This window comes from Dermacentor andersoni, chromosome 11, assembly GCF_023375885.2.
Source record: "Dermacentor andersoni chromosome 11, qqDerAnde1_hic_scaffold, whole genome shotgun sequence".
NCBI lineage: Eukaryota > Metazoa > Arthropoda > Arachnida > Ixodida > Ixodidae > Dermacentor > Dermacentor andersoni.
Window position 1 is genome coordinate 3561486 of NC_092824.1, and position 144179 is coordinate 3705664.

Below are 144179 nucleotides of genomic sequence, written 5' to 3' on the forward strand. Positions count from 1 at the left end.
GGTTAGTGCACGTTTCTAATTGAATTTAACAGTGCTGAAGATGGGTGGAGAGAAAACGACAGACAGCGTAAGAGGGGTGAAGCCCCAAAACGCCATAAATAATTTAATATAGTAGCTTCTTTACAGCCACTTTTGTTTGCCAGGAGGATACTATGCCCTGATGTCACAACGCAGTATATGGTCATGGGGGAGCAGGACATTGCGATGTTACGACACTCGCTCTAGCTTATTCAGTCGTCCGCTATGCTGATACATTGACCTTCACAATTAGCAGCGCACAAGTTGACCGAGCTAGCCGGAGGCATCAAGAGAGTGTCGAAACGTCGCAATGTCCTTCTCCCACATGACCACATACTGTGTTGTGATGTCACTACACAGTATCCTCCTAGAAAATAAAACCAAAACCGGCTCTAGGAAAGCTATTATACTATATTACGCCGCCCCAAGGCTTGTTATTATATTTTTAGAGCTCTAACGCCTTAATTTAACGAGAAAAAAAAAAGGAATAATTCAAGATATCATGTCGGTACCTCTTCAAATGGAACTTTGCAGGCGATGTTTGGCCTAAAGTGTATTGGGTGCTTTGAATAAGCATTTATGGTCTGAGGATCTGTTGTAAATGCCAAAGGAAAGTTGAAGGGGGATAGCCCCCGGGCATAGCTTTGTTGGTAAAGTACTTTATTTGAAAAACCTGAAGGAGCTAAGTAAGATTTTCTTGGTGCAAATATTGGCTTGCATAGCTGTAACTGACACAAGAATTGTTGAAGCTTGAAGCAGCATCGACTCTGTCATGGGCACTCAAGCAGTGGGTATTCCTTCTCTGGATAAAGACCTAGAGTGAGGGGGCAGGGTAGAACTGAAAAATATTGCCATTGATTATGAATGCAAGGACATACTTTATGTTATGCACAACATTACGGTACCTGTCAACAATAAACTTGCGCACCGTCATAAAATACAGATTTGCCTGCTCGTGCGTGGATAGACATACATGTCTCCCTTATACATGACATTTAGCATGACAGCCATCTGGCTTTGCCGAGGTATGCAGTAGTGTAACAGCCATGCCAGTGTTGGCAAACTGTATGGCAAAATTTATGCGAAATAAAGGGCATGCTATTGCTTCATGTAAAGATAACTTGATTCAGTACAACACCAGTGCAATTGATATCTCGGCATATCTGCCCAAAATAGACCCTATTTACACATTGCACTTCTGCCCACGTTAACTCTCACACTACTGCACACAAATGTTCTTTTCTTTCCCATTTCCGAACTCCTATTTTGGTCACCACTATAGAAGTCTACTAATGAATAACCTTTCTGCTAAGCGAAAACTGCACACATTCAGCTTATCCAAGCCACACATACCGATTTGCTCGCAAGGAACAAATTTTTTTCCATCTATTTCAGGATTTCAGGTTGAGTTTGTACAGTTATGCAATTTTGGAGCTTTTTATAATGTTTTATGCACCGTACAGTGGGACAGTGTTATTTTAATATTGTGTTCAAAAGGAAATCATTTTTTAACATAAAGTATTATTTTCACTCTTTTCTTGCATTCGGGTGCTTGAGTTGTTTCCCGCAATTTTTCTGCATTCGAGTGCGTGACTGTCTTTCCAAGCTGCCAGGTGCCTTCGCTTCATCCTTGTGCTCTTCTTGATGCCTTCAGTATGATGCGTGTCTGTTTGATCACACACGAAAGTGCAAAAACTCTCCTTTGACTTATCGTTCCGGTTCTGATCCTAACTGCCACACATTATCTCAAAGAATCCTTGTCTCGTTTTTCTGCAAGCTTCACCCCCCCCCCCCCCCCCCCGCTATGTTTTGCGTTTTTGTCTTTAGGACAAATGTTTAACATTTCTTTAGCAGTGGTGCCAGATGGATTATCAGTACCAGTTAAAGGGAACCTGTCGCAGTCTTCAGGGCAGACACAGCACCCATTGACCGACACAGCATAGCAGACCTGCTGACAGAGAACAGAATGGCTTTTGTGGCACAAATTCAGATTCGCCTCTGAGTTTTTGTGCTTTTGGAGCTATGACTGTTGCTTCTGCAACGCATCTATTTGCTGTGAGAATAGCGCTACTCAAGTAGTGTTAAATTCTTGCAGCATTCTTTAGACCTAGTTACTTAGCTTCATCAATGGGCATCCTCTAGTCTTGTGAACAAACCCAGCTCTATGGCCAGCTTATTAAAGACCCTGCTGGCAAGCGGATGTGTAACGTGCTTTCTTGTCTAATTTGGTCAATCGGACCTCGAGCTTCACTTTACTGCAGTAGATGTCCAATTCAAAATATTCAAAAGCCTCTACGTCACTCGTGTTCATCCAGACTACTAGTGTTATGAATCTGGTGGTCTAGTTTGTTCAACGCCTGTTGCATCAATTGCAGATGTAAGCAAACTAAGTTGAACTTAACAACTATTTGTGACATAGAGTAAGTATTCTATCACTTTTCTTTGATGTCAGTGTGATATTCCCATAGTTCTCAGCCACTCAATATCCCGTATTTCAGTCTTTTAGGTCCCTAGGGCACTTGTGAGTGTACAGACAAGGATGCTACATAATTGTTTGTAAGCATCAGTGATCCTCGCAGTTCCTCCCATCTTTAATACTGCCATGGTGGTACTGGATGCTTGAAGGGCAAAGCTTCCAAATTTCAGATGGGATGACCTCAGCGTTCCAGCCTTGCAAACCTTGGAGTGCCCATCACGATGAAGGCACAGAATATTGGCAGGTACACAGCTGGTGGTTTCAAGGGCTAGGCCTGCACGATCAGCCTTCCGATGAGACTTGCTATCCCAGCCTTGTGAGCTATGGAGCAGTCATCGTTGTGGTGGCAAGATAAGTCTGCACTCTATGTGCCGTTCCCTTTGTTGCAAATGGGGTCGCAAGCCCCAAGGGTAGCGTTGGCCTGGCGGCCTGGGGCACAACTGGAAGCATCCGAAGGTCCCGGCAAAGCATAAGTCGACTGCTAACAGAACAACTTGTTTATTCTAGCATCGCAAAAGAGCGGGCGGTCAGGTCGACCGAAGTGGAGAGACGGGAGAGCACGTTACTCGACAGAAGAAATTGGAGCCTCTCTCCTGGCGTCCGGGGGCAGCTGCTTTTATACTCTCGGAGTCGCGGGCAAGAAGGAACGTCTCTGGATGAGGCCACGTGACGGCGGCGCTCGGGCACGTTGAGACTAGAAGGTGACGCATCCGCCGGGCCGGCGCCGGTCAGACCTCACTTCACACTTGGGGAGCTCCTTTCCCCGGCTGCCGCGCCTTGACAAGCGTGGGCACCAACATGCACACACACATGCACACACGAATACACGTGGCATTGAAACATGCCTGGACGCGCTTGGCGGGGAGGCGTTGTGGCAGCGCTGAACGGGCCAAAATGTCCGCCGCTTTGAACGAAGCTTCAGCGTCCGTTGCATCCGCGCCGGCTATACCGCGCGTCGTAGGCGAAACGTAACACCTTCAAGGGCTAGGCCTTCAAAATGGATGTCACTGAAGAAATTTATCGTCTCAGCCTTGCAAGCTTTGCAGTTGTCATTGCAGTTGTCCTTCACATCGATAGGCAGGTAATCGGCTGCTCCAAGGGCTGGGCTGACTGGTTGTGTCATTCACCTCCGGGGGCATCCTGGCTTTGTGAACTTTAGGCCGCTGTGCTGAAGGGCAAGGTCAGACAGGAGCTAAAGCAAGCAGAAGGTGCTCCCACGTCACAAACCTACAGATGACGCCTGCAGCCACAGTATGAGTCCTGGGTATTACGGCACAAAATGTAAAAAACCGAGCCAGATGCCATGGCTACCCTGATCTTGCTCCTTTAATGCAACTCTAATGTGAACGATCATGATAGAAGAGTGATGCTATCTTCCTCTTCTGTTTGCAATAGGTACAAGGGCATTCAAGGCAAGAAAACTAAGGCAGGAAAATTAAGGGACCTATTTGTACATATTAAGTAAGGGACTAATCACTGCGGACCACGAAGCCCCGGGTGATAAAAATGAAGGGAATAGCTGGAACATGGAGGAAAGCCATGTAGGAAGGTCGCCCCATGGATTGTGCTGAAGACATGCAGTCAAGACTTCACTGGACCAGGGCAACCAGTCAAAACCTGGCCAACACATCGCTACAAGAGTACGGTTTGTAACTTCACCAGTCCACAGAAATCTACCACAAGGCCTGTGAGCTCCCGCTTTTGTGGCCAGAACACAAGCTTCTCGATATTGTCACGTGGTCGTGACGTCAAAGAACACAGTAGCAATACTGTGAAACACAAAACTAACTTTTATTGGGCGAACCTGTGCCCACAAAAGAGGCTACACTTATAGCACAACGATAGCGGCGGACACGGTCGGCGATCGTCGAAAATCTGATCAGCGGGTCAAGCGCGTCGGCTTTTATAGAGCAGTCGTCGAATGTTCCAGACTAATCGTTCGGACCCGCGTGCCTTCCACAAAGTTCTACACCATTCGCGTCGCGCGATGAAATCAGATAACATAAGGTTCAGCGACAACAGACAGCGGATAGAAGCATCGATAACTTTCCAGAAACTTCGGATACATGCAGGCGCGTCCCACGCTGTGCGATTACATTTGTTACGCGGCGAAACGTGGTTGCCCGATACAGATAAGTACACGTGTCAATACCCCCCTCTTAAAAAGCATCGTCCCGATGCTATAAATATACAAGAGCGAAACACAAAAGGACACTTATTAAACATACTTAACAAAACAACGAAAAGAAACAAAGTCCAAAGGTCAGTTACGCGAAGCCCCAAAGTTCATTAACGCTGGTAGTACGGCTTGAGTCGCACAACGTGGACTATTTCAGGTCCTGACCGGCGCCGCTGTGATAGCGAAATGCCGTCTGGCACGACCTCATAGTCCAGTGCGCCAATACGTCGGATGATCTTGTACGGCCCGAAATAGCGACGCAAAAGCTTCTCGCTCAGTCCTCGTCGGCGTATAGGGGTCCAAACCCAAACGCGTTCACCGGGTTGGTACTCGACGAAGCGTCGTCGGAGGTTGTAGTGTCGGCTGTCGGTCCTCTGCTGGTTCTTTATTCGCAGGCGGGCGAGCTGTCGGGCTTCTTCGGCGCGCTGGAGATAGGTAGCGACGTCAAGGTTCTCCTTGTCAGTGACGTGCGGCAGCATAGCGACGAGCGTCGTCGTCGGGTTCCTGCCGTAGACCAGCTTCAACGGCGTGATCTGTGTTGTTTCTTGCACCGCCGTGTTCCAAGCGAATGTTACGTACGGCAGGACGGCATCCCAGGTCTTGTGTTCGACGTCGACGTACATCGCTAGCATGTCGGCGAGGGTCTTATTCAGCCTCTCCGTAAGACCATTCGTCTGTGGATGGTAGGCCGTTGTCCTCCTGTGGCTTGTCTGACTGTATTTCAGAATGGCTTGGGTGAGCTCCGCTGTAAAGGCCGTTCCTCTGTCGGTGATGAGGACTTCTGGGGCGCCATGTCGCAGCAGGATGTTTTCGACAAAGAATTTCGCCACTTCGGCTGCGCTACCTTTCGGCAGTGCTTTAGTTTCAGCGAAGAGGGTGAGGTAGTCCGTCGCCACGACGATCCACTTATTTCCGTTTGTTGACGTCGGAAAGGGTCCCAGCAAGTTCATCCCGATCTGCTGGAATGGTCGGCAAGGAGGCTCGATTGGCTGTAGTAATCCGGCTGGCCTTGTCGGTGGTGTCTTGCGTCGCTGACAGTCTCGGCATGTTCTGACATAACGGGCGACGTCGGCGGTCAGGCGCGGCCAATAATACTTTTCTTGTATCCTCGATAGTGTCCGGGAAAATCCGAGGTGTCCGGTGGTCGGATCGTCATGTAGGGCGTGCAATACTTCTGGACGAAGTCCTGACGGGACAACGAGAAGGTAGTTGGCGCGGACTGGTGAGAAGTTCTTCTTCACGAGTAGACTGTTTTGAAGCGTGAAGGAAGATAATCCGCGCAAATGCCCTCGGTACAACGTCGGTGTGCCCTTCCAAATATTCGACGAGGCCTTTTAGCTCCGGGTCTGCCCGTTGCTGTTCAGCGAAGCCTTCCGCACTTATCATTCCAAGGAAGGCGTCGTCATTCTCGTCGTCTTGCGGCGGCGGGTCAATGGGGGTGCGTGATAAGCAATCGGCATCGAGTGTTTTCGTCCGGACTTGTAGGTTACAGTGATGTCGTATTCTTGTAGTCTGAGGCTCCACCGCGCCAGTCGTCCTGAAGGATTCCTTATATTCGCTAGCCAACACAACGCGCGTGATGGTCACTGACGACGTTGAATGGCCTGCCATAAAGATAAGGGCGAAATTTAGCTGTAGCCCCAACGATTGCGAGGCATTCCTTTCCGGTCGTAGAATAGTTGCCTTCCGCTTTTGACAGCGACCGGTTAGCGTAAGCTATCACTTGTTCGACTCCGTTTCTCCTCTGGACTAGAACGGCACCGAGGCCTAGGCTACTGGCGTCAGTATGGATTTCTGTATCGGCGTACTCGTCGAAGTGCGCAAGTACCGGCGGCGACTGCATGCGTCGCTTGAGTTCTTCAAATGCGTCGGCCTGCGGCGTTTCCCACTTGAACTCGACGTCACATTTAGTTAGCTGTGTCAGCGGCTCAGCGATGCGTGAAAAGTCCTTGACAAATCGCCTGTAGTAGGCACACATGCCAAGAAATCTACGCACTGCCTTCTTGTCGATGGGCTGCGGGAACATTGCGATGGCAGCTGTCTTCTGCGGGTCAGGGTGGACTCCAGACTTGCAGATGACGTGGCCTAGGAACAGAAGCTCATCGTAAGCGAAGCGGCACTTTTCTGGCTTCAGAGTGAGTCCTGATGACTTGATCGCCTCTAGTACTGTGGCAAGCCGCCTAAGGTGATCGTCGAAATTTCCGGCGAATACAACGACGTCATCCACGTAAACGAGACAGGTCTGCCACTTCAATCCTGCTAAAACCCTGTCCATGACGCGCTGGAACGTTGCAGGCGCCGAGCACAGTCTGAATAGCATAACCTTGAACTCGTAGAGGCCGTCTGGGGTGATGAAAGCCGTCTTTTCGCGACCTCTTTCGTCGACTTCTATTTGCCAATAGCCAGACTTGAGGTCCATCGACGAGAAGTATTTAGCGTTGCAGAGCCGATCCAATGCGTCGTCTATTCGTGGGAGGGGGTATACGTCCTTCTTCGTGATCTTGTTCAGACGATGATAATCGACGCAGAAACGTAGGGTTCCGTTCTTTTTCTTTACCAGGACAACAGGGGATGCCCACGGGCTTTTCGACGCCTGGATGATGTCGTTGCGCAGCATTTCGTCGACTTGTTCTCTTATAGCTGCACGTTCTCGCGGCGAAACTAGGTAAGGGCTCTGGCGGAGTGGTCGAGCGCACTCCTCGGTGATTATGCGATGCTTGGCGACTGGTGTTTGTCGAATCCTCTATGACGTCGAAAAGCAGCCTTTGTATCGTCGGAGCAGACTTCTGAGCTGTTGTTGCTTAATCACGTGGAGACGTGGATTAATGTCGTAGTCTGGTTCGGGAACCATCGTCGTCGAGGTAGATGCGGCGGAATCCGAGAGGACAAACGCATTACTGGTTTCCAGAATTTCCTCGATGTACGCGATCGTCGTGCCCTTGTTGATGTGCTTGAACTCCTGGCTGAAGTTTGTCAGCAACACTTCAGTTTTTCCTCCATGCAGTCGAGCGATCCCTCTTACGACGCAAATTTCACGGTCTAGTAGTAGACGTTGGTCGCCTTCGATGACGCCTTCTACGTCAGCGGGTGCTTCGGTGCCGACCGAAATAACAATGCTGGAGCGAGGCGGGATGCTCACTTGATCTTCGAGCACACTCAAAGCGCGGTGGCTAGGAAGACTCTCCGGCGATATCGCTCGATCTTCCGACAGCGTTCGACTATCAGGTCGATGATTGCGCCGTGTTGGTTCAGGAAGTCCATGCCGAGAATGACGTCTCGTGAACACTCTTGGAGGATAACGAAGGAGGCAGGGTAAGTCCTGTCATGAAGGGTTATTCTTGCCGTGCAGATTCCAGTCGGCGTGATGAGATGTCCTCCAGCGGTTCGAATTTGAGGGCCTTCCCGTGCAGTTTTAACTTTCTTCAACTGCACGGCGATGGATCCACTCATGACGGAGTAATCGGCTCCTGTGTCTACTAAAGCGGTGACTGCGTGGCCGTCGAGAAGCACGTCGAGGTCGGTGGTTTTTTGTTTGGCGTTGCAGTTAGGTCTCGGCGTCGGATCACGGCTGCGTCGTGTTGAACTGAAGCTCGAACGTCGCGTCGTCAGGTCGTCCTTTCGTCGTCGTATTCTTTGCTTCCAGACTTCGTCGGGACGGCGGCGTGTCGTTATGTCGTCGAGGTAGTTTCTTCGGTGTCTTCGTCGGCGGCGGAGGATTTTCGTCAGTTCGACGAACAGCAACCGCACCTCCATCGGTTGCTGCTTTTAGTTTTCCGGATACGGGCTCGCTGACCGGCCCCGGGCTGGGCCAATGTATGGTCGGCGCTGCGGCGACAGGTAGCGGCCTGGTGATGGCGAACGCGACGGTCGTCGAGAGCTCCACTGAGTAGCGGCGAGGTAGTCGGCGATATCGCGAGGGCGTTCACCTTGCTGCGGGCGCGGAGCGTTCACGGCGAAACCTCGCAGTCCCATCTCCCGGTATGGGCATCGTCGGTAGACCTGACCCGCTTCTCCGCTGTGGTAGCAGAACGGGCGGTGGTCAGGAGCGCGCCACACGCCTGTCTTCCTCGGGTAGCTGCACTGGGCGACGGGTGGGCGTGCTGGCGGCGGCAGTGGTGGTCGACGGAATTGCAGCGTTACGGGGCCCTGGCGCGGTCGCGGAGGGGGACCCTGACGGCGGGCGATGGCGGCGTAGGTCATCGCTTGTGGCTGAGGCTGCGGCGATTCAGGGGCTACTCCGAGTTGTTGTTGGAGCTGCTCACGTACGGCGTCGGCAATCGAAGCCACTTGAGGCTGTGATGATGGGAACAGCTTCTGTAGCTCCTCCCGCACGACAGCTCGGATAGTCTCGCGTAGGTTGTCGGTGGCCAGTGACTGAACTCCGGCGTAGTTTGTCGAGTTCGCGCGGCGGTCGAATTGCCGGTTTCGCATCTCGAGTGTCTTCTCGATGCTGGTGGACTCGCGAAGAAACTCGTCGACGGTCTTCGGTGGGCTTCGTACCATTCCGGCAAAAAGTTCCTCCTTCACACCACGCATGAGTAGGCGGACTTTCTTCTCGGGCATTTCAGGGTCGGCATGGCGGAAGAGACGGCTCATTTCCTCCGTGAAGATCGCGGTTGTCTCATTAGGTAGTTGCACCCGGGTTTCTAATAGCGCTTGGGCTCGTTCTCGGCGCACGACGCTTGCGAATGTCTGCAGGAAGCCGCTACGGAAAAGTTCCCAGGTCGTTAAGGTGGCTTCTCGGTTCTCGAACCACGTCCTGGCTGCGTCTTCCAATGCGAAGAAGACATGTCGCAGTTTGTCATCGCTGTTCCAGTTGTTAAACGCAGCGACTCTCTCATAAGTCTCAAGCCAGCTTTCCGGGTCCTCGAAAGTTGAACCGCGGAACGTCGGAGGCTCCCTGGGCTGCTGCAGCACGACGGGGGACGCTGGGGCTGCCATGGGGGTGGACTTGGTGGCGATCTTCCTAGTCGTCTCAGGCAAAAGTCCGTGCTCCGGGGGCAGTCCTTGCAGCCTGCGGCTACCTCGCTGGTTCTTGGCGACGTTGGTGTCTTCCGCGTGAGGACTTGGGTCACGGCTTTGTGGGGGCGTCCGGTACATGAACGCAAAGCACCTCCACCAGATGTCACGTGGTCGTGACGTCAAAGAACACAGTAGCAATACTGTGAAACACAAAACTAACTTTTATTGGGCGAACTTGTGCCCACAGAAGAGGCTACACCTATAGCACAACGATAGTGGCGAACACGGTCGGCGATCGTCGAAAATCTGATCAGCGGGTCAAGCGCGTCGGCTTTTATAGAGCAGTCGTCGAATGTTCCAGACTAATCGTTCGGACCCGCGTGCCTTCCACAAAGTTCTACACCATTCGCGTCACGCGATGAAATCAGATAACATAAGGTTCGGCGACAACAGACAGCGGATAGAAGCATCGATAACTTTCCAGAAACTTCGGATACATGCAGGCGCGTCCCACACTGTGCGATTACATTTGTTACGCGGCGAAACGTGGTTGCCCGATACAGATAAGTACACGTGTCAATATGGTCCCCACTTCTTTGGCCAAGTGTGGACATTATGTTCAAGATTTCTTGGACCCTTCAGTCAAGCCTGTAGTTGCTGGGGTGAGTGCAGGGCTGCTTCCCTCTTCTCACCTTGCAGCAACAGTGAAATGTCTTTATTGGCTGAACAATACTTTTTTCATTCGCTTTGTTTTGTGTCACTGCTTTATTTGTTGTAGTCTGGTGTTCACGTCAAAATACCATCTTACTCATAGCTTCTAACTTAAATCTTTACAATTTACTTCCCCTTTCATGGATGCATTATACTTTTGTTGCATGTATGCGATGGCTTTATTTTCTTTTGGGTACTATGAGGTTTTGGGCAAGTCACCAATTCCTAATATAGAGAACCGACATATCTACTGATTATTTCTAGCCATGTGGAAAGCAGGCAAACGCAGTGAATATGTAATGGCTAAAAAATCACTCCACATAGTTAGGTGGTCTGTTGAGATTTTTAGGCCTGCCAAAGTTATAAGAACACGGCAGTGCAAGCCATAAAGTACTTAAATTTAGAACAATATACGAAATATAATTCGGCTATTCACTATGTTGACTGTTTATTAAATAAAGACTGGCAGATTTTATTCCGTAATGATGCTTTGAACAGCCATGCAGCTCAGTATAGTTGCAGCCGCAATGGGTCTGTGCTGCGCAGAAATGTATATGAAGTTTATTAATTAAATATTCACATGACATCTGACGAGAACTCAGTTGCCGTATACATGCAGCCATGCAGATAGGTCTGCATGATCAATGAGCGCAAAAACAATTAGGCCACAAAAATCGCTGAGTGGCTTGTTTTATTTGAAATTGATTTTGCCCGACCTACACACAAATGAAAAATCATCACATATCTGTCTCAATATGACAAACATAAATGAGGGGGGAAATGGCAAGACGAGGAGGAGAACAAAGCCAGAAAGATTGGGCTTGGTTCGAAACCTGGCAGCAGCTTCAAAGCATGGCCAAAAGGTTGGCCCAGGATATTAGAAAATATATGTATGTTGGGAAGAGTTCGAGGGCATTGTGGTCAGCTCCATGCTTGATCCATAGTATTATCTGCAATGCGTGTCAATAATTGGCCTCCTGAAAGTTGTTTCCTATGTAAGCATGGCTGTGTATGTTTCAGCTCAAGAACGCAAGTTCTAGTTACCTGCTTCTGTGCCTGAATTGACAGATGAGCGCGCTTAATAAGTCAGGACGTGTCAATAGTGTACTGAGTAGGCGTATGTTAGCAGGCCAGGATTTTCTGTCACCAGTTATATTTCACATCATTTTACCTGTTGCACAATGCAGATCAATGAACGCCCAAGCAAAGAGGGAAGATGAAAAAGTGCATGCATACAGGACTTTCTTTATTGACAAAATGAATGTTTTCTGCATCAATGCGGATACAGTCATAATACATACCTGCCAACTTTTACAATTTCATGACAAAATGTCAGATTTCTAGAGGTTGCTTATAATTCTTCTATTGACACAAATAATTATAATGTGGGCATTTCTTAGGCACTTCATCATCTGCACATGATCATCATCAGATCGTGTTCTTCATCTTCATCTCTTGCGGGGACCCATCTTAATTAAGATTGATCTGCGCCTTCAGTGTGATCGGTCCACCATGTCTTCGGGGCGTACTAAAGGTCATGCTAAATGCTACGTCACAATAACATTTTGTCATTTCCATCCTAGCAAAGGAAAAAACTGATCTTAACGGAATGCAGATATTATCACTGATAAATTTCAGAGCCAGACTACTCACACCCACTCAGTTATTCAGGCTTACTGGCAGCAGTGCCACAATAAAACGGCAAGTAATATTTTGGCTGACGTTACATGAATATTTTGCAAATAAATATCACAAACATTTGTTTTTCTATGACGCGGATTATGTTTACTGCGAATATAGAGCAGCGTGCCTTTTCATAGCGCCTCTACAGAACGAAGTCATGTAAGGCTCCCAGAAGTGTTGCATAATTCAGTTTCCTAAAATCAGCTTTGCCACAATACAGTCTTGTTATGCAGTGAAGCATATGCAACGTACGGCGGCGGAGCATATTATAAAGGTGGAAAGGGGCCACTGTCACGGGACATATAATGTGTTCCTGAAAGGGACATTAAAGAGAAAAATTATTTCTTCTGCATTAGTAAACTACCTTTCTACAACACAAAAAACACCACTCTAGCCAGTATAAGATGCTTGATAGGCCAGGAAAAGTGCAAAAACGAAAGACAGGTGGCGACGGCTCCTTGAAGTTCCCGCACCTGGTCGCTGTGACGTCATGGATTTGGATGGTATCTTCTAGGGCCTACTTAAGTACATAGCAGTACAGACTGTCTACATTGTGTTCTAAAGGAACCAAGTATGAAGTTTCGGGAATTTTTACTCAGCCAACGCGGCCCAAATGCAAAAACATACTTTGGAATCCCTGACGTCACACTGACGCAGCTGCGTCGGGGTTTCGGCGCGAATTTCAAATACTGATACTTCGAACTTCATTTGTTCTATTGTTTTAAAATGACTGCCTGCAGGGTAAAAACTATTGTATTAAAATGACTGCCTGCAGGGTTCTAGAACAATGCTGTATTAGACTAAAATGATTTATTGTTTCACTTTAGTGCCCCTTTAACGATACGTGTGTGCACCCTCCGTCTCCTGTCAGTAAAAGCACCAATACACCTATTAATTGTACTAGCAGGCGATCAGAGCTACTTTGGACATGGCTGTGGCAATGTGAGCTCTTATTTCAACCACCATGCAAGGATGTAGCTAATATTCTAGAAATAATAAACCCTTAAAAAACATGAACACTATAAACTTTGGCTTGATGAACAAAATGTTACTTTCTTACAGCTATGGCCGCACTTTTCACCCCAGAACATGGGCCTTAAATCTCCACAGAAACAGCTTTGAATGGCTGCCAGTAGAGTTATTACATGTGTCGGTATTTGTAGTATGACAGGGGACAGTAGGTGCGCACATGTGTAATTAAGGAACACACATGTCCTGTGACTACGGCTGTATTACGGAAAAACTGACTTTAGGAAACCAAATCGTGCAACATTTTTAGACCCTTGCCCAAAGCCAACCAAATTTCTTGCGCGAAAAACAATTCTCAGGATTTCTTACTATATTCCAGTGTTTTCTGTCTGCAACGGTAGTACTTTTTGCATATAATGTTGAAGAGTCCGTAATACAAATGGTTTGCTTGTGGTAAATTGTCTACCAGGGTAGCTTAACCGCCAAGTAGAACACAAAAGCAAGATGACATACAACACAGAAAAGCTGAAATTTGGCCTAGACTGCACAGGATAGCACGAATTTTAGTTCTTGTGTAGTTCTTGACCATGAGTTGAAAAACCCTGTTCACTTAATGTTGAAGATAAAAGCTGTAAGGAAAAGTACACAAATTCTTAAGGAATGAAAATGCACAGGGTAGGCTCATCAGAAAGTATAAGCTTTGCCTTTTAGTGAGAGTTTCTCACAAATTTAAATGTGATTTGTAATGAGAGCTAATTTTGAATGCTGATAATTCTAAAAATTCTATCACATTGAAGTCATTTAATAAGGATCTAGCTTCTTCGCTTTTTCCTCCAAGTTTGGCGTCGGCATCTAACCAAGTAGACGAAGCAGGATACAGTTGTACAATGGACAGGGAAAACGTGAACATATACAGGACAAAGGACTCCTGCCAGATAGACTTAGCGGAAGGGATCTGCACTTGCGTGATGGGTATATTTAATAGCTCATGCAATTCAGAGATGCTCAAACAGTAAACATGTTTAATACCTCGTAGCGGCATGACTGTCACCTCTAACGCAGGCGAAAAAGATGAGCTCACATGCAGGTAGCGCGAGAATAGATCACACTAGCGCACTTGACCAAAGCGGCCGCGGTGTCAGCCTGCCCCGAGATCCCGTGGCACTATGGCTGGCTGGCTTAAACAAACAGTTCTTCGCTCCGCCTCCCTCAAAGTGATGACACAGCTGACCGAGCCCAGCCTTCCCACAACTTGGTCACCAGGACGACTGAGCCCTGCCATGCCAGCATCAGCGCACCAACTTTACCAAGGCGAGTAGTGACGTGGCCTCGCACGGTTTGGCAGACGTCCTGCGATTGTAGGGTGCACGGGAATTCTACATTGGCATGCTGGACATCTGGTTCATCCCGCTAAACAACCATTTCCTTCTCAACAAGGTTCCAGGCTCCGGCTCTCAGCCCCTGCTCTGACTTGTACAAGGACTCGTGGGCAGCCGTCCTTGCTCACTATGTCACCTCGAGCGCTCGCTCTCCTCCAGCTGGTGCTCCATCACAACAGCTGTCGCCATCTATCGTGTCATTCTGCATCTGGTCGTCTCACATCACCTGCGTCCACCCGTGCCGGTCGTCAGCATGCGCCGGCCCCAGCATCAAACCTCTACTTGGTCCGTGAGCTTCCTCCCCAGCTCAAGCGCAGCTGCTCGACGATTCTTTCCAAGAAATACACTGGGCTAAACGCAAGCGCTTTCGGCTACTCTACAGCTCGTCGCTCTCCTTCCTTAGACGTTCCCACAAGCTGCCCGCTTTCCACTCGGGGCAACTCACTCATCGCCAATTCAGAGGCACAGCCACCGACTCAGCAAGGCGCAAATTTCACTCTCGCTGGCACGGCGTTGCCAGAAGCACAACCTTCACGATGCATTGAATGACCACTGCAACCCTGATGCTATCGGCATTCGAGATTCCGCTGCAAGCATCACTAGGCAAGCTTTCCAATGTTGTGCTCACACCTTCCGCGGATGCATGGCCTACCGAAGTTTTGCAGGAGCAACTCTGCCATTTGGTTTCTTCAGCTCGAGAATCACTTCTACGTCTACAACAGGAGTGACCAACACTTGCGCTATCTCCACGCAAGTCCCGAGCTCCCAAACGGTCTACTTTTGGACCACCGACTTGTACAGGCCTGGGCATCTTCGAGTGCCTGTGGCAGGTTGCGATTTTTCACTCTGGTATCATTGTGGCTGTGCCTCACACACAACCTATGCTGCCGGTGCTGCCTGGTAGGTCTCTCTCAGATTGCGTGAACCCGACACTACCAATGACGACACCGTCTGCACACTTTACCTGGGCTTTACCATTGGACTTTATTTCAATTGCACTTTGCACTAGGAGATGGGCTCTGTAGCCGCGCGACTATCGCCTCCAACACAGGCAAAGAAGATGGGCTCACGCACTGGCAGAGCAAGAATAGAACATGCTAGTGCACGCGACCTGAACGGCTGCTCCCAAGATCCCGTGACACCATAGCTGGCTGGCTTGAATAAGCCGTGGCTACCTCTTCATGCAGCCTCCCATAAATTGGTGACCAGGACGACCGAACCTAGCCTCCCACAACTTCTTTGTAGATACACCTCTGCTCACAGTGCTTCTGTCGCAAGTCAGCAAAGATTGCCTTAGCCTGCAAGTCACTATTGCATTCATGTAAATAACCATAAGGACTTGTTAATTTGCATTCCAGCAGAAGGGTTAAACATTTACACAAGTCGGGAATCAAAATGGAGCGACTCCCATGCATTATGAGAACCAATGTTATGGTAACATTTTGCTGGTAATTCAACATTGTTATGATTAACGTGAAGTGTTGCTAGGCAGACCGACATGTTTGTGTAAAATGAACTATGTGTGTAACGAAAGCAAAAAGACGTCATCAGTGACTATGATTGTGTGACACTGACGGCATGATTTCTACTCCGGCCATTTGAAGTCAGCTTAGAACATGCAGACTGTTGCGTTCTACATGTGTACTGGACGAGCATATGAAAGAGAAGCATGGATTGTGAACTTATCAGTGATTATGTGTTATACAATCGTACGTACCTATGGCTATGTCATGTGATGTATGTTAAAACAACGATGGCTTCATAGGTTTCTCAGCCGAAAGCAGTTTTTTTAAAACCCATAAGGGATTTTTATGAAAGAAAAAGCTTCATAACTAGCTGAAAAAAATTTTCTCCAGGTCCTGGGATGGAACCCAGGACATTGTGCTAAAGTCAGGCTGATAAGAATTTTCCTTTTCGTGAACCCTCCTTGATTTTGCGGGCTTCCACAGAACTAATTTGCCAATAATTGGGCTTAGGAGCAGGCAAATGGTCGACGGCCCTAACTTTGACCGCCTAATTTGCCTTAGGGTAGCATACAAGAGTTTATTGGCTACTAGCCTGCTTCTAAGGTCACATGCAATTAAAATGAATTATATTAACACATGCAGGATCGTTCTAATAACATATGCCTCCATGAACTCATGCACTGCCCAAGATCATAACACGCGGGAAGCACACTTCACATTAGTAGGCCTTGCAAAGTGGGCCAAGATGCACACCATAAAATTTATTTGAATTGTTTGAGTGCTCCCTAATATGGTCATTTAATGGGACGCTAAAGGCAAATACGAAGTCGATGTGGCCTATTAAAGTAGCATTCCATAAAGCTCACAGTGCTTGTTTCGTGTCAAGACTTAGTTTACGAGAAAATTGCGTCTGAAGGGTTCCCATACCTAGAGAGCAATTCAAATCGCCTGCTCCTGAGGACAGAGTGGCGACGTTGTGCCATCACTGCCCTTCACTTCCATCGGTGAGTAAAACAGTACCCTACAGACGGTGCTACAGTTTTCTGTGCAAAATGCGTAAGCTTGGCCATGGAGCAACCGAGCCAAGACAGAATGTTGGACTCGCCGCTGCAACTGCTCTTGATCAAGTAGCATGGACTGTTCGGGAATCCCGCAACATCACATAAACATCGAATTCTCTGTAACTTGAAGTTTGTGTGAGTTTCGCGAGCCAGAAAAGCCAGCTAAGCACTATGTGATAACGAAACTACTAAAACGTGTAAGCGTGGGCGATGCTTTCAAGGGTAACCTCAATGGGTTCTTTTTTCTAAAAATCAAATAGAACTAGACGAGTAGCATTTTCTTTCATCTTATAATGCAATGCAGCAATCTTTTTATTGCTAGTAGATAAGTCCTAGCGACAGAACTTTAATGAGGAGTGCCTTCATCAACGGGCTGGTACTTGAATGTGCTGGGGCAACCTCTAATTGTGTCCTGCTTTTACTTCCGTTTATCAATTACTGAAGCTCTGTTCGCAATAACAGTGATGCCTTCGACATTCTCGAGCACTAATCTATTACTTTAGCTTGACTTCATAATTGCCTTTAGTGTCCCTTTAGACACTAGTCCCTCTGACCTGCATAGGACTTGCCACAGCTGAGAGGTATTGCGCTGATAACCTCCACAGCACAACACACAAAGTGCTTGGCATGGTTCTTCACACATCCTTGTCTCTCAGTACTCGTGTTACAAAGACACAATTGGGCTAATCACTTCGGTGCGGGAGAAACCACTGGGGCACAATATCTACCAGCCAAATTTTTCAATTTGTGGCTAATTCTGAGCACATATGGCACGAAGTCATGTCTAGTGATATGTGTTCTTCTTATGGCCGATGGTGTGTCCTAGTGAGGAACGCTTCAACTTTCAAATAATAGAATTGGTAACAGCATGTACAACAAATTGAGTGAAGCTGGATTTCAAATGCCTGTTCATTTGATGAAATCGCATCAACAGGCCACTTGCCCCAATTGGGCAAACGGCCAGTAAACCATCGTACCCTATCTTAGGGCCTCAAGGGGCAGCCGAAGTCAGAGCCCTCGAACAGTTGCCTGCTGATGTATTTCTTGATGCCTGCAGTTAAGACGTTAGCTGCTGTGGCTGTGAGTGGTAGTGGCTTATGCCAAGGGAATGGGTGGGTGAGTGCCACAGTAGCTGAATTGGTAAGCTACCGCATGCCTAATGAAGGTGGTGTGGATTCAGCTCCTACCTACAGCAAACTATCTTTTCGTCCACTTTCATTTCCCTTTTTCATACTATTTATAAATTCCAAAAATGCACAATTAATTTACGCTATGCTTTCTCCGAGTTCATTACCTATTTTCATCATCTGGTCAAACAATTATGGCTCAGCTCGATACGGGCTTCTTCAGCTTGGAAGATAAGAACGTCCGAGGAGGCCAAAGGAAGTGACTTGGTCGACAATGGTGGATACTGTTCAGAATCAGTTTTAAAAACATAGAAGGTTTTCAGATAAACGCATAGCAAAGACAGTCGATTAGTCATAAAGGTGCTTAGAGTAAATACTCACTAGTGCACTAAACATTAAAGCTTTAGCTAAGTGTGCCCCAATTGCTGAAAAGAAATGCGGAAATAAGGTTACTTGTCAATCTAGTATATGCTCCTGACAATGCAGCTTGCCGGCGAGCGCCGCAACACCTGTCACAGCAGAAGCGCAACTAGGGGACAGATGGGGGAATAGGCACTCTGCAAGACAGTGCAGTTTGCGGCTTTAAAGCTGGTCGGCGCACAGCATGGTATTGGCGTGCTCAATAAAAGCTTGAATCTTTTTAAAAGGCGGGAGCTGATGCATTCGCTTTTGATTCCGCGTTTTGGTACTTGTTAGGTCGTCAGTCCTCACATCACCGGCAACTGCGCTTTCCGCGCTCGTATGTTGACATTTCTAACGGCATTGCTGGACATTTGTGTCATTCTTCTGCCTGTCCGTGTAGAGGCTTGGTTAAGATGTCCTCTTTGCCACGTTAGGGCAAGACAATTGTTTAATAAAGCAAGATTAACATAAAATACATATTTTCTTTAGATTGTTGCTCCGGGTGATCTAGTGCCTCACTTGATTCCCCCCCCCCTCCCCAATGCTTCATAGGCTTCATCGCCTCTCTTGTTTCATTCTGGCGGCCAGACCAGGCTCTAGTTACTTCAGCGTCCAGTGCAGGTATGCGCCTGGTGGGTGCTATTTACATGGAGCCACAGTGTCTGCCTAACCGGACCCTTTAATCTGATTTGCAACTAGAGACAAGTTTTACATTTGAAATAGTGTGAAGCTTGTCACCGACTTGTGATAGCGCTGCAATACATACTAATAATGCGGCAAAAGTCGACCGTGAGGCAGCCCTATTACAAAAATCTGGACTTATATCTACCTTAACGCGCCCCTAAATCAATTTTCTATTTCGCTTTCCTCAATGGCACTTGGACTATCTGGTGACGTAGATGTGCTCGTGGCATGGCTTTCCTCAATGGCACTTGGACTATCTAGTGATGTAGATGCGCTCGTGGCATGTTTTGAAAGCATTGTAAAATCATGTAGAGATTGATTTGTTCCTTTGAAAACTAAGAAAAAAAAAACAATAACCTTCCCTAGATGAGCCGAGAACTGCTGCACTTATCGCGACATACTGGCAGACTTCGCACTAAATGCTCAAACAATCCTCAGGCATGCGTTTTGTACGCTCAGGTAAAAAATAAACTGCAGAAAAAAAAAACCTCGGCCAAAAATTTCTTCTATAATGTTCAGTTGCCGAAACTGTTCAAGTCTAACCCCCGTAAATTCTGGTCTTTCATATCTCCTGGCTCTTATTCTTCCACATCTTTTAAAATCAACAACAGTGTTGTTAACGATCCGTTAGAGATTTTAGAAGCGTTTAATACATATTTTCAGTCAGTGTTCGCCTCGGATGATTCCAGTCTTTCAACACTTACAACTAACGATTCTTATGCAATTGATGATATCAACATTAGCCTAGGTGTTGTGAATCTCGTACTAAACTTAGATACTAAAAAACCAGCCGGTCCTGATAGAATTCCGTATTCCTTTTTAGTACGATTATCGCTATGGAAATCTAAATATACGTTCATTATATGTCAGAAGTCCCTTAATAGCGGCGATGTGCCTTCTTCCTGGAAAAGAGCTAAATTACTACCTTTACATAAATCTGGTGACACACAGATCTCATGTTACTATAGGCCTATTTCTTTAACCCCAACCTCATGCAAAATACTAGAACACATAATCTATAAGCATATAATAATGTTCCTTGAAAATAATACCCATTGAACAGCTTTCAGCATGGCTTCGGGCGTGGTTTTAGTACTGTAACCCAACTTGCGGAGTTCACTCATGACCTTTCCCATTACATCGACTTAGGTAATCAGATTGACACCATTTTCATTGACTTTAGCAAAGCTTTCGACACTCTACTACAATATAAATTTCTTTTGAAACTCCATAATATTCTAAATAACCCTCAGTTAGTGTCTCGGATTTCCAGTTTCCTTTCTTTGCGTTCCCAATTCGTATGCTATGATTCTGCGGATTCATCTGTAGTCGACGTCACCTCAGGGGTCCCACAGGGATCTGTACTTGGCCCTCTACTATTCTTATTGTTTATTAACGACTTTCCAGACCATGTTACTTCAAAAATACGCCTCTATGCAGATGATTGTGTTATGTACAACCCAGCTGACTCACTCGCTGATAATCAGCGCGTTAAAGATGCTTTTGTTTCATTTTGTGACTGGTATGCTACCAGGAAAATGAGCATCAATTTTGATAAAACTGTTATAATGTATTTTACTAACAGAAGCATGCCGTATGTTGTGATTATATATGCAACGGTGTACCACTAACACGACTTTTTCAATACAAATATTTCGGCGTCATTTTTACACCCACCTTGTCCTGGTCCTAACATATAATTACATTTGTAGTAAAGCGTTAAAAAAGCTTGGTTACATCCACCGGACTTTGCTGCTCCGAGGGACACTAAATTAGTAGCATACAAAACACTGATTCGTCCAATTTTAGAATATGCTTCCTCCGCATGGAACTCATATAAACAATGTGAAATTAATTGTATTGAATTGGTCCAGAGAAAGGCTATTCGTTTTGTTTACCGTCGCTTCGACTGAGACTTTTCACCGTCAGCTGCTCTTGCGGAATTAAACCTCCAGTTTCTTTCTAGAAGGCGGTACATAGAATCATTGAAGATTTTCTATTGTTATAAGAACTCTCCTTGTCACCTACCAGATCCCTCCCTCCCTTTTAGCGCCTGTTTGCCAGACTTTAACTAGAGCTTATCATGCCTCTAATATCAGACCACTCTATCCACGAACTAACACTTTCAAATAGTCTTTTCCCCCACATGATTGAACAGTGGAATTTGTTACCTGCCGAAGTTTGTTTGTTACCCATTCCTCAATATTTAAATGCTATTGCTGATGTATAGTTCCTTTACATTTTTCTATTTCCATGTTCCTGTTCTGCATATCATAATTTGTTTTACTTACATGTACACCCACTCCTGCCATAGCCCTAACGGGCTGCAGTATGTATAAAAAAATGTGTGGCCGCAGTAAAATAATGTGTGGCGGCAGCAGCAGATCCAGCGAAATGCATAGATATTTCAGTGGCGTGAACATAATGGTCACATTTCATCATTACATCTGTGCATTAGCTTGAGAAGCGGCTAATCACTTTGAACACGCTAAAGTAAGCAAAAATTGAGGGCTCACTAGAGCGTCGAAGCAATGCCATGAAAGAGCGAGCTACTCGAATATCAAGCCAAGTCATGCTCACAGACTCTTCTGAATTGCTATCTCAAAGCATTAATTCATATACGGTAGGGCAAAGTAAAAAAAAAATTCCGTGTTTCCATTGCTATGAATGTTGGCCCTCCAGCAAAAACAGACCCCTTCTTTCACTCCAAAAATGTGCGCAGCAGTGTACAACATTTGTCGTATGCGAAAGCGAATAATTTTGCTATTGACTTTATGTAACAAAGCAAAATTCGGGCCATTTCTGTTGCTCTAAGCAAGAGCATGCATGCAGTGTCGATATTAGCACAACACTGGCAGACCAGTCCCACCGTGGCAGTGTTGACTCAACTTGTCGTGCGAAGCAATGATAGCTTTTGCACCGACGCGCCGCCTGGGCAGTGCCAGAAGCTTGTCGCTATTGTGAAGAGAGGCATCTGTTTTTTGTAGGTTACGCTTAATGAATTGGCACACGGTTATTTTTGTACAATGTCAAAACGAAGAAAATTGAAGACATTTGTTCCCCTCAACCTAATGAATTTAAAATCCAAATTTCTGCAGGGAAGGTACGGCGTCCATGTTTTGGGACCAAAAAGGGATCACCTTGGACTATATTTAAGTGGGTGCTACAGTAACAGCAGTGAATTATTTATCACTGATGGAAAAATAAGGCAGATCTGATTGACAGGCTTTAAAAGCAGGTTTATCCTATAGGTCATGCGTGCCATGGCCGAATCCATTTCCCGAAAGCTGAAGAGCAGCTCGACAAGGACTTGCTAATCAGATGTAAGCGGAACAGACGCCACTAGACGTGAGGTGTACAAATTGTACACCTCATGTACAAATATGTGCACAAATTTACCCACAGCTTCAAGAACATGCCTGCTAGATACAATGTCCCATTTGTTCCTTTACACACCTGTCAAATTAGCCCAATTGTGTTCTCGTACCAAGAGACAAGGATGTATAAAAAATCACGCCAACCATTTTGTGCATTGTGCTGTGGGTTGGTCATAAGATATCTCTCAGTTGTGGCAAGTTCTACGTGGACGAAACGGCTCAATGCCTGAATGACTATTTGAGGGAGCATTCAAACAATTTAAATAAACCGGATGGTGCAGCGCACGCTGCAAGGGCTGTTCATGTGAGCCGTGCTTTCGCACATTATGATCCTGGGCAGGAGTAGCAACAAAACATCGCATGACCTCACGAAGGTATATTTTATCAGAAAGATTGTGCACATGTTAGTAGCACTTGCACTGCCTTAATTCCTCAGAGGTGCACTTGTTTAATGGCTATTTGTAGCATTACTAGACAAACTAGCACCGTCACAACATTCACCTCTTGCGTGTGCGCAAAATTTGTACACTGCGTTCCATCCTTTGAATCATTAAATCAGTTGGTAGTTCGCACTTTCATGTGTCCTTCCTCTGTAAATAGATTTTCGCGCACAAAAACAATGTGCAGCAGACTTCACGAACTTGCCCAAGACGAAGTCCTAGTCAGACTCAAAAATCTCCTTCAGAGATTGTCTTATTGTGATGAGAATTTCTGTCACTGCACGGCACTCTGTTCGAACAAGGCCTTCACTGATAAGATGGGAGAAAAGAAAGGTTATAGAGGCAAAAATGGTCACATTGTCACTCAGATACATTCCCTAATGCAATGCCTAAAAGATCCCCGAGCATGTGTTGGTGGGCTAGTTGGTTAAGCATGATTACAATGACGGCGCCGAATACAACAACACACGAAGAAGGGGACACGAGTTGTTAGTGCGCCTACGTGCTTGTCTCGTGTCCCTTTCTTCGTGTGTTGTTGTATTCGGCACCGTCTTTGTTATCAGCCTAAAAGATTTTTTTTTTGTTGGACAAGAGGATCAGGGTAAGGCTCAAGACCTATGAGCATTCTATTGCCCAGATGAAGGGATCCAAACCAAACAAGCCCTGCGATGTCAAGCAAGATTCATACAATGGAAACTTGGCATTTGCTTGGCATGCATGGACCTACAAACCCACACCCGTCATGTTAGCGTGCCTCTCACATCTATAACCTAATGCAGGTTCCTGCAATGAACCTGCATCGTGTTTGTAAACAAGGTGCGAGGAACACTTGCGCAAACCTGGTACCTCGCATAGCGCCATCAAAAGAAGCAATACTAAATAGCAGCTTAGCAAACTAGCTGGAAGAAATTTAAGAAAATTTCTTGGTCTTCAAGACAGCCAAGCTTTACAACAAAATTGAGCCAGAGTAGAACTATGAGTGGCTGGGCCACGTTCTGCAATATTTGTCTTCATAGTTTACATTGGGGTTGCTCAACATGTGCCTTTTGAACTGTAGCGAGCAGGTGCTCAAGCAAGTCGTGATTCGCTAGCCGCCGAAATCCGAGATAAACAAGGGAACAAACAGTATGAACATGCAAGACAAGAAACAGTAGAGGTAAATGCGACATCCAGTGCGATATAAAAATTGCAACAGCTCACTTATTCAGGCAATATCTGCAGCAGCAATCCTACGAAGGATGAAACTATTTTTTTTTTCGCGATCGATGCACAACGCGGCAACTGCAGCAACAAGCACTTGGAACGAGTTTAAACGTTTTTACCATAAGAGCAAAAAGTTCTGCCAAACTGAGAGCCCACATATGCCCCATTCACATCAGTAAATTCAACAAACAAGAGCAACAGCACTGAAAAACGTAACAGGAGCTGCACGAGACCACACTACCAACCATAAACGCGCTCCAAGGCATAAGGAAACGAGCTGTTTCAGCGTTGCGCCCAAGTGTGGCTCGATATCGCAAGCTCGAACACCATCCGGTTCTTCCAGCGCAACTAACTAGAACAACATTCTATCACACAACACAGTAAGAAACCGTGAAATTGTGTTTTAGCTAAGCTGAACAGCTGAAGCAGCTCCAGCAGCGCGCGCAAAACTATAAACCAGAACACGCTATACTTGTTTAAACAACGTCATCATTACTGTGACGTCACTTCCGTGCGTGGCAGCAGCGTTTTAGTATGGCATTTCGCTTCTACCACGCGCTTGTCACCAGTTACCGCCTTAAATTTTCACCGGTATTTTCGAGTGCACGGCAGCACGAATTCATTCGTTCGTACACGTAGATTGGTTGCTTCTTTGTTGCTAAAACTAGTTCATTTCGCTTCGATGTCTCGTGTTATTTAACTTGGGTTGAAGTGACGTGTTTGCAAGCGGACATATAAGCCTGAAAGTTGGGTTTCGGTCGTGAGCCATTCGGAACACGTCTGCATCGCAACGGAAGCTGCATGTTGCTGCGGCTGACAACGGCAATAACGGTGAGTCGTTTAACACCGCTGCTTGAATCGTTATATAATATCTGTCTCATTAACTTACAGGTGGGGACAAGTTAACGAACTAGATCCTGCATTACATATGGGAAGTCAGGATCTCAGTTGCTGTTTTCTAAATAAACCTTTACTTGCGAGGCTGTCGTTATACACACACAATAAGGAAAGAAAGAGCGATATCGGAACGCGTGCCTCATTTTTCATCTTATTGTAGCCGTGGTCATAGGTGACGGAGTAGCCTTATCAATATACATATAAAACTGTTTTTCGTTCCGCCGGCAACTTTTCTCGTCCACAAAACCGAATATTCCTTTGGTAAAATGAAGTGAAAGTACAGAATTTAATGTAGTAAACAGTTGCAAGCATGATAATTCACCATATTTCGTACTTGTTGGTTCCAAATGTTATTGCTGTTCAGTTTGGTTTACCGTAGATCATTTATTTTTGCAGTAGTGAAGCGGTGCGTCACGTTCGTGCAGAAAAATAATGCATCAGTTCTAATAGCTTCATGACTTTCATGAATGTTCTTGTGGAACCAGCATTGTGATCTCTTCTAGTGTACAAATGAACGCACAAATGGCCTCAATTGTGATCTGAATGATACTTAAGCTGTTGACATGCATTCTAGTTAGGCAGACATCAATTTTATGGAAAATAGCAATATTTATTTGACATGCTGCTTAAGCACCCTAGAACAGACAGTGTACATTTGTATGTGTTCTATAGTCGCAAACCATTACAGTATATAAGTCACAACTTTTAGCATTTCATATTGCAAAATTGTGCTTTTTCAATTTCTGATTCAGTCAAAATTTCTGTTCCATACATGCAGTAATGAGGATGGCAGCAGTATAAAGCAACACACTCCACGCACTAAACAGAAGCTGCTGCCTGCTACAACAAGGCCATTGTGTGGACATTAGCTGCTATTACAAGGTAAACAACACATGGTTCAGAAATACATATGCTTGATATATGCAGTATTGGCTTGCTATTTGTAGAAGATATGAATGTTTGTTCATATTTATGGTTCAGTATAATTGGTTCGAACATAAAAGAAAACACACATGAGTTTGGCTAATCTGTGCTGTATCTCGTGTCACCGTTCTGCCCCAACAGAGTCTATGCCAAGCACATCTTGGTCATCACAGGAGCTCCTATCTACACCAACAGGAAGGGGCTGGAGCTGAATTTGCAAGGCTTTTACACGACGAACAAAGAAGCGCATGCAGAAGAATTTGGATGAGATATCAAGTCTGCAGAGGACTGTGCCAAGACTGAAAAGTGCTTCAGCCACCATTCCACCAGCACGGACATTTGGCTGAGTCATCCAGGTGACTCAAAAAGAATTTTCTAGAAATTCTTTGTCTTCAGATGCACCTGCAACTTCTGACCAAGCACGGACGACGCTGGCCAAAGGAGTTTCGTCAGTTTGCCCTTAATCAGCTTTCTGCTGGCCATGTCAATTCCATTTGTACCAAGTGTAATTTTGCTTCTATAAATGCAAGCTTTTTCATTGCCCATTCTCGTTAGAGATCATTCATCCTCATCCAAACATAAAGGTCGACAGATTGTTTGCTGATACTTAATACCAGTCATTGTCTAGTAGCCTAACATATCTGTAGCAGTATGTTCTAGTGTATGTTGTCATGCAGAATTCCTCTCCTGAAATAGCTGATGCAGCATCGGCATGGGTCTTGCATTAACCTACACACCGTGTGCTATGTACCATTTTACTTTTCTTGATGTTTAAAGCCTTCGATGCTTGCAGATCAGAGTGGCTTCTCTCGAATGCAAGCTTTCTCATTTTCCGTATTCCTAGTCTCAATATTACTCTTCTTACTCGATAGCCTGGGTCCTTGCGCAAGCTACATTGAAGTGATTGATTGCAGAATCTTGTTTTGCTGCCCCACTTGGTTGTGATAGCCGTGTTACGTTTCTCCGGTGTGGGGGCCTGGTCAGTTGCATAGGTAAGCATTTGCTCATGCAGTCCGCACAGCGACATAGACTCCCAGTATACACACACCGTGACTTGTGCTCCCCGTTCGTTCTTTCTTGCTGCAACGATGGGCAAATTGTGCTTGTGGCCTACCTCGGCCATGATTTGCTCAAAACTGAGACCAGCATATGTGCTTACATGGTTCGAAGTGGATGAAGTTGATAGCCGTACGGGGGGAAATGCCTGCGAAAATGGCTGCCAAAGGTGATGCCCATGAAAGCGACTTGTCCATATTGAGACAAAGTGGGACAAGTGTGAGCTACACATTAGCGGCCCTGGAAATAAAATAAACGTGCAGGTTGGAAAGGAGTTAATGCTAAAATGCCGGGTAGTCCATGTCGCTGTGTTGGTTGCGGCAGCAGATGCCTGCGTCACCTGATTGCTTCGCAATGGAAGTTGCTCATCTTCAACGGCAACTGTCGGTTCAAACAGCTGCGACGCTCTGTCCAATCTGTATGTACCGCTGGTTGTCGCTCGTTACCATACCACCACATGCAAAGAAGGCAAGCACTATGCCTGTAGGTAGGTGGCTGGATGTACCGTAAGAGACCCATGTACGTGAATGCTTACTGTTGCCATATGGTTCGTAGCCAATGTATAATGTATTGTCTGAACCCTATGCGGTGATTGATTGCTGTTAAATTTTTCTGCTATCTCACTTGGTTACGGTCTCCGTGTTATGCTTCTCGGATGTGACCGCCTGATCAGTCGCATTGGAAAGCAGTCTCTCGAAGCAAGCATTTGCTCCTGTAGTCTGCACAGTGACACAGACTCCCAATTTACGCACACCATGATTCCTGCTCCCCGTTCACCCTTTCCTGCTGCAGCCATAGGAAAATTGCGCCTGTGACCTTTCTCGGCTGCGATTAAGCACGAACGGAGACTAGCATACGTGCTTACATGGTCTGACGTGAATGAAGTTGGGTGGAAAGGCCCGCAATAATGGCTGCCGAATGTGATGTCCACGAAAGCGACTTGTCTATATTAAGACAAAATGGGATACCAAGTGTGAGCCACACATTAGTGGCCCCCGAAAGAAAATAAACGTGCAGGTTGGAAAGGAGTTAATGTTAAAATGCCGGGTAGTCTATGTCGCTGTGTAGGCTGGGGCAGCAGATGCCTGCGTCACCCGATTGCTTTGCACTGCAAGTTGCTCTTCTTTAACAGCGACTATCGCTGCAAACAGGTGCGACGCTCTGTCCAATCTGTTTGTACCGCTGGTTGTCGCTCGTTACCAGACCACCACATGCGACGAAGGCAAGCACTACGCCTGTAGGTAGGCGGCTGAATGCACCGTAAGAGACCCATGTACGTGAATGCTCACTGTTGCCATGTGGTTCGTAGCCAATATATAACGTATTGTCTGAACCCTATGCGGTGATTGATTGCTGTTTAATTTTGCTGTTATCTCACTTGGTTACGGTCGCCGTGTTATGCTTCTAGGATGTAGCAGCCTGGTCAGTTGCATTGGAAAACAGTCTCTCGAAGCATTTGCTCCTTCAGTCTGCACAGCGACACAGACTCCCAATTTACACACACCGTGATTCGTGCTCCCTGTTCACCCTCTCCTACTGCAGCCATAAGAAAATTGCGCCTGTGGCCTTTCTCGGCTGCGATTAAGCACGAACGGAGACCAGCATACGTGCCTACATGGTCCGACGTGTATGAAGTTGATAGCCACATGGGTGGAAACGCCCGGAAAAGTGGGTGATGAAGGTGATGCCCACGCAAGCGACTTGTCTATATTGAGACAATGTGGGACACCAAGTGTGAGCCACACATTAGCGGCCCCCGCTAATGTGTAAAGAAACGTGCAGGTTGGAAAGGAGTCAACGCTAAAATGCCTGGTAGTCCATGTCGCTGTGTTGACTGCGGCAGCAGATGCCTGCGTCACCCGATAGCATCGCAATGCTGCAAACAGGTCGGACACTCTGTCCAATCTGCCTGTGCCGCTGGTTGTCGCTCGTTACCAGACCGCCATGTGGGACTACGACGGTGAGCCGTTTACGGGCTCGCGTCAATGATTCCAGCGTATCTCTACATGCAAATTTTATTTCTGCTATTGCACGAGAATGTACACTGCTTGTCTTCTGCCAATAAAGTCGCACGTTCTGTTCACTCACTTGTGGCTTGTTTGTATGGGCGTCAGTAGAGGCTCTTTGGTCTCCTGGCAGTTAGAACGCAACGGCTACGTGGCTGCCGAGGCATGCGGCATAGCCGGCGGGGCGAGTACGGCGCGTACGAGCGGATGCAAGCGTACACGACCGGCGAAAAGCGGCCATATTGAATAATGCTCTAACAAAAAAAAAGATGCGCATTTCCGCTTTCTGTTTTAGCAGCGCCATCTGGCGTCCACCTAGGTAAGTTCTATGCGCTGCCGCTGCTTATTTTCGAACCACTGCGGAGGCTACAGTTTCCCTTCTCTAAAGTTGTTCTTTATTCAATGCTGTCCTCGCGAATAAAAGTCGAAGTAGAAAAAACAAATAAGAGCGTAGTTATTTTGGCTGGCTTTAGTGTCTTGGCATGGATGCTTCGGCGTAGGTGAAAAAAAAATGTTGATATTTTTTATGTGTCATGACGGCACAAATGAACCACCACAACACTTCATCTCATCGGACCTCGCTGCTGGCTTTGTCAACTTGTCTGATAGTGGCTTGATTTGACTTGTCTCGTTGTATGGTCTGATGTAAGACTAGAAAAATCAATACACCTTTGGCGTCCAATATTTATAGGAACATTAAACCCACAAAGTCCCGCAATTGAAAATCTAAAGCACAACTTTGGAAATGTCAATGCACCTTTAACATAAAAAATTTATGAGAACTTTATACGCATAAATTTCGGAATTGACATCCATGCGCTCCGTAGATTCCGCGGCCTCCGCAAGATGCCGCGGCGAGCCCGTTCGCCATCAAAACGCCCTTGAAACTTCGTGCTCGGATGGGGCTGCTTGGGTTGTGTGACTCACGATGCATGGGCGTTGCCGCAAAATCCAGCCCATGTTCGCAATGTTCGCGGTGAAAAGTGTTTTCGAGCGTGAAAAATACATTCTAGACAAAATTTAGAATGGTTTCCGGCACCGGGGATTGCTTGGGTGGGCGGTGCAGTGAGAGCACGAAAAAATTTCGGGGGGTGGGGTGCTGAAGCCCGATAAGCCCTTCCCTCCCCTGGCTACGCCCCTGCTTGAGACAAACCGGCAGCTTCAAGAAACATCGGCGTAGGACCCCATCTTGGAGTCCTAGCCTCTGCACGGATGTTCTAGCATTTATGGCCTCAAACCTTCATGCAAGCGCGCGGAACGTGGCCGCCCAGGTACCAATTTCCATGTCATCAGTTTGGAGAATTCTAAACGGCGGCCTTTCACCCATACCACCTTAACCAGCACCAATGCTTGGAAGATAGGGACCTGTAGAATCGTCTAGATTCTGCAGGTTCTCACAATTGGGTCCTAATTGGTTCCTCAGAAAAGCCAATGAGTCACCGGAATTTTTGAGCAATATAATGTGCACAGATGAAGCCAATTTTCAAACAAACGCCCTGGTAAATTTGTATAATACACTTTGGTCCTGTACTATTTATAGTATATATTAATGACATTTGCTCTGCAATTGACGAAGGAATCACGGTGCGACATTTCGCCGATGATTGCTTACTATACAAAGAAATTAATAGCACTGAAGATCAGAAATTGCTCAGTGACGCTCTTAGGGCTATCGAAAAATGGCGTGACAAATGGAAAATGAAAATAAATGAGAGCAAAACTGTTGTATTGCGCATAACGAACAAAATAAATCATATTTTTGACTTTAATTACACAGTGAATTCTTCGGTGCTTTCCACGGTTGACGTGCTGAAATACTTAGGCATACATATATCTGCAAATTTAAGCTGGTCGAGCCATGTTTCAAAAATATGCCAAACTGCGGAGAAGAAGCTTTGGTTCTTGCGACGGAAATTGCAGTTAGCCTCACAGTCAGTAAAACTAACAGCTTACTTAACGTACGTTCGACCCACGTTAGAATATGCCAGCATAATCTGGGACCCTTATCAGTCAGGGTTAATTGAGAGACTGGAAAGAGTTCAACGTCGAGCAGCAAGGTTTATTCTATCGCGCTATTCTCGCAAAGATTCAGTCTCTGAAATGCTCGGTTTGCTGAACTTGCCTACGCTCGCTGAACGCAGGCGCAAGTTCTTTTTTCTTCTGACAAAAAAAAAAAAAAACACATTCAACATCAACAGCGAACAGTATTTGCTAGAAAGACAAGGTAGAACACTACGGAAAAGCAAATATAACACTTTTCAAGTACCTCAGATGCACATTAAGGCTTACGCATTTTCCTTCTTCCCAAGAACCATTAAAGAATGGAATGAATTACCGGTGTTAACGCGAGACAGCATCAGTGCGGAAGAATTTGAGAAAAACTTAAAGCAACTTTGAAAGATGTACGCACGCATACTTGCTCACCCTTTTCCTTTTTTTTTCTTTTTTTGAGGGGGGGGGTGTATAACCTCTTTTATTAACACTGCATTTATAGTCATATTGATCTGAGTATCTGCAGAATATTTCGCTTATGTATCTTCTTTATTCGCTGATGTTCACCTATTAAAACAATATTCATGTACTGCCTTAGTCATGTACTGTACTAATTCCCGAAATACTGCTATTGACTTGTTTTTTGTGCTAATGTATTATTGTAATGCCATGTATTGTACTAATTGAAGTGCTGCTTTGACCCACCCTGTAACGGCCGACAGGCCAACAGTATGAGTAAATAAAATATTGTAGTGACTACAATGCACACCGGGTAAAGTACAGTCGGCACGAGTGCCAGTGGTCGTTCAATGTGGGGTGCGGAATTCACTCCGGGGCTATAATCAGCCCCATCTTCTTCGACCACACACTGACTGGACAGCGTTATATGGATGAAATCTTTGAAGGAATGGTGGCCAAGTTTCTCAGCGAAGTGCCGCTGTTGCGTCTTCCACTTCATTGGTGTCAGCAAAATGGAGCACCGGCACACATCAGCAGTCAAGCCCAAAACTGGCTGGATGCGACTTTTCATGCGCATCCGATTGGAAGCATGCACGGGCCTGTAAACTGGCTGGCTGGGTCACTTGACCTCTCTCTATTCGATTTCTTTCTCAGCGGTTATGTGAAAGATCGTGCTTACATGATCGAGAGGGACGTTAGCTCAAGGCAAAGATAACGGATGTCTGCCGTAGAATTCGAGCGTCGGTCATCAAGAAAGCCACTGAGGATGTGATCAGGCGGACTCAGTACTGCGTAGCTGCAAAAGGCGACCTATTTGAACACGTCCTCTGCAGCCGCCGTGGTTTCTCAGTGGCTATGGTGTTAGGCTGCTGAGCACGAGGTCGCGGGATCAAATCCCTGCCACGGCGGCCGCATTTCGATGGCGGCGAAATGCGAAAACACCCGTGTACTTAGATTTAGGTGCACGTTAAAGAACCCCAGGCGGTCGAAATTTCCGGAGTCCTCCACTACGGCGTGCCTCATAATCAGAAAGTAGTTTTGGCACGTAAAACGCCATAATTAATTAATTGAACACGTCCTCTGGGCCGCAGCTGGGGTTCAACGCCGCTTACGAATCCAAAGATAATAAGAGCACACTGACATGTGATGTATCTTGTTTTATTTTCTGCGCAGGCGTCCCGATCGCCTTTCCGGCTCATTTGGAAGTTATTTACTTTCTTGAACACATCGTTTTTGCCTTTTCTCAACACGTGGGTCGTTTCCCTGTCTGTTTATTTCGCTTTCATTTGATGCCATGAACCTGTTTTTGCAGCACGTGTACACTCTCATGAAAACTAAAGCCGTCACTTTAATTTGGCTTTGTTGCGAAGCAAGTTTCTGGCGCGAAATATCGTTGCGCGCGCGCTCTGTGGATGCGGTGCAAGGAAAGCTGGAATTTTGAAACATTCTATGCCTATTACATTGTTTCTTGCGTTTCGTTCGTGGTCAGAAAGCTCTTTAGTCGCGTTATCAAGGGGCATCTGTTATCAACGCGATCAGTCGGCCTTGAAAGACGGATAATAATTGTGACGTAGAGAGGAAGGAATAGCTGCAAAGCCGCAAAACCTGCTGTTGATGCTCCTTCCATACCATTATCAAGGTGATGCGCGTTCTTTTCGCGTTTGAGACAGGCAATGCAGTTACTTTCAATCAAATTATTTGAGGGTGCTGCTTTATGAAGCGGGTGGGAGCGCAGTCACGTGGTATTTGTCATATTTCGTGACGTTTGTTTGCCAATCGGAAAAAAATTCACGCAATTAGTACGTCGCTGAAAACACAGCAGTTAGATGTCGTTTGGGGGCCTGGGGGTGCCGACAAATGCCTCATTGGCCCTTTGATAATTAGGACAGTACTTCTCGAATTAGGTATTTAAGTGCAATTGTCGAATTAAATGTCATGAACGAAATAATTACTGGCGGCTAGTCCGCTGTATTGGAAACCACCATTATCATCATCAGCCTGGTTACGCCCACTGCAGGGCAATGGCTTCTTCCATACTTCTCCAACTACCCCAGTCATGTACTAATTTTGGCCATTTCGTCCTTGCAAACTTCTTAATCTCATCCGCCCACCTAACTTTCGGCCGTCCCCTACTACGCTTCCCTTCCCTTGGAATCCAGTCTGCAACACTTAATAACCGTCGGTTATCTTCCCTCCTGATTACATGTCCTGCCCATGCACATTTTTTTCTTGATTTCAACTAAGATGTCATTAACTCGCGTTTGTTCCCTCACCCAATCTGCTCTTTTCTTATCCGTTAACGTTACACCCATGATTCGTCTTTCCGTAGCTCGTTGCGTCGTCCTGAATTTAAGTAGAACCCTTTTCGTAAGCCTCCAGGTTTCTGCCCCGTACGTGAGTACTGGTAAGACACAGCTGTTATACACTTTTCTCTTGAGGGATAATTGCAACCTGCTGTTCATGATTTGAGAATGCCTGCCAAACGCCCCCCAGCCCATTCTTATTCTTCTGATTATTTCAGTCTCATGATCCGGATCTGCGGTCACTACCTGTCCTAAGTAGATGCAGTCCCTTACCACTTCCAGTGCCTCGCTACTTATCGTAAACTGCTGTTCTCTTCCGAGACTATTAAACATTACTTTAGTTTTCTGCAGATTAATTTTTAGACCTACCCTTCTGCTTTGCCTCTCTAGGTCAGTGAGCATGCATTGCAATTGGTCCCCTGAGTCAATAGGCAATAGTCAAGGCAATATAGCGAATCGCGAGTTACTAAGGTATTCTCCATTAACTTTTATCCCCAATTCTTCCCAATCCAGGTCTCTGGATACCTTCTGTAAATACGCTGTGAATATCATTGGAGAGATCGTATCTCCCTGCCTGACGCCTTTGTTTATTGGGATTTTGTTGCTTTCTTTATGGAGGACTACGGTGGCTGTGGAGCCGTATAGATATCTTTCAGTATATTTACATACGGCTCCTTTAGACCTTGATTCCGTAATGCCTCCATGACTGCTGAGGTTTCGACTGAATCAAACGCTTTCTCGTAACCAATGAAAGCTATATATAAGGGTTAATTATTAAAGGGTTGGTACTGGAAACACTATGCCCTAAGTTTTCTTCGAGTAACTCAATTGCTCTTTTTTTAAGCCTTGGTGCATGATAGTTTGGGCATCCTGTATAATTCACTAAGTAACCGAAATGAGGCCAAATCAGATTCATTCGAAATCAGAATCAACAGCAGTCAGGCGCAGTCGCGCTTATAGTCGGACTCAAAGAAAAAAAAAAAACACAGACAGAGGCTGCAGTTTCGCCGCAAAGGCGAAGCCGTAATAATGATAGCGAATTATGCGAGAATTACACGAATGAAGGTCACACCACCGAGAGACTCCAGATTCTTGGTGGTGGGAGAGGACTCAGGCTGTGAAATTGAACTGTCTCCTGCTATGAGGCCCTGTAAATCCTCGCATAAGGCCGTCATTTCAGTGAATAATTCTTCGAGGTCACACACCGTTTCTTTCAATGCAATATATATGGGACTCGAAAAGCTGGTCGCCCCCCCCCCCCCCCCCCCCCCTCCGGAAGAATGAAAACCCTCCGCCTATGTGCATGATAGCTGGACTCGGATACGATCTTGTTTGTAGCTGTCGCCATTCGATAGACTGATTTTTGCTTAACTTTGGGTGTGGCGGCGGGAATGTGCGCGTCTGCAATCTGTGGGTTGTTTCGTGAAATCTAGTCATTCGATCTTCCCACTCCCACTCGTCGGTAGTCAGTGAGGCGGCGCTTGCTTCAAAATTAAATCTGGCTGTCACGTAACACTCCTGTCAAACGGGCAAGTTAAGTGCACTTAGGGGGAGTGCACTTCGGGATCTAGAGTAACACTCTAGGATACGCGATGCTAAACGGTAAAACAGAGCGCACTCCACTAAAAAAAATGTCGACAGACTAAAACCATGTTTGTTGAAGATATAGATTTAAAAAAAACCTTCTATAAAGCGAATGCTTTAGTTGTATTGTAATAAAAAACAATCGTAACCAATATTTTCTCAACAAAAAACAAAAATATTTTTATCATATTAGCGTTGCAAGTCAAGGCCGCCCAAGACGAATGCCTAGCCAGTTCAGAACAAGGCGGTGACGTGCGACGAGGCGGCATTTGATCCTGCTAGAACAGAATATCAGTGAGTTCTGTTGTGATTATTTTGTTAAAAGTTGTTCAACAGCTAGAATGAACTTCTTTGTCCTTTTTCTATGCATTACATTTTGTATCGATGAAACCGCTGGTGGCTAGGCTACGCACTCGACCAGCAAAGTGCGTTCCGTGAACGCACTCCGACCGCAGTGCACTCTTCTGCGAGTACATTCCGCTTGCGACGTTTAGATTTGGAAAAGTACACATAAAACCGAGTGCACTCTCCGTAAGTGCACTTAGCCGTTTGACAGGGGTATTAGGAATGGCTTAGGACAGGGGTATTAGGAATGGCATTACTTCGTAATGGGGAGGCCGTATTTACGGAGGTATGAGCCATTACTAAAAGGGGTACCTTTTAGTAATGGCTCATACCTCCGTAAATACGGCCTCCCCATTACGAAGTAGTGGATCACATCCCCGTAAATACGGCGTCCCCATTACGACGACAGAAGTGAAATTGTGCGCTCGAATGATGAGCGGTAACGGAGCCGTATGGATGAAGACGACGGCGAATGCGGGAGTAGTGGCACGAGCGTGTTCGCGCGGTCACGCGGAGGGGCGCCAAAGAGCTAACTGTGGAAGAAAACGACGACGCTCGAGCCATTGCTGATGATGATAGTTATCTTTACACGGGCGTGGACAGACACGTTTTCGTTTCGCCTAGCCATAAAAAGCTTTGCTTTAAAACATAGACCCGCTGTGGATGAAAATAACTAAGAAGCCCACCAGGAAGTATGCGACTCGTATAGTAAGCAACACGGCAACAAAGAACGCCAAACGGAAAGTCAAAGAGGCTGAGATAAGCTCATGGGGGGCGGCAGTTGAAAAGAAACCTGCTTTGAGTAACTCGCTATGAGGTATAAGCGAAATCAGGAAAGAAACAATTTATGACAACTCAAAGGGAAGCTCTTTACTTTTCGAAGTGAGAGCAGGATACCTTAGAGCGCGTAGTTACAAAGCAAGGTACACTAAGAAAGAAAACGCATGTGCTTGCTGCGGTAGAGAAACGATGGGACATGTTTTATTAGAATGTAAAACTATCTACGCAGCCGTCAGTTTAGTCGGACGCCGTCGGAGGCCTTCAAGGCGGCCGTCGCTGGCCTCCTTGAAGCCCTTGGGTTAAGCAATAGCAGGGGGAAAGTAAACAAGTTCGCAGTAGGGTTTGACAAAATGCGATCGAAGGTTTGGTGGCCGAAAAGTAGGGAGACTACAACGGAGGTGTGCAAAGCGGAATTCTCAAGAGTGGTTCTGAAAGTTTGATGCTAGGAATTTTTCGTCTGTTAAAACAAAGATAGGTAAGACGTCAGGCAAAATAAGAAAAGAGCTTGGTGGCACAACCGACCCAAAGGGGATGATCCATCCATCCATCCATCCATCCATCCATCCATCCATCCATCCATCCATCCATCCATCCATCCATCCATCCATCCATCCATCCATCCATCCATCCGTCCATCCATCCATCCGTCCGTCCGTCCGTCCGTCCGTCCGTCCGTCCGTCCGTCCGTCCGTCCGTCCATCCATTCATCCATCCATCCATCCATCCATCCATCCATCCATCCATCCATCCATCCATCCATCCAAAGAGCCATATTCGCGCCAGCAAACCGTTGTGGTAGCCACTGTTTTGAAGGCGGGTTACTTGTGCCTCGGTGCTCTACGCCACGGCGTGTCTGTAAAATTTGGCGGCTGCTTGGCTGATATGCGAACAGACGCTACCGGAAATCAGGGCAAACCGGGAAAAGCACGAAAAGAATCGGAAAAGAAGTAAGGTCGGTGGTTATGCTTTACATGCACGGGCTGTTGGACAGGCTAAGAAGACAGCCTAACGTAACGACGTAAAAATGATTTTTTCATAACCACACAAATTAAAAGGCACGTACAAAAAGGTGAACACAGAACCCATGCAAGAAAACAAAGGAGGCTGTCAGACCAAGCATACTGCCAAGAACGTAAAGATTGGTGTACGGAAAGATGGGCGCAATTAAACTCTGTGGATCTGGCTATCACGCTGCCCCAGCACACGTCACTACCTGTCCAGCCCCCCCTCCCCCCGCGCTCTTATCAGTTTGAAGATTAACGTGTTTTGTAACAAAAGTAAAGAGTTGTTAGTTTGCTCTTCTTCAGTCTGCGTCCCTGTTCTCTTCCTTGCAATTTTTTTGCCAGCGTAATGTATTCATGTACAATATATTCATGAGCGTTAGCTTGTTGTAATTATAAAATAATATGATAGCTTTTTATTTCTGAGCTTAATTGAAAAATACATGGCTTTGTGGTTGCTTAAGCGCTAAAAGACGGTGAATGATTATGAATATAGTGCCTTGTGGCGCAAGGGCCAAGTATGACCAAAGAGCGCCAGACCAATGTCAATGTGTTCAATGTGAAGCTATAAATTACGAACAAGGGATGTGACGGGGCTGTAAAGGGGCCTAAAAGACGGTAGCTGTAAAGTGCGTAACAGATACAGGTAATGAAACTATGACAATACTATGAAGCATGCCAAGGACGCGAAAGATACATTGTGAAATAATAGCAATGTGCTAAAATTGGTGACAGGCCAAAAATTCCAGGAAGCCCTACTGCCTTAACAGAGCCCTTGAAGCGCAAGGACCTGATGGCGCGTGCTATACAAGGACTACTATCACAGCAGCATCATCTGGAGAGAGGATACGCTACGAAACCTTTGGGTTATAAACTTGCAATACCACATATTTCAAGTAACCTAGGCCATCTTTTGTGGTAAGGGGTTCTTTACCAAGAAACATAGCAGGATGAAGAGGGAGACAATAACGATATGCTAGAGGAAAATGTTTCCTTATTTCTCTTTCCACTTCCCGACACTCCACGAGGACGTAGAGGACGGTTAGCCTCTCACCACATCTACCACAGGTTGGAGGCACATTGCCAGTCAATAGAAAATTGTGAGTACTATATGTGTGTCCTATTCTGAGTCGACAGAATAGGAAGTCACTTCTTCGTGATTTTGTAACGGAGGACCGGAAACCTAACTTTGGCGTAATAATATTAATAATAATAATCATCATCATCATGGTTACGCCCACTGCAGGGCAAAGGCCTCTCCCATACTTCTCCAACTACCCCGGTCATGTACTAATTGTGGCCATGTCGTCCCTGCAAACATCTTAATCTCATCCGCCCACTTAACTTTCTGCCGACCCCTGCTACGCTTCCCTTCCCTTGGAATCCAGTCCGTAACCCTTAATGACCATCGGTTATCTTCCCTCTTCATTACATGTCCTGCCCATGCCCATTTCTTTTTCTTGATTTCAACTAAGATGTCATTAACTCGCGTTTGTTCCCTCACCCAATCTGCTCTTTTCTTATCCCTTAACGTTACACCCATCTTTCTTTTTTCCATAGCTCGTTGCGTCGTCCTCAGTTTAAGTAGAACCCTTTTCGTAAGCCTCCAGGTTTCTGCCCCGTACGTGAGTACTCAAGTACGTGAGTAATCAGGTGGAGTTTATTATTTGTTTCGTTGTTCGTATTTCAAGTACGCGAGTAATCAGGTGGAGCTTATTATTTGTTTCGTTGTTCAACAAGTGTTGCCAGTGGCTTCGCAGTTTCGTTCGCAAAAAAGGCTTGAGATCTGTGGTAGCAATAGCAGTGGTAGGATTGATAGCTTGCTATATATTTGATGTGGCCATTGTGTCTGCCAGAACATTACCCTCGATGCATATGGCCAGGAACACAGCACATTATTACATGTCTACGAGAACGATAAGTATTGCACAACTACGAGTAAAGCTGAATAGAAACTGGATTTCTGTGTTTTATTAAGGACATCAGTGCTTTCACGACACTTAACGAGTCCGTGAATATAACAGATTTTTCTAGTCTTAATTTCATTATGTGTTTAACCACAGACAGTACTGCATAGGCTTTTGCGGTAAATATTCTTGTATGAGGGTTCAATACACCTGGTTCAGAGAAAGAGGAGCCAACAGCCGCGTAAGGCACGCCAACATGCGATTTTTATGCATCCGTGTAGAATTCAGACCAAAAGTACTTTGATTGGAGTTCATGAAAATGCATCCGAATTTCGAGTTCTGGTGCATATTTTGTAAGTCTTACAAACGTGTCTTATTCACACGTGCACTTGCCTATCTTTATCAGGTGACCACGTTTCGCCCGATAAAGATAGGCAAGCGCACGTGTCAATATATCCCATTCAATAACCTGCCACTCCCGCGGAGGTAGCTGCTTCGCTGGAGGAATTAAGAGATGTTCGAAGAGTAGGACATTCATTTCCATGCTAAGCTCTCTCACACGCCGTGAAAAAGGTCTCACAGAGGGTCGACTGTGGTAAAGTGCAGTGCACATTAAATCGCTAATGGTTGTAGAACATGGATGTTCAAGATTCGAGTGCACTTTAAGGAAATATGTGAAGCTGATGTATGATCCCTGCAGATTGAGTGACCAGTCATTCGATTCTACATATAAGCTTTCAATGGGGCTAGTTCTGAATGTGCCTGTGGCCAGACGGAAACCCAGGTGGTGGACGTGATCCAGCATCTTTAGCGCGCTCGGGGCGGCAGTCTTGTATACTATGGCATCATCGTCCAGCCATGATTGAATTAGGCTCTTGAAAATATTCACTAGACATTTCCTGTCGCTACCCTATGCTGTGTGCATTTTCAGCAAGTTCATTGTTTTTAGACATTTGGTTTTGAGATATTTTATGTGTGAGATGAAAGTAAGCTTAGAGTCAAGTATTACACTTAGAAATTTGTGGTCTTTCTTGACAGGTATTTGCTGTCCACACAGTTCCACGCACGGGACTGGAACCAGGCCTCTCTTTCTTGTCAAAGGAACACAAGAACATTTCTGGGGGTTGACTTTAAATCCGTTTTCATCTACCCACTTGGACACTTTGTTCAAGACCTACTGTGCTTGTCTCTTTCACACTGTGAGGTTACAGGATTTGAAGCCTATTTGAATATCATCCACATAGACAGAATAAGAAATCGCCTGTGGTAATGAAGCACGCAATGCGGTCATCTTAAGAATGAAAAGTATGCAGCTGAGCACGCCTCCTTGAAGTACACCAGTTTCCTGTATAAATGGACGCGACAACACGTTGCCAATTTTAATGCGGAAGTTACTATTGGACAGATAGCTTTCTATCAGGTTTAGCATATTGCCACGGATGCCATTCCCGACAAGTCTCAAAAGATTCTGTAGCGCCACGTTGTGTCGTACACCTTCTCCATATCGAGGAATATGGATAGAAAAAACTGTTTGTTTAGAAAGGCGTTGCGAATATTTCTTTCAATGCGCACAAGGTGATCGATTGTGGACCGCCCTTCTCTGAAGCCACACTGATGGGCATCAAGCATTTTCTTTAATTCCAGGAAATGTATGAGTCACTGATTAATCATTTTCTCAAACAGCTTAAAAAGGCAACTTGTGAGAGCTATCGGGCGGTAACTTGCCGCCGACGAAGGATCGTTACCTTCCTTCAAAATGGGGACGACCCAGCAGCCCAAATAGTATTGAAAAGTGCAAGTAGTGTAAGTTGTGTATCAATGTGTAATGTACATTCCTAATCATGTCGCACAATTTTCTATCAGGTCCTGGTGTAGAGCTCTTGCATGTGCTCAAGGCAGCTCTCACCTCGACAATACACAAAGGGCGGTTATATGTATTGTCACGTGGTGGTGACGTTGAAGAACACAGTACCAATACTGTGAAAGACAAAACTAACTTTTATTGGGCGAACCTGTGCCCACAAAAACAGGCTGCACTTATAGCACAACGATAGCGGCGAACACGGCCGACGATCGTCGAAAATCTGATGAGCGGGTCAAGCGCGTCGGCTTTTATACATCAGTCGTCGAATGTTCCAGAGTAATCGCTAGGACCCGCGTGCCTCCCACAAAGTTCTACATTATCCGCTTCGCGCACTGTTGCGTACTCCAGGGTAGCGTATAGTACTTCTGCCGAGTTGTAGCGGCGCCTGCCTATGGAAGCTCGACCGACGATACTTATTGGGTAGCGTGGCGTTGTCGGCGGGCTGCAGGCATCCAGTAGACCACGGCGACCAAGCAAGGGCAAGACGATTTCTAGTGCGGAACTTGCACGGTTTATTCAAAGGTAGATGAAAGAAAATGAGAAGAGCATGAAGTGTTCAAAAGTACATTTCGGAGCCCCTTAAACAAACTCTCTACAATCGTGGGAGGGATCTTGCTTCCGTCGACGTCACGTGACCGGAACAGAACGAGGGCCCCTCCTACTCTGGTCATATCGAGCTTTTGGTTCCACCGAGCCTGCTGCAAGGAGGAGGTCGTCCCCCCTCCTGGAATTGTAGACGCCTGTCCGTCTCTTCTGCGCGTTGCGGGTTCGTGGAAATTGTCCTCTAGGTCCAATTCGAGGAAAGGGTCTCTCTAAACTCACACACACACCCACACACACACAAAGGAGCCCTGTAAAGTGCAGGGCTTCCGCCAGGCTGGCAGACACTCGAAATAGTCATGGGGAATTAGGAAATCACGCTTCATTTCGACGATGCCTGGTGGAAGAAGGTCGGGTAAGAGAAAGTTCATCCTGCACGTGGTGCGGGACGCCAACCATCGCAGGAGAAGTCACGCCTCATTTCGATGAACAAGGTCGCGTGAGAGAAAAGTCCTTTCTGCACGTGGTGCCAGACGCCAACCCTAACAACAGCATCTCCGGCGGGGGAGGAAGATCCCGACGCGCAGGGGCCAGCAGCCGCTGTGCGAGGGATCGGCGTTTCAGTCCCTCAACACTAAAAACAGCCATTTCTTGAAAGTGTTAAGACGTGGTTATTAAAATCCGCTAACAATCGGCTACATAGTTGAGGAAAACATTCATTTGGGCTAGATAGTGCATACTTGAATTAGGAAGGAACAGCGCCAACTAAGACAATCACAAGTGGGAAGAACGACACAGGACAAGCGCCATCCTGTGTCGTTCTTCCCACTTGTGATCGTCTTAGTTGGCGCTGTTCCTTCCTAATTCAATCGACTACACTTCGGAAAAAACGTATGAACGAACGTAAAAATGCCACGCCAACCCGGATGAGCATGAGGCTTTCGTTACTCTAGGGGCAACAGCATTGCCGTTAAGCTTACCCTTGTGGCGAATACCTAAGCTGTACTGAAGAGCCTAGCTCCAGCGCAAAAGACGGCCGTTTTTCGTAGACATGGACTGCAGCCATGTGAGGGGACAGTGGTCAGTCTCTATGGTGAATCTTGAACCAGCGATATAGCAAGCTAGCGTCTGCACCGCCCATACTACGCAGGCGCATTCCTTTTCTGATGCACCGTATGCTTCCTCACGAATTGAAAGCTTTCTACTGGCGTACAGTACAGGGGGTTCGTTCTCGTCATCTCTCTTTTGACAGAGCACCACCCCCATACCCCTGTCGCTAGCATCAAACTGAAGAATGAATGGCTTAGAGTAGTCGGGCACGTTCAACACTGGCTGACTCGTTAGTGCTTTCTTCAACATACTAAAAGCCTTTTCTTTTGCGTCATCCCACTTCTGATGGCATCCGTCAAAGAACTCGCAATCTCGGAATACCGCGGGATATATCTTTGGTAATAACCCGCCAAGCCAAGGAATGATCTGATGTCCCGCTTGGTGCGTGGTTGCGGGAAGTTGTCTATTGCGGTCAGTTTAACCTCGGAAGGCCGACGATGGCCTTGCACTACTACATGACCTAGATAAGCTACCTCCGCGCGGTCTAATTGGCATTTGGGAGCCTTAACAGTTAAGTTGGCCTCTCGTAGACGACACAGCACGGTTCGCAGGTATACCATACGGTCCGCCCAAGATAAAGAAAAGATTGCCATGTCATCGTGATACGGAAGTGCAAAATCCTCCATTCCTCGTAGCACCTGGTTCATAAGGTTAGAGAAGCAATATGGCGCATTCTTGAATCCAAAGCTCAGGGTTCCCATCGGGCAAATAAACGCCGCAAGCCTGCTTGCCCTCTCGGTCAACGGAACCTGTTAATACCCTCTGACTAAATCGAGCGAAGAGATGAAATTAGCACTGCTCACTTTCTCAAGCCTTTCCTCGATATGCGGTATTGGATAAGTCTGCTCCTTCGTGATTAAATTGAGCCTGCGGTAGTCGATACACGGTCGTGGCTCCTTTCCTGGGACCTCAACTAAGATAAGAGGCGAGGTATAATCACTCTCTCCTGGCTCGATTACACCTAGCCCTAACACCTTGTTGATTTCAGCGGCCATGGCTTCACGCTGACAAGGTGAAACACGATAAGCCTTCGAACGAACTGAGTCCGATGAAGTTAACTCGATGTCGTGAACGATCGCAGAGGTCCTGCCTGGTGTGTCTCAAAATACGTCTTTAAATTCAAACACGAGTTCCCTCAGTTCGGCCCTTTGATTGGGATTCAACTCCGCCTGTTATACTAACTTGTCAATGGTCTCGTGAATGTCTTTTGCCTCCGTCACTTCTGTTAACTATGGAATGTCGACAGGCATCTCCTCAGGTTGGTTATTCAATGAGGGTTTCAGGATCATTACCTTTTCCCCAACTTCAAAGCGTCGCGTGCGAGCCGTCCTGTGATAGTAATGCTCAGCATTGCTTTGTGCCTTACGCATTTCCTGCTCAGCGATCATTGTGACAGGGCTTACGTTCAATAACTTTCTGCATTCTGCCTCGCGAGACATTTCAAGCTCCACTGCTTTCCTGACCTTTTCCTTAGCTGGTGCACTTCCCGCATTAAACCCTACAGGGCTGTCCTGTTTGGTGCTGGTTGACGAATCCTCCCTCAAACCTGTTTCCTTCACCACTGGACAATCATACACTGCCTTGGCCGCGAGCTTTCTTGCCTCGGAACGAGTTAGGGCTTGCACTGTTTCCTCACTAAACCCGATTCCCTTGCGTCGCGGCAAATCCTCTGATTTGTTAGAAAACAAATACGGATACTGCGGCGGGAGATGTGCCGAGCGGTGGCTTCAGTGTCCAGTACTCCAAATGGGCCTTCGATCCGATTCTTGGCCACAGGCAGACAAACACTGGAGGCCTCTGCGGCTTGCCTTATCGAAGAACATTCTCCTGTGAATTGGCCTTCCTCTACGTACGACGGATGCACCACGTCCATTGTGGCTGCCGAGTCGCGAAGCACTCTACACGTTTTGCCGTTTACCACGAGGTCTCGAATGTGCGGTTCTAGCAATTTCAGATTTTCCTCGTTACTAGTTAGTGACATCAACACTAGATTGGGATTTTTGCATCCCACGGAGATATGCCCCGTTTGCTGGCAGTTGTAGCAAACTGTTGGTTTCATGGCCACGAAAGCTTTTTTCTTTTGCCTTTCTGCCCTCTGTTCGGGTGACTCCTCCCTTCTCTTGCTGTTCTCGTCACTACGTTTCGCCGAATCTGACCTTTCCTTTGATTTATACTGACTCGATTTCGACCATCGCTCTGGTTTGCCGGTTCTGTATTTATTCACCTCCTTCTTAGGAGCTTCGTTGCCTTCGAACGCCCGGTGAGTTACGTACTCCTCAGCGAGATTTGCCGCTCTCGTGATAGTGTCTACGCCTGGCCTATCCTGAACCCAATACTTGATGTTTACTGGCAGCCGGTGGTAGAACTGTTCTAAAGCAGCGCACTGCATTGTCTTTTCGGCATCGCCAATGGCACCCTCTTCTCTGATCCATTTTTTCACGTTTACCTCCAAGGTGTATGCAAAATCTCAGTATGACTCGCGTTTGGTCTTCTCGACTTCCCTGAATTTTCGCCTGAATGCTTCCGCTGATAATCTATACTTCTTAAGCAGATTCGCTTTGACTTCATTGAAGTGCTCTGCTTCTTCTTTCCCCATGCGGGCAATGATATCAGCTACCTCACGGGGCAGTAACGTAAGCAAGCGTTGCGGCCCCGTGTTTCTCGCAAATTTTGCCTTCTCACATGTGAGCTCAATCTGTACCAGAAAAGACACATGTCCCCTCCTAATGCGTTGGGTGCCATCAAATCTGACATTCTGCGCTCGCTTTCACGTGCCTCTGTGCTAGGTCTTTCAGTATTTTGAGCTTTCAGCAACTCAATCTCTAGACGCTTCATTTCGAGTGCGTCGCGTGCGACACGGTCGCGCTCTTCTTTGGCCTCACGTGCTGCTCGCTCGCGCTCTGCTGTTTCCTCTAGGCGCTTACGCTCTTCTTTTTCATCTAGGCGCTTACGCTCTTCCTCTTTCTCTTCAATGCTCTCTAGGCATTCCTTCAGTTCATCGTCGTCTGCCCCGATCTCTTCGATCGCCTCAATGATATCCGGCTTTCTCTTTGATTCGGCAATTCGGAGGCCCAACTCTTCGGCGAAGCTCAACGATTCCGGCTTCTTTAGTGCCTTCAAGTTCATGGCTGTCCTTAGTGCTGCTAACTCTTCACTCTATAACTACCTTGACGTACTCAAAACTTCCGTCAACGGTTAAAGAAAAATTACAGCACTGTACTTTCCAAAAAAAAAATACGTAAACTTAAGCCAAGTGATATCTTAGTGAAGAAAAGCCGTGCACTCACCATATGCAGTCATGAATCCAGACACCTTCCTTCCGAACGTTGTCGCCATGACGAAGAGGCTACGATCTCGTAGTTGTCGTCCAAGTCGGGGTCTCCAGGGTTCCGTATCCCAATCGCTACCAGTCAGTTTGTTGCGTACTCTAGGGCAGCGTATCGTACTGCTGCCGAGGTGTAGCGGCGTCTGCCTATCGAAGCTCGACCGACGTTACTTATTGGGTAGCTTGGCGTTGCCGGCGGGCTGCAGGCATCCGGTAGAGCATGGCTACCAAGCAAGGGCGAGACGATTTCTAATGCGAAACTTGCACGGTTTATTCAAAGGTAGATGAACGAAAGTGAGAAGGGCATGAAGTGTTCAAAAGTACATTTCGAAGCCCCTTAAATAGGCTCTTTACAATCGTGGGAGGGATCTTGCTTCCGTCGACGTCACGTGACCGGCACAGAAAGAGGGCCCCTCCACCTATGGTCATATCGAGCTTTTGGTTCCACCGAGTCTGCTGCACTGAGGAGGTCGTCCCGCCTCTTGGAATTGTAGACGCCTGTCCGTCTCTTCTGCGCGTTGCGGTTTCGTGGAAGTTCTCCTCTGGGTCCAATTCGAGGAAAGGGCCTCTCTAAACTCGCACATACACCCACACCGACACAGAAGAGGCCTCTGCACTGCGGGGCTTCCGCCAGACCGGCAGACACTCAAAATGATCATGACGAATTAGGAAGTCACGCTCCATTTCGACGAGGCCTGGTGGAAGAAGGTCGGGTGAGAGAATGTTCTTTTTGCACGTGATGCGGGGCGCCAACCATCGCGGCAGAAGTCACGCCTCATTTCGACGAACAAGGTCGCGTGAGAGAAAAGTGCTTTCTGCACGTGGTGTCAGACGCCAACCCTAACAGCACACATGCGATCAGATTACACAAGGTTCGGTCACATACAGCGGATGGAAGCATCGATAACATTCCAGAAACTTCCGATACATGCAGGCGTGTCCCGCGCTGCGCGATAACATTTGTTCGGCTGTGAAACGGGTCGCCCGATAAAGACAAACAAGTACACGTCTCAATACCCCCCTCTTATAAAGCATCGACCCGATGCTGCAAGGAAACAAAAGCAATAACGAAAAGCACCTGTAAAAAAGAAACCAACAAAATGAGGAAGTTCGTCAACGTCCGTAAAAGGGTTTAAGACGCACCACGTGAACCACTTCAGATCGTGCGCGGCGCCGCTGTGAATGCGAAATGCCGTCTGGCACGACCTCATAGTCCAGCTTGCCAATACGTCGAATGACCTTGTAGGGTCCGAAATAGCGTCGCAGTAGTTTCTCACTGAGTCCTCGTCGGTGTATCGGGGTCCATACTCAAACACGGTCACCGGGCTAGTACTCGACGAAGCATCGTCGGAGGTTGTATTGTCGGCTGTCTGTCCTCTGCTGGTTCTTGTTCAGTAGGCGGGCGAGCTGTCGGGCTTCTTCGGCGCACTGGAGATAGGTAGCGACGTCAAGATTCTCCTCTTCAGTGACGTGCGGCAGCATGGCGTCGAGCGTCGTCGTCGGCTTCCTGCCGTAAGCCAGCTTAAACGGCGTGATCTGTGTTGTTTCTTGCACCGCCGTGTTGTAAGCGAAGGTTACGTACGGCAGGACGGCATCCCAGGTCGTGTGTTCGACGTCGACGTACATTGCTAGCATGCCGGCGAGGGTCTTATTCAGGCGCTCCGTAAGACCATTCGTCTGTGGGTGGTAGGCAGTTGTCCTCCGGTGCCTTGTCTGACTTTACTGCAGAATGGCTTGGGTGAGCTCCGCTGTAAAGGCCGTTCCTCTGTCGGTGATGAGGACTTCTGGGGCGCCATGTCGCAGCAGAATGTTCTTGACGAAAAATTTCGCCACTTCGGCTGCGCTGCCTTTCGGTAAAGCTTTAGTTTCAGCGAAGCGGGTGAGATAGTCCGTCGCCACGACGATCCACTTATTTCCGGATGTTGACGTCGGAAACGGTCCCAACAAGTCCATCCCGATCTGCTGAAAAGGCCAGCAAGGAGGCTTGATCGGCTGTAGTAATGCCGCTGGCCTTGTGGGTGGTGTCTTGCGACGCTGACAGTCTCGGCATGTCTTGACGTAACGGGCGACGTCGGCGGTTAGGCGCGGCCAGTAATACCTTTCTTGTATCCTCGCGAGAGCCCGGGAGAAATCGAGGTGCCCGGCGGTCGGATCGTCATGTAGGGCGCGTAGTACTTCTGGACGCAGCGCCCATGGAACAACAAGAAGGTAGCACAATGCGTTGGCGGGCTAGTTGGTGCGGATACATAAATACTTCGTTTAGCGCAAAGCAACGGACACAAGAAAGGCGACCAGGACGAGGCGCTACTCTCAACTGACATCATTTTATTGCGTCACTCCTGTATACACAGCAGAAACTAGAGGAAGATGTGCAGTGAGCACTATGTGCAGGAGCCACCAACATCCGATCACAAGAGCGCACTCATGCGACAGAATCTAAAAAACCATATTCAGCATTGTACAAGTTTAAAGAAGGCACACTAATGCACTGTGACCCTAACGACTGTATGATGAATGCTTCCGATAACTCTCGGGCGGTGGAATCACGGCTCTTTTTCAAAATTGTGGTATCAGGAAACATGGGTTTGCACTTGCATAGTTTGCAATGTTGGGCCAAATGGGAACCTGTGCCTGTTGCTATGGGTCGCTCATGTTCTCTAAGGCGCTCGTTAACACAGTGGCCTGACTGCCCTACGTACACTTTGCCACATGACAACAGAATCTTATAAATCACACCGACGCTGCAATCTGCAGACTTCGCGTGGTTCTTTTCACAATCTGGTTTTTTCCATGTTTTAGAAATACGGTTGCACAACATTGACAGTTTCTGATATGGTTTTTTAGATTCTGTCACGTGGTTTGTGCCTAAAACGCGAACGAATTATGGTCGTCAAATGCTTAGCTACATTCTTCCACAGTCGTTAAATAACGCGCTGTGAATTGATGTAAATTTATGTACTGCTGAAACTCTTGTCATAGTGCTTTGTGCTTGCTTTGTGCTTGCTTTTGTTTTTGCCTGTAATGTTCAAATACCATTTGATTTGTGTCAATGTTACTATTGCGAATGCTTTACACATGCTGTATGATACACTGCGATACTGTTGCCAAGTCATTGTAGGGTGCGTCGACCTCTGTCAAGCCTTTCTTCTGGCTTTTTGTCGATGCACCCAACATCCTCATGTTGATGTTGCATAAAGAATTGATTGAATTGATTGATTGAGTGCGCTCTTGTGATCGGATGTTGGTGGCTCCTGCACATGGTGCTCACTGCGCATGTTCCTCTAGTTTCTGCTGTCTATAAAAGAGTGACGCAATAAAATGATGTCAGTTGAGAGTAGCGCCTTGTCCTGGGGGGGTCGCCTTTCTTGTGTCCGTTGTTTTGTTTTGGGGGGCGGACTGGTGCGAAATTCTTCACGAGTAGATTGTTTTGAAGCGTGAACGAAGAGAATCCGCGCTTCAATTCCCCAGGGACAACGTCGTTGTGCTCTTCCAAATACTTGACGAGGCCTTTTAGCTCCGGGTCCCCTCGTTGTTGTTAGGCGAAGTCTTCCGCGCTTATCCTTCCAAGGAAGGCGTTGTCATCCTCGTCATCTTGCGGCGGCGAGTCAATGGGGGCGCGTGATAGGCAATCGGCATCTGGGTGTTTTCGTCCGGACTTGTATATTACGGTGACGTCATATTCTTGCAGTCTGAGGCTCCACCGTTCCAGCCGTCCTGAAGGGTCCTTTAGGTTAAGTGATGGTCGCTGACGACTTTGAGTGGCCTGCCAGGTAAGGGCGGAATTTTGCTGTACTCCAAATGATGGTGAGGCATTCCTTTTCAGTCGTAGAATAATTGCCTTCCGCTTTTGACAGCGACCGGCTAGCTTTATGTGGTCCCTTGGTCGAAAACGAATGGAAAAATAAAGTAGGGGCAAACCAGCACCACCGTTAAGGTATAATGGGTATAAAACCTAATATAAAATAAATGAAAAGGGGCCGCCAAGGCAGCCCAAATCAATATTAGAGAAAAACCAATTGATAAAAAGAAAAGAAGGTGGAGGCAAGCTTACAATTAGGCCAAGATGTTGTATAAAACAATGTCACTGAGAGAGAGGAGGGGAGCAGTAATGTGTAAACTGCCTCCTAAGAAATGGGTCTGCAAACTCCGCATGCACCCAAACCCACACCGTCCCCAGGGCAACCCATCAATGCCCACGCAGTGACGCGCAGCTGTTTTATTGTAGATAAGAACCAAAACATCAGTGCTTCTTCGTGGTCGTGCTCTTGCCGCGTGGTCTTGTCGCGCCGAGTCGACTTGAATGGTCCGGATAAAGGTCATCTCGATGGTGACGTCAACGTTCTTCTGGCTAAACAGCTGCACAATTTGTCTAAGAGTATACAAATGGGGAAGGGAAAATGGGAAAGATGGAATGGAGAGAAATGGGAATGTAGCATGCGGTTAGGGCCATCCAACATGGGGAAGCACCGCCATAGTTGGCTTATGCAGTGTGGATGGCCAAGAACAGTCATGCGAGAGTAATATGAACTGGTGAACCGAGAATCATAAGAAGGAGGGAATTAGTCGGCATCGGGAAGCGAAGGAGACACAGTAACAGAAGGGGAAGGAACGGAGAAGGTTACAAGCCGTATTAGTTGCAGGAGCAGCGCGCGGGATCGCGTGGTTTTGTGATTGCGGGGTACATGTCGGGAGAAAGGGCATCGATATTAAGAAGGCGGCGCAACCGCGAAGCAACAGCTTCGGTGCGCGGGCATGAGGTCATGTAGTGAATGTCATCTACATTAGGGGTACCACACGCGCACCGATCAGAGGCAATAAGGCGGAAACGATGAAGGTAGTATGGAAAGTGGCCGTGTCCGGTGAAGAAATGCGTGAACAGACGAGGCGGGGGGAACCAAGATCGAATGGCATGTACACTCCCGACCCATCTGTAAAGGCTGGTACCTTTTCCCTCGCGCTGCCAGTCATCCTCTGGACTAGGACGGCACCGAGGCCTAAGCTACTGGCGTTAGTGTGGATTTCGGCATCGGCGTCTTCGTCGAAGTGTGCAAGTACCGGCGGCGACTGCATGCGTCATTTGAGCTCTTCAATTGCGTCGGCCTGCGGTGTTTCCCACTTGAACTCAAGATCACATTTAATTAAAGGTGTCAACGGTCAGTGATGCGTGAGAAGTCCCTGACAAAGCGCCTGTAGTAGGCACACATGCCCAGCAATCCACGCACTGCCTTCTTGTGGATGGGTTGCGGGAACTTGTGGATGGGTTGCGGGATGGGTTGCGGGAACCGGCACATTTCCGGCTTCAGAGTGAGCCCTGATGACTTGATGGCCTCTAATACTGTCGCAAGCCGCCTAAGGTGATCGTCAAAATTTGCGGCGAGAACGACGACGTCATCCAAGTAAACGAGACAGGTCCGCCACTTCAATCCTGCTAAAACCGTGTCCATCACGCGCTGGAACGTTGCAGGCTCCCAGCACAGTCCGAATGGCATAACCTTCAACTCGTAGAGGCCGTCTGGGGTGATGAAGGCGGTCTTTTCGCGATCTCGTTCGTTAACTTCTACTTGCCGATAGCCAGACTTGAGGTCCATCGACGAGAAATATTTAGCATGTCAGAGCCGATCCAATGCGTCGTCTATTCGTGGGAGGTGGTATACGTCCATCTTTGTAATCTTGTTCAGACGACGATAATCGACGCAGAAACGTAGAGTTCCGTCCTTTTTCTGCATCACGACTACAGGAGTTGCCCACGGACTTTTCGACGGCTGGATGATGTCGTCGCGCAGCATTTTGTCGACTTGGTGCCTTATAGCTTCACGTTCTCGCGTCGAAACTCGGTAAGGGCTCTGGCGGAGTGGTCGAGTGCGCTCTTCGGTTATTATGCGATGTTTTGCGACTGGTGTTCGTCAAATCCTTGATGACGTCGAAAAGCAGTCTTTGTATCGTTGGAGAAGACTTCTGAGCTGTTCTGCTTAATCACGGGTAGAATTGGATTTATGTCGAAGTTTGGCTCGGGAACTACGGTCGTCGGGGTAGATGCGGCAGAATCCAATAGGACAAACGCATTGCTGGTTTCCTCGATGTACGCGATCGTCGTGCCCATGTTGATGTGTTTGAAGTCCTGGCTGAAGTTTGTCAGCAACACTTTCGTGTTTCCGCCGTGTAGTCGAGCAATCCCTATTGAGACGCAAATTTCGCGGTCGAGCAGTAGACGTTGGTCGCCTTCGATGACGCCTTCTACGCCAGCGGGTGCTTCGGTGCCGACCGAAATAAGAATGCTGGAGCGAGGCGGGATGCTCACTTGATCTTCGAGCACACTCAAAGTGCGGTGGCTAGGAAGACTCTCCGGCGATATCGCTCGATCTTCCGACAGCGTTCGACTATCAGGTCGATGATTGCGCCGTGTTGGTTCAGGAAGTCCATGCCGAGAATGACGTCTGGTGAACACTGTTGGAGGATAACGAAGGTGGCAGGGTAAGTCCGGTCATGAACAGTAATTTTTGCCGTGCAGATTGCAGTCGGCGCGATGAGGTGTCCTCAAGCGGTCCGAATTTGAGGGCCTTCCCATTTAGTCATAACTTTCTTCAACTGGGTGGCGGTGTGTCCACTCGTGACGGAGTAATCAGCCCCTGTGTCGACTAACGCGGTGACTGCGTGGTCGTCGAGATGCACGTCGAGGTCGGTGGTTCTTTGTCTTGCATTACAGTTCAGTCTTGGCGTCGGATTACGGCTGTGTCGCGTTGACCTGTGGCTGGTCTGCGAAGTCGTCAGGTCGCCTTTCGTCCTCGTATTAATTGCTTCCAGACTTCGTCGGGACGGCGGCGAATCGTTATGTCGTCGAGGTAGTTTGTTCGGCGTCTTCGTCGGCGGCGGCGGATTCCGGATATGGGCTCGCTGACGGGCCCCGGGCCAGGCCAGTGTATGGACGGCGCTGCGGCGACAGGTAGCGGCCTGATGAGTAGCGGCCTGATGAGTAGGTAGCGGCCTGAGAGCTCCACTGAGTAGCGGCGAGGTAGTTGGTGATATCGCGAGGGCGTTCGCCTTGCTGCGGGCGTGGAGCGTTGACGGCGAATCCTCGTATAGTCCTATCTCCCGGTATGGGCATCGTCGTACGTGACCCGCTTCTGCGCAGTGGTAGCAGAGCGGGCGGTGGTCAGGAGCACGCCAAACGTCTGTCTTCCTCGGGTAGCTGCGCTCGGCGACGGAGGGGGGGGGGGGGAGGGGGCGTGCTGGTGGCGGCGGCGGCGGTGGTCGACGGAATTGCGGCGTTATAGAGCCATGGCGCGGTCGTGGAGGGGGACCTTGACGCCGGGCGACGGCGGCGTAGGTCGTCGCTTCTTGCTGGGGCTGCGATGATTGTGCTTGCACCTCGGGAACTCCAAGCGATCGCTGGACTTCTTTGACAATTTCGGCAATTGAGGCCACTTGAGGTTGCCATGAAGGGAAGATCTTCTGAAGCTCCACTCGTACGACTGCCCTGATCTTCTCGCGCAGGTTGTCGGTGGCCAGTGACATAACTCCGGCGTAGTTTATTGACTTGGTGCGGCGGTAGAATTGCCGGTTCCGCATTTCCAGTGTCTTCTCGATGCTCGTCGCCTCACGAAGAAACTCGTCGACGGTCTTCGGTGGGCTTCTTACCATTCTGGCGAAAAGTTCCTCCTTTACACCACGCATCAAATGGTGGACTTTCTTCTCTTCGGACATTTCCAGGTCGGCTTGACGGAACAGACAGCTCATTTTTCCCCTGAAGATCGCGATCGCCTCATTCGGCAGCTGCGCTCTGGTCTCCAGTAGAGCTTGGGTTCGCTCTTTTCGCACGACGCTTGTAAATGTTTGCAGGAAGCCGCTTCGGAACAGGTCCCACGTCGTTAAGGTGGCTTCTCAATTCTCGAACCACGTCCTGGTGGCGTACTACAATGGGAATTAGACATGTCGCAGCTTGTCCTTTAGTTTTCTGCAGATTAATTTTTTTGCAGATTAATTTTTAAACTAAAGTACTGTTTAACAGTCTCGGAAGAAAACAGCAATTTACAATAGGTAGCGAGGCATTGGAAGTGGTAAGCGAATACATCTACTTACGGCAGGTAGTGATGGCGGATCCGGATCATGAGACGGAAATAACCAGAAGAATAAGAATGGGCTGGGGTGCGTTTGGCAGGCATTCTCAGATCATGAACAGCAGGTTGCCATTATCCCTGAAGAGAAAAGTGTATAATAGCTGTGTCTTACCAGTGCTCACCTACGGGGCAGAAACCTGGAGGCTTACGAAAAGGGTTCTACTTGAATTGAGGACGACGCAACGAGGTATGGAAAGAAGAATGATGGGTGTAACGTTAACCCATTAGGGACCGGTTTCTTTTTTTTTTTCTTGCTATCTTGAAATAAATCTAATATAATAACTTACCTTTGTAATAATAATTCACATGCAAAAAATTATTACTCTTGCCTAATTAGTTTTTGAAATATAGCCCGTGACCATATGGTCCCACTGGGCCCTTACGCTACAGCAAAATACGAGAAGTGAAAAACATTTATTTCAAGCCATGAAACGTCACAAAAAACATACATAGCGAATATTCGAGCACTTATTTGGTGTGATATGCTTTAAATCATGGAACACACATGCCGTCGTCATACTTTGTGCACTGTGTGTGCACTGCGCTGTTGTAATTATCTCATGCACACCTCCACCTCTTGCCATTAGGTATTGGTGCAACAAAGTGAGCCACTTGGTCATACCGTGTACCAGTCAGGACATCACCAGTCTTTGGGATTCTGCGTTGACCAGGTTCTCTACGCTCATTGTCCCATCGCATCAGGTAGCTTTGTGCAATTTGCTGGCGGAATTCCGCCTGCGTGATTTTGAACACTGTGCTACGAATTAGCGCCCAAGCGCTGCTGGTAGATACATCACAAAGTCAAGTGAAAATCGGCCACCACCACTTTTTGCCACGTATCACAATCCTATGGGCGCCTACATTTGCATCCATCTGGTCCGTACCTCCCATTAAACTTGTACTGAGCAACACTGTTTTTTGCGGGCCACCTTGATTTGCTTCTTCTGAACACGAGAGTACCTGTCTGCAGATGACATTGGCTCGACGTCGTGAATATACTTACGATCGTTACTACAGAATTGTCCATCCAGCGTTCAACAATTATCCCATTGTCGCTCAGCACGGGCTCTTCGTGCCCGCGAGGTTGGCGCTTGACGAATTGTGGTCGAGCGATAGGGCACTCTTTGGGAACACGGTTCTGCTTCACTGTGCCCGTGCCTTCGTAGCCCTGTGCCTTGAGATGCCTGAGTAGCGACATGCCTGTGAATAAATTATCAAAATAGAAAAAGAAAGTCGTGCGTCTCTACTGCGAGTTCATCCACCATTTGAAGAAGTGGCGCCACTGCTTTTCCGAAGTCCTTTTCATATTTTTGAGATCTTCCGGGATCCCTTGCTTGCCTTGATACACTTTGAAGTTTACAAAGTATCCGTTCTTGGCATTTAGGCACCATACTTTATACCCGAAGCGGATAGGCTTTCCGCGTATGAACTGTTTACAGCCATGACGACCATAATACTCAATCATACTTTCTTCATAGCTCAGGTGACGCACAGGCTGAAAGTGCTCCAGAAACCTTGCTTTCAATAGTGCCATCAATGGACGCAACTTTGCCAACTTGTCACTAAGCGTTAGGCTTGCATTTCGCTCAGTGCAGGAATCGCATTATCTGTACGAAGCGATTTCTTCGCATAGCATTCTAGGACATCGTGTTGCGCATATTCAAGCCGCTGTCCCAATGGCACTTCTTCGCTGGCAAGCGGTTTTAGCCGGACAAAAGGAGCACTCTAAGAAAAGGTAATTCTTCTTTGGTAACCTCCCGATTGGGCATATTGAAATATAACGCATACTTTCTTGTTTGTTCTACTAGCAGCTTGACGACGGCTTCGTCAAAAAAGATTTCGAACAACTCAACAGGTGAAAAGACCCTTGAAGCAGCAAAGTTGGGTAGGGAAATATGCCAAGGCTTTTCTGGAGATCACCGTTCGTCCACTTAGAAGCACTGGATAATTTCGCAGGAATGGCCGCATCAACTACAGCAGAAGAAACCTCTCATGTTCCGTCACCTAGCCCGCCGAGGTCGTCATCGTCCGAGTCGGATCCACCAATGCCGCGTCCATCAGAGAAAACAGTTTCAGTGCCGGCTCATAGCTGCCGCCCGATTAGATTGTCAATGAGCCCGCCTGAGTCTTCATCGGCCGACTCTTCATCCGAATAGGTGCTAGCCTCTCGCGGGTCGTTATAAATCAATGACACGTCGTCATCGTCTTCTTCGAGTATCTTCGCTATTTATTCCTACATAAACCTATTCAGACAATAAAATAAGAAATAACTACTGCGGGAACGTGCCAGCAGCCATGCAAGAGATGAGAATGCAGTTAAAAAAAATAAGAAGTTAGGGAACCTAAAGGCCTAGCGTGACCATATGGCAACGCGGAAGATAACGCGCTCGCTCATGAAGAAATCAAACATTAATCTTTCACAAATGCTCATCGAAGGTCACATATTCAAAGAGCAATATGGAGCTAAGGATATTCGACTATTGCTCAAACAAGGAGTGAAAACAAAAAATTACCCCTTGGAGGGATGCATGGCGAAGCTACTCGCACAGCAACACTTATTCCCGCCTTTGCGATGGGCTCCCACAAAACGACTGACACCTACTGCCGCTTGATATCCATAAAGGGAACTCTCATCCGCCTAACGGCACGTCAAAGGCGATTTTGGTGCCGTTTTGCTAATCTTAATTAATTGAAATCCACTGTGCAGACTAACGTGACCATATGGTCACGCTGGTCTTTAATGGGTTAAGGGATAAGAAAAGAGAAGATTGGGTGAGGAAACAAACGCGAGTTAATGACATCTTAGTTGAAATGAAGAAAAAGAAATGGGCATGGGCAGGACACGCAATGAGGAGGGAAGATAACCGACGGTCATTAAGGGTTACGGAGTGTATTCCAAGGGAAGGGAAGCGTAGCAGGGGGCGGCAGAAAGTTTGGTGGGCGGATGAGATTAAGGAGTTTGCAGGGACGACATGACCATAATTTGTACGTGACCGGGGTTGTTGGAGAAGTATGGGAGAGGCCTTTGACCTGCAGTGGGCGTAACCAGGCTGATGATGATGATGAGCTTGTCCTCGCTGTCCAAGCTGTTAAACGTAGCGACCCTCTCATACGTCTCCAGCCAGCATTCCGGGTCCTCAAATGTGGAACCGCGGAACGTCGGTGGTTGCCTGGGCTGCTGGAGAATTATTGGGGCCGCTGCGGCTGCCATTGGGGATGTCTTGGTCGTCTCTGGACGATCTTCTTGGACTGTCTTCTTGGTCGTATCTGGTAGAAGACCGTGTTCCGGGGGCAGCTGCTGTAGCCGGCGGCTTGCTCGATGTTCCGGGACGACCTTGGTGCTGTGTTTGCGGTCCGGGCTTGAATTAAGGTTTGTCGTTGGCGTCCGGTACATGAACGTAAAGCACCTCCTCCCAATGTCACGTGGTAGTGACGGTGAAGAAGGCAGCAAAGCTGTGATTAACGAAACTAACGTTTTATCGGGCGAACTTGTGCCCTCAAAAGCAGGCTACACTCAAAGAACGATGGCGGCGAATACACTCGGCGATCGTCGAAAACCTGATCAGCGGGTCAAGGGCGTCTGCTTTTATGCATCAGTCGTCGAATGTTCCGGAGTAATCGCTGGGACCCGCGTGCCTTCCACAAAGTTCTACATTATTCGCGGCTCGCACAAATGCAACCAGATTAAACAAGGTTCGGTCACAGACAGCGGACGGAAGCATCGTTAACATTCCAGAAACTTCCGGTACATGCAGGCGCGTCTTACGCTGTGCGATAACCTTTGTTAGGCGGTGAAACGTGTCGCCCGATAAAAACAAACAAAAACACGTGTCAATATTATAATAGTCTAAAAATCTCGAGGTATATAAGTCCATTCTTGAAAACGTTTAAAATCGGCTGAGGCTAATTTGCAGCGAGGGACATGCGGTGGAGAATCATATTGTGCTGCTAAATTTAGAGCGACTGGGAAGTGGTGACTTCCAAAAGAATTCTTGATGACATTCCATTTCAACTCAGACAGAAGAGAAGCAGTACCAATTGCTAAGTCTATACATGAGTATGATTTGTGATGTACACTGTAATAAATTGACTCCTTCTTATTAAATACGCATGCACTAGATGTCAAAAGAAAATGTTCTATCAGCCGACCTCTCGCGTCACAACGGGAATCTCCCCACGCTGTTTTGTGGGCATTAAAATTACCCACGAGTGTGTAGGATTCAGGAAGCTGATTTGTGAGGTTGTAGAAATCTGTTTCTGGAGGTGATAGTTTGTGGGTATGTATATGGAGCAAACAGTAACCAACTCGTTAAAGAGTACTCCCCGCACTGACACCGCCTCAAGGGGTGTCTGTAAGGCTACATGATGACTAGCTACAGACTTTTCTGCAACGATTGCTACGCCACCGCATGACGCGTTAGCCTCGTTGCAGTCTTTTCTCAAGATGGCATATTTACGAAGAAAGTTTGTGTGCTTTTCAGGTGAGTCTCTTGAACACACAGCAACATTGGATTATGTTTGTGTAGGAGTTCTCTAATATTGTCACGGTTATGAAGAGGTCCTCTAACATTCTATTGTAGTATATGTGTATTTATTATGCTAAATCTGTTTAGTGCTGTGTGTTTAAGAGACGAGGATTAGCCCACGGGCCTATTGGAGGCGCCGTGACGCGAGTTTTGTCTTTTTTGGAGCGATTGAAAAAGGCTCGCCGCTCCTTAGGGGCTTGTGGGGCCATCTGGCTGGTGATTGTGTCCATCGCTTCTTGCGAGGCGTTGGACACGCACTCTTCCGAGCGCTGTGTTTTAGGTGAAGGGCTCGGCACGTTTGACGAGACCTTTGAGGCCACCGGCCCGGAGGTCGATGGTCCCTTCTTCAGGGGTAGCGGAACAGCACAAGTTGTAGCTGCCGGAGGCCGGATGGTGTCACCTCACAAGTTGTAGCCGCCGGGGGTCGGATGGTGTCACCTCCGGCTCACCGAGTGTGTGCCGGACAGCCGCCGGAAGCCGTTGTGTCGCCGCCCCCTGATGCGTCACATGGGCAAATGTGTTCTTGGGATAGGATACCCGCCTGCGTGCCTCCTTGAAAGTTATGTTTTCCTTTACTTTCATCGCCACAATTTATTTTTTATTTTTTCCTGGATGGGCATGACCGCGAGTATGCGGCGTGCTCCCCTTCACAGTTTCCACAATGGCGAGTGTTCTCACAAGCTTCAGAGGTATGTTCTTGGGCACTGCATCTCGCACAGGTTTGACGGCCTCGGAAGCTCTGCGAACTGTGGCCGAAACGTTGGCATTTGAAACATGAGGGGATTGGGCACGTATGGCCTAACACGGAGCTTGATGGACCCTGCCTCGATTGACTCTGCATGACATTTGAACCGAAGGTGATTATCAAGTGCTGGTTTGGATTTGTTTGCCATCTTGCCTCATCTTAATTCTTTTGACATTGATAACATCCTGTTCACTGAAGCCCTCCAAGAGTTCAGCCTCAGTGACCTCCAGCAAATCCTCGTCCGAGACAACGCCGCGGGTGGTGCTCATCGTGCGGTGCGGGGTTACTACGCTTTGGTCTCCCCAACTGATGCCAGCTTAGGCAGTTTCTGAAATGGCTTCTGATCGCGGAGCTCCAAGAGAAGGTCACCGCTAGCCATCCTCGACGCGTTATAACCTGGACCAAAAACTTCGGCAAGAGACTTCGATACAAGGAATGGTTAGATTGTTCGCACTGGTTTATCTGGTTTTTCAGTAAGAATGACGTGGAAAGTAGAGAAAGATTCTTTTTGCTGACCAAAAAACTGGAATACTTCATCGGTGCGCCCTCTTTTCTGAGGGCGATGACGGAGTGGGGGGGAAGAAACTAGCCATTAGGATATGTGGAGATTTCGGCAGCAACGCCAGCCACCCACCATGTAGTCCTACTCGGGGACGCTGTAAGAGATGTTAAACAGGTCCTGCAAACGCCAGCGGTACGTTACCACTATAGCTGTATATGACATCGCCTAGGTAGGCTAATCACACAGTGTTAAACGTTGCCGCCAGGAAACTCGGAAGTAAGAAGTGAAAAGAAGATAGAAAAGATGTGAAGGCTAGAGAGAAAGACGAAGGTTGGAGAGGAGGATAGGAAAAGGTCACTACCGATTTTCCCCGGGTGGGTCAGTCCGGGGGTGCCGTCTACGTGAAGCCGTGGCCAAAGGGGTGTGTTGCCGCCGCCGAGGGGCCGTAAAGGTCCAAACACCCGGCATTGGCTCAACCCCTAGGATCCACTTTTCCCCGGACACGGCTGAGCCGCGCACGGTTATTTTTTTTTATTTATTCATACTGTCAGCACAAGCCAAGACAGGAGTTGCGGTTACATTGCTGTCATCGAACTAGACATAGTAGATGTTTAAACAATTCAATACAAAGCAATCAGGCTAGGAAGGCACAGCATATAAACAAATATGAAGCAACCAAACATGAGTTACAATGAGTAAGTTATAGCACTATATGGGTCAACAAAAAAGTAACGCGCCCAAACAACTGCAACCGACAAATAGCTAACAATAAAACGTATTCTCAACCGTTTAGAGATAATTGGTAACAGCCTTTACGAAGGATTGTAAATCAGTACATTCTACTATATTGACACGTGTACTTATCTTTATCGGGCGACCACGTTTCGCCGCCTAACAAATCTTATCGCACAGCGCGGGACGCGCTTGCATGTATCCGAACTTTCTGGAAAGTTATCGGTGCTTCTATCCGCAATCTGTTGTCGCCGAACCTTGTGTTATCAGATTTAATCGCGTGACACGAATGGTGTAGAACTTTGTGGAAGACACGCGGGTCCCATCAGTTAATCTGGAACATTCGAAGACTGATCTATAAAAGCCGACGCGCTTGACCCGCTAATCAGATTTCCGACGATCGCCGACTGTGTTCGCCGCTTTCGTTGTGCTATAAGTGTAGCCTGTTTTGTGGGCACAAGTTCGCCCAATAAAAGTTACTTTTCTCGTTCACAGTATTGCTACTGTGTTCTTCTACGTCACCACCACGTGACATCTGGTGGAGGTGCTTTAGGTTCATGTACCGGACGCCCCCGACAAGCCGTAATTCAAGCCCGGACCGTAAAGAGAACACCAACGTACTCCCGGACCATCGAGCAAGCCGCCGTCTTCAACAGCTGCCTCCGGAGCACGGACTTCTACCTGAGAAGACCAAGAAGATTGTGGCCAAGGCAACCCCAATGGCAGCCCCAGCGTCCCCCATCGTGCTGCAGCAGCCCAGGGAACCACCGACGTTCCGCGGTTCCACATTTGAGGACCCGGAAAGCTGGCTGGAAACGTATGAGAGGGTCGCTACGTTTAACAACTGGGCAAGCGACGACAAGCTACGACATGTCTATTTCGCATTGGAGGACGCCGCCAGGACGTGGTTCGAGAATCGAGAAGCCACCTTGACGACGTGGGACCTCTTCCGAAGCGGCTTCCTGCAAACATTTACAAGCGTCGTGCGAAAAGAGCGAGCCCAAGCTCTACTGGAGACCAGAACGCAGCTGCCAAATGAGACGATCGCGATCTTCACTGAGGAAATGAGCCGTCTGTTCCGCCACGCCGACCCAGAAATGTCCGAGGAGAAGAAAGTACGCCTACTGATGCGTGGTGTAAAGGAGGAACTTTTCGCCGGAATGGTAAGAAGCCCACCGAAGACCGTCGACGAGTTTCTTCGTGAGGCGACGAGCATCGAGAAGACACTGGAATTGCGGAACCGGCAATTCGACCGACGCACCAAGCCGACAAGCTACGCCGGAATTCAATCACTGGCCACGGACGATCTGTGCGAGACCATCAGGGCCATTGTGCGCGAAGAACTGCGCAAGGTCTTGCCATCGTCGCAGCCTCAAGTGGCCTCGATCGCCGACATCGTGAAAGAAGAGGTGCACCGATCGCTTGGTGTTGCTGAGGTGCAACCACAAGTACCGCAGCCCCAGCCAGAAGCGATGACTTACGCCGCCGTCGCACGCCGTCATGGTCCCCCTCCACGACCGCGCCAGGGCCCTGTAACGCCGCAATTCCGTCGACCACCACCGCCGCCGCCAGCACGCCCACCCGTCGGCCAGCGAAGCTACCCGAGGAAGACAGACGTTTGGCGCGCTCCTGACCACCGCCCGCTCTGCTACCACTGCGGAGAAGCGGGTCACGTCTACCGACGATGCCCATACCGGGAGATGGGACTGCGAGGTTTCGCCGTGAACGCTCCGCGCCCGCAGCAAGGTGAACGCCCCCGGGATATCGCCGACTACCTCGCCGCTACTCAGTGGAGCTCTCGACGACCGTCGCGTTCACCATCACCAGGCCGCTACCTGTCGCCGCAGCGTCGACCATACACTGGCCCAGCCCGGGGCCGGTCAGCGAGCCCATATCCGGAAAACTAAAAGCAGCAACCGATGGAGGTGCGGTTGCTGTTCGTCGAACTGACGAAGATCCTCCGCCGCCGACGAAGACGCCGAAGAAACCATCTCGACGACATAATAACGACACACCGCCGTCCCGAGGAAGTCAGGAAGCCAAGACTACACCGACGAAAGACGACTTCACGACGCGACGTAACAGCTTCAGTTCAACACGACGCAGCCGTGATCCGACGCCAAGACCCAACTGCAACGCAAGACAAAGAACCACCGACCTCGACGTGCTTCTAGACGGCCATGCAGTAACCGCCTTAGTCGACACAGGCGCCGATTACTCAGTCATGAGTGGACACATCGCCGTCCAGTTGAAGAAGGTTAAGACTGCATGGGAAGGCCCTCAAATTCGGACCGCTGGAGGACACCTGATTACGCCGACAGGAATGTGCACGGCAAGAATTACCATTCACGACCGGACTTACCCTGTCACCTTCGTTATCCTCCAACAGTGTTCACGAGACGTCATTCTTGGCATGGACTTCCTCAACCAACACGGCGCAGTCATCGACCTGAAGTCGAAGTCAATAACGCTGTCGGAAGATCATGCGATACCGCCGGAGAGCCCTCGTAGTCACCACGCCTTGAGTGTGCTCGAACATCAAGTGAGCATCCCGCCTCGCTCCAGCATGGTTATTTCGGTCGGCACCGAGACACCCGCTGACGTAGAAGGCGTCATCGAAGGTGACCAACGTCTACTGCTAGACCGTGAAATTTGCGTCGCAAGAGGGATCGCTCGACTGCACGGAGGAAACACGAAAGTGTTGCTGACAAACTTCAGCCAGGAGTTCAAGCACATCAACAAGGGCACGACGATCGCATACATCGAGGAAATTCAGGAAACCAGCGATGCCTTTGTCCTCTCGGATTCTGTTGCATCTACCCCGACGACCGTAGTTCCCGAGCCAGACTTCGACATAAATCCAAGTCTCCCCGTGATTAAGCAGCAACAGCTCAGAAGTCTGCTTCGACGATACAAAGACTGCTTTTCGACGTCATCGAGGATTCGACAAACACCAGTCGCAAAGCATCGCATAATAACCGAAGAGTGCGCTCGACCACTACGCCAGAGCCCTTACCGAGTTTCGACGCGAGAACGCGAAGCTATAAGACAACAAGTCGACGAAACGCTGCGCGACGACATCATCCAGCCGTCGAAAAGCCCGTGGGCGTCTCCAGTTGTTTTAGTGAAGAAAAAGGACGGAACCCTACGTTTCTGCGTCGATTATCGTCGACTGAACAAAATCACGAAGAAAGACGTATACCCCCTCCCACGGATAGACGACGCATTAGATCGGCTCTGCAATGCTAAATACTTCTCATCGATGGACCTCAAGTCTGGCTACTGGCAAATAGAAGTCGACGAAAGGGATCGCGAAAAGACCGCCTTCATCACGCCAGACGGCCTCTATGAATTCAAGGTTATGCCATTTGGACTGTGCTCGGCGCCTGCAACGTTCCAGCGCGTGATGGACACGGTTTTAGCAGGATTGAAGTGGCAGACCTGTCTTGTTTACTTGGATGACGTCGTCGTCTTCGCCGGAAATTTCGACGATCACCTTAAGCGGCTTGCGACAGTATTAGAGGCCATCAAGTCATCAGGGCTCACCCTGAAGCCGGAAAAGTGCCGTTTCGCTTACGATGAACTTTTGTTCCTAGGCCACGTGATCAGCAAATCAGGAGTACGCCCCGACCCACAGAAGACAGCTGCCATCGCAAAGTTCCCGCAGCCAACCGACAAGAAGGCAGTGCGCAGATTCCTTGGCATGTGTGCCTACTATAGGCGCTTTGTCAAGAACTTTTCACGCATCGCTGAGCCGCTGACAAAGCTAACTAAATGTGACGTCGAGTTCAAGTGGGAAACGCCGCAGGCCGACGCATTTCAAGAACTCAAACGACGCATGCAGTCGCCGCCCGTACTTGCGCACTTCGACGAGCACGCCGATACCGAAATACACACTGACGCCAGTAGCCTAGGCCTCGGTGCCGTCCTAGTCCAGAGAAAAGATGGACATGAACACGTGATAGCTTACGCTAGCCGGTCGTTGTCAAAAGCGGAAGGCAATTATTCTACAACCGAAAAGGAATGCCTCGCCATCGTTTGGGCTACGGCGAAATTTCGCCCTTACCTCTATGGCAGGCCATTCAAAGTGGTCAGCGACCATCACGCGTTGTGTTGGCTAGCTAACTTAAAGTACCCTTCAGGACGGCGGGCGCGGTGGAGCCTCAGACTACAAGAATACGACATCACTGTAACATACAAGTCCGGAAGAAAACACTCAGATGCCGATTGCCTATCACGCGCCCCCATTGACCCACCGCCGCAAGATGACGAGGATGACGACGCCTTCCTTGGCATAATAAGCGCGGAAGACATCGCCGAACAACAACGAGGGGACCCGGAGCTAAAAGGCCTCGTCGACTATTTGGAAGGGCACACCGACGTTGTCCCTAGGGCATTTAAGCGTGGATTATCTTCGTTCACGCTTCAAAACAACCTACTCGTGAAGAAGAACTTCTCACCAGTCCGCGCCAGCTACCTTCTTGTTGTACCGTCAGCGCTGCGTCCAGAGATACTGCACGCCCTACACGACGATCCAACCGCTGGGCACCTCGGATTCTCCCGGACGCTGTCGAGAATACAGGAAAGGTATTACTGGCCGCGTCTGACCGCCGACGTCGCCCGTTACGTCAAGACATGCCGAGATTGTCAACGACGCAAGACACCACCGACAAGGCCAGCAGGATTACTACAGCCGATCGAACCTCCTCGCCGACCATTCCAGCAGATTGGGATGGATTTGTTGGGGCCGTTTCCGATGTCAACATCCGGGAATAAGTGGATCGTCGTGGCGACGGACTATCTCACCCGCTTTGCTGAAACTAAAGCTCTACCAAAAGGCAGCGCAGCCGAAGTGGCGAAATTTTTCGTCGAAAACATCCTGCTGCGACATGGTGCCCCAGAAGTCCTCATCACCGACAGAGGAACGGCTTTTACAGCAGAGCTCACCCAAGCCATTCTGCAGTACAGCCAGACAAGACACAGGAGGACAACTGCCTACCATCCGCAGACGAATGGTCTCACGGAGCGCCTGAACAAGACCCTCGCCGACATGCTAGCAATGTACGTCGACGTCGAACACAAGACGTGGGACGCGGTCCTGCCGTACGTAACCTATGCGTACAACACGGCGGTACAAGAAACAACACAGATCACGCCGTTCAAGCTGGTCTACGGCAGGAACCCGACGACGACGCTCGATGCCATGCTGCCGCACGTCACTGACGAGGAAAATCTTGACGTCGCTAGCTATCTCCAGCGCGCCGAAGAAGCCCGACAGCTCGCCCGCCTGCGGATCAAGAACCAGCAGAGGACCGACAGCCGACACTACAACCTCCGACGACGCTTTGTCGAGTACCAGCCCGGTGACCGTGTTTGGGTTTGGACCCCTATACGCCGACGAGGACTGAGCGAGAAGCTCTTGCGTCGCTATTTCGGACCGTACAAGATCATCCGACGTATTGGCGCACTGGACTATGAGGTCGTGCCAGACGGCATTTCGCTGTCACAGCGGCGCCGCTCACGACCTGAAATTGTCCACGTTGTGCGACTCAAGCCGTACCACCAGCGTTGAACTTTGGGACTTCGCGTAACTGCCCTTTGGATTTGATTTCTTTTCGTTGTTTTGTTACTTATGTTTAATAAGTGTCCTTTTGTGTTTCGCTCTCGTACATTTGGAGCATCGGGACGATGCTTTTTAAGAGGGGGGTATTGACACGTGTACTTATCTTTATCGGGCGACCACGTTTCGCCGCCTAACAAATCTTATCGCACAGCGCGGGACGCGCTTGCATGTATCCGAACTTTCTGGAAAGTTATCGGTGCTTCTATCCGCAATCTGTTGTCGCCGAACCTTGTGTTATCAGATTTAATCGCGTGACACGAATGGTGTAGAACTTTGTGGAAGACACGCGGGTCCCATCAGTTAATCTGGAACATTCGAAGACTGATCTATAAAAGCCGACGCGCTTGACCCGCTAATCAGATTTCCGACGATCGCCGACTGTGTTCGCCGCTTTCGTTGTGCTATAAGTGTAGCCTGTTTTGTGGGCACAAGTTCGCCCAATAAAAGTTACTTTTCTCGTTCACAGTATTGCTACTGTGTTCTTCTACGTCACCACCACGTGACAATATCATGTGGCAAGTTGTTCCAATCGTCTATGCTTCGAACCAGGAACGAATTTTTAAAGGATTCTGTTCTATATTTAAGTGGTTTAATATGTTTTGGATGCTTTGTTCTGGGGTTAGCAGGTCTCTCTAATGTGATGTGTTTTTCTAAGTCTACTTTATAGTCTCCGCTTAATACGTGAAAAAAGAATGTCAGCCTGTTAAGCTGCATTTTTTGCTTGACAGTCATGAGGCCAGCTCTATTTCTAAGTTCGGTGACGGACTGGGTTCTAGCGTATGTGTTAAAAATAAACCTCAAGGCCCTGTTTTGTACGCGCTCACATTTTAGTGCGTTCTGTTGAGTGTACGGCTCCCAAACATGGCTTGCATAAGTCACTACAGGAAGTACAGTCATATTGTAGGCCATTGTTTTTACCTCTGGTGTGGCGTCGTGAAGTTTTCGTCGTAACGACCAAAGTGTGTACATGGCCTTATTACAGATGTTGTCGACATGTACCGACCAGTTCAAATCATGTGTGAGATGAATTCCTAGGTATTTATATTCCTTAACCTCAGCTAATTCGGCTCCGTTAATGCTGTAGGGGAATATTAAAGGATCTTTTTTACGCGTCAAACGCATACAAACAGTTTTTTATGTATTCAGTTCCATTTGCCATTCATCACACCAGAGACTGACTTTTTGTAAATGGTTACTAAGCTCCTGTTGATCATTAGGAGTGCATATTTTAGCATATATAATGGTGTCATCTGCGTAATGCTTGATGGATATTTGTGGCGAAAAACCTGCTCCCATATCACTAATATAAATGGAAAAAAGTAAAGGGCCTATAACAGATCCTTGCGGCACACCCGATCGAACTGGTTTATTGGTACTGCTAACAGAATTTAATGAAACAAATTGTTCCCTTTGTGACAAATATGCCTCAATCCATTTGAATAGCTTGGTATTACCTAAGAAATGAGACAGCTTCATAAGCAGCTTTCTATGGGATATTCTGTCGAATGCTTTGCGGAAATCGATAAAGATCATATCTATTTGACCCCTTCCATCAATACATTGACCGATTTCATGCGTAACTTCAGTGAGGATAGTGACTGTGGAGTACCCTCGGCGAAAGCCATGCTGGTTTTTACCCAAAACGTCGTTCTCTTCCACAAATTTAGTTAGGTGGGTAGTAAGGATGTGCTCTAGCGTTTTGCAACATGTACTTATCAAAGAGATTGGCCGGTAATTAGTGACGTCATGTTTGGAACCCTGTTTGTGAATCGGTACTACCTTAGCCCGCCTCCAGTCTCTCGGAACGTCGCCAGATTCTAGAGATTTAGTATAGATATCCGAAAGGAAACATGAGCACCACTCGGCGTACCTCTTTAAAAAAGCGTTGGGAATTTGATCAGGGCCAGGACATTTTTTCTCATCTAGTTTAAGGAGCAGGTTCAAAATGCCGTCTTGTCTAATAGTTGGCTTAGATATACAGTGCCTAATGGAATGTACTGTTAGGGGTGTAGAACCATCATCCCATGTGAAGACCGATTCAAAATATTCATTAAAGAGGCTAGCCATTTCAGAGCTGTTCGTGATAGTCTTATTTTCACTTGTCAGAAATTGAATGCCGGATTTGGGCCCTGAATTGTACCTCCAAAATTTTCCCGGAGAGGATTTAATAAAATTGGTAAGTGTTTTATTCATGTAACAATGTTTCGCTTTAATAATTTCCATTTTAAGTTCATGTGAAGCGGAATGAATACAATGACGTGTTCTTGTAGAGAATTTTCTAGACCTCATTCGTTTCAGGAGGCGCTTTTTATGAATTATTCCCCGTGTAATCCATGGGTTTTTTCTGTTAACTTTTTTGGGGCGCTTGGGAACAAATAGTGCTATTGATTTTAATACCACACTTTTAAACTTCTCCCAAGCATCATTTACTGACGTAGTATTTAGCGAAATAACATGGCTGAAATCATCATAACTTTCCTCTAAATGGTCCAATACTGCAACATCATCTGCTTTAGAGAAATCGGAGACTAGCAAAGTTTTATTCTTTTCTGCTCGGGTATATGTGGTAGAGACATACGTGATCACCATTTTGTGGTCAGAAATCCCTTCTAAGACTTCACACCAGTACTTGGATTGTGTGACAGATCTGCTTAGAAACACCAAATCAAGTAGCGATTCTCCCAATTCGTGGGTTCGTGTGGGCATAGTTACTATTTGTGTTAAGTCAAGGGAAAAAGTCAGATTCAGAAGAACACGAGGCACGGCCTGATTATTTTGACCTTCCTGATAATATGCCCAGTCAATATTTGGTAAATTAAAATCTCCGGCCATTATATCTTACAGGTGCTGTTGCCAAACTTTTCAAGTAAGAAATCATTCAGCAATAGCATGTATTCTTCGGAGGTGCCAGGGGGGCGATATACTGCAACAATTACAAAATACAGACCACCGATCTCTGTGGTACCCACAATATACTCCAGTTCTGGAGGGGATGAAATTTCAACGAAGACCATTGAAGTTTTATAAACAATAGCAACACCGCCTCCTCTGGATCCTCTGTCTTTGCGACAAGCCGTATAGTTCGGAGGAAGGAAATCAGCACTTTCGATTGATTTATTTAACCAAGTTTCAGTTACAATTACGATATCTGGTTCATGTTCCAAGAGGACAGCTTCCAAAAGTGAAGATTTGTTGCATATGCTCCGAGCATTGACGTTTAAAACTACTAGTCTGTCAGGGACACTCGTGACTGCTGTCAGAGCTGTTTCGCCTCTCGTAGGGCTTTTCTCTGCCGCCTATGTTGCTACTTTTGTCACGACGACGCGGCTCCCGACATGGCCTACGTGTGGAAGTATCATCGTCCCAGTAATACGCCTTGCCGTCCACGTAAAGCGTGTCGTAAACTAGGCGCACTCGCTTCCCACTCGATTTCTCATTTTTAGCGCTTTCCCATAGGCACTTTCTCCTGTGCACCACGCTCTTTGAGAAGTCATCACTTATCGAAACATTCATGCCTTTCAACTTAGGACAGTTGCTCATAATTTCCTGTTTTTCCTTGAAATCATACAGCCGTAAAATAACTGGTCGTGCTTTTCACTGCTTTTTTCCAAGATGGTGCATGCGCTCAATGCTCCGGGGAGAAGTACCAATCACAGAAAATAGTTTGTCCTGCATCAGTTTCGATAAATCTGCCTGTGTTTCATTGTCTTGCTCAGGCAAACCGAAGATGATAAGGTTATTGCGGCGCTGGCGATTTTCCATATCGTCAACTTTTTCTAGATAGCACTGCGACTGTTTCATTCAGGCGAGACATCGTCCGCTGTGTGTCATCAAGTTTAGAAAAAGAAGACTCAAGTTTAGTTAAGCGGTCTTCAATAAGTTTCATGGCAGCACCATTTTCTTTCACTTGTTTTTGAACTGCTCTCTGATCACGTTTAATGTCACTTAATGTCTTGCTCTAGTCTTTCAACGTTTGCATAATCTGTTCAAGTTTTTCATCTGTAGTCAAACCAGGGCCCGGATTCAACTCGACATCACCACTTGTGATAAGCTTGAGACATACAGACCAACAATCACATACAAGCAGCGCTAGAGTGCGGGGGCACGGCACGACAATCAGTGACAAATGATTACTTCTAAGTGAGGAAGTGTCGTGTCTCACCTGCAGACAAGCAAATACGAACACGTTGGAAGTCATACTTGCATGCGTGCCGTGCCCGCAACTGAGTCCGGGGGGGGGGGGGGTCCAGGGGCTTGTTTAAGTAGGGATCGGTCCTTGACTTGGTCGTCGATGATTGGTGGATGCTTCCGATATACGTATCGCCGTCGCACGTGCCCAGTAGTTGCGTCTGCAGTAGATCCAGATGATTTGGTTGACGCTCCGGCTTGCAGTGTGTGGCGATTGCTCTTGAATTCGTGGCGGCCACGAGAAAAGGGACCTCCAGACAAGCAAATACGAACACGTTGGAAGTCATGCTTGCATGCGTGCCGTGCCCGCGAATGTCCAACCCTCGTGTGTTCGGGTACGCGGTGTCGCAACACTTCAAATGCCTGTTCACGCAGACGTCCCTGCTGGGAAAAGACGGTGAAAGATAACACCAGGTCCGGTGCACTTTAGTGCGATACAGCTTAAAAAAAAAACAGCAGTTGGCAACCAAGGTATGCGGACCGCGTGGGGTTGTTGTTCCGCCAGCCAATCACAGAAGCAAACGAACTCGTCGTCACGCGACCATTTCAAAATGGCGTCGTACTTGATACCTCCGGAAGGTCTGCAGTTCTTGAAGAGTCTTTTCATTGGCGGAAGCGATGAGGTGTGCAACAGACATGGACAAAGTGTATGGAGCCTGAGCATTTCACTCTTCAAAAATCCCCGATAGAGTTCATTTCCCTGCTGACCTCGTTTTACCCATGAAACTTCACTGCCAACTAAAGTGAAACTTGACAATGAATAGATGCAGCGAAGCAAGCATTTTATTTCAGTTTAATAAGCAATTAGGCTTTCACCGTTCGGCTATAATAGACGAATGAAAACGAACAAAATTACGCGCCATCACCGAACAGAGGGAGTGCGCGCTCCCCGTCAAAGTCTGAGAAATGTATTCGGTATCCCAGATACCTAGAAATATGCACCCTGAGCACAATTACGGCAGGCGTAAAGCGAGGGCCAGGGCCCTTCTTAGCCTGGCGGCTGAGATTGAGGACAACGTCACCTTCGTCGACGCTGCGCAATACGCAGCTTCCAATCATTTTGTTTTGATGGCTACCCCGCTGCGGGGGGAGCTGCTATCGTCGCTTACGCATCAAAACGTGAACGCCGACAAAGCCGAACAGGTGGCTGTAGCTATCGCCATGGCCACCACGAACCGTTCCACTAGCTTCACAGACTCGCGAGCTGCCGTTAGAGCATTCATAAATGCTCGGTATGCAAGGAAGCCGCTCGCATTCTCTCTGCAGCATCTTGGAAGGACAAAAAGCACTTAATCTGGTTCCCCGGTCACATGGGAAGCGATGCTCATGAAGCCGTCCCCAAGGCCAGCGAACTTGTCCACTCCCAGGCGCGAGATCTCACCCGCCGCGCCGGAAGTGGGCGATCGGAGGCCGGGGGATGGCAATGGCACAGGGACCCTCTCCTTACTTTTAACGAGGTCTGCAAGCACTATCAACTATGGCGCCGAAAGTTTCCACTTCACCACCCACACCTAAAGAGACCACAGGCAATCACCCTGCGAATGTTGCAGACGGAGACGTATCCGTCTATATTTATTTGCTCAAAATTCCTAGGCGGCATCAACCCGGGCTGTCCGCGCTGTGGACATCCCAGATGCACTCTTAAGCACATGCTCTGGCAGTGCCTCGACTTGCGCGGGGGCTGAGGGTCTCCCTCTTTGGAGGAAGACTGGCCCCGGCGCGTCAACAACTCCGCCAAGGAAGAGCAACTCAGGGCTGTCCAGAGAGCCCGCGATATCGCCGAGAGTCTCAACCTCCCGGCTCCGTCGTGGGTGCGGCCCGCAGACGCTGCCCTCTAACGGGGACACTCATCCTCTTCTCAGGACCAAAATAAAAGTTCTTTGTCTGTCTGTCTGTATATGGAAGGGGGTGGAGGAGGGGGGCATTCAACTCTGGTCGGCCCTGGCGGCCGCGCCCACCCGCGCGGGCCGCTGTATCTTGAAAGCCATCTACGTTGAGGACAGCCCGCCGTGATATGTGTTTTCGCGGTGTAGTTCGCGTTGATGCGAAACACCGCACGAAAGTCAATTTACTCGCTTCTGCTGCCGTGCTTACTCACTACAGCGTTTTGACAGCGAGTCTACGCGGTCATTGAGTGAGCTGTGTTCATGTTTGCTGGTGCGCGCATGACACCATGCTTGTTCATTGAGTTAGTATGCCTATCTTTACAAGTTTATACGGCCGATAAAGCTACTATCCTTAGTTAGTATAGCTGTCCACTAATTTTGCTATCGCAGTCGATGCTTTGCTTTTTGGGCGAAACTCCTTACCCAATGATTTTTTTAGGGGGAAAAATTAGGCAAGCCTTTGTTTAGGCCACATATGCCTAAACAAACATCTCTCACAAGTGCGGCAAGTTGGGCAGGTTGGTAAAGTTGCATACTGATCGTCTATCTAATGCCTTTCTTCCGCTGTTCAATATCCAGCTCACTTTTCTAAAGAAACGCTTGGTCGTAAACGTATAAGCAAAACTTCATGGCGGTTTATATATGATACGCCTTACGCGTGTATTTTTTGTACATTCAAAAATCCATTCGACTTAAGAACACTTGCCAACAATGTGGAACAGGTGAAGAAGCTTGATACATTGTCCAATAGATGGAGCGTATTTCTCACAGCTCCAACTAGTACAAGGTTCAATAAATTTCATGATGTAATCCTTGATTGAATAAATTATAACTCAAATATCTAGGCCCGATTATCGATACGTTAATTGTTGTGTTCATAAAGGAGGTTGTGGCCAAGTGCTGCACCAGGGTGGCCAATCCTGCACTGGTGAGGGAGTGCCTTACCGGTTATGGTCACCGGGATCAGGCCACAATCCAGGCCTGTTTATGCAATTTTATCAACACGCGGATTCTATTTTTGTTTAATCCGGTGGGCACCGGGATTCGAACCACGGACCTCTTGCAAGCGAGGCGGGTGTTCCACCTCTACGTCACCGCTACACTTGGTTGTAACCGGGGTAGGATGACCTTGGATGACCGGGGTAGTTGGAGAAGTATGGGAGAGGCCTTTGCCCTGCAGTGGGCGTAACCAGGGTGATGATGATGATGACAGATACGTACAAACTGGGATACATAGCGCAAGAAAGACACAGGGACAAGCAGGAACATGGGACGAGCGCTAACTTTCAACAATTGATTTATTGCAGCTGGTGAGCATATATATACTCACTGGGACGCCACTGCAATAGACACACTGAAGGGAAGGACGAAAAGCCGTCATGTGACTACTATACCCGAAAATTCAAGCTCTTTCTTTGATAAAAGTATAGACGGCGTGCTAACGCAATCGTCACCTACTCTGGCTATCTCAGCTGCTTCGACAATTTCCCTCGTAATCTTATTCCTGTGGCGATAGACAAAAACAGTTTGTTTTAGGAGAGGGAAGATGGTGCCTTCGCGTCACATCTTCTACAATGTGCAGCCAAATGCCCATCTATTGCGATGCTCTCTACTTTGTTACTATGCTCCGCCAGACGCACGTTTAAACATCTGCCCGTCTGTCTCACGTAGTACTTCCCACACGAAAGTCGAATCTTATACACCACGTTGCGAGTGCATGTAACAAAAGGATCTTTGTGCGCGGTAGCGCAACCAGGCTTTCCTTTTCTCATGGGACAGCTCAACACACTCAACCTCGAGAGTTTGTTAGGTGCTGTAAAAACAACGTTAACACCAGAACGTTGCCCAACCTTTTTTAGGTTGTTGGAAACCTTATGAAAGTAGGGAATTACAGCCACCTTTCGTTTGTCCCTTTCTTCTTTCCTCTCTTTCGTCATCCGCTCTCTGCTCATCGCTCATGCGTGAAGTTGAGGGGTTGCTGGATGAAGGCCTTAGTAAGCAGGTGGCTCGTCGGAAGCAGCGAACTATCCGAGACATATCATTATCTCGGTTGCTGAATGCCTGCATCGTCAAAGGAAACTAACTTCACGCATGAGCGATGAGCAGAGAGCGGATGACGAAAGAGAGCAAAGAAGAAAGGGACAAACGAAAGGTGGCTGTAATTCTCTACTTTCATAAGGTTCCCCACAACCTAAAAAGGTTGGGCAACGTTCTGGTGTTAACGTTGTTTTTACAGCACCTAACAAACTCTCGAGGTTGAGCTGTCCCATGAGGAAACGAAAGCCTGGTTGCGCTACCGTGCAACCACGCCGTCTATACTTTTATCAAAGAAAGAGCTTCAATTTTTGGGTGTAGTAGTCACATGACTGCTTTTCGTCCTTCCCTTCAGTGTGTCTATTGCAGTGGCGTCCCAGTGAGTATATTTATGCTCACCAGCTGCAGTAAATCAATTGTTGAAAGTTAGCGCTCGTCCCGTGTTCCTGCTTGTCCCTGTGTCTTTCTTGCGCTATGTATCCCAATTTGTACGTATCCCACCAACAGGCCCAAACTTGTTCTCTGCTAAACCGATTATAGACTTCAGTTTGATGTTAGTTTCTGCTTTACATAGTTTCTAGCAGCTTGGTGAATGCGGAAAGAAAGGTTTCTTCCTCTTCTTTCGTGAGTTGCTTGTTGCTTCTATTGTTATCCGCTCCTGAAACAAGGCAGGCCCCGTGAAATCTGCTTTGTAAGCACTGCCGGAAAGGTTTTCTGATGTACTCTGCCCCAATAATAGTTCGGCGAAAAAGTATAGCTCGTATGAACAATACATTTTGCAACCAAATTTGGTCTTTCGCAAGGAAACACATCTGTAACGGTCCTATAGAAGAATAAAAAACTGCATGCTGTATCACATATGGCGTAACGCAGCACGCAGTTAAAATGATACCGTCGGTAGGCTCCATGGAATATGTCGTCCGAAATGTTTATTTCCATGCGCTTAGCTAGCTCGCCATGAACGTGGTTCTTAGACTCCCCCCATACTTCAGGTTCTTGGTCCAGTATGCTATAGAATAAATTTTCTGTTTTAGATCGGTTCTCAAGTAGGAGAGCCTAGAGGTCATGGATATACCTTCACTTCGTGCGGCTATAATTTCTGTACTGGATATATAGGTTCTCCACGGAATGTCACCAAAAGCTCTGACGGTAATCTCACCTGCGTTTAATTTTGTGATTATATCGATTATAAACTCTGCGTGCTTTGCGTCATGCTAAGATGATACTGCAATAACATTAAGCAGTTCAGTTTGTTGCCATTCTGGCTCCTAGTGAGGGGGTCCAACGTGTAGTTCGGTATTTTATTACTTAAGGCCAAAAATATCATTCGTCTCTGAAGAGACGTGGCACGCCCAACCCCTAGGACTGATCAGTCAGGTCATCAGGTGTTCATAATGCCTGGCCATACAAACTGTCGCTCCTGTGCCGCAGTCGAAGTGCTTGTGCGACGGCTAGGCCAGAATCGGCGCGACGATTGATTGGGAAAAAGGTGCGACAAGGGGCGCCTGCGCGAATTCCTCGCAAGCGACGATGCACCGGACGATGTCAACGCGTGCGCCAGTGCGTCATCGTTTGCCTCACTGCTTGGAAAACAGTGCAGTGTTGAAAACGTTTGGAGGGCTAGCTGGCTGTAAGCTGGTGCGGCTCACGGAAGAAATCTCATAGCAAGAAAACTTGGCCTATTCTCTCCATGCTGCACGGTTTCGCTGCTTGGTCATGTGCCGAGGCGTGGTTGGTTTGTTTATGGGGCGTGTCGCGTATTAGGGGCGTGGCCCACAAGGCCGGCATACGCAGTCAGTCGGGACGGCTGCACGCGAGTGGAACCACATCCTGGGCAATGTGGGGCTCAAGTAAGATGATCTTCTTTAACGTGCACATTTCACAAACTGGTTGGCAGGGTAGGCTTAACAATAAATGCATGCTCAGTCTGAGGTGATTAGAAAGCACCACTCGTAAGTGACAGATGGCTCTTTAAGATGAAAGTAGTGGGCGAACAAGACGAGTCTTAGCCTGCATATAACATAACCATAAAAAAACATGTGCTGGTCAGACCCTTGTGGAGAGTACAGCTAGCTGCTTCCTTTGTTGGCCAACTGTTGATTTATTGTAAATCCTTCTGTAGATTTACAAGGACACTTATTCCTGCCAGTATGGAAAAACATACTGCAAAGCTACGCCTATGAGAATGTTGCCATCTGTGCATGTGTCACATTCATGATCTGTCCTCTACACAACGACACCAAAGTAAGGCGCCTAGAGTACGATCGCAAAGCCATAAGCGATAACAGTATAGCTTGTTTCTCTTTCATGCGGTTTTAACGAGTGACCCCTCCCTCGCCGACTGTAACGATGTTTCACGTCAATGTTGCTGGCGCGTTGATGTGCGCGCACGGGGTGGGTGCACGGTGTTGTAGTGGGAGGAGTCATGGGATATCTAATGACATGGTGAGATGTCTCGCCCGTAACCTAGGCCAAGCCTAGATAGTTAACCACGCGTTTCAAGATTGATACTCGTTTTAGCGCATAGCGAAAGCAAAACCTTCTAGCATTGTTTTGGTTGTGATAACATGTGAATCTTATATTACTTGAGGTGATGACCAGTGGTGGAACAAAGAATGTCGCTGGACGGCAATGTTTCTACAGGTCGCTTTGTGGAAACGTTGGCTACAGATACGTCGCTCGTTTCACTAGTGCAATTAACGCGAACCATTCATCTTCCTACGAACAGCTGTCTGCTTTGAATATTCGGGGAACAGAAACCTGACTGCACGATTTTATTCCATTGACAATTTTATCGACACTCGAGGCGAATTCAGGCCGTTGGTGCTGACTGCGTCGTGCTGTGAGAGAAGTTTTGAAGAAAAAAAAAGGAATGAGGAGATGTATAGAAAATGCTAGAACGAAACACACATAAACCGTAGCTGAATAAATCAAACAGGCCTGGTGACTATATGTTTCCACTCTACTTCAAAGGGGATGGCAATAAATCATCGTCATCATTATGTGACAAGGTGTGGAATCTGTGCAGGAGTAACGATGCCAGCGCTAACGTTCGCGAGTGCAATTTCGCGGTGAATATTATCACGTAATAGTGGCGATGAAGAAAGCAGCAATAGTGGGAATGACGAACCTGTGCGCTCAAAAAAACAGGCTACACTCAAAGAGTGGCGATAGCGGCGAACACAGCCGGCGATCGTTGAAAATCTGATCTGCCGGTCGAGCGCATCGTCTTTTATGCACGAGTGATCGAAGGTTTCCGAGTATTCGGTGGTGCCTGCGTGGCTTCCAGAAAGTTCTACACAATTCGCGTCACACATGCAATCATATTACACAAGCTACGTTGACAACACAACCATCGATAACATTCGAGAAACGTACGATACATGCGGGCGCGTCCCGCGCTGAGCGATAACATTTAGACGGTGAAAAGCGCTCACCCGTAAAAGATAAAGAAAACCACGTATGAATGCCACCCTCTCAAAAAGCATCAACAAAGTTTGTTGCTGAGCTAGTTGGTTCATGCTTAACAAATGAGTACTGGTAAGCGCAATTCTAAGACGGGACAGAAGACACAGAAGCACAAGACAAGCGGTAACTCGCAACTAAATTTTATTCTAAAGACTTCGCCTACTTAAAGGCCCCCCTCGCCAGACCCCATAGCAAATTTTGGTTATATGCTGCAAGTTGTTACGTGTCCTTTAGGGAGCGTTCTGCCGCAAAAATTTTTCAAATCGGCTCATTAATAGCGAGGTAGAAATATTTCAATGCCGTGAACCCATGATTTCAGCATGCGCGCTAGACTGCCAAGCAAGACGCTCTCTCCACTTGCCCCGTGTAGCCTTCGCAAGCGAAATTCCTTCCCGGCGTTCTCCCAACCAGACCTCGAGGATCGCGTGACGCATACGTCACAGACCCCGCTTCATTTTTTTCTCCTCGCTTTTCTTTCCGGCGCTACGCATTTCCGCTGACGGCGTCGCGCGTGAGCTGTTAGACAGTAAAGAGTTTTAGAATAGGGGCCCCAATAGTTTGGGGCCCCAAAGAGCTTTGCGGGTGTTTAGCGTTGGGGCACGCAGGAGTGAAGAGCTTTAGAATAGGGTTTTACGTTTCCGGATAGCATCTTGCGCTGACAGCGCCACTACGGCGTCAAAGAAAAGCTATTAGAAATAATTAAATAAAATATACCATTTTATGAGAGGAATAGTAATTTTGACTTGCGTGTATTCACCTTTAATTACAATTTAGAGGTTATTCTGTAAGCAGCAAGCAATTAGTTGCGCTTAGTTTTGAGCAAACCAACTTTGCGTGCCTTCACCAGCCAAGCTTAGCCGTGTTAGGCCTACGAGCCATAAAATCCACAATCGAATTCGGAATCAGCGGCGTCTAATGAATCAATCTTTATACCACACGCTAGTTGAGAGAAAGCGATAACCGCAGTCACTACTCCTTGCTTGCGAACTTCACGCGTTACCACGAATCGAACCCAGTTAAGTTAGAGCCGTCGCTTCGATGGGTGCCGCCATGTTTGCTGACGCGAAGCTTTTGGGGCCGCTATTTGGGCTGCCGCTAAATCGGTGAAATAGCGTTCCCAACGCAAAACCCAAACGCAGTTCGCGTCTCGCGCATGCGCAGTGCCTTCGACTCTATTGACACGTGTACTTGTGTGTCTTTATCGGGCGACCGCGTTTCGCCGCCAGCAAATGTTATCGCACAGCGCGGAACGCGCCTGCATGTATCCGAAGTTTCTGGAAAGTTATCGATGCTTCTATCCGCTGTCTGTTGTCGCCGAACCTCATGCTATCTGATTTCATCGCCTGACGCGAATGGTGTAGAACTTTGTGGAAGGCACGCGGGTCCCAACGATTAGTTTGGAACATTTGACGATTGATGTATAAAAGCCGACGCGCTTGACCCGTTGATCAGATTTTCGACGATCGCCGACCGTGTTCGCCGCTATCGTTGTTCTTTGAGTGTAGCCTGCTTTTGTGGGCACAGGTTCGCCCAATAAAAGTCAGTTTTGTCCAACGCCTCCTTTATTAAACTATGCCTGTCAGTTCCGGCGCCACGCAATGGGACTGCCGCAGACGCCTCGGTTCACGTGCCGCTCGCATCGCGGCGCTGCTAGCTGCCACTATGCCGCCGCTCAGAACGTTGCTGAAACATACGCGCCGCGCCCGACTTGCGCTGCTCACGTTGGTTGTCTAGTTGCATATTGCATTATAATTTATTTAGTTGATCCAGTATGTTAACAAAACACTGCTCAGGTGCTTATAAAATAAATATTTAATGCGATACAAGCGATATGATTGCGTGACATAGCCGCCGCGTTAGTAGCGAGCAGTTTCGTCTGTTCGTTCAGGTATTCCGATGTCGACTAGCTACTAGCCAAACGCATCGATTCTCGCTCACTGAGCTCGGCAAAAACGTAAAACGTAATAGCCACAAACTGTACTTGTCCTCGATTTTGTGATTTGCTCTGCTTTTTCAAAATCTTTCGTTCCCACGGTCCAAATTTTCTCACAGGTCAACCACATATGGGACATTTAACAATCGAACATTTATTTGCAGTAGTTATCTAAACATGTCAAGAATGCAACAGTTCACATGGCATGCTACAGTTTTAGCAGCTTCCGTGACAATGGCTTCTTTGCATATAATTTGGCAACTGAATTCTTATCTGTAATATTAAAAGCATAGTTAGACAGCAGTGGTTTGATGAACTTGCGGTACAAGATTTCAAGGAACATCTTCCTGTGGCCAGGCTCTTCATTCTTGCACATCAAGACGGGGACGTCCACAAGCACATCAACAGCATGTTCTACACTGGTTTCGAGCGGTTTGGAAATGAACTTCCTGTGAAACAACATTATGTCGACAAACCGCTTGAGACCTATCAAGACAGACACCAACTCTTTGGTTGGATACTTCAGTCCACCACGGTCTTGGTACCGAATCAGCCCATCAACAGGGGCATTGGCCTTTGGTTTTTCCACAAGTTGAATACAACTCTCGCAGCTCAGCGTTTCTGACAAGGCTCTGGCTAGATATCCACCAATAAGTCAATACTAGCCACTTCGGGGTTGGGGAGCCATGGTGCACAGGTCCCGCAATCTATTCTTTGCGGCTGATGGGAAAAAAACCCTTGCTTGTACAGCTGCGTTTCTGAGTGCCTCCATTGGAAACTGCTGCATCAGTACGGAATGAGGTTGAGCTGTTCACATTGCTTCGAACTGATGCAGATACACTACCAGTCTTTAACATCTTCTCAAGTCCGCAGAGTACAGTCTTCACGTCCATGGCATCATTGCAACCTGCTGTCCTTCGAAGGAAACCGAACAGTGCCTCAATCGGATCACTTGAGAACTTTCGAGTCAAAACAAATATGAACTTCTTTTCCTTCAGAAGAAAACGAATGCATGCTACATTCGACGTTGTCGTCAGGACCAGTGCTCGGTATGTCTCAGTGGTAAAGAAATTGTCAGGGCGGCTCTCCTTTCTCAGCCTTTCGATATAGTCAAGGAAATCGGTCTCTAGCCACTGCAACCTCATGTCGTCAACATCACTGAAATGCCGGCTGTCAGGGTCATTCCTGTGGACATGCTGCTCTGTGTTGCTGACATCCATCAGCGCAAACCACTTGTGCATCAGCGACATAAATTCAACAGTTGGGCCCACTGACCTGAACTCCAAGTCACAGGTGTGACCAGCCTGGTCTTTCAAATACTGGAGTGCAGCAGTAACTGGCGGAGAGAAGATTTGCACTGCGTGTCTCACACTCATCTTCTCAATATTTGGTGGATATAGGTGTTTCCGTGTTAAATATCGTATTGGCTTCACAGTTGAGCCTCGCTGTATTCTGTACAGTTCTTTCAAAAGGGCTGACGAATTTTGCTTCTCACCACCTATGTCCTTTGCAAGAAATTGTGATCTGACATTCTTAATTATGTGGGATTGGTCAAAAGCAAGATAGAGGAGTCTTGAAGGATCCGCTGGATGTGGAGCAGACATTTGAGCCGTTCCCTTGCTTAATATGTCCATGGCAGCGACGTTTGTCTTGTGGTTATCAGTGACAAGACGAACTATTTCAAAGCCGAGTTCCTCTGTCTTCTGGACAATGTGACAAATGGTCTGCGCGAGCTCAGCTCCTGTGCAGGCTTTAGTAAAAAAGTACCCGACAGGTATTTTAAACCTTGTCGACAGGCCACAAAGCAAGAAACAAAGCAATGAATTTGCTAACTGGTCGCTATCACTTGGGGTCAGATGCTCCAGCTCAATGCTCATGTTCCCGTCACCAACAAAAGCATCTCTTTGTTTATTATATTCAAGCTTTTGCTTGATGTGCATTTCGTCTACTACCAAACTGCACACTTTTGACTGTGATTTTGTAAGGCCCTGAAGCTCTGTTTTGAGCCTGCAGCGAACCAGAGGGCTGAAGCCAATTTCCCCAGTTGTCGATCCAATATACTTTTGCAAAGTGTTTCTACATGGTAAACGCAGATGTTCAGTCCGCACATGCTCATAGGCCTTGGTCGAAAGATTCCTCAGTATCACGCAGTACCTCACGGTAGTTTCAGACCACGTTGGTCTCTTCCTACCGTAATTGATGACTTGGTCCACAATGAATACAGCCTTTGCCTTGTTTTGGTGCGCATCGGCTACAACGCCCACAAAGGCACGCACATTGCAGTCCTCCTTCAGCTTGCAAAGTTCTTCTTTGTAACTTTCAACTGTCTGTTGCAACTTGGCGATCTGTAACCGAAGGGCTTTCTCCTTGGCTCGCTGTTTTCGGCGATCTACGAAACTGCTTGAACTTGCGGCCCTTTCCGTCTGAGTTGAAAATGTTCGCTTCGCAAGCGCCGCTGTTCTGTAAGTTAACGCTTCGGTACGCACCGCCGTCGCTACAGTGCATACTGTGCCACTCAAAGGAAGAGATGCGTTCGAGCATGCTGGCCTGTTAATTGGCGCGAAGGCTGGTCGCGCAACTAATGACGTGGCGACGCCAGGGCAGTCAGGTTCTTCATTCTCGTCGAAGGTAGTGACAGTTACTGCTTTCCGTTTTTTGCTAGCCTTCTCCTGGCCGCAGGTCCAGCTGCACAGCGCGCTTTCGACTACTTGCATCATTACGTACCTTTGCAAGTGCAGGCTTCATGTACGAGGGGTAGCACGGGAACACGCTGGGCATCGCTCCCTTGTTTAATTGTCGGATTTTAGTATTCTCCTGAAAGTCCGAGGCAACGAAGTGCTTACTGCAAACGACGGAGTAATTAGAAGTTGTATTCGGCTCCCAGTTCTTTCGTGAGATCACCTTAAGCCATCGTTGGCGCAACTCGAGGTCGGCAGGAATCTCGTGGAATGATACTCCGGCGTCCTTCTTTTTTGCACTTGATGTGCACATAGGCACACAGCAGTACCTCATGCTGAACACTGTCCGTAGACAAAACAGAAGCAAATCAAACTTCAGGGCATCTTCCTACGCACGTCGACACTAGCGAACAAAAGATTGCTTGGTCTACCTCGCGCCACGAGTCCCGCAAGCCTGTGCACGGCCGAGACGGACGGGACACTATAGTGTCAGCCGGCAGCGCCGCGAGCGGCAAGCGCTGGCATATGAGAAAGAGCGACAGAAAAGGGTGTGATTCAGCAGGAGGGGCTCTTTTGACAGGCATAGTTAAATAAAGGAGGCGTTGGTTTTGTCTTCCACAGTATTGCTACCATAGAGTTACTATACTGACTCTAGAGGACAAGCTACCCATAGGGCCCATGCATTGAATTCGGGAACCGCAAGAGCGCCGCCATGTTGCTACGCGCCGAGGTTGCCAGCTCCTGAGACGCTTGCTAGACTTGGTGACAGTAGTCAGATTTAATCCGGCAACCGTAGCAGCGTAGCAGCATGGCGTCTCACTTGTAGTGTCGTGATCTGTGCGTGCAGCCGTGTGTTTGCGCTTTATAAGTTGGTTCTTTATTCTATGTTGCGGGACGGTGTGGGTGTGGTCCATGTTGGCCGTACATGTGGCAGTTATGCAACCGAGGGATGATCCTGTTGAAGTTTCCGGTGGTATGCGGTTTTCAGCGGTCACGCTTGTTGCAGGAGTGTCACTCGACGAGGTTACGAGCTCGAAGCTGTGGTCAGATTCCTCGTTGGCGTTCCGTAATTCCCTTCGCACGGGCGCGGTATGTTGCAAAAGCCGCTTTCGCGATCTTTCGTCGCGACGATAGATCGGGTATTTTTATTATTATAAGTACTGATCCAGCTGTAGGGCACATGTAACCGACAAACGGAAGTCTCAGGAGAGCACCTGGGATTATAATAAAGCAGGCGGCGCAGGAACTCCAGGGCACCCAAGGGACAGTGGGGGGATCAAAGCTCGAAGCAGTACGGTACGTAGGTTGGGGCCGCCGAGGCAGGTGTGTGCCAGGGAGTGTTCGCACGGACAGCTCCCCTGGCGCGCGCAGCAGTGCCTCGCAAGGTCGATATACTTTAAAGGCACCTGCGCCCATGATCTTTCTTTTGCCTCGGTGCAGTGAGCACGATTAACGAGAATAATATGGAGGGAATCCGGTGCAGTCGCGAATGCGACATGGCAAATGTAGCTGGCGTCGCCCGGCGTGTGTAGTAATATCAGATTTGGTTGTATGAACTTTATGCATAATACGCTTTGTTACGGTACCTTAACGGAATGGGTCTAGAGGACGGTGTTGGTACATTTTTTCGTACCGCCCTAATCCTAGACCCCCACTACAAACACACACACATACCCCCCCCCCCCCTTATTTATGTATGAATACAATTCCTTGCCATGACGGATCATAGCCTCCTTTATTTTTGAAAAATAGAGGAGGCTATGGACGGATTCACCAGTTCAAGTTGTCAACTTGTCAGTAACTGCCATAGGAATCACTATAATAAACACAATTCCACGATCGGATTGTTTACTTTCATTTTTTGTTGTAACACTGAGGACTACATAGAACTTTATTTTGTATATGTCAGAGAAGTATGTGGATGTCACGAGCTTAAGCCAATGTCCGATACACAGACAAAACAGCTGCTACAACATGAACTGCATTGAGGGCCACACAACACATATGTAATTAAAGGTGCAAAATATAGGGGGAAGCTTCAAAATACGCTCTGTAGCACTGGAAAGTATAACATACATTGTATGTGTACAATAAATTGCTCAAAAAAACAATGCATCAATGTCCAATTTGCCTTCAAGTTTATTATCACGTTGAAGTTTACTGAAGTTTATTATGAGCATATGTACAACAGGAATCTACTGACACACCCGCAGTCAAGGTGGCTGCTCGAGGTGTGCTGGCTGCCTCAGTGTTAGAAAAAGAAAGTGGGTGAATGTCGACACCAGTGCCACTGCTTCTTGCCTCTGACCTGCACGTGCCTGCGCAGCATCTTTGTGCACAAATGTGCTGGCGTGGCGAGGCGTAGGAGTCATCCGAGAGAAAGAGTATTGTTTACATGGAGAAGTGGCTGTTCACATTGCCTGTTGCTTTCCCTCAAATGTTTCCTTGGCGACTAGGGTGACACACCCGCAGTCAAGGTGACTGTTCGAGGTGTGCTGGCTGCCTAAACAAAAGAAAAAGAAAGGAATTAGATGAATGTTGATACCAGTGCTATTGCTTCTTGCCTCTTACCTGCATTTGCCTCCACGGCCTCTTGGCTTGCGGAGTCTGTATGAGGGAGCTGCTGTGGCTAGGCGGAGGCATTGTCTAAGCAAAAAGAAAAGGCCATCAAATGGGGAATTATGGAAATAAATGCAGTTGTTATGCCTGCTTCTTGCACTCTTCTTGCCTAAAGTTTTCAAACACAGTGTCCAGCACACACCAGCAAGTTGACTGCTTCTGCTTTTTACCTACAGGTGTTGCTGCGAGATCCTTAGTATGGCTGCATGCAGCATTGTAACACTTGGTGGAGGCATTTGAAGTGGTAGCCAAAAATATAAAGAATCATCCTTGTCTGCAGGAATGCTTTCAATTTCTAAATGCAGTGGTAACTATCGCTATTAGTGCAAGGCCCCCCCACATCTATGCGGCAAGTGCCATAGCTCGAAACTGAATTTTTTCCTTTAGTGTTTCACAAGGCGTCTGATATGTCCACATTATAGATGTGATGTGTTTGTTTTTATTTATCCCAATGTGGATAGAGCATCATTAAATTGTTTATTTTTTATTTTTGCGTGTCTTGTTTTTTGGTTCATTTCTGAATTTATCAAGCAGCAGTCTCATGATGCTAAAGTGACTTATGTAATGGCAATCAGCTTTTGTTTTGCAGAAAAACAACGCATTTCCTGACCCATTATTTGACATCCCCTCACTCGCATAATTTTGCAGAGTATTCTACCTATATTGACTTGCTTGATCTCCACTAAAGAGTCTTGCATTTTCAAATACGACTCTTTCCTTAAAATCATTCGACACGTCTCATAATTTCTGTACCTTGGGCTTCTGATACTCTGCATTCACCATTTTTGCTTGTTTCTGGCTAGAAATGTCTTCTTTAATTTAGAGCTTAAATTTTACCTTTGGAACACACGGAAGGGCTTGCCATTGCATATCTGCATAAAAGGGAAACATGTTTCATTAACCATTTGCAAAATCCAATTGAAGATTGATGAATGCAGCTTGCAGCGTGATATGGCTGAATGAGCCATAAAAGTAACTCATATCACTTGGTAAATTAGAGCACATGTATATTAGTGTGGTGTACATGATACGTTACACTAATGTGGTGGGTTCTCTTGCTTATACAGCAAAATAATCGGTGCGCGAGAAAAAAATTATTTTTGCATACCCCTTGTACACACTGATTTAAGGAAAATGAGCTGGAGCTGTCCACATGATCTACTTAATTTACCTCAGAGTATGGTCAACAAAAATGTGTCCCAACTGCTTAGTGGTATTTGAGATTATGTCAGTATTGCATATGTGCCTGTTGTCTAAAATAATTGAATTTCGAAAATGCTCGCAGGGATCTGATGTGCATATCTGTAGTTTATGGATATATGTAAAAGACTCAGCATCAAGTGCAAGTGAACGGTCTCACAGGCCCGGAGTCGATCATGCAAATAGATTCGCTGCACAAATTTGTAACCAGAAAAGATATTCCACATGAAATGGCATGCAAGAAAGTGTTGAAAATATTGCACAGTTAATAAAACGCCTACGCTATTAATATGTTGGTTGATGCACTCGTTATGCAAAACGGAGGTGAGGCGTGCAGACAGGACACAAGAGTAGAGTATTTACAAGCAAACAACACGAGCGCCGCCCACTTCTCTACTCTTGTGTCCTGTCTGCACGCCTCACCTCCGTTTTGCATAATGAATCCTTACCATCTAGCTCAGCTTTCTGCCGTTCTAAGTCTCGATGCACTCGATTTCGTCCGCATTAGGCACTCGCCTCTTGATTACTTCGTGGCACAGAAATACTCGACATCAGGCTGTTTTTCTGCTGTGGCCTTTGTAGAAGCGTGATTGTTCAAAGTGCAACAATTAAACAGATTCTTTGAGTTGCTTGTGGCTTCGCCAGTACAATTCCGGTGCGCTGGTCCGCCTGTTCAGCAATTTCCTACTGAAGGGAAACCTTCAAATAAAAACACCGCTCCGCATGTAGAAAAATGCTCTACTGTGACGCTTCTCAAACGATTGTGATGCACCACAAGAGCTGCCTACACGCGTGATATTCTCAACAAGTAGATATATTCGTTTACTTACATGTGAAGGTATATGCCAGAGCACTTCGGGGCTTCGGTGGCACATACGGCACGAGTGTGCCATAGCATCCGATGTCGACGCGCGATCGCATGTCAAACCTAAACTGTACGAAACTACTACGCATCGAAAAAACAGATTCGAAACCGAAATTCGCGTCATCCGTTTTTGAATGAATGCGTGCATCGTGATTTACATAACTCACGGACTTGTAGATCGCTTTCTGTAAACTTAATATTAACGCACCACCTTCATAAAGTCATCAGGTATGCGCTTTTAGATGACAAGGCATAAGATGACCTGTACTTGTTTTCAGCTCTTTCAATAGTAATTGCGCTGGCCACATTGACCAGTAGCAACAGGGCGGCGCCCTAGAGGTTCCCACTTTTCCGGCCCAGCTTTTCCTCTAGAGTTGTACTACTAACTCTATGATTCCTACTGTGTTCTACAACGTCACGACCACGTGACACTATTTCTTTGGGGCCCCAAAACGTTCGGAGCCCCTATTCTAAAACTCTCTAGTTTTAATTTCGCGTACGCAACTATAGCGTACGCTATACACTATAATATAGCGTATGCTAAGCAGCGCATGTTTTCCAAAATTTTAGTTGGCGGCGATATCTTTGGATCTCTGAGGCCATATGCCGTTGTTGCGGCTATTTCGCACTTGTAGCGATAGGTGGCGCTGAGATCTCAAATGTTTTGGATTTGGATTTTGTGGCGGATGGACGTGCTTTTCGGGGCTCCGTGGCGACGACGAAATCATAAGTTTTTGTGCATGCTTTGAGCTTGCTTCTGTTTTTATATGCTGTTTTTTTTTGCATTTAAATAGTAATCGGGCGTGCGGACGCTCCTGTGTCGAGGCTTCAGCGACTTCGTTCGTAGCTAAATAGTCTTTTTTTCTTCTTATTAGCTGATGTTTTTGAAGTGTTTTATTTTGCATGGAGCAGGAGCGCAAATTTTGAATTCGCGGTAAGCGTGGTAAACGTACCGGCTTTGTCTAGGTCTGGCGGTTTCCTTCGTTAGGCCTAGGTGCTAGGCGGGACCTATTTGATAGGCCTATTTAACTATCTCAGCTAGCTCTTCGAAGTGATTTGGCGGACGTGCTCGTTGAGCCTAAGGACGTAGGCCTAACGATGAGACCAAAGAAAGGGAAGGCCGCGGGGGACGCGGAGCAAGTGCAGTGCGACGAGTGCCTGCGCTGGTGCTCCCTCGACGAGACCAGTTTCCAGAGCTTAGCAGACGCGGAGGAGTCTAGCTTTACGTGCAGGCTGTGCGAAGGGGTCAGGGAAGCAGTACAAAAACTGGAAGGAAATTGGACAGCCAAGTTCGAGGAGCTGAAAGCAGACCTGAGGGAGGAGCGTGAGAGGCGGTGAGCTTTGCAGGCGAAAGTCGCCGAGTTGGTCAAGGTGGAAGCGGTGCAGGCCGCGCAATTAATAAGAACCGCGGCCGAGCTTGCAGAAGAGAAGGAAAGGAGAGCAGAACTGCATAGGCGGCTCGATGCGCTTGAGACGCGCGCAGCGGAGAATGATGGGTCGGGACACCAAGCCGGGGGCAAAAACACAGAAAGTAGGGTAGACCCTGCATGCGAAGTCGGGGGCAGGGTGGCAGAGCAAGCGGTAGTCAGCTCGCCGCCGGTGAGTCGGCATAGTTATAGCGAAGCAGCGCAACACACCCCGCGGGAGGTGACGCTGCAGCCACAGGGGCGCCAGCGAGCGCGAGGAGAGGAGGGGAACAAGCTAACCCCAAGGAATGAGCTTATAGCCAATGATAAGCACAACCTGGAAGTTAGGAGGGAGGGAAAGAATGCCCTAGTACTTATCGGTGGTGATTCAAATATGAGGAGGTGCAAAATAGCTATAATGGAGCGTGCAAAGGGCGATAGGCGGGTAGCAGTCGGGACGTTCCCAGGCAGGACAATGGACGCAGTACTGAAAGAAACAAAAAGCGAGCTTTCTGAGAATGTTGCAGAGCGCAATTTGGTAGTGGTAGCGGCGGGGCTAAATGATGTGTTGAATGGTGAAGCTGCAAAAGTAGTGGAAAGATTAGCGGAGGGAGTGGACGATTTAAGGGCGATAGCACAGCAAGTCCAGATCGTCGTATGCACAGTGCCGGAGGTGCAAGGAAGGAACGGAGCAATTGCCAAGGACGTTGTGGCTGTAAATTGTGAAATAAGAAAGCTAAGCCAGGAGAAAGGATTTGAAGTCGCAGACATAAAGAGAGAAGTGCATAGAGCAGGCTTTGGCGGAGGCTTTACACGAGATGGCATCCACTTTAATGGAAGGCTAGGAGCCGAGATCGGCTGGCGCCTGGCAGGTCGGGCAGTAGCTTTTTTAGGGGGTCCGCTGCGCCTCAGGGCATAGGGGTAGGTAGAAACAGTGTAGAAAGTGCAATAGAGGCTGACGCCAATAAAATGGCCACTAGGAGGTCCAGGAAGAAAACTACAAATAAATTTAACACCAGGATCAGGTACATAAACATGCAAGGCGGTAGAAAGAGAGCGAGGTGGTTAGAAATAGAACAGCAGTTAAAGGACGAAGAAGTAGGTGTATACGCGCTATGCGAAACACACCTCAAGGATCTAGAAGACCCACCGCTTATTGAAGGCTGCGTCTGGGAAGGGAGCAATAGGACAACAACGGAGAGGAAGGGAGGAGGAGTAGGTATGCTTATACACCAAGGAACAAATTGGCAAAGAATAAGGTTAACTTGCAAAGAACATGTCTGGGTATCAGGTACAATTGCCGGTAAAAAGGCATGGCTAGGAGTAGTTTATTTAGGGACAGGGGACAAATACAGGCAAGAGAACAAAGATCTAGTGAAGTGTCTCGATGACGATATAAAGCAGTTTGGGGAAGGTGCCGATATTTGTCTGCTGGGTGACATGAATGGCCACATCGAGGATCTGGATGGATACACAGATTGTAATGGGAAGTTGATGCTAGACTTCTGTGAACGACACAACCTAGTTATAGTAAATAGAGAAACTAAGTGTGAGGGACAAATCACGTGGGAGTCCCGTAACAGACAAACGACCATTGACTACTGCTTAATGTCGCAGGGATTGTATAGCAAGCTAGCAATAATGGAAATAAACGAAGAGGGGAAGTACAGCCTCGGAACTGATCATAAGCGTATTAGCCTACAGTTGGGAGCCCTACTCAAAAGAGAAATACAGGGAAGCCAAAAAGAGTACGCAAAATTAAATGACGCGCAAATAGCGCAAATAGCGGCTGGCATAGAGGAAGCAATAATGAAACATCCCATGGAAAGGTGGGATTATAATCAGTTAGAACTACTCATTAGTACAAAAATAAAAGAGGTAAAAGGAGTAAACCGCTGGAGAGGAAAGGGGAAGCCACGAAGTTGGTGGAATAAGGAAATTAGAGAGGCCATCGAACAACGACGGTGGGCATCTCGGGAACACAGAGAAGCAAAGAGGGCGCAGTTATCTGAAGAGGAAATAGGCCAAAAATGGGAATATTATCGACAAAAGAAACAACAAGTGCAGGTCCTCGTCCAGGCTAAAATAAAGCAGTCCTCTGATCGCTGGCTGGCTGAAGCTCGCGATGCAACTAAAGGGGGGTCAAGAAAATTCTGGAACCATATAAGCTGGCTGGGTAAAGCTAATCACAGAAAAGAGGAACAGATTCACGATGCCGAAGGAAATTGCTTAGAGGGAGATGACGCTGTGAACTACATTGGTTCAGTTATAGCAGAGTCATTTAGGAAAGACGATAGGGTAATCGCCCCAAGTGAGGGAGCAACACAGAATAGCATAATAGAAAACAGCTTAGAATTGACCAATCTTAACTGATAAAGGGCGGAGGCAAATGTTCCAAAATGCACGTCCGCGGGGATAGACGAAATTCCAATCAAGTTAATTAATGAACTTGGCCCAAGAAGCAAGGAAACGCTGATAAAAGCATTGGAGGCAGTCATAACAAATAAGCAAATTCCGCACAGCTGGAAACAGAGTAAAATGAATTTGATTTATAAAGGAAAAGGTGATAAGAAGAACATAAAATCTTGCCGACCAATTACGATAACATCAGTTATATATAGGCTGGCGATGCAGGCGGTGAAATTAAAAATGCAGTCATGGGTAGAAAGTAATAGAATACTTGGAGAACTTCAGAACGGGTTCAGAAGTGGTAGGCGCTTAGATGATAGCCTGTTCGTGCTTACCCAGTGCATAGAAATAGCTAAGGCGGAAAATAGACCTCTGTATTTAGCCTTCCTGGACATAAGTGGTGCATACGACAATGTGAACAGGGAACTCCTGTGGAACATATTAAAAGCTGAAGGTATCGGTAATGAGGTAATTGATTTTCTACAGGAACTATATCGAGAAAATAATGTTGAAATAACATGGGAAGGAGTCATGAGTACCACAACTGTCGAGGTTCACAAAGGATTAAGGCAAGGTTGTCCTCTATCACCGCTGCTGTTCATGCTTTATATGATAAGCATGGAAAGAAGGTTACAACGAAGCAATCTAGGGTATAATCTGTCGTACAGATTAGGCGAAAAGGTCGTTGAGCAACGACTACCGGGTTTAATGTATGCGGACGATATTGTACTGTTCGCAGATAGCCAGGAAGATTTGCAAACTCTGGTTAATTACTGTGGGGACGAAGGAGACAGTTTAGGTTTCAGTTTTAGTGCAGCTAAGTCCGGTGGGATGTTTTTCAACGATACAACTGATCAGGAGCTTACAATACAAGGCCACGAAATACCCCGAGTGGCCGAATACAAGTATCTCGGGGTTTGGATAAACAAAGGGCAGATGTACACGGAAAAGCACGAACAGTCTCTAATAGCAAAAGGGCGAAGAAATGCCGGGATAATGAAACATAAGGCATTGTGGGGTTACAACAGGTATGAGGTACTGAGAGGCATTTGGAAGGGAGTAATGGTGCCGGGGCTTACTTTCGGGAATGCGGTCCTGTGTTTAAGGGCAGAGGTTCAGTCGAGACTAGAGGTAAATCAGAGAGCTGTGGGAAGGTTAGCACTAGGTGCCCACGGCAAAACCACAAACGAAGCAGTACAGGGAGATATGGGCTGGGCGTCATTCGAAGCACGGGAAGCTCAGAGTAAAATCCTATACGAAAAACGTCTGAGGAAATTGGATGATAACAGGTGGGCAGCTAAGGTGTTTAAATACCTATACAGAAAGAGCGTTGACTCACAATGGCGGAAAAGAACTAGAAAGCTAACCAGTAAGTATGCCAGACACGAGGACGAAAAAGGACAGAGCATTAAACGACAGGTTAAAAATGCGGAAGGTAAAAATTGGATAAATTCAATGGGAAATAAGCATAGTGTAGAACTATATCGATACTGGAAACAGCAGATCAGGAAGGAAGCGCTTTATGATAACTCAAGAGGCAGTGCCCTACTCTTTGAAGCTAGATCAGGATGTCTTAGAACGCGGAGCTATAAAAAGAAATTTAACGAAGAAGAAGACACATGTACTGTGTGTGGTAAATATGTAGAAACAATGGAACACCTCATACTAAAATGTGATGGTATCAACCCCGATGTCGATGCGGCCACAGTCACCCTTCCTGAGGCCCTAGGGTTCAGAGATAATGATAGTCATGTAAATAAAGGTGCGGTGGAAATTAGCAAAAGGCGATTGGAGGATTGGTGGCTCAAAAGCAGAGAGGTGACATAAGGTTAAAAGGGTAGGAAGACGTACTTAAAGAAAATCGAGAAATTCAATAACACACAACACAGATAAAAATAAAAGGCAAAATAAAAATCTGAGCATGGTGGCAACTGCCATCGCCCCGTTTCAAAGGGGACGCTCCTACCTTCCATCCATCCATCCATTTCTTTGTATTCGTTCGAAACGAGAAGCGATCTCCAAAACACCACGAGGTTATCCATAACACTCTGTCGTCGAAGCGGCCTGAGACTAAGCGAAAGCCGTTTACACAGTTATTTGCTACGAACGGAGTGCATTTTACGAAAGCAACGTCAAATTCAACTCGAAGCGGGCAGCCGGGATCGCCGCCATGTTTCCCGCAAACTCCGCAAACCACGCAAAAACGCTAACGCTAACTCGTTTGCGTTGCGTACGCCCGCTATACCCGCTATTTCGTTTAGCGTTCAGTGCGTGCGCAGTGACGACCCGCTATGCAGAAGAATTTGGTCACTTCTGCTGTGCTGCCTTTCGGCAGTGGTTTCGTTTCAGCAATCTGTGCTATCATCTCTGCGTCGCGGGCCATTCGAACAGCTCGTATTCGATATTAGATGCCTACTCCATACATCACAGGAGAAAGGACACCACGTGACGTTTCAGTGGCTGTCAAGTCACTGCGGCATCACTGGAAACGAAGACGCCGATAATGCCGCTCGGGAAGCTCTTGAACACGCACAAGAAAAGGCCATACCGCTTTCACGATGCGACGCAGCTAGCAGATTTCGAGTGCTTTCACAGGAGATCACGCTCTCTCTATGGTGCACACCAAACAGCCAGACCTACCAGAGCAACCGTCAATACCACCTGCCCTCGTTGATGCATCTCTATATGCCAACTGCACTCCGCCGAAGAGAGGCGACTCTGTTTTATCGCTTATGGCTAGGGGTGGCTTTCAAGAAATCTTACTCATTTCGCATTGGAATGGCGGACAACGCTCTCTGCAGTGCCTGTCTTTTCGAGGAGACGCTGGAACACATTCTGTGCGAATGTCCTGAATATTTCTCGAATGTCCGCCTTTCTCGAATCTAACTCCTTTTTCTCACCAGCTCAACATGGCTTCCGGAAATCATTTTCGTGTGAAACGCAGCTCATATCATTTACTCATAAACTGCACCGCATTCTTGATCGTTCTTCGTTAGCTGACTGTATTTACTTAGATTTTTCTAAAGCATTCGACAAGGTCTCCCACATACTTCTTTTTCATAAACTTAGTCAACTTAATATCGATAATAGTCTTTATTTATGGATCAAAGATTTCCTTTCAAATCGTTCCCAATTTGTCGTAGCCAACGAACTTTCTTCTAACCAATGTCCTGTCCAATCTGGAGTCCCACAAGGATCCGTATTAGGCCCCCTTCTTTTTCTCATTTTCATTAACGACCTTCCTTCTTTAGTTTCTTCTAATATTCATCTTTTCGCTGACGACTGCGTTATTTTCCGTGAAATAGTTACTGATAACGATATTAACATTCTCCAATCAGATTTAAATTCTATATCTTGCTGGTGCAATACCTGGCTAATGGAATTAAGTATTAACAAATGTAAAGTGATGCGTATCTCTCGCGCATAGTCCTGTTCCATATTACCTAAACAACTCCCCTTTAACCGCGGTTTCCTCCTATAAGTATTTAGGCGTTCATATCACTTCTAATCTGAGTTGGTCCCTGCATATTGAGAAGATAATTAACAACGCTAACCGCATGTTAGGTTACTTACGCCGTAACTTTTCTGCTGCCCCTTCGTCTTTAAAGCTCTTATTATATAAAATACTCATTCGATCTAAATTAGAATACGCCACTCCAGTCTGGGATCCAAGCATTAACAATTTGGTTGCCTCACTAGAAATGGTGCAGAATCGCTCTACTCGCTTCATCTGTTCCTGTTATAACCGCACTGCTAGTATAACTTCTATGAAATCTGATATATCTCTTCCATCCCTAGCATCCCGCCGAAAAAATTTTCGCTTGAACTTTTTCCATCGGCTTTACTATCACCCTACCCTCCGTGACGAATTCATTCTTCAGCCACATTATATATCTAACCGTGTTGACCATCGCTTTAAGGTTGGTATCGAGCCATGTCATACTAAAACCTTTCTTTACTCCTTTTTACCTCGAACTTCACAAGATTGGAATCAACTTTCTTCCGACATTGTTTCCATTAATGATAATACCAGATTTAAACATGCCTTAGCTAACATTGTATAATTAGGATTTACCATACCTTAGCATGCTTTGTGATATTATGTTTATTATGTTCATTATCATTTTGTTAATAATATGTTACTATGCACTGTGTTTATTCTCTACCCACTCCCCTCTGTAATGCTTCGGCCCTGAGGGTAAAATAAATAAATAAATAATGTTCAGCGACAGCCCCTGGCATCCGTCTAGCGCACCTTGACACTAGACCATCGTCCCTTGACAGGATTTTCACATGCCGCCGACAGAAGACATCGCAGGTGAAGGCGACAAAGGGACTACTTCGGTTTTTGAAAGAGACGGGATTGGAAAAGCGGCTGTGACAGTGATATCACGTACCATGCCAGACTGATGGACTCTAACGGGCGATGTGTGTGTGCTGTGCTATGTGCTATCTCTCTCTCTCTCCCTTCCCCATCTCTCATCGCCCCCATCCCTCTCCTATGTGTAGGGTAGCAAACCGATTAAGCTAAACTGATTAACCTCCCTGCCTTTCCTTCTCCACTTTTTCCTTCCTTCCTTCCTTCGTTTCAGCGAAGCGGGTGAGGTAGTCCGTCGCTACGACGATCCACTTATTTCCGGATGTTGACGTTGGAAAGGGTCCCAACATATCCACCCGATCTGCTGAAACGGTCGGCAAGGAAGCTCTGTCGGCTGTAGTAATCCCGCTGGCCTTGTTGGTGGTGTCTTGCGTCGCTGACAGTCTCGGCATGTCTTGACGTAACGGGCGACGTCGACGGTCAGGCGCGGCCCAGTAATACCTTTCTTATATCCTCGATAACGTCCGGGAGAACCCGAGGTGCCCAGCGGTAGGATCGTCATGTAGGGTGTGCAGTACTTCTGGACAGAGTGTTGAGGGAACAACAAGAAGGCAGTGGGCACAGACTGGCGAGGTCTTCAAGAGTAGGTTGTTTTGAAGAGAAAACGAAGGCAATTTAGACAAGTAGATTTCCGGCGCCGGGGGTTGTTTTGGTCGGCGGCGCATGGCAGTACGAAAAAATTTCGGAGGGGGGGGGGGCGAGTTGAAGCCCCATCAGCCCCCATCCCCTTGGCTACGCCCCTGCTGCCAGAGTGCTACGTCACCCCTCCTTTCCTACCGGTGCCTCGCGCGTGAGGGAAGACGGTGAGCCGCCATCGCCGGCTCCCCTCGCACGCGCACAGCAGACGGCGACGTCGCCCTTGAACTTTACATGAAAAATGACGGCGTCGCTGACGCCGATACTCCCGACGACAGCAAGAAATGCGCCTGGAGTGTCCATACAATTGCTATCGCAGCAAAATCATTCCAAAGTCAGCAACTTCGCACTGCCGAGAGAGTGTGGCTTTGCCCAGGAGATAAAAGGAACTCATCTATATTGAGTGTAGGTGACATTAAATTCGACTTTCGGGCGTTATTAATAAAAGTAATAGCAATACTACTATACATGTTATAAAAATGACATTTTCTTGCATGGTGTGCAACGTACACGATAGTGGAGACCAGCGGAATGCACTGCCGAGGGGTCAGCAGCTTGGTGGAGTCAGAGGTCCCGACGGGTAGCAGTTGTGCAGCTACATATTGCCATCGCAGAAACAGTATCAAGCATACAGACACAATAACAATGATGAGTTACATGATACGTAAATAGCGCCAGTCTACAAAAGAAGCAACTTACATTCACAGCATCGAGAAAGGTTACTAACGAATTCTAATATCACATGCATAATCATGATCAGTGGCACAAAAAGAAATGATAAAAACTGACTTGCCATCCCGGCTCTGCGAAAGTGGATGTCCAGCGAAACTGTTACAAAGCCAGCGCTACAAATGCTGAGGGGGGTAGGCGATGCTTTATTGCTTTACAGTAATTGTAATTTTGACAGCACGCCGCTGCTGGTCGTATTGCCGTTATTTTCTCCTTTGTCTCTCGTATTCACGCTTCTCTTCGGGAGTCCTAACTATGCGTTGCCCACCCATAGCGGTGCTGCAATTGTCGAAGCCTTACAAACTTTATAATTGCATGGTCTGTCGATCTAAATGTAATATTTGGGGAGTCGAGGAGGCGTCTGATGTCTATATTTTGGAGAAGATGCCTATATTTCATAAAAAGCGTTCGTGCGATATATTTCTGTAAGATGACTGGTCACCGATCCCGTACATTATACCGTATTTTCGCGATTCTAAGCACCCCCCGATTCTAAGCACCCCCTCTACTTTCGCGAAAGAATTTGGAAAAAAAGTTTGCATGCGAATCTAAGCACCCCCTATTTTTTAGGAAGAGCGCGTAGCCAAGACCGCCAAGCGCGCTTGCTCGCTCTGTCATCGAGCCGGAGCCGTCGGAGACCCGAGGTGGAACGGCGTCCGCGGCGCGATCTTGCCGCACAGCCGGACCGCAGAGCCGCGCGGACTCGTGAGTGGCAGTGATAGTGACTGAGCATCCGACACAAGCTGTGGGCTCACTGCCTGCACCGATTTTTCTTTTGGATGTTTGCAACATAAAATGTTATTTCTCGCACCAGTCTCGTCGTGATGTCGCAGCGAAAAGGGGGAGGGGGGGGGGTCATTCCAAATTTTTCGAATCTAAGCACCTCCCCTCACTTTGGACATAGCGATCAAGAAAAAAAGGGGGTGCTTAGAATCGAGTAAATACGGTACATTGCTTAGACCTAGATAGAAAAGTCTTGTTTTTTCATTGAAGAAAGGCTGTTTATAGCAATGCCGTTTATCACCCATACTTTCTTGCCTTACGCTTGAGCCAGTGAAAGATATTACGAAATACAGTTTATGTAAAGATGTTACGTTAAGCTTCTAGGATAAAAACAAGGAGGTTGCAAAAGCATACAGATTTGGGCTGGTTGGAAGAGATAGCCACCTCTTATTGCATTATGTTTAATGCGACTGTGAGCCACTTTTTAAAGAATGCGCCCTACTGTAAAACTATCCTAATGCATGATTTCTGAAGCCTTCCACATCGACAAGAGCGGCGATGATTGCGTAAGCTTTCCATCAATTTCAGACCTACCAAAAAAAATTTCGTTCTTATCGGAGTGAGAGGAAGAAGAAGAAGAGCCGACCAGTGCGGACGGCTGAATATCGGCTCCCGCTTTGTTAAATGTTTTTGGCAGGTTCTTTTGGCTGCCACGTTACACAATGGCAGTATTCGACGCGGTTGGTCGCAAGGAACCGGAATACACCGAACTTCCACCGGTGGGTGCTTTTGTGACTTTTCTCCGAGCTGTTTCTGGTGCACCACGCTGGCGCGCCGCTAAACCTAACGCGCTCAGCCTAACGGCAGAGCGGTGGCCGCTCGGCGAGACGCTCGCTCGAGACGCTCGGCGAGTGGCGGTGAGACACGGTGCTATGGCCTCCTATCCAAGCGTGGTGATTGTTGAAGGCATGGATATTAGTCCGGAGGACGCGGAGTGCTGAGGCTGGGTAAGAGCGCTGGGCAAAAAGACCAAGAAGACCGGGCCCGGCGAGCCGAGGATGCCGTAGCCCGAAGCGAAGAAAAAAGGCGAGAAACGCGGCAGCCGCACTGCCGCACCACGGAGCGTGTTGAAGCGCATCGTGGACGCCTCGAGGCTCCCCAGATTACCGAGGGAGCAATTCAAGATCATCGTCCGACCTCGAGGGGGGCTGGACTTAAAAAAGTCGGATTTGATACACCTCGCCCGGGCGCTGGCCATGGCGGCGGCCCTGGCGCCGACGCAAGTGCGGGATGACATGGTGTGCCCCAATGGCATCCAGAACATCCTAGTTATTTCCACGCCGCATGAAGCGAATGCGCGCGCCTACGCCAAGATCCAGAGGATCCACAAGAAGGAGGGGCCCTTCGACGTGGCAGCATACGTGGCGGCATCGGATGACACCTGCAAGGGAGTGGTGCGGCGTGTGGACCCCGAGATCAACGACGCCGATCTAAAGGCGCTCATTGTCAGCCACCGATACCCCGAGGCATTAGAAGTACGAAGAATCAAGAAGACCCCCACGATCGTTGTGCTCTTTCAAGGACAAAGGGTGCCGAATCACGTAGTCTGCGGGACGGTCATGTTGCCTTGCGCCCTGTATCGCAGGCAAGTAGACGTTTGCTACACGTGTGGAGAGCTCGGCCATAGAGCAGACGTCTGCCCTAACGGCGAGGAGAAAAGGAAATGCCGCGGTTGTGGCATGGTTTCCCCACCAGAAGATCATCAGTGCGACCCAAAGTGCGCCATCTGTGGAGGCGCGCACCCGACAGCCGACCGCAGGTGCAACCAGCGCTTCCAGGTGCCATACATCGTGCGTTGGAGGCGGCGCGCCCGGGAGGCGCAAGTGGCTGCAGGATCACGTGATGCCAGCGTGGCAGGCGCGGTCCCTTCCCGGGGCGCGTATTTAGAATGGCTCGTAGGTACAGCGGGGAGTGCCACTTTTGACGGAGCTCGTCGTTTCTACGCAGGCGCGAGTAAGAGCGGGCGCGAGAGAGAAAATCTGGGGGCTTTTGCTCCTTGAATATATGACTCAGCCTAGGCACTACGGAGGAGGTTTCTTAGAGCGCGTTGTATTCGTTTGTCCCCTAGACATGCCGGCATTGCGGAGTTCGGTCGAGTTGGTTTATACGCTCCGCCGCTGGCTGCCCGCGCGATGAGGCAGTGGGCGCGGACGCCGCTTGGTGATCGCTGTGTCTGAAGGGACAATGTTCTGACTGGTGTTTTATAAGTCGCGGGTCGCTTTTTTCGTCGCGACGATAGATCGGATTTTTTACGAGCACTGCTCCAGAAGGGCACATGTAACCGGCAAACGGAGGCCTCAGGAGAGCACCTGAGGTTATATTAAAGCAGGCGGCGCAGGATCTCCGGGGCACCCAAGCGGTAGCGGGGGGATCAAAGCTGGAAGCCGGGCGGCCCGGGGGTTGGGGCCGCAGAGGCCGAAGCGTGCCTTATCTTATACTCCCCTGGCACGCGCAGGCCTCTGCGAGCCCCAACCCACGGACCAGTCCGGCTTCTAGCGTTGATATCCCCGTTGCCGCTTTGGTGTCTTGGAGGCGCCGCCAGTAATGCGAAATAATGACACGTTGTTTTCATTAGTAAAAGCATGATCGATTAAATATGATTGCGTCGAGCCGCCAACTTGCGATGCTAAGTTCAGCACAATCGCGCCCCGCGACTTCTGCTGGCACGCTTAGGGACAAGCGTATACACCGCGCGCCAAGAAACTCCTCCGTAGTACCTAGGCAGAGTCGTATTTTCAAGGAGCAAAACTTCCCACATTTCCTCTCTCGCACCCGCTCTCACTCACGCATGCGTGCGAACGTCCGTCGTCTCCGCAATTCCCACGCCCCGCTGTACCTACGAGCAGTTGGAAATACGCTCCCGGGGCCTGTCGGCAACGAGATGGCGCTCCCGATCCAGGGAGCATAGAGTTACTGTATATGCTACCAAAAGTAGCAGAGTTGCACGTCTGTGTTATCACGCTGCTAGCGCCTGTATTGGCACAGCGTCATCACGTGGTAGTCAAGCAACCGTGCATTGCGGAGAAGCAGATGCTCGGGCCAATCTTTGTATTTCCCGACGCCACCGCTGCAGCGAACTGGATTGACACAAGTTATCTCCAGTCAAATTCAAAGCGAATCCGGCCGATCTTCGCGTTCGCTGTTCGCGTGCCGGCTAGCTGCGGATAGCTAGCTATGTAGCTATGTCAAAATCTGTGAGAGAAAAACTTTCACTACACTCCCACAGACTCTTACTTTTGGTATCCCTGCAGTGAAAAGGCACATAATAAAGTGGCACTTGCAGGTGTGATTGATATCCAGCGTGGCTGGATATCAGCCACGCTTTAATTGGGTACCAGTGTCGAAATGCTAATGGTTTGTCATTGATTCACCAGTAATATTTTAGACTGCCTACACGTTGAGAGCTTTGCCACATAAGCTGGTATCCCTAATGCAAAACCCAGTACCCAGTGTTCAGTCCAGTGCCGGATTATGGGCCCAGTGTCGCGCGCTCGATGCTGGGGCGCTGGGCAGGCGCGGCGTACTCGGAGGCGCTGGGTACTGGTGAGAATAATAGCTCTAGTGCGTTAAATACGCGGTGCATAGACATCGTATATATTTGTTTGGAATACACAAAGCAACAGAGAGCGTCTTGGTGCAATAAAAAAAAGCTAACGTAAAAATAAAAAAGCCCCCACCACGATTCAATCGTCGGACCCACAGGTCCCGAGCCCGGTACTTTACCACTACGCCACGCCAGGAGACGAACGCGAGCGGATAATTTACCATGTCAAGGATCGAGAAGCAGTTTTAGTTTCACAGAGGTACGTCTCACTCAGTCATGCTAGATGCGCTATCGCCCAGCAACTAAAACTCACGCCTGTACCACAAAGAAAATTTTGCTGTCCGTATTCAGTATGCTCGGAAGTGCCACAACAGCGATTTTCACTTGCGACTGGCATTTTACCTTCAAAAAAGTCCTAAAAGAACCGCCGACCCGGGACGCTGTATGGACTGTTACTACTGATTTGGATAGCCGTTTCTTGTTCTTCACGCGAAGAATATGCAACGTTTTCTTAGTTCAGTGATGCCTTTCAGTCGACACGTCTGTCTAGTCATATATCTTCGTCAGAGAAGCGCAGGCTTGTGCCGGGAGCCTTCGGCGACAGCAAATATATACCTGTGTTTATGACGCGTCACGTCGGCGCTCATCGCTACTTGTGCTGGCACTGTAAACATAAAAAAATGGTTTATTTAAGAACACCGATACAAAAGCTGAAATATAGAGTGATTTATCCTTGTTAGACTTCTTGATTCCTGAGCCTAGGCGCGCCGAGAGCGTGCAGACGGACTCGACGGACACGCTAGGCCTAAGCTTCGGTGTGGACCGATCTCAGCGCCTTTTTCTTGACGATCTTATGCAGTCAGCTGTTTTGGTGCGCTTTGTTTGCGATTAGGCGGAAAAGCAGTCCACAAGCGATGCAAAAGCGCCCACGGTCGATCGACAATACGGTAGGCACGCCGCCTGCAATAACGGAGTGCGGCTTCGCCGCATAGATTTGGTTGCTTCCCAGGCAAGATGGCGGACCTACGCGCAACTCTGCTACCTTTGGTAGCATATACAGTAACTCTAAGGGAGCACACCGACAGCAGAGCGCACTCCCGATCCAGCGGGCGCCCCGTCAGCAGAGCGCGCTCCCGTTCTAGGGGACGCTCGCGGTCCAGTGTACGCATCCAGGAGGGGCCTACCTGGGTGGACAAGGTCACTGAGACGACGACTGGAAAGAAGGTAACGCATGGTACACTGCCAGAGCAGATGGAGGATCCGCGTCTTGCGGCTTTAAAGCAGGAGAACGCGCAGCTCAAGGCGGAAATGCGTAAGTTGAGGGCAGACCTCGAATTGATTCGTAAAGCACAGAACGGTCATGGCAGCACGTCGCCCGCACCCGCACTAAAACCAATGCTGGGTCAGGCAAAGCGTAAGGCGCCCCCTCCCGAATCGACCGAGGCTGCGGTGGAGCTGATGGAGGAGGCGTCCGTATCGGCTTCCATGCCCGCCGCGACCATCGCGAAAGGATCGCTTGTGGAACTTCTCGATCGATTAGCGGAGGCGATTAATTAAGACACAGTCCGGAGCTATCGAGCAGCAATCCGAGACCATCAAGAAACAGTCTGAGGCCATTGCTACCCTCAACCGCAGAATGGGGATAATGGAGGCTAAATTCATTGACGTAAGCAGACTGAAGGTGGCCGGTAAGGTTAAGAAAGCACATCAGGATTCCGAGGCGTCGGGCATGTGCACCGCGCTCAAGGGGATGCTAACTAAATGGAGACACAGTGGCGGACAACACAGACCAATTATTTGTGTGGCAATGGAACTGCGCCAGCTTCAAGAGGTGCAATGCCTCGCTACAACAGTTTGTGAAAGCACAAGCGGACAAACCGCATGTCCTGCTCCTACAGGAGACCCTTTGTGAGGAGGCGACCTTCTCGGGCTACCGCGTTGTCTCGACGACAGGAGACGGTAGGAGAGGGGTAATCACTATGGTTAAGAAGGCAATTTCCTTCCAGGAGCACGAGATCACAAGAGGCAGAGCTGATGCTAGCACTAGATTGGAGGCGCAGCTGGTTGAGATAATCCCTAGTGGCAGGATCAAACAGAGCATATTCGTCCTCAATGTGTACAGCCCTCCGACAGATCAGAGGCAGAGTTTTCGCGGACTCCTAGGCAGGGCAGTCGCCATAGCGGGTGACAGCCCTCTGATAGTGGCAGGGGACTTCAATGCCCCACACATATCCTGGGGTTATAATAGACAAACGGCGAAAGGAGTGAACTTTGTGAGCACGGCAGAAGACTGCGCGTTGACCCTAGTGGCGGAACTCCGCTTTCCCACGAGGATAGGCACCTCGGTCTCGAGGGACACGATGCCAGATCTGGCTTTTGTTAGAAACACTGACGCAGCCTGGACTAACTTGCGAGGAAATTTAGGGAGCGACCATCACATTGTGGCGTTATCAATCAGGATCAGAGAGGCCCCGCTTAGAATATTTAAGTACGTTGATTGGGATCTCTTCCGAAAGATACGGGACGAAGATGAGTCGGAGTACGGCGCACTGGAGGATTACTTGCGCAGGTCAAGAGAGACGTTGAAAGGGCCACCAAGGAAATATCCACGGACCTTAAGACCCCCAGGATGGACGCGCGCCTGGCGCATCTCCTGGAGGCCAAGAGGTCTGTGCTCGGCAGCAGACAGGCGAATGCGCACGGGGGAAAAATGGAACCTTCTTAAGCACCTGCTCGATGATAAACAGACCAAGGGTAATCAGAGACTCGCCGTAGATAGACTTGTGCATAAGCAAAAACAGGGGGGTCATTCCGACACGTCCCTTCTCCGAGACCTGGCAAGGAAGTATCTTCCGGTAGGAAAGGATAAACTACGGGAATGCCCTCAATACGTGGGGGAGGATGCCCCAAAGCTCGATGATCTGTTTTCTGAGGCAGATATCAGGGAGGTGTTCCACAATCTCAACGGCAGGTCGGCCCCTGGGCCGGATATATGGCATAACCAATCGGGTTTTGGGGAACCTGGATGACCGGTCCATTAGCACCATTACAAAGGAAGTCAACAAGGTATGGGAGGAAGGTAGTGTTCCGGACTCGTGGAAGCAGGCGATGGTGGTACTGATTCCTAAGCCTGGAAAGCCCCCAAGCCTGGACAACCTCCAGCCCATTTCGCTAACGTCATGTTTAGGTAAGGTTGCCGAGCACGTTATACATAACAGGATCTCAAAACACATAGAGCGCGAGGGGTTGTTCTCGTACACTATGGTAGGGTTTAGACCATCTCTTTCCACGCAGGACGTCATGCTACTGCTAAAAAGACAGGTTATTGGTAACAGGACTAGAGACGTCAGGGGCATTCTTACACTAGACTTGTCCAAAACCTTCGACACCGTGTCGCACGACTTCATCTTAAATGAGATTTCGGCATTGAACTTGGGACGTAGATTTTTTGCATTTGTGGAGTCCTTCCTGAGGGGTATGACGGCGGTCGTCAAGGTGGGGCAGACCAAATCAGAACCATTCCCGCTTGGAAACAGAGGCACGCCACAAGGGGCGGTGATCTCCCCCCTCCTATTTAACATTGCAATGCACGGACTCTCGAAGCGGCTGGCCGCCGTGCCAAACGTGGGACATGCGCTCTACGCCGACGACATTACGATCTGGTGTCCGGGAGGCTCGGAGGCGGCCGTGGAACAGGCGCTCCAGGAGGCCTTGGACGTGACCCAGTCCTTCCTGCAGGGCACGGGTCCCCAACTCTCCCCGACCAAGTCAGAGCTCATGTTATACAGACCGGCAAGGCAGGGGGTTCGGGGGCTCGTGCCGCTCGAGCAGATCCCCATAGATGTATACACGCGGGACGGCCAGAAGATCCCCAGGGTGAATTCGATTAGAGTTCTAGGGTTGTTGCTCGATGCCAGGGGCTGTAATGCCAAAACCATTGCGCATCTGACGGCCAAAACCGAGAATATTCTCAGATTAATCATGAGAGTCTCCATTAAAAGGCGAGGACAACCTACTTAGGGTGCATCACGCTTTTCTTATGAGCCACATCAACTATGTGGTCTCGGCCCTGCAGTGGACTAAGACTGAAAGGGACAAGCTTGACACGTTGATGCGGAAAAGCGTCAAGAAGGTACTGGGTATTCCGATCACGGCGAGCACGGACAGGCTAATGCAGCTCGGCGTTCATAACACGATCCTCGAACTCATAGAGGCGCAACGAGCGGCGCAGATCACAAGGCTTTCGGGCTCCAGCGCCGGTAGGCGCCTCTTGGAGGCGGCGGGCTTGCAGCCGCGTTACAGTCACAGCGAGGCGGTTCAGCTGGACGAGAACTCCAGAGGGACCTACGTCGTCAGTCGCTTCCCTAGAAACGTTCACCCAAAACATAATGCGGGCAGGCGAGCAGCTCGTTCCAGGGCGATATTGAAGAAAACGGTCGGCATGGAAGCCTTCGTGGACGCAGGTCAATATGGGCGCTCCGGTAAATTCACGGTCACGGCGGTCAGCGAAGAGGGCGAGCTCCTATATGCGGCCTCGGTAGGCGCTGTGACGGCCGACGTGGCAGAACAGGTGGCGGTGGCACTGGCGATGCAGGATTCAAAAAGGCCCTATATCTACACTGACTCACGCGCGGCCGTCAGGGCTTTCGCTTCAGGAATGGTTGCGAGACAGGTGGAGGCGATTCTGAAAAACAAGTCCAGAACTAATTTTTACCCCGTGCATTATATTATATGGTTCCCTGCTTACATGGGCGACAACGTGCTGCCGGGCAGCCCGAAACCCAATGAGATTGCTCACTGCCGTGCGCGAGAATTAACGCGCCGCGACGGCGGAGGGGGCTGCATTGGATCCGGAGGAGCTCGGTCACAGCGACCCCTTATTAACCTTTCATGGGATCGTCTCCCATTATAAAGAGGAACGCAGGCGCTTCCCGCCTCCACATCCAAATCTATGCAGATCTCAATCGATCACGCTTAGGATGCTTCAGACGAGGTCATATCCCTCGCGAGGTTTCTTAAGCAGGATTTACCCAGAAATTGACCCACATTGCCCAGATTGTGGGGAGGAGGTTAGCACTCTATCTCATATGCTCTGGCAGTGTCCTGCATTACGGGATACGTCCTTCACCAACGAATGGGACAGCGAGGAGGCCACATCAAGTACGGAACTCAAGCTCCAGTCCATGGGCGTCCAGAGGGCCCGTGAAAGAGCGGAGAGGCTTGGCCTCCCGATTCCGACATGGGAGCAGCCAGCGGCGAGCCGGGGGCCCCAACGGGTCTCCGCCGGCTAGTCCCTCAGGACCTCAATAAAAGTTCATTGCTTGTCTGTCTGTCTGTCGGAGTGATCGTGTTCTTTTTACATTACCGCTTGCTCGCTTCACGTGTTTACTCGTTCATGCAAAGCGGTGCCTTTAGAATTATAATATATATATATATATACGCTGCCCGAAACAAACATTTGGTTGTAAGCCAGCGCTCTTGCTTGTCCTTTCCTGACGTCCTGCTTTGGTGTTGTTTCCGCTCAAGTAAAATAAATTTCGAATCGCCGAGCACCAAGGCTGGAACAGTTGACATGAAATTATCCAAATCAAAATGCATGACTTCGCAGGCAACGCGCTGTGGCCAAGCCATGGCTTGCGGCGCTATCAGCGGCGCGCAATCTCCGGATCTGGCCGCGGGGCGTCCCTTAAGGCTTGGACGCAGAGAGGCCTCCGAAGGTGAGTGGAATGTAGGTGGTCCAACACGATCATGTATACATTATGAGGAAACGAACGGTTAATATGCGTGTCATGAAAAAAGTGGGCACATTATTGTCATGTTATTGTGACGATGAACAACACCATAGCAAGAGCCGCAAGTGAGGAAACGAACTCTTTATTAGGCAGACTTGTGCCCCCGAAGTGAATTACAGTCAACTAAAAACAACAGTGACGAGCACATGCGTCGATAGTCGAAAAATTGATTTGCGCGCCAAGCAGCCTGTGTGCTTCGAAGTCTGTGTGCTTCGAACCATGACGTCTTGCCTGGCTGACATAGAATCTAATCGGAATGCTCCCGAGTAAGCCCAACGCCACCTATAGATAGCACAAGGCCTGTTCACTACGATCCAAAACGTCATAATACCAGGCCTGAAATTTCCATTGCCAAGGCTGGCGTCACGAAAGCGGTGACATCAACATCACCACGGCTTACTCGGGAGCATCCCCACTAGATTCTATAGTGGTCGAGCTAGGTAGCATGACGCCATGAATCGGAGTGAACAGGCCTTGCGCTATCTAGGTAGTGTTGGTAAATTGCGATGATTTTGACGTCACTGATTTTGCCACGCCAGGCTTCGCAATAGAAATTTCAGTCCAAGTAGCATGGCGTTTTATCGTGTGTGGCGATAGAAAGCGTGCTTTCTTGTACGTAGCGTGTGTCGCTTTCTCCGCGCTTGGTGTAAGGAGCCTAGTTTGGCTAGCTGTGGTCATTTAAGATCAGCTGTGGTCCATGCGGCGCACCAGTTTTTCGGAGGTTGTAGCACATGATGGCGACGTGAGCAGTCGCTATGTATTTAGGCGGATGCGTGGCACCGGTGAATATAACCTATACTGCTGGATCTTCTGACTTGGATCTAAGCCGTAGAGACGTCCGCCAGAGGTCCTCCTCTTTCGGGAGGGGGTTTCTCCTCTTGCTGAAGACGGAGCAACCAATTAAGGGCAGGAAAAAGCGCGAACCATTCATTCCTAATAATAATGGTGATCGCCCACAGACAGGAGGAGATGGAGTATCTGGACCGCAATATTCTAACGTTCCATTTTCCGTAATATTCTTTTGGCACTTCTCGCGCGGGAGTGACAGATCGTCCGCGTTAGCAACGCAGAAAGCCGCCCACGAACGGTAGATGATAAGAGTGGCATAGAAATGAGCGAAATGCATTCGTATAAAAGGTATTTACAATTAATTAAAAATTAAATTCTGGGGTTTTACGGACGAGAACCACGATTTCAGTATGAGGCGCGCCGTAGTGAGGGACTCCAGATTAATTTCGAGTACTTTAACGTGCACCCAATGGGCGGTACACAAGCTTTTTCCCTTTCACCCACATTGAAATGCTGCCGCCGCGGCCGAGATTCGAAGCCGCGCCCTATACGAAATTGTGTGCCACTGAGTGTTCTGCGTGGAGCTGACGAGGGGCACGGATCGACTACGTTGACGCTCATACGCTGCCTCACGCTACAGGCTAACACCACCATATTTTTCGTCGGTTGCGTGATCCGTGGTGGGGCGGTTATAGGCCTGTAATTCTAATGCAGCACATTATTTTCCCTTTTGCGGAACACTGCGGTAGCCAGGTTCCCGTCCCACCTGATTTCAGGCCTCTTCAATGAAAACGAAACTTCGTACCGAGTTGAGATTAGAACAACCATCTTTTAGCTCATAGCCGGGTCCAGACTATACGCTAAAGTTAGGAAGACATTATAACCGCGCGAAAAGAGCATTTAAATGTCACACCGGATGGCCGTTATGTATTTAAGCCTCGCCCACTTGGTCTCTTTTCTGCACCAGCATCGTTCCAGTGCATAACACATACCGTAATTTCCGGCTTAAAGTTGCAGTGTAGCTTAGTATACCTACGTGATGCAGTAATCTTTCCCGCAACATTTGAAAAGCACACACAGCGACTGCGGTTAGTGCTAAAGGCAATTGGTTTGCCAACCCTAACCATTAAACCGTAGAAGTGTCAATTCGGATTTGAACAACTTCGTTTCCTTGGCCACGTCATGAGCAGTCAAGGTGTTCGACTAGATCCCGAAAAGACAGTGGCCGTCGCAAGGTTCTCGAAGTCCAACAATAAAAAGTCAGCTGAATAACTAAGCACTCGAGCTGAATATCTAAAAAACGCAGCACGTAATCAGTCAGCTCGAGTTCACAGAACGGCATACGCATTGGGAATATAAACCTAGACCTAATAAGCCCCTGTTGCCGTATGGGTCCGTCCACTTGAAGCTCGTCAAAAGGAGCATTGCCAACTTGTGCTTTGAAAACGCATCTTTCAAAGAAATCTTGCCACCATAAGATCTATACGAGTCTTATGGATCGGAACCTCCCTGCCTTTCCTCTTCATTCTCTCTCTTATGGATCGGCCGGGAAGGTTATCAACAGCGGGGTTTCAGGAATCGGTGCTAGTTTGGGTCGTAGAGGGGCTGCTAAAAAGGTGCGGATCAGATTGCGGAACTCGGGACGCGGCATATCAACGGACGGAACGCAGAGGGAAGGCAGCAGTAGTGCCCTACCTGCATAGAATGGCACACAGTCTTAAAAGAATAGCTAGCACGGTGGACACATCATCATCATCAGCCTGGTTACGCCCACTGCAGGGCAAAGGCCTCTCCATACTTCTCCAACAACCCCGGTCATTTACTAATTGTGGCCATGTCGTCCCTGCAAACTTCTTAATCTCATCCGCCCACCTAACTTTCTGCCGCCCCCTGCTACGATTCCCTTCCCTTGGAATCCAGTCCGTAACCCTTAATGACCATCGGTTACCTTCCCTCTTCATTACATGTCCTGCCCATGCCAATTTCTTTTTCTTGATTTCTACTAAGATGTCATGAACTCGCGTTTGTTCCCTCACCCAATCTGCTCTTTTCTTATCCCTTAACGTTACACCCATCATTCTTCTTTCCATAGCTCGTTGCGTCGTCCTCAATTTAGGTAGAACCCTTTTCGTAAGCCTCCAGGTTTCTGCCCCGTAGGTGAGTACTGGTAAGACACAGCTATTATACACTTTTCTCTTGAGGGATAATGGCAACCTGCTGTTCATGATCTGAGAATGCCTGCCAAACGCACCCCAGCCCATTCTTATTCTTCTGATTATTTCCTTCTCATGATACGGATCCGGCGTCACTACCTGCCCTAAGTAGATGTATTCCTTTACCACTTCCAGTGCCTCGCTACCTATTGTAAATTGCTGTTCTCTTCCGAGACTGTTAAACATTACTTTTGTTTTCTGCAGAATAATTTTTAGACCCACTCATTGGCTTTGCCTCTCCAGTACAGTGAGCATGCATTGCAATTGGTCCCATGAGTTACTAAGCAAGGCAATATCATCAGCGAATCGCAAGTTACTAAGGTATTCTCCATTAACGTTTATCCCCAATTCTTCCCAATCCAGGTCTCTGAATACCTCCTGTAAACACGCTGTGAATAGCATTGGAGAGATCGTATCTCCCTGCCTGACACCTCTATATGAACACAACAATCAAAGGGTGGACACAAAAGTGGTCTTTTCAGCGCCAGAAAAACTCGCGAAAATATGTCGATTAACGGACCCGTACCGTAAGCCAGCTGTCGGATGCTCTACGAATCATTATAAAGCACCAGTGGGTTGCGTAGAAGCTCTTGTTTGTGAGCTCCCGCTGTCTTGTGGGAAAATATACATCGGATAGACAGGAAGGTGCGTTAAGGATTGGTTACGAGAACGTAGTTTCTTCGACGTAGACATACCGACAGTCCGCACATGGAATGACATGCACTACGCCTGGGAACTTGTCCTTTTACAAGGAGTGATTCATATGCACGAGCTCGTGTCTAAGTTTCCTGGAGGTTACGTGCACGTCATATGACCACAGGACGCATGCAAGAGTCTCGCTTATGCCCTGGACGTACGGAATCGAAGCCTGTTTTTTGGGGGGTTCAGGCTGCGTGGGTACTGCGCGAGCCAGCTGGCGCCCTACTGAGTCTATTAAGTACTCAGTGTATCCACAAGCCGCCAATTCCCGCCGCACAAGTACATGGTCCGCCATGTGGTCTTCCGCTGTTGTGCACAAGTTTATCGCCCGACGAAGAGGAGAGCCAACAACAGACCTCTTTTGCGAAGCAGGGTGCACCAATGTCTAGTTTAGGTAGCAACCTGTGTGAGTTTGCTTCCTAAACACCTTGAATAACAGGCTTGGCCCTTCTCGCTCCACAAGGGTGTCCAAGAACGGCAGTTGGCCTTCAGATTCCCCTTCAACGGGGAGCTCGTTTGCTCTTTATCTTGAGTCCCTGATCATCCAAACCACGACGCACAGTCTTAATCGCAACGAAGGCAATCTGCCGCCCATGTATGCCAGATGTCTTAGTCATGTTTTGAGCTGCACATAAGAAAGGGGCGCCAGCTCTGCCGCTAGTTTCATTGTGAACGAGGCTCCCGTGGAGGAGGCGAAACATAAATAACTATTTTAAACTATTTTGGTCGGTGTCCAGTCCTCTTCCTTTTAAGTATGCACCATCCCGACCTGACGGGCTTCCGTCATACTCTCGACTTCATCCATTTGCGACAGGCGTACGGCCAGCAAGTGATCACTGAAATTCGCAGGTTGGTCTCACTGACTACGCGCATTCTGGCATTCAACGGGCATCTGACATACAACCTTGCCTGCAAGTCCTAGGGTTTCATTCCGCGCTCTCTGCTTCTTCACAGACCCGTGTCGACGAGATTTGGACTAAGCGTGGTTTCTAAGGTGGAACGGCATCTGTTGCAGGTGAGGATCATAAAGACTTAGGAATAACGCATTCTTTTCTCGACGGCGTCTCAAGGCTCACTGCCCAGACGAGGTGGCGCGCACAGAATTGCATGCAAATTTTAAAGCAAATCTTAGCGCTCGGAAAGATGAGCAATGCCACGACAGAATATTCGAAAGGCTGAAGCAGTGCCGCACAGCATGTCCGCCAAGTGCCCTCAAAAACTGTGCACAAGTTGCCCTGATACCAGCCTGACGGCTACGAGATGGCATTTCTAAATCTCGATCTCAACTTCAACACGGGACCTGCAACGGACACGAAGAAAATAATATGCGCTGCTGAGCGCGCTTTAAACTTCGCTGACCAATCCCGGCGTGACGAGGCTCGCACACGCGTTGTAAACGTATTGTCGAAATTGCGCGCCCAACCCACAGTGGACACCTTGTGCAAGCGAGAACGTGATGCCGTCAAGAGGCTGCAGGAAAATAGCGATATTGTCGTGCTTCCCGCCAACAAGGGGAACGCTACCGTCCTTTTAGACAGGAGTTAATACATTAAAAATGTGTTCGCTATTGAGTGATTTTCACACGTACGCCAACGTCGCAAGAGACCCGACACCAAAGCTTCAGATGGACCTGCAGAAACTAATGGCCGATGTCTACCGTATGGTTCCGCCTCAACAAAAGCGGTTGTACTACAGATTTCTTTGCCACAATGTATCTGATCCAGCAATATATAGCCTGCCGAAAGTACACGAGCCCGATGTTCCCCGTGCGCCCCTTTGTGGACTGCAGACGTTCGTCGCTCTACAAGCTATCAAATTATCTTCACAGAATCATATTGCCACTTGTTGGAAAAAGTGCTACGCATGTACGCAACACCTACGGCTTCATTGAAAAGGCTAAAGGGACAAGCGTCAACGCCGACGAAGTCTTAGTTTCTTTTGACGTGGTCTCACTGTTTACGAGCGTACCCACAGACATGGCCGTGGACGTTTGCGTCGCCGCCCTTGACAAAGACCCGACGTTGCCTGACAGATCCCCCATCGATGTGCATGATCTAGGCAGGCTATTAAAATGTTGCCAAATACGTATTTCACGGTCCAGAAGAAATCTTATCGGCAAGTCCACGGAGCGGCAATGGGGGCGTCGATTTCGGTCACAGTAGCTAACTTACCAATGGAGCCTATCGCAGCTCAAGCGTTGTCCTCGCTTACACCGGCACCTAATGTCTTCTTCAGATACGTCGATGACTGTTTCAGTATTTTGCAAAGAAAAATCCTTGATCTCCTTACGGCTCACCTAAACAGTAGGCAAGCAGCAATCAAGTTACCCGCCGTGGTTGCTCAGTTACTATGGTTTGGGCAGCTGAGCACGAGGTCACGGGATCGAATTCCGGCCACGGCGGCCGCAGTTCGATGGGGGCAAAATGCGAAAACACCTGTGGTACTTAAATTTAGGTTCACCTTAAAGAACCTCAGGTGGTCGTAATTTCCGCAGTCCGCCACTACGGCGTGCCTCATAATCAGAAAGTGGTTTTGGCACGTAAAACCCCATAATTAAATTTTTAGCAATCAAGTTCATCATTGAAGTGGAATCTGAAGGCCAACTGCCGTTCTTGGACACCCTTGGGCTGCGAGAAGGGCCAAACTTGTTATTCAAGGTGTTTAGGAAGCAAACTCGTACTGGTCGCTACCTAAACTAAACATCGATGCACTCTGCTTCGCAAAAGGGGTCTGTTTGTCTCTTTTTGCCCGGCAAAATACGTGTGCACAACAGTGGAAGACCACATGGCGGACAATGCACTCGTGCGGCGGGAATCGACGGCTTGGGGATACCCTGAGTACTTCATTGACTCAGTAGGGCGCCAGCTGGCTCGTGCAGTACCCACACAGCCTGAACCCCCCAAAACGGGTTTCGATTCCGTATGTCCCCGGCATAAGTGAGACTCTTTCACGCGTCCTGCGGTCATATGACGTGCTGGCTGCGCACGTGCGTTCCCGGAAACTTAGACATGAGCTCGTGCATATGAAACACTCCTTGTAAAAGGACAAGTTCCCAGGCGTAGTGCATGTCACTCCATGTGCGGACTGTCGGTATGTCTACGTCAGAGAAACCGGCAACTTCAAAACGAGACTTAAGCAGCCAGAAACGAACAGAAACGCCACGTATGACGTCCAGAAACGACACGTTGCATCGAATGCCTTGGCCGAACACTGCGCAACCACAGCACATACGATTTACTGGGAGAAATCTCGCGTGATTGCCAAGGAACGAAATCATCCTTCGCGTGTTTATCTTGAGTCATCGAAACCACGGCGCACACTCTTAATCGCAACGAAATCAATCTGTTGCCCATGTATGCCAGATGCCTTAGTCATGTTTTGAGCTGCACATAAGAAAGGGGCGCCAGCTTTGCCGCTTGTTTCATTGTGAACAAGGCTCCCATGGAGGAGCCGAAACGTAAATAACTACTTAAACCATTTTGGTTCGTGTCCGGACCACTTCCTCTTAAGTATGCATCACCCCGACCAGACGAGCTCTCCGTGCCATTCTTGTCCAGTAGCAAAATGACAAACAAAAGGTTATAGCACACGCGGACCGGACCTTATCGAAAGCAGAGACTAACTATTAAGCAACAAAAATGTCAAGCCGTGATATGGAACATAAATGTCATCCATAACTATACGGTAGACCATGAAAATAAGTTCGCGATCGCCATTAACTTTGCTGACTGGTGAAGCTCAAGGATCGATATGGACGACTAGCGAGATGGAGCCTCAGATTGCAAGATTATGACATCATGGTGTTATAAAGATCTGGAAGAAAGCACACCGATGCCGACTGCTTGTCACGCGCACTAGCAGACGAATCACTATCAGAGGAAGATGATTCCCCGTTTCTAGGCATTGTCGAAACGACTGAAATCGCGGAACGTCAACGTGCTGAAGAAGAATAACCATCACTCATTAAACACCCCAGAGAATTGAACATCCACGTACCCCGTATTTTTTCCAGAAGCCTGTCGTTGTTCTGCCTCAGAGGAAGTGTCTTATGCAGGAATACCTTTAAACAAAATCGTGAAAAGATTTTGCCTGTAGTGCCTAGAAATATGCGGCAAGAAATTGTACAAGCATGTCACCATGAACCCACACTGGACATTTGGGTGCGAGTCGAACGTTCGCCAGAATTAGTTTGAATTACTATTAGCCGACCTTGCTAGCTACAGTACAGAATTATGTTAAGACTTTCCGCGAGAATCATAGACAAAAATAGCTGTCTGTGAAACCGGCATCCAGCATTTGAAGAAGTTGGAATGGACCTTCTTGGACCCTTGTCTGCATCTTCACTTGGGGATAAGTGTATCGCGGTGGAAAGATAATTTGTTTAATTAAATGTATTTAAGGAGGGTGATGCATAATACTTAAACAGGTGCGCGGAAGTAGACTCCCTGCACCGAGGAATGGCGGCTGAAGTTGCCAAGCTATTCGTAAACAACATAGTCCTCCGGCCTGGAGCTCCATCTATCGTCATTACTGATCGTCGGACAGCCTTCACAGCGGAATGTATGCGATGCTTGATGAGGATGACTCATACCAACCATAAGAAAACTTCCGCCTATCATTCTCAAAGCAATAGTCTAACTGGACGCCTCAACTGAACACTTGTTGAGATGCCACTTATGTACGTCAATGTTGAGTATAAGATGTACAAAAAAATTTTACCCTACGTTACATTTGCCTATCTCTTGACTACTGGGGCCGCAGAGCCCTCCACGTCTCAGTAAGGTGCCTGGTGGTGGTCTCGTGCCGACGATGCCCTCTCGGAGAGCGCATATTCCCCCCTCATCTTTTAAGAGGTTCAATACTTACAAGCATTTGTCTCGCAAACCATATTCATTTCAAGGGAATTTTCCACGTCTCAATAATTTCTCTCGTCGTATTCGAGTGCTGATTGCCGTGTTATAGTTTGTTAACGAAGCTTCCCCTCAAGTCTAAATATTTTAAGGCAGTTTTCCTAGTCTCTAAAACCGCTCGAGTTCGCTCTTCTCCTCGGGCGGCCATTTTTTCAAGAAATTATGCCTTCCAACCACTTTGACAGTCGACTATCGCGGACAACATCAGTCCCTTTACACGTAAGTATGAGGCTCGGAGCAGGAGCTATGGCGCTTGAAAGTAACCTGGGACCTGACGAACCAACCGGCTGAGCTATCTTTCCGGGCAACTTCCAACGGTCACGAGTTCAAATCACCTGTTATGTTCCTTTTCCCCCCTTTTTCTTCCTTTTTTTTCTTTCTTTTTAATGTCTTTTCCTTTATTTTATCACTGTACGGGAACCCTCCTAAAATAAAAAAAGAAGAAAGATATATATCTTCAATTATGTATGGCCACACATGTGCATGTCATAAATACCAGGTTCTCTAGACGAGTGCCATCCGTGCGGTATAACCGAGCTCAGATTGGTTCACCTTGACTGATCAAATAAGGCACTGTTGTAGGTTAAATGAGGCGTACAACTCGTGCGGGACCCGCCGTGGTTACTCAGTAGCTATGGTGTTAGACTGCTGAGCACGAGGTCGCGGGATCGGATCCCGGCCACGGCGGCCGCATTTCGATGGGGGCGAAATGCGAGGACACCCGTGTACTTAGATTTAGGTGCACGTTAAAGAACCCCAGGTGGTCGAAATTTCCGGAGTCCTCCACTACGGCGTGCCTCATAATCAGAAAGTGGTTTTGTCACGTAAAACCCCATAATTTAATTTTTAATTTAACTCCTGCGGGGACGGTAGAGTATCCGCCTCCCGTGCAAGAGGACCGTGATTCAAATCCCGGTGCCGCACAATTCTCCACCCGAAAATACATTAAAAAAACGTGTGTTGAGAAAATTGCACAAACAGGCCTGAAGTGTGGCCTGATCCAGGTGACCAGAACCGGTAACGCACTCTCTCACCAGAGCAGGATTGGCCACCCTGGTGCAGTACTTGGCCAGAACCTCCTATATGAACACAACAATCAAACCCCGGCCCTCAGTCCCCAGCAGCTGCGAAGCAACTGACCACGGCGGCGGTCAGACCTGCGACGCTGCAGAGGGTGCTAAGAATCCCTGGCTCCGGACAGGCCGCCATTGGAATATGAACCTGGCAACGTTTAACGCTAGAACGTTATCTAGTGAGGCGAGTCCAGCAGTGCTATTGGAGGAATTAGAGGCCAGTAAATGGGATATAATAGGGCTCAGTGAAGTTAGGAGGCCAAAAGAAGCATATACAGTGCTAAAAAGCGGGCACGTCCTGTGCTACCGGGGCTTAGCAGAGAGACGAGAACTAGGAGTCGGATTCCTGATTAATCAGAACATAGCTGGTAACATACAGGAATTCTATAGCATTAACGAGAAGGTGGCATGTCTTGTTGTGAAACTTAATTACAAAATGAAGGTTGTACAGGTCTACGCCCCTACATCTAGTCATGATGACCAGGAAGTCGAAAGCTTCTATGAAGACGTGGAATCGGCGATGGGTAAAGTCAAAACAAAATACAGTATACTGATGGGCGATTTCAATGCCAGGGTAGGCAAGAAGCAGGCCGGAGACAAGTCAGTGGGGGAATATGGCATAGGCTCTAGGAATAGCAGAGGAGAGTTATTAGTAGAGTTTGCAGAACAGAATAATATGCGGATAACGAATACCTTTTTCCGCAAGCGGGTTGGCCGAAAATGGACGTGGAGGAGCCCGAATGGTGAGACTAGAAATGAAATCGACTTCATACTCTGCGCGAACCCTGGCATCATACAAGATGTAGACGTGCTCGGCAAGGTGCGCTGCTGTGACCATAGGATGGTAAGAACTCGAATTAGCCTTGACTCGAGGAGGGAACGGAAGAAACTGGCACATAAGAAGCCAATCAATGAGTTAGCGGTAAGAGGGAAACTAGAGGAATTCCGGATCAAGCTACAGAACAGGTATTCGGCTTTAACCCAGGAAGAGGACCATAGTGTTGAAGCAATGAACGACAATCTTATGGGCATAATTAATGAGTGCGCAATAGAAGTCGGTGGTAACGCCGTTAAACAGGAAACCAGTAAGCTATCGCAGGAGACGAAAGATCTGATCAAGAAACGCCAATGTATGAAAGCCTCTAACCCTACAGCTAGAATAGAACTGGCAGAACTTTCTAAGTTAATCAACAAGCGTAAGACAGCGGACATAAGGAACTATAATATGAATAGAATTGAACAGGCTCTCAGGAATGGAGGAAGCCTAAAAGCAGTGAAGAAGAAACTAGGAATAGGCAAGAATCAGATGTGTGCGTTAAGAGACAAAGCCGGCAATATCGTTACTAATATGGATGAGATAGTTCAAGTGGCTGAAGAGTTTTATAGAGATTTATACAGTACCAGTAACAGCCACGACGATAAGGAGAGAGAGAATAGGCTAGAGGAACGTGAAATCCCACAAGTAACGCCGGAAGAGGTAAAGAACGCCTTGGGAGCTATGCAAAGGGGGAAGGCAGCTGGGGAGGATCAGGTAACAGCAGATTTATTGAAGGATGGTGGGAACACTGTCCTAGAAAGATTGGCCGCCCTATATACACAATGCCTCATGACCTCGAACGTACCGGAATCTTGGAAGAACGCTAACATAATCCTAATCCATAAGAAAGGGGACGCCAAGGACTTGAAAAATTATAGGCCGATCAGCTTACTGTCCGTTGCCTACAAAGTATTTACTAAGGTAATCGCAAATAGAATCAGGAGTACCTTAGATTTCTGTCAACCAAAGGACCAGGCAGGATTACGTAAAGGCTACTCAACAATAGACCATATTCACACTATCAATCAGGTGATAGAGAAATGTGCGGAATATAACCAACCCTTATATATAGCCTTCATTGATTACGAAAAAGCATTTGCTTCAGTCGAAACCTCAGCAGTCATGAAGGCACTACGGAATCAGGGTGTAGATGAACCATATGTAAAGATACTGGAAGATATCTATAGCGGTTCCACAGCCACCGCAATCCTCCACAAAAAAAGCAAGAAAATCCCAATAAAGAAAGGCGTCAGACAGGGAGATACGATATCTCCAATGCTATTCACAGCATGTTTATAGGAGGTATTCAGAGACCTGGAGTGGGAAGAATTGGGGATAAAAGTTGATGGAGAATACCTTAGCAACTTGCGATTCGCTGATGATATTGCCTTGCTTAGTAACTCAGGAGACCAATTGCAATGCATGCTCACTGACCTGGAGAGGCAAAGCAGAAAGGTGGGTCTGAAAATTAATCTACAGAAAACGAAAGTAATGTTTAACAGTCTCGGAAGAGAACAGCAGTTTACGATAGGTAGCGAGGCACTGGAAGTGGTAAGGGAATACATCTACTTAGAACAGGTAGTGACCACGGATCCGGATCATGAGACTGAAATAACCAGAAGAATAAGAATGGGCTGGGGTGCGTTTGGCAGGCATTCTCAAATCATGAACAGCAGGTTGCCACTATCCCTCAAGAGGAAAGTGTATAACAGCTGTGTCTTACCAGTACTCACCTACGGGGCAGAAACCTGGAGGCTTACGACAAGGGTTCTGCTGAAATTGAGGACGACGCAACGAGCTATGGAAAGAAGAATGATAGCTGTAACGTTAAGGGATAAGAAAAGAGCAGATTGAGTGACGGAACAAACGTGGGTAAACGACATCTTAGTTGAAATCAAGAAAAAGAAATGGGCATGGGTCGGGCATGTAATGAGGAGGGAAGATAACCGATGGTCATTAAGGGTTACAGACTGGATTCCAAGGGAAGGGAAGCGTAGTAGGGGGCGGCAGAAAGTTAGGTGGGGGGATGACATTAAGACGTTTGCAGGGACAACATGGCCACAATTAGTACATGACCGGGGTAGTTGGAGAAGTATGGGAGAGGCCTTTGCCCTGCAGTGGGCGTAACTAGGCTGATGATGATGATGAAGATGATGATGATGACTACTGGGGTGTAATTAGGTTCACAAATTTTTGTCAGTTTTCGAGATGTCTAGATTGCAAGGATGAAAAATGAAGTTCATTAATTCAATCTTGTTGCTTTTTTCAGCGCAGCGCTCTGTGCAATATATTCAATGTTAAAAATTCTTCTGGTCATTTTGAAGCTAGTGGTCATAGTAGCACAGGGCAGATTTGAGAACGAAAATTATTACAAAACTGCATGAAATTATTTAGTAATTGCCCGATCGAAAATATCTCTCACGCCGCGCCGGCGTGAGAGCGCTGCATGCAGGGCAAAATTCAACAAGCGGGTGTACAGCTCTCCCATCTCTCGTTCACACCGGCTTGATTGCCTCTTGCACTGCGCGTGCTTGGGCACGTTTCGTACAGCGTGCGGTGTGTGCCTACGTGTGATTGCGTGGACGTTTTACTCGAAGGACGATGTACATGCTTCTATTTGCCTTTAAGAATATCGGTACGCTTGAAGATTGTTTTCATGGCTGCAATTCGGCGAAAGGGCAGCACGAGGGTTGCAATGTGGGCTTGTTGGTAATGCATCTTCAAGGGGAGTACGGTAGCGCGATTAAAAGATGGGACAAAAGAAGACACACAGTGTAGCGCTGTGTGTGTCGCTGGGTGTCTTCTTTTGTCCCGTTTTTTAATCGCGCTACTGTACACCTCTTGAAGAAAGGGCAGCGTCAGCTTAGCCATGTAAGTGACACTGAGCAGGTAATTGGAAACGGCATTGTATTTGCCGCAGGAAAAATCGACGGCACATACGATGCGTATTACCTAAAGTCATTTTTGCAGTTTCCCACAAAATATTTGCTACGAATCGGTGTTGTTTCTGATGGCGACAACGGACTTCCGTCGACACTGTGCGGAAACAAAGAAAATATATCGCCACATATAGCACAAGTACGACATGCGCACACAACATTAAGTGGTACGTCCCCTACAATATATAATAGAGGCAGCAGTGCAAATAGCTTGGCTATTTTTTAACAGTGCTCAAGAGACGGAAGTTGAAAGTAATAGTAATCAATTCTGCTTCAGCAATGCCTGCGCGACCAAGACGCGGGCGTGTATCGTCGAATAACTCGATCGATCGGTGCAGTGGTGACGCAGGAATGAACTCCGGCCATGTCCACTGCATCGTGCACATATTTAATTTCTCGGCATGTGTCAACTTCGGCCACTGCTAGCGCATGCATCAGAAGTGGTTCCCATTCACGGGCAGCGCACACAGAAACGAAACACGAGAAAGAAGACAGGAAAAGCGCTGGTCTAACAACTGAATGTTTTTATTTGAATGAAAAGATTATATACCCAGCAAACATGGAATTCATGTGGATTACATCTAAAAACCGTCGTACACTCACGAGTAATCAATGAAAGAGATCGCTTTGTTCGCCAATTGCTTACTTTGTTCGGCGCACCGCAGTAATCAAGGTCTGTCGTTGCTTTCTCGTACCATTTTCCCGTGAATCGGCAGAATTTCACTGGTAGCATCAGCCCTTTCGTGTTTACATTGTTGTCGCGACAGTTAACAACACAATAATAATTTCCAGTCGTCCGAAGAGGCGCCATCGCAAACAAGAGACGTTTCGCACGCAGAGCGAACTGAACGCGGGCGCGACCTTGAAGGGAAGTGGCGGAAATGCTCCTTGTTGGAGGTGAAATCGTTCCGCCAGGGGAAAAACGAGCGCTGGAGTCTAGGATGAAACTTGGCGTGCGGACGTCTATCGATGCTTCGTGTTTCGGGCGAAACTGTGACCTTTGTCTTGCGCATCAATACGATGCGCATTAGGAGGGCGGATAGTGCCACGTAGCCTGAACTCAAGTATCGCGCATTTCTCTTTGGACACCGCAAGCATTCCAGCAAAGGGAGACACAGCGTCCACCGCAACAAGCGGAGTGCGCCTGCCTGCCGCGATGCTTTACCGTTAGGGCGGCAGCTTCTCCGTGGTGTTACGGCTGGCGTGTAGCACCCCGTAAAAAATGGATGCTCGACTATGATGCCTCATCAAAACCAAGGGTGAATTCCTAATTCGCTATGGCTATCTCGAGTGGAGGCCGGTCTGGCTGACGCCCCGCAGTGTTCACAGGCCCCTTTTGTGCACCCTTTCCGCGAACTAGACAGGAGCCCCGTGCTGCCGCCAGCAGAGACACGCTTGTGAAGACGTCAACTGGGACAATGGATTAGCCGCCTGTCCACAACCAGACGCCCTTTCCACGAACTGTGAAGCTCTACAGGAGAACTTCCGCGAACCGACGTTGCCTAGAAGAAAGGATCAAGCCGGCCTTCCCGGACCTACAGGCTCAGTGAAAGTGAGAGCAGCTGCAAAGCCACGACGAGGGCTTACCACGCCAACTGGGATAATGGACCAGGCTCCCTTTCCGCGAGCCAACGTCGCCTAGATGAAAGGACAAGCGCCTCCGATCCTGGACCTGGGGGCTTGGTACCTGTGGAGGCGGGCTCGTGCCGGCTCACTGAAAATGGGAGACGCCTATCCACAAACATACTCAGTGCCTGCCACGTGACGTTGACGCAAGCAAGATCCGCCCACGATTTTAGAGAGCCTATTTAAAGGGGCTCCACGATGTAATTTTTACTTCATTCTCTTCTTATCTTTCACCAACCATTGAATAAACCGCGCAAGTTTTGCGCTAGAAATCGTCTCGTCCTTGCCTGGTCGCCATGTTCTACCGTATGCCTGCAGCCCACCGACAAGGCCACGCTACCCAATAGTAACGTCGGTCGAGCTTCGAGTAACAGGCGTCGCAAAAACTCGGCAGCGGTGGGGTACGCTACCCTGGAGAACGCAACAACTGGTTGGCAGCAACTGGGATACGCAACCCTGGAGACGCCAACTTTGGACGACATCTAAGAGATCGTCTCCTCTTCGTCCTGGTGACAGCGTTCGGACGGAAGGTGTAAGGATTCATGACTGCATATCGTGAGTGCACGGCTTTTCTTCACTAAGATATCACTTGGCTTCACGCATTTTTTTTAGAAGTACAGAGGAGTGATTTTTCTTTAACCGTTGACGGAAGTTTTGACTACGTCCAGGTTGTTATAGAGAGAAGAGTTAGCAGCACTAAGGACAGCCAAGAACTTGAAGGCACTAAAGAAGCCGGAATTGTTTAGCTTGGCCAGAGATTTGGGCCTCCAAATTGCAGAATCAAAGAGAAAGCCGGAGATCATTGAGGCGATCGGGGCAGACGACGATGGACTGAAGAAATAGTGGCAGAGCATTGCGGAGAAGGAAGAAGAGCGTAAGTGGCTCGAGGAAAAAGCAGAGCGCGAGCGGGCAGCACGTGAGGCCAAAGAAGAGCGCGACCGTATTGCAAGCGACGCACTCGAAATGAAGCGCTTAGAGATCGAGCTTCTGAAAGCTCAAAGTACTGAAAGACCTAGCACAGAGGCACGTGAAAGCGAGCGGAGAATGAAAGACTTGATGGCACCCTACGCAGCAGGAGGGGTCATAGGCCTTTTTCTGGTGCAGTTTGAGCGCACGTGTGAGAAGGCAAAATTCGCGAGAAACACGTGGCCGCAACGCTTGCTTACGTTGCTGCCACGTGAGGTAGCTGATATCATTGCCCGCATGGGGAAAGAAGCAGAGGACTTGGATGAAGTCAAAGCGAATCTGCTGAAGAAGTATAGATTATCAGCCGAAGAATTCAGGCGAAAATTCAGGGAGGTCGAGAAGACCAGTTCAAGTTTATTCTTCTTCTTGTACAGACTAGAAACGTCCTCCCGGGCTAAAAGCTGCCGTCAGCAGCTTGACTGGACCCAGGAGGCGTTATATATGGAAGCGCGATAACAGTAACCTTTTTGGTACAAAAAAAACTTAAGCAGAAATTTACTAAACGTAAACTAAACATAAATGTGAAAACTCAGATACAGAATACAGAAACTCAGATACACAGGATATGTAAGAATCAACAAGACATTTTTGTACAAATAAAACAAAAAAGGCAAAAAAGAAAACATGGTCATTTATTTGCATCGTTATACATGAATATATATGTTATAGGTAAACGAAATACGTCTTCAACTCTTTACGAGAGAATTTATTAGCGTGAACATGATTATTTAGAATTTTCGGCGAATTGTGTTTAATAGATTGTAACTTATACTCAGTGCGAAAGCGTGGTACAAGCCACGGTTCAGGGTTTCTGAGATGCAGAGGTATGACACGGTGTTGCAAGGTCGCTAGTGATGTAAGAAAATCTCTCCATTCATTCCTTGGAAAATAAAATATTTGTAAAAGACGATATTCGTAGTATCGATCTACCCATATGATTTGGTATGTTTGTGACCATGTTTTTGTTGTTGATCGGGCTTCAATATTAGTAATGTGTCAGAAAAGCGCCTTTTGTAATGTAACTATTTTATTTATGTTAGTTCGTGTTGTGGTTGCCCATACTAAACTGCAATAATTAAATTGCGAGGTGAACAATGCATGATAAATTTGTATACCTTGGCTTTTGTCGGCATGTAAGCTCTACAGCGAGATAGTACACCGGCGACTGCAGAAAACTTGTTTCCAAGGTTATTAGAATGAGCATCCCAACTCAAATGACATGAAAATATTACTCCAAGTATTTTGTGTTCATTAACTAGTTCTATGTGTTTGCCTAAATAAGTGATTGAATGTTCCAACTGAAAAGGTTTGTTTCTGGCTCTGAAAAGAATAGCTTTCGTTTTAGTGGGGTTAATTCTGATCACATTTGAATGTGACCAATCAGATAGTTTCATTAGCAATGCATTATACCTGATAATTAGTTCGTTTGCGTCTTTTCCACAGAAGAGTATAGTGCTATCATCCGCATATATAAAGAAATCAACTGTAGGATGTATATTTACTAAGTTATTAATATATAAGTTAAATAATAGTGGGCCCAAAACACTCCCTTGCGGCACTCCATTTTTAAGTGTTAAGAAAGAAGATAGGATGTTGTTAATACATACACACTGAGTTCTATTTCTGAGATATGATTCCATTAAAGTGAGTGGATGTCCGCGTACTCCATATATTGATAGTTTATATTCAAGAATGTCATGACTGATGCAATCAAATGCCTTGCTAAAATCAATGAAGAGCCCGAGGGCGAATTCTCCGTTGTCTATGCTTTGCACAATACTTTCTTTCAAGGATAAAAGGGCGGCTTCCGTAGATCTACCTTTTCTAAAACCAAACTGTGAGTTTGTTATTACATCATGTCTGTCTAGAAACTTTGTTAGGCGCGTAGAAATAATTTTTTTCTAGCACTTTGGAAAAAATGGGTAGGACAGATATTGGTCTATAATTAGAAACATTATTTATGTCGCCATGTTTGTATAGCACAGATACTTTAGCTCGTTTCATGCCATCTGGGAAAGTCGCCGATTCTATTGCTAAATTGAATATATGGACCAACGTGCGGATAAATGGCAAGTGATGTAAGACATATTTTATTGGCTTAATTTGTAAATTGTCAATATCCAATGCATTGCTGTTATTAAGATTTTTTATTGTTGTAAACACCTCATGTTCGTCAGTTGGCTCCATAAATATAGTTTCCGAAACACATTTATCTAGTGAATACATGACTTGGGAGTCATGGGTGTGCGTAACGCTTGCATTCACGAAATGAGTATTGAAATGGTCTGCCAGTTCTTTACCGATCAATTCAGAATTTGCGTAGCTTATCGACTTGGGTGCACTACTTTTAGTTTGACGACCAAAAACGTTATTTATTATTTTTCAAACCCCATCCAGACGTTTCTTGTTGATTTAAACAAAAACAGACGTTGATAGTAATCTATTTTTGCCTGCCTTAGTATTTTATTCAGTTTATTTCTTTCGGTCTTGAATTTCTTAAGTTTAATTTCTGATCTGGAGTGCAAGAACGCATGATAAAGGCGGTTCTTCTTTTTTATCATATTGATGTGCTCACTCATAATCCACGGTTTTCGTATCGTTTTTGACTTCCTAACTTGCTTGAAGAGGAAATGCGCAGTGTAGATGCGCACAAGGAGTTCAAGAAACTTGTTATATGCTTCGTTAACATTTTTTTCTCTAAACACAGAATCCCAGTTTTGCGTACCTACAGCTAGACTGAATAAATCCAGTGCTTCGTTAGAAATGGGTTGGTAGGTAAGTAATTCAATGTTTTGTTTGATACTGTTATCTAGTGCGTACACTATAAAGACTGGACAGTGATCACTAATATCATTAGAAAGTGTACCCGCGGTGCAGACTGAGGTTTCTATATTCGTAATAAGAAGGTTGAGGGCAGATGAGGTAGATTGAGTCACCCTCGTTGGTGTAGTGATCAGATTGGTAAAGCAAAGTGATAGTAGTAGATTGTTTAAATCCTGCACATGCTTTTTTTATCTAAAATATTTATGTTGAAGGCGCGTCCACAGACAAAATGAACATTATTAAATGAACACAACTCCAGAAGCTTACCAAAAGCAACCAATGAAATTCTCAATACTTCCGCTCGGAGGGCGGTATATTACTGATAAGACCCTTTTCTAGTCCTTGACAGCTAACATCTCCCAGTCAAGACTTATGAATGTAAATTCTGGCATCAGTTCGTAATGGTAATTATATTTAGTATAAAGGGCAACGCCACCCCCTCGCCTATTCTGACGGTTTAAGTAAAAAGAAGTATATCCATCCAGGCCGACGACATCGTAGCTATTTTGAAACCAAGTTTCAGAAACCATGATGACGTCGAACCGGAAAGAAAATTGGTTGAGAAGACAAGAGATACTGTCACTTTTGTGAATAGCGGAACGGGAATTGAAATGCAAAACAGAGATAAGCTTGGTATCTTGTACATGGACGTTTTGTAGTAGCGCAAATTCAAAATATTCCATTTTGAAGAGAAAGTACAAGATTTAGCACAACACTTAGCATATCTTCGAAAGGTCTTCGTGATGCTGTATTCTTACAATGGGGGTGTCGTCAGACTGCCTCGCGAATATCTTGCCATTATACGACCAGACAGACTTCCATCCATGGTCACGTTTTCTACCGATAGCGAATCCAAGTAGTTGCTTTAGGGTAGGGCATAGGTGCTCGTTCACATAAATTTTGTGAGTGTTATCATTTGCAATATCCTTGTTAGAAAGACGTGCCCTCTTTGCCTTGTTAAGCACAGCATCGCGCTTGGTCCTGGATTTAAACTGCACAGTGATATTCAATTTTTATTGGTCTCGGGTGGGTACACGATGACATATTTCAATGTCAGTCTCGACAATTTCTTCTTTGATAACTATCCCGATCATCTGAACGGTGTCTAGCACATTCTCATTATCTTTTTTTTACGACGCCTTGTATTTCGAGATTTTTGTTTCTCGAGTACTGCTCCGAGTGCACAAAGCGTTTTTCAATTTCTCGGGCCCTGCGTTCGAGGGCGTTGCATTTTTCTTGAAGCACTATATTTTCATTTTCTAGTTTTCGTCTTGCAGTTTCTTCAGCATTCAGTCGTGTCTTCAGTTGTTCAACTGAGGCGTGACCAAACTCAATGCTCTGAATTCGATTTTTGTGCTCTATTTTCATTTCTCGAATCTCATTGCGCATGTCCCTTTCTAATGCCTCACGATACGGCTTTAGTTGATCCCTAAATTCCTGTTTCAGTTGAGCGAGTTCAGCTTTCATTTCCTCTTTTAGTTTAGCTATTTCCTTAGCCATACCTTATCAACACAAAATATGCACTCCACAAAGCGAAGAAAGCAAAGAACAAAGCAAAGAAAAGCAAAGAAAACAAAGAAACCCGGCAGCAGCGACGGTAAATTGTATGCAATAGTATTAGTACAATAGTATCTTAAAGCACCAACCTGCGGCAAAAATGCAGACAGGCGTTCAGCGTTGTAGTAGATGCGTCGTCGCGGCTGCCAAGTGAATCGAACTCCTGCGAAGCACTCGTTTATGAAGCTTTGGCGCTGTGACGTCGCCACTGATGCCGCAGTTGATTGGCTCAGCTAATAGTCGCTAATAGCCAAAAGTGAGTCATGCTCAAATTTTGAATACACCTTGAAGGTAAACCTGAAAGAATGGCTCCGAGAAGAGGGTGCGCTCGGCGACGCCGAAAAGACAATGCAGTGTGTTGCTTTAGAGCAGTTCTACCGCCGGCTGCCAGAAAACATCAAGTATTGGGTTCAGGATAGGCCAGGCGTGGACACTATCACGAGAGCGGCCGACCTCGCTGAGGAGTACGTAACTCGCCGTGCGCTCGAAGGCAACGAAGCTCCTAAGAAGGAGATGAATAAATACAGACCCGACAAGCCAAAGCGATGGTCAAAGTCCAGTCGGTCTAAATCCAAGGAAAGGTCAGATTCGGTGAAATATAGTGACGAGGAAAGCGGGGGAAAGGAGGAGTCACCCAAACAGAGGGCAGAAAGGCAAAAGAAAAAAGCTTTCTAGGCCAAGAAACCAATAGTTTGCTACAACTGCCAGCAAACGGGGCATATCTCCGTGGGATGCAAAAATCCCAAACTAATGTTGATGTCACTAACTAGTAACAAGGAACATGTCAAATTGCTAGAGCCATACATTCGAGACCTCGTGGTAAATGGCAAACCATGTAGGGTGCTTCGCGACTCGGCAGCCACAATGAACGTGGTGCATCCGTCGTACGTAGAGGAAGGCCAGTTCACGGGAGAATGTGCTTGGATAAGGCAAGCCGTAGAGTCCTCCAGTGTTTGTCTCCCTGTGGCCAATATTCGTATCGAAGGCCCTTTTCGAGTACTGGACATTGAAGCCGCCGTCTCGGCACATCTCCCGCCTCAGTATCCATATTTGTTTTCTAACAAATCGGGGGATTTACTGCAGCGCAGGGGAATCGGGTTTAGTGAAGGGATAGCGCAAGCTCTAGTGCAAGCCCTAACTCGTTCTAAGGCAAGGGAGCTCGCGGCCAAGGCAGTGTGCGAATGTGCAGTGGTGGAGGAAACAGGTTTGACGGAGGATTCGTCAACCAGCACCAAACAGCACAGCCCTATAGGAGGTAATGGGGAAAGTAAACCAGCTAATGAAGATGTCAGGAAAGCAGCGGAGCCTTTAGTGTTTCGTGAGGCAGAATGTAGAAGAAAGTTATTAAATATAAGCCCTGCCACATTGAGTGCTGAGCAGGAAAAAGATTCTTGCCTGCGCAACCTAAGGCCAGACGCGAAAGAAGGCGTGGCCAAACCGAACGTAATGTTCCTCAAGAGGGCAGGGGTCCTCTACAGGAAGTACACCAGTCGAAAGGGAGTTCAATTCGACCATCTCGTGGTGCCGCATCCCTATCGTGAGCCGCTCCTGCACCTGGTCCACGGGGGCTTTTTGACAGGGCATCTGGGCAATCGTAAGATAAAGACAATCGTAAGCTTTCGGGAAGTGGAAGCATTGTAAGAAGCTGCGACACATGTCAACGCATAGTCAAGCCCGGAGATAAGGCTAAAGCGCCAATGAAACTTGTTCCCATTATCACGCAGCCGTTTCGCAGGCTCATAACAGACACAGTGGGACCACTTCCTGCATCTCAGTCTGGATATGGGCATATTCTCACTGTGCTATGCCCAGCAACGAAATTCCCAGAGGCAGTGCCCCTCAAAGAACTAAGCTAGGTGGAGATCGTCAACGCACTTTTGTTTATCTGCGCTCGAGTAGGGTTTCTCACAGAAATGCAGTCAGATCAAGGATCAGTTTTTGCGAGTGCACTTTACACGTTTCTGTAAATGTGCGGTATTAAAATTATTCATAGCTCTGCAGCGTCCGCAGTCAAGCTCAGTAGAGAAAGTCCACTAAGTCATGAAACGGCTTCTGCAGGCCCTTTGTTATGAGCACAAAGTCGATTGAGAGGTTTGCTTGCCTGCAGCAATTTTCGAGCTTCGAACTGCACCGCACCGGTCAACAGGGTTTTCCCCTTCAGAGCTCGTTTACAGTCGCTACCTTCGGTCCCCTCTTCGCATGTTCGAGAAACCTGGGAAAGCCGGGCCGACGATCCTTCAGTTTGTGGCCTACGTGATAGAGCTGTTAGACTGTCTGTACACTTCTCAAGAATTCGCAGGGCAGGAAATGCGTAAATCGCAAAGCAATGCTAAGCATTACTATGACATGACGGCTCGAAGGCGACGCTTTGAAGTTGGGGAATAGCTAATGATCCTGCAACCCTTATTGAAAAACAAACTAGAGGTTCAATGGGAAGGACCGGTTGACATAATTAAGAAATTAACTGAAACAAACTACATGATCACGGTATCGGGAAAACGAAGTACACCACAAGTGTACCACAGCAATCTACTTAAACCCTACCGGCAGAGGGAGGCCATTGTGAACATGTCCTTTAACCAACCTGAGGAGATGCCTGTCGACTTTCCGGATTTAACATCAGTAACGGAGGCAAAAGACATTCACGAGACCATTGACAAGCTAGTAGAGCAGTCGGAGTTGAATCCCAATCAAAGGGCCGAACTGAGGGAGCTTATGTTTGAATTTAAAGACATATATTCAGACACACCGGGCTGGGCCACTGTGATCGTTCACGATATCGTGTTAACCTCATCGGACCCAGTTCGTTCGAAAGCTTATCGCGTTTCACCTCGTCGACGTCAAGTCATGGCCGCAGAAATAAACAAGATGTTAGAGCTTGGTGTAATCGAGCCCGGAGAGTGATTATACCTCGCCTCTTATCTTGGTTGAGGTCCCAGGAAAGGAGCCGCGACCGTATATCGACTACCGCCGGCTCAACTTAATCACGAAGGACCAGACCTACCCAATACCACATATCGAGGAAAGGCTTGAGAAAGTGGGCAATGCTAAAGTCATCTCTACGCTCTATTTAGTCAGAAGGTACTGGCAGGTTCCCTTGACCGAGAGGGCCAGGTGGTTTGCGGCGTTTATTTCCCCGATGGGAACCTTTCGGCCGAAAGTCCTGAGCTTTGGACTGGAGAATGCTCCCTATTGTTTCTCTCACTAGCTCACGTAAGCTCCCCGCCATTACAGATTCCTCAATACCACGCATCAGGCTGATTTGGACCCCTGCTCATGCCTCCCTATCGGGGAATGACCGCGCTCATGCAGCTGCCCGAGAGCTAACCTGCCGGGCACCTGGCAGTGATTCGAGCAACCCATATCAAGCCTTCCAGAATTTGCCCAACACATACCGTGACACTTTTACAAACTAGGGCGCTTGCGATATCACCCGCCACCCAAATCCTTCTCCTGGAATGAAGCCTTATCCCTGAGACAGCTTCAAACCAACTCATATCCGATCCTCCACCTTCTCACCAAGTTCTCCCCAACCTTATATCCCACCACCTGTACAGGCTGTGGCGGACCACCGACGACGTTCCCACGTCACGATCGAGTAATAAAAACTACCTAAGCAACTGTTCAACATCCTGTTCTACAATCCCTCCAATCAACAAATGCGCCGCGGGAGGCGATCCTCCGTCGCTCAGTGCCTCAGGTCTGGCTGGCCCTGATACGACGAGCACGAGCGGGAGCGACAGTAATTGGGGCCCTGGACTGAGGGCCCCAACCACATAAATCCTTTCACTTTATAATAAAGTTTATTCTATCTCTCTATTGTTTCTTTAGTTTTATGGACTAGGTGCTACCAGGAATGGAGGACTTTGCACTTCCGTATCTCGATGACATAGCATTCTTTTCTTCATCATGGGCGGACCATATGCAACACCTCCGAACCGTGCTGTGTCGTCTACGATAGGCCAACTTAACTGTCAACGCTCCCAAATGCCAATTATGGCGCGCGGAGGTAGCTTATCTAGGTCATGTAATATGTCAAGGCCATCGTCGGCCTCCCGAGGTTAAACTGGCTGCAATAGACAACCTCCCGCAACCACGCACCAAGCGGCACATCAAGTCATTCCTTGGCTTGGCAGGTTATTACGAAAAATATATCCCGCGTTATTCTGAGATTGCAAGTTCTTTAGCAGATGCTCTCACAAAAACAGAACCACAAACGATAAAGTGGGATGACGCAAAAGAAAAGGCTTTTAGTATGCTGAAGGAAGCACGAACGGGTCAGCCAGTGTTGAACGCGCCCGACTACTCTGAGCCATTCATTCTTCAGCGTGATGCCAGCGACAGAGGTATGGGGGTGGTGCTTTGTGAAAAGAGAGATGACGAGAACGAACTGTAAGCCAGTAGAAAGCTTTCAGTTCATGAGGAAGCATACAGTGCATCAGAAAAGGAATGCGCCTGCGTAGTAGGGGCGGTACAGAAGCTAGCTTGCTGTATCGCTGGTTCAAGGTTCACCATAGAGACTGACCACTGTCCCCTCACCTGGCTGCAGTCCATGTCTACAAAAAACGGCCATCTCTGGCGCTGGAGCTTGGCTTTTCCACAGTACACCTTTGATATTCGCTACAATTAAGGGTAAACTTAACGGCAATGCCGCCGGTCTGAGTCATTGCCTCTAGAGTAGCGAAAGCCTCACGCTCACTGTGGTTTCCGTGTTATTTTTACGTTGCTATTTTTTTCATACGTTCTTTTTTTATTTTCGCGAAGTTGTACTTGTTAGCTGAATTTGTTAACCACGTCTTAACGCTTTCACGAAATCGCTGTTTTTAGTGTTTAGGGGGGGGGGGGGGAGGAAGCGCGAAAGGAATGGGAAAGCCATAGAAACTTTTCTTTTTTTGTAAATCTTGGTATGTCTTGGGGGAGGGTGGCCTTGTGCTCGCCACTTTGTGGTTGGGGGTCCGGCACTGTTCTGGGGTGATTGCTTGCCCAAACAGGAGACAAAGTTGCGAGACCGGTTTGCAAGTCCAGTTCACCGGACAGGACCAGGGAGAAAAAATTGGCCGTGGCTTAGCTCGGCTATGCCAGGATATGCATAGCGAAAGCTAAGGCATAGCATAGTTACCCTTAGTTAATCTTGATTGCCAGTCCAGGTTATTCTGGTTGTCTAGCTATGTTGCGGCCTTTAGCCAGTCTTTTGGCGCGCTGTTGGTCTGTTTCCTGGGCGATTCCTTTCCTCTTCATCTCGTTCCAATGTCGATTCCAGGCCTCGTCCTGCTTACCAGTTTAGTCGCTGTCCACACTGCCGCCTTGCAACTGTTGTTGCGGCGCACGCGAGCTCTCCTTTTCAATCGTCCGACATGTTATCAGGCATGCGACGCAGCTGGCGAAGCGAGCGGAGGCGAGCGCAACGATGAGGCACCCGATGTGACGTCATACCAAACGGCTCACGGCGGAAAGGCGCGGCGCAGCGGCGGAACACCTGTGGTTCGGTGCTACTAGTGGCGCATGCGCAGTAATGACTAGGGAGCGAGAGAGAGAGAAATATCCGCGGCCAGGCGTGCGTTGTGACGTCATGTGCCTCCTCGGAGCACCACCAGGGCGAAATCGCAAGTTCGCGGCCAGTAAAGCTTTCGCTGTAAAAGACACAAGAGCGCCATGAGGACCGATGAACGACTCCCAGGAATCTACCAGCTACAAGCCAAAGGTTCGTCACCCCTGACGGAAATTCTGCTACTTAAACGCCGATCCCTCGCCCAGTGGCTGCTGGCCCCTACACGTCGGGAGCTTCCTCCCACGGCCGGAGATGCTGTTACGGCTGGCGTGTAGCACCCCGTGAAAAAAGGATGCTCGACCACCATGCCTCATCGAAATGAAGGGTGAATTCCTAATTCGCTATGGTTATCTCGAGTGGAGGCAGGTCTGGCAGCCGCCGCGCAGTGTTCACAGGCCCCTTTGTGTGTGCACCCTTTCCGCGAACTAGACAGGACCTCCGGGCTGCCGCCAGCGGAGACACGCTCGTGAAGACGTCAACGGGGACAATAGATTAGCCGCCTATCTAAAACCAGAAGCCCTTTCCACGAACTGTCAAGCTCTACAGGAGAACTATTGCCTTGCTTAGTAACTCAGGCGACCAATTGCAATGCATGCTCACTGACCTGGAGAGGCAAAGTAGAAGGATGGGTCTAAAAATTAATCTGCAGAAATCTAAATTAATGTTTAACATTCTCGGAATGGAACAGCAGTTTATGATAGGTAGCAAGGCACTGGAAGTGGTAAGGGAATATATCTACTTAGGGCAGGTAGTGACCGCGGATCCGGATCATGAGACGGAAATAATCGAAAGAATGAGAATGGGTTGGGGTGCGTTTGGCAGGCATTCTCAGATCATAAGCAGCTGGTTGCCATTATCACTCAAGAGGAAAGTGTAAAATAGCTGTGTCTTACCAGTACTCACGTACTGGGCAGAAACCTGGAGACTTACGAAAAGGGTTCTACTTAATGTGAGGACGACGCAACCAGCTATGGAAAGAATGATGGGTGTAACGTTAAAAGATAACAAAAGAGCAGATTAGGTGAGGGAACAAATGCGAGTTAATGACATCTTAGTTGAAATCAAGAAAAATAAATGGGCATGGGCAGGACATTTAATGAGGAGGGAAAACAACCGAAGGCCATTAAGGGTTACGGACTGGATTCCAAGAGAAGGGAAGTGGAGCAGGTGGCGGCAGAAAGTTAGGCGGGCGGATGAGATTGAGAAGTTTGGAGCGACAGCATGGCCACAATTAGTACATGACCGGGGTAGTTGGAGAAGTATGGGAAAGGCCTTTTCCCTGCAGTGGGCGTAACAGGGCTGATGATGATGACAGGAGAACTTCCGCGAACCAACGTCGCCTAGAAGAAAGGATGAAGCCGCCCTCCCGGACCTACAGGCTCACTTAAAGGGAGAGCAGCTGCACAGCCACGACGAGGGCTTACCACGTCAACTGGGAGATTGGACCAGACGCCCTTTCCGGGAACCAACGTCGCCTAGAAGAAAGGATAAGCGCCTCCGATCCCGGACCTGGGGGCTTGGTACCTGCGGAGTTGGGCCCGTACCGGCTCACTGAAAGTGGGAGACGCTGTTACATATTCGACGGCTAGACACCGAGGGCGGCAGGATGACCAGCCCAAGGAACAGACGACCCACACAGCGCCAGGAAGACAATGACGTTTATTCTTTCAGCGACGCGCTTTTTGAGCGCTAAGCAGCCAATGAGGGGGTGGCAAAAAAAGAAAGATATCGCCGCAAGCGGGGCAATCTTATGTGCAGATTCCAACGTACAATGCGACCAGCACCGCGAATGTTAGAACGGCCATCCACAAACCAGACTCAGTGCCTGTCACGTGACGTTCACTTAAGAAAGATCCCGCCACGATTTTAGAGAGCCTATTTAAAGGGGCTCCACAATGTACTTTTTCACTTCATTCTCTTCTTATCGTTCAGAAACGATTGAATAAACCGTGCAAGTTTCGCGCTAGAAATCGTCTCGTCCTTGCTTGGTCACCATGGTATACCGGATGCCTGCAGCCCGCCGACAATGCCACACTACCGAATAGTAACATTGGCCGACCTTCGAGAAACAGGCGTCGCAGCAACTCGGCAGCGGTGGGGTACGCTACCCTGGAGAACGCAACAGTGGGAGCTCGTGTGCACGCAAAGAGAGAGAGAGACAGACAGAGAGGTTGTGAAGAAGTGAAACTAGCGCCTCTTCCTCTTCACAATCGCTCTCTATTTTTCTGCGTACGCACGAGCTGCCACGGAGTAACTGCCCCACCAGTGGGAAACCAGCGCGTTTGGCTCGCTCGAGGAAGATTGCAAGCGGCGTTCGAAGAGGGCGGCACGATTCAGTAATTCTTCGATCGCCATCGCTGCGCAGGAGACAGAGTGATCTTGAGTTCTGGGCTGAAGTTCGCCTTTTAAAAATAGTCTGTATCTATAAAACCGTGTTGAGTAAAGTCGAAACAAAAACTAGAGGACGCTTAAGTTTCGCATCTAAGAGTGGAACGCGATAGATTTCAAAGATCCCCGGCGGCTTGTCATGCTCCCCGACAACCGCTGATTTCTTGCGGATGCGCAGAAGCGAGCGCGATGGTGTTGTTGCAAGGATCCGAGCGGGCCACGCCGCTCGGAAAAGGGGTTTGTGTTTGTTGTGGTTTCTCAGCAACAGAATTGTGTTTTTTGCTTTATTCAAATAAAACTCCGATGATATCATGCCTGTAGGTCGTGTTTAGGCCGTACTTTACGATTTTAAGGCGTAAGATTTTAGTGGCTCATGATTGTCCGGGCGCAGTCCATGGTGGACGCAGAAATCGGTGATCACCGGCGAGGGGAGCAAGGAGAGGAGGCGCCTAAGGTCGCTCTATAATTTTCAACGTACCAACATCTGCCGCGCGCGCCACCTAGGAAGTTCCTGTAGCAGACGGCGCCCACGCTAAACCGCGGCATACGCGGTTTAGCGTATGCCGCTAAACCGCGTATCTGCATACGCGCGACAATAAAACCTACTGGTGCCTGACTGTGGCGAAAAACGAAAGAAGGACCCGAACTGCTAAATTTAGTCCTTTAATTTCAAATGAGCGCTCCAAGAAAGTAGCTCAAGAGAGCGTAATGGGGGCTTGATCGCCTCGATTCCGCATGTATACATTTCGTTCGTTTGCGCTCAATCACCGCGCGAGCCTTGGTGATTGCTTGCGCTTAATCCCGTATGCTCTGTGAAATCTTTTGCATGTAAGTGTGCTGCGTACACATAGCGGTTGCATTGAACGAAGAACTCGTGTAAAAATGAAGGCTGACAGTCGCTTGGACCGAAAAACTTTCGACATAACGTTGCTCAAACGTGCTATTCTCAAAGCGCGCGACCCTCACGGCAACTAAACATCCTGTGTGTGTGTGGAAACGAGTGCGCCAACATTCTTCTTGCCGCTGAGTGTGTCTGTCGTGTAGCGATTACACGACGACTGCTGTGTCTTGTTCAATGCTACGAGCCAGTGCAACTGTCGTGACATGATGAAGAGGCGGTATGGATCGTGCCAGCGTGTCTCCTCGATCGCGTTCGGGCTGCCAGCGCGATCTGATCTCGCGGCACACCAATATCAAGCGTAGTGTGTGCGCGTGTGTGAATGCGGTTGACTGTTCTCGTGAACCGTGCGACGTCGCCGCGTAAAGTCGAATCATGACGCGCATTGTTGTGTTTATCCGTTTTCGCCTCCGTGAACCGCTAAAGCCCCGTAAGAATTAGAGGGCCCTTATACGAAACACACGCGGATTGGCCCAGCTATTACTGCACTGTGTTTTGCTGGCAATCCGTGTAACGCTTGTGCAGTTGCGCGTGTCATTTGCGCGTGTCATCCGCGTGTCATTTGCAGTTGTGTGTCTTTCATCAGTAAAATGGCATTGCCGATTACTGAAACATCTTCGAGTGTAAGGGAAACTTGGAAGGAACGAGCTCGCAGCTGTATGCAATGTACTTTGATATACTGTATTGCGCTTTATTATTTGACGACCAGTAGCTGTGGCTATGCGGTATTCGTTTTTAAATACAGAGTAATGCAGGCACTTAGCAATATATTTATTCACATATGCAATGCACAAAATACGATTAGGATATTGGAAATTACTTTTTGGACATGTTGTAAAGCGAAGTTAACAACGCGTGCACAAACACAGGAAAGTGTAAAAGTAGAATTCGCTGCTGAATTTTATTTTTTATCGCACGTAGCGTAATGCGGATATTTGTCAGCGAGTTAATGTGTTTCTGCCCCACTATTTACTTGCACGCTAGGTCATACTGCACTTGCTAAGTCAACGGGCTCGTAATGCACTAAAATCAGTAATCTCCACAAACTTCGGCCGTCAACATTCATGCGCGCGAATAAAATAATACTGCAGCTCTGCACACACAGGGGTATACTTTCTCTCGCACCTTCGTATCGCTCTACGTTACTTTCCTCGCATAGTCGTGCAGTTACCGACGGTTCAGTCATTCCGTCCATTTTTCTGCAACCAGAATTACCTTCTGGTTAGGTTTTGTTTGCTGCGCGGGATGCAAAATAACTTCTTGTCGCCCTCCGTCTGATCTCGGCACCCATCCGCACAGCAACAAGGCATTTCGGTCCTTCGCATCCTAGGTCATACCGATCTATTCAGCGGGCTCACAGCGAACTAAAATAAATAATCTCCACAAACTTCAGCCCTCAACATTCATGCATGCGAGTGAAATACTATCACCGCTCGGCACACGCACGTTTATACTTTCTGGCGCACCTTTGTATCGTTGTATGTTACTTGCCTCGCATAGTCGTGCTGTTACCGATGGTTCAAAGTCCGTCCGTGCAATTCTGTGTAACCATACTTTTCGTCTGGTTAGGTTCTGGTTGCCGCGAGCGATGCAAAATAACTTCTTGCCATCCTTCGTCCGGTTTCGGCACCCAACCGCACAGCAACAAGGCATTTCGGCCCTCCCGGAACGAAATTATCGCAGCGATGTGCGTAGCACAACAGGCGAAACGCGCGCACTTCGCCCGGCGCGCAGGAACTTTCATGGTGGCAAAGGGGCGGAGCAAGGTCACATGTCACCGATAAGCCTATCGCAGGCGTTGTCAGCTGGATAAAAGCCTGTCGGTACCTTTAATTGATTGAGGGATTTTAGAGGTGCCGTGCCAGTAGCGCTGTGTGAGTGGGCGCGTGGGAGAGCTCGGACATACGCGTGGGGGTGCGCGCGCACCGGCGACAAACCTTGCGGCTATATGGCTGTGATTGCATCAGGGGGGGGGGGGGGGGACGCTCCCCGGTTTCGGTGGCACAGGAAATTGGCGCCATCTCTGTAATGGGCGAACGCAAAAATCCGTTTCCCTTGCATGGCCTCGTAGGTCATCGCGCGCACGCGCGCCGATCCAGGTCCGACAAGCTCCTCTCCAATCGCTCTCCCTCTTTACTACCCTCGCAACTCTCTCACCTTCGACTGTCCCCGCGCGCGCGCCGTGCGGCCCCGCCGGCCCGAAGCCGGCTCAGCCCGCTGCATGACGTTTCATGTTTCGTTATCTGCTGTTATCGCGAAGCGTGCGCTGCTGTGCGTTGACCGGCGTGGCTAGTTTCGTCAGTTTCGTGGTCCTCGGTAGCTGTGTGCTTGTGCTCCGCGATGTTTCACCCGTTTCACGACTCGTACCGCTCGTGCATCGTGCAGTGGTGCACAAATACCTCAAAAACAAGCCCTGCAGGGTTGTTCCGGGTGCCTAAAGACAACAGGTGAGCGCTCAGGCCCAAGGACATCAGAAGGCGCATGTACAGGGTCGTCCTTTATGAAAGGGAACACGCGAGCGCGTGGCCGGTGCTCTGCGGAGGCTGCTTAGAGCGCCAGCAACAGGCAGCAAGGGGAAGCACGTGTGCTTGTAGCGCCATCTCTTGGCTGCCAGAATAAGCCGGCACGGCTGATAGACAAGCGGCTGTTGACTGCCTCTCACGCAGGGCGGATGCGCAACAGGCGGGGCCTGCAACAAGACGCTGCTAGCAAACCGCACTATAGGCACGCTAGCACATTGGAAGCGCGCAAGGACCAACATATGCCTGCTAGTTAATAGGCAGTCCCAGCGTATTTTAATGCGGAAGCATTCTTTGGCGAGTACCGAAGCAAGATCTGTCCGCCACGCCAAAAGTATTGTCACGTGCTGGTGACGTTAAGAACACAGTAGCAATACTATGAAAGGCAAAACTAGATTTTATTGGGCGAACCTGTGCCCACTAAACAGGCTACGATAATAGCAGAACGAAAGCGGCGAACACAGTCGGCGATCGTTGAAAATCTGATCAGCGGGTCAAGCGCGTCGGCTTTTATACAGAATAGTCGAATGTTCCAGACTAATCGTTGGGACCCGCGCGCCTTCCACAAAGTTCTACACCATTCGCGTCAGGCGAATAAATCAGATAACACGAGGTTCGGCGACAACAGACTGCGGATAGAAGCATCGATAACTTTCCAGAAACTTCGGATATATGCAAGCGCGTCCCGCGCTGTGCGATAAGATTTGTTAGGCGGCGAAACGTGGTCGCCCGATAAATATAAGTACACGTGTCAGTATAATGCCTTGTATTTGCACAAAAATGCTCAATGTGCGAACTTTCGACATTTAAATATTATAATAATGTAAATGTAGATGATTGGTAGCTTTATAAGCGATGAGGAAGAATTGAAAAAAATTGATTGGAAAGAATAACCCTAGACATAGGAAATGCCACAGAATATGCATGGAGAAGCCAACTACGGTAGAGGTAGGCAAACTTGAAATTTGGGAGTAGGCCAACATAAATTTGGGAGTGGGCCAAATTAAATTTTGGGATGCGCCAACTTAAAATTTGGGGATGCGCCAACTTGACATTTGGAGAAATTTGGAGGTTGGCCAACTTGAAATTTGGGTGTAGGTCAATATAAATTTAGGGGTGGGACAATTCATATTTCGGGCTGAGCCAGCCTAAAATTTGGTAGTGGGCCAAGTTGAAATTTGGGGGTGGGCCAACTTATATTTGGGGGTATGCTTATACACGCTTTGACAACTAAAGTAGAGTTTCTGCGTACTTTTTTTGCAGTACGGAGCCCTGGCTGCCCACTCCCCCCCCCCCCCCCCCCATAGCCTGAATAAACCTTACCAGATTTGTAGCGGTTTAGGACAGAAGTGGGCACTAAAGTGAAACTTCAACTTACGCAAATAAACATATTTTATTTATTATTCGGGCTTAGTTATTTCTCTAATGATGACATTTGGCTAATTAATTAATTAACCTTAGTTAATGTTATGGCGAAGGCGTTTATATCTGTAATTAATGATTAATATTACTTGTTAAGGTCTATTCTCAGGGAACCCTTAATTCTTGATTAGGCTCCGTTGATTTAGCCTTAGCAACTGTTTATTAGTCTAATAATTTAGCACAAGTTGATTTTAATTAGCCTCGGTATTCCTAATTACCCTCAAATAGTCGCTGTTACATTTAAATATTTTTATTGTAACTAATCTTATAAGTGTTTATTAACCTTATTAACACTTATAGCTCTCAGTACTCACGATATATACTCAAAATCATGTCTGATTAGTTCTACGTAGTTATAAGGCATTCTCATATACAACTCCATAGGACATATGTATACCTATGCATGCAGTGCATCGTGTCACGCGTTACAGACAGAGAAATGGATGGACGAAGTTCCGAGGGAATAAGCCCTAGAACGCTTACGCATTAATATAGGTACGCCAGGAGTATCTAATAACTACAGGGCATATGTTGCCGCTTCCACGTTTTCATTGCGCTTGCGTATCCAACGTGGTTTGCTAGCAGCAGACGTTGCGCTGCAGGCGCCGCTCTTTACGCAATAGTCATGCGGGGAGGGGGGGTTCCTGGTAATTCTAGCAGGCGCTTGCCTATCGGCCATGCCTGGTTATTCTAGCAGCCAACAGATGACGCTACAAGCAGACGTGCTTCCCCTTGCTGCCTGTTGGTGGCGCTGTAAGCAGCCTCCGCAGAGCACGGGCCACGCGCTCGCGTGTTCCCTTTCATAAAGGACCACCCTGTACACGAACACAGCCCTGTCCATTTGTGTGCTCCATGAGGCTCCGGCCGTCGTTGCGCCTTGATTGTGCTACACTTGCCTCTTCCCGGTAGAGAAAGCTGACAAATAGATGTTCCTCCTCATTGTCACCTGGTCTGTGACTTGTGTTTTTTTGTGCCAAGTCTCATTCTGCAACTTAAGTAACTTGCACAGCTTTCCATACTGCCCTCACTGCCTTTTCTGTGTGTCACGTTCTACAAACCTACTAAGAGCTGAAAAATTACTGTTAGTGTTTGTGTACTATCTCAGTAACCCCCGATGGGAAAACCGCGCGAACAACCTTCATGTGTAGGCATGATACGCTGTATTTTTTCTTCTGGAAAGCATGAGCATTGCAAGCGTCCTACATGCAGATTTTTGCAGTTCGTGTTTATTATACAAATTAGAGCCCAGTAGGTACGACTTAGTGCCTTAAGTGACGTAATTTTGTTGCTAAGCATTGCATTCGGGTCGAAAGAAAAGTTGTGTTGTTGGCTTATTTTACCTGGTCTTTGACTGAGGAATAAGCCTTTCTTTCTGCGAATGTTTTCTATGTGCTGCTGCAAAAGCCGACTACCTTCTATTCCCCTTGCCACTGTTACTCAAGCAGTGGCCGAGTGCAAAATAATGTGATAACGTGTGTTTCAGTTTTTAGTACGTTATTTTCTTTCTGCCATGTTTTTTTTTCAATTTGTTCAGCAGTAATGAACATGTCACGCATTTCATATACTTTCGTGCAGATTTATAAGTAAGCATTCTTTTGGTATGGGGGGAGGGGGCTCTCAATCAAACAATGCTAGCATTTTATTCTATTTTTCAGGTATTTTGCGTGTCACTGTTTTTGCCATTACCAGTGAGTTTTCCCTTTTTATAGTTGTCATGACTATGTCATACACGTCGTCCAATTTTGTGCAATATCTTAGTGCATATATCAGGAGCTCGTCTAAATTTCGGTCTTGAGGACGTTATATAATAATCTTTTTTTATGTGTGTACATGAAACGGCCTTCGCGTTTTCTAGCGCTTTCTTTTGTTATTTCACCGTCTGTGAACTTTTGTCTTTAGTACACTTGTATATGTCATGCACCTTTCACTTTTGCTCATTTTTTGAGCGTTTATCACACCACATTGTAAGCAAAATGTGTTTTCGAAAACGAAGTCAATAAAGCGAGACTAAACATCTGTTGTGTTGGAAGTGTAATTTTTTTATGCCCCCGCACATGCTGGTATAATATAAGTATGGGCAAGACTGCGTGCATGCCAACGGATAGCCCACGGCGCAGCACGCGCCAGCTCGCAAGCAATGCCAATGCGCTGCGTAGCGCGCGCTTTACTTGCGAGCTGGCGCGTGGCGCGCCGTAACAAGCGCGGTATATAAAAAAAAAAAAAAGAGCGCGCCGCTTACGGGTAAAAACAAAAAAAAAGTGAGCGGCGCGCACGGCATGGGGGAAAGAGAGACTGGGAGTGGAGCGGGTCGGCATAATAAAAACAAAAAGGAAAGAAAGCCGTTTGGGTGAGGAGGTGCCAGGCGGCTGGCGTGCGTCAATGGGGAACCAGCGCTGGGTAGGCGGCGCGTCGAAAAGAATGCGTTGCACGCCGCCCTGGCGACGAAGCGCGGCATATTCCAGCCACACAACCAGACGACACACACATACGCAGCCGTATTATAGTTCGTATGTTTCCGTTTTCGCGCCGCTTCAAGTGGAGTTTTTGTAAAGAAGCTAGCGCCATCAAGTGAAGAAATGACGAAAGAAGCTTTTTAAGCTTTATACATTTTTCACAGTGCGTCGCGGCGAGCACGTGTGTTTCTTTAACGGTTGCGTCGTGTATCGATGCCATGCTTGCGTGGCTGCCTGCCTCGAGATCGCAAATCTAGCAGTTATGGCTCCGGTCGTGCTGTGCTATAGTTTCGTAAGTATTAGTTGGCCTGAAGATATTCCATATTTCTCTGGCTAGACATAAAAAATTCTGATGTTACTTCGCCACAGCAGTCAATGGAGAAGAAAGCTTTATCGCATCAGCTGACTCGCGCAAGCAAAGGTTTGAGTGCTCGGCTGCTTGATCCGTAACAATCCTGGCTACATTTAGCACTAATTACATTAATTTGCCGGATGCATCTCAGCGCCGAGTCCTCATACGCATGCGCATTTTTATAAACACATAGGTGGCTTAGTCGCGCGTGCGCCGGCACTATGCGCATACAACTCGTATTACAAGGCAGCTTCCCTCCCACATAATTCTTGGCAATGAATGGATAATTTTTACCTTTCGTATCGTTCACTTGGTGCGGTGGCGTTGGAAGGGGCTTCGCGGCGGCATTGCGAAGGAAAAATGGTACATATGCCGGATGGTGCATGCTATTGCTCATTTTGTTTCCGACGAAATACCGACAGCAGATTTTGCTGTTTGGTACTGTCTGCCATGGCTGACCGTCTTCACTATCGAATAAACCAAGGATACACGCGAAATTTGATTTAGAAACCAGCCCGACACCGCTTGACAGGGCGACAAGACGGGAGCTTACTCCGCTCGCCTGACTGCTTGGATCCAACGCCGCCTCCGTTCTTGTTCGTAGGGTTTAGATGGAAAGACGCAGAAGGATACATCCTCCCTCATCCCGACTAAGTTGTGGCACTTGTATACGCAACAGTATCGTCGGCGCCCTTTTGTTTTCCTTCGACCTTAAGGGCACGCAACGCAATTTTCGTCCGCGGGGGAGGCTGCATTGTGCACGTTCTGACCGCCAGGGCGGCGCTGCAGGCGCCGTGAAAACTCCAGCGCTGGTTCCCCATTTGTCGTACAAAAATCCCTCACGTGACCTGATCCTAGGTGCCTAGGGACAGCATCGTTTAAGGATTTTTGAGAAGGCGCGATGCTGGCGCCGAACGACGCCGTGGCGTGTTCGTCCTCGGCATGATCGTTCTCTGGACCGCGCGTTGTTCAACATTGCACATGTGATTGTACGTGCGTTGCTTGTGTGTTGGTTGTAGGTTCTGTGTTACTTGGCGGAAAGCCGTGAGTAGTGGCGGTGCGGCAGTGCGGCTTTGGCCTCGGTGAGCTCTGGTAGTACAGAATCTGCGTTGTGTGACCCGTGCTTTCTTGAGAACCGGCGGTGGTGACGATTGAAATATCGAAGTG